We start from the raw sequence: 141,801 nt of genomic DNA on the forward strand, positions 1-141,801 counted from the left end.
TTCTTGGGATGGGAAATGGCTCCATTATTTCTACACCAGTGCAACTGAATGGAAAATCAGGCCCAGCAAATTTAATAACAAAATAAATAGGAAGCATTTCTGTCAGAAATTAGTTTTAACTTGAGCATTTAATAGATATGACAGTACTATCTTCATGAGTACAAACATATACTGTAGCTGATGATAGAGGAGATCCTAGGAAATCAGATAATGTTTTAGAATGTAAGAACTTCAAGAGGCTTTGGGAAATGCCTGCAAGCATCTAGCTACAGCTTTGGCTCTCAGACACTCGGTGCAGATGGAGAAAGAAAAAGAAGCCCAAGGAACGATTGAATGTTGGGGTGTTCCATTGGCACATGCAGCAGGTTGACTGTAGATGAGATACTTAAAAGCATCCAGCCACCACCACCTGCTTGCAGCCCTTTGCCATCAGCAGAGCTTGTACCCACACGATCTTAAAACACATTTGCTCCTTTTTAGCCCTGCTATTTTGTGTGGCATCTCATGAGCTGGATGTTGGAACTGAATGATTGTTAAGGCCCCTTCCATCCTAAGCCGTTCTATGATTCTACAGTTACAGCTGCTGCTACAGAATGAAGACGTATACAGGGAAATCACTCACAAAGCTTATATCTATTGCAACTGCAAGTTCTGGAGTGTTGATTAGTAAAACACATAATGATGAGATAGCCTTAAAGGCAGAAGTGGTAAGCAGTGAGTTGTGCTGTTACCACCTACAGGATTCTCCTGTTGGTGTTACCGTACAACATAAAGAACACTGCAAGTCAAAAGAGGATATTTGTCTTAAAGAAAGAAGTTAAAAGTTGCTGAAGGTGTGACTTCCAGATCTGGGGGTGTTGGTCAGTGCTTGTCTGAACATGAGCAGACACTGTGCCCAGGTGGCCAAGAGGGCCAAGGGCATCCTGTCCTGCATCAGAAATAGTGTAGCCAGCAGGAGCAGGGAGGTGATCATCCCTCTGTACTCAGCTCTGGTGAGGCTGCACCTCAATTATTGTGTTCAGTTTTGGGCCCCTCATTACAGGAAAGACATTGAAGCTCTGGAGCATGTACAGAGAAGGGCAACAAAACTGATGAGGGGTCTGCAGCACAGGTCATATGAGGAGCGGTTGAAGGAGCTGGAATTGTTCAGCCTGGAGAAGAGAAGGCTCAGAGGAGATCTCATTGCACTCTACAGCTTCCTGAAGGGAGGTTGTGATGAGGAGGGGTTTGGCCTCTTCTCCCAGGCAACAAACAGGACCTGAGGAAATGGCCCAAAGTTGTACCAGAGCAGGTTTAGACATAAAGAAAAACTTTCTCTCTCAGAGTGTGGTCAGGCACTGAGATGGTCTGCACAGGGAGGTGGTGGAGCCACCATCCCTGGCAGTGTTCAAGAGGGGTCTGGATGAGGAGCTATGAAATATGGTTTAGCAGCTTATGGCAGCAATGGGAATGGGTGGTTGTTGGACTGGATGATCTTGTAGGTCCTTTCCAACCATGTGATTCTATAATTCTAAATCAGGAGAAAAATGAAATAATGAAAACATTTATGCAACAGAAGATTCGAAATATTTCAGTTTGAAAATACCAAAATGACCACATGGAAATGAAGCACTTGGATGGCTATGCATTGTTTTAAATACTACAAACAAAACACAATCTCAAAACCAATTGCAGTGTCAATTTCCCAATAAATCAATTTTTTCTTAACTGCAGTATTCCCAAAAGCCATGCCAGTTTCAACAAAAGGATATTTTCCAGTGAGAATTTGTTCAAACAGTTTCCTTTCTGCCTGCTTTAGTTGTGCTCACTTGTTGAAGGAAGAGTTGGGAATTTCTAGGGGATAATTGTTTTAAGCACGCAGCCTCACAGCTCGTTATCAGAAGTTCTTCATCTGGAGGAAAACCTCTGCTAGCATGAGGAATTGCTGGGAGCTCTCAGGTTGAAAACTCAAATCCTCTGATTGAATTTCAGCATGCAGCTTTTATTTCTTTCTTTTTTTTTTTCCCTCTGCCTCCTGCACAGGAAGCAGAATTATGTAAAATTATATCATATGATAATTTATTTTTTATGAATTGAGTGAAATTGGAAGCACTGACTGAATGACTAAAGCACAACATTGGAGATCACGCCTTTATTTCATTCCAAAGTAATAAAAGATTGCCACTCCCTGACATGTTTACAGCACCAAATGCAGGAGTCAGCCATGTGTTTCTCTTCCACCTGCAGTGCCATGAACTGTGACACAAGAACTCCATAGGAATGAGTGGAGAATCCCATAGGGATGAGTGGAGTAGCCCCTAGGAACGAACAGAGAACCCAATAGGAATGAATGGAGATTCCCATAGGAATTAACAGAGGACCCCATAGGAATGAGTGGAGGCCCCCATAGGAATTAATGGAGAACCCCATAGGAATGAAGGGGGAGTGCGGCTGCGTGGCTGCAAGTGGATATGAAGAATTCATTGAAGTGCTAGATTAGGGCTTTTAAAATAATTGTGATAAATGATAGCATCTGCATGCAGTAATTTCCCTCAAGATGTGTTAGATTAATTTTATGAAATTAACATCCAGAATAGCAAACATTAGCCATTTGTGTGACCGAGGCTTGGAATCAGCTGGAGTTCTTACAGCTTTTGAGCATTTTGAATGCACAGAATGACACGGTTCTGGGGGGAACAAGTAAGGGAGCCTAGTCCTGAACCAGCATGGCTGTGGGGCAGCAGTTTCTGGACTCCCCCATGGGTCCTCAGGGGCTGCAGAACTCAGGACTTTCTGCTCCCCAGAGCCTGACAAAGGTAAAGAAAATACCTTTTTATGTTTTATTATTATTATTATTTAATGAAGAACGCAATGTGAAAACTTATATTCTCTTTTTTTTTTTTTTTATCCTTTGAAGTGCCTTTGCAGCTGTGTACATCTGCACAGCTAAACCCAGGAGCCCTGGGAAGCAGCTCACCTGCAGTCTGTGCAGGCTGCGTAAGCACTGCCTGGTGCCCTGCACTGAGTTTCTTCACCACCATTCCCTTTAACAACACTTTTACATAGCACCTCCAGAACTAAGTGTCTGAGAGCAACTACAAGCTTGTGCAATGGATTGAATTGTATTTTCTTCTCTCGGAGAGAGATCTGGCCACTGGAATTGACTGCCCAGGGAGGTATGGAGTCCCTATCCCTGCAGGTGCTCCAGAGCTGTGGGGATGTGACCTGTGGGGACATGGTCAGTGGGCACAGTATGGTTGGCTGGGGTTGGGCTTGGGAATCTTGGGGGTTTTCCCCAACCATTATTGAATCTGTGATTCAAGGGCGACTAAATAGGAATTGCTTTGATATCAGTCCCTTATGCAAAAAATAATAATAATAATAAAATCAACAGAGATATACAGGCAACATCAAAATAATTGAAACAGCGTTACAGTTATATAGAGAGGAAAAAGTCACACAGCTTCCAGTACATGGAAACCCCTACTCACCAGTAGATGGATGAAATGGACAGGGGAGCATATAGGACTCCTGTGCAGGTACAAACAGATGGACCCAACACAGGAACTTCTCCCAGTGAGAAATCAGCACAAAGGACGCGAGGTGCACACGCAGCCGTGAGCTCTGCTCAGGAATGGGACCAACCCGAGCTCCAGGTTCAGGACCAGCACTCCTTTTGCACAGTTGCACACCGAATTTTCCATTCCCTGTAGCATTAGCCGGTTCCCTCTGAACGTTTATTGAGCTATTTACAGCGCTGCTCTGGCAGGTACGCAGCACGCAGCGATGGAGTCGCGCACCGACAGCACGGATCCCACAGATGCCACACAAAGCCGAGAACCACGAGGGCGTCACATCTCCCGGCTGTGAGCAGCGTGAGGTGAGTGGTGCTTCCCGTGAGGCACTGAAACCAGAACCCAAAAGGAAATTCGTGTACAAAACTCTCTCCAGGGACAGCTACTCATAGCGTATTAGAAATGACTGTATCCTATACACAGTGCTCATGCCTTTCAGCAAAATATTAGGGAAGAAGGAAAGAAAGCACACCACAGCACATACTGTTAAACAGAAGAAGGGTGGAGGAGCATTCGAGGTGGGCAGGGACAGTGAGAAGTCCCCAAAAAGTGCCACACAAAGCACTGCTGCAGTCAGCCCCAGTTCTGCTGGGAGAAAACATCTGTGCCGATGGAAGTTAAGCTGGTACCAACGTTGAACAGCTCTGCCTCGCCAGGAAAGATCCACTCCTCTGTGTTCAAGCAAGGAATGACAATGAGGACAGGATTTAAGCCTTAGTGGGATTTATGGTAATTAGGAACGGAACCAATTTAACTTCACAAAGAAATAAATTGTGCCTATTAAAACACTTAGCAAGTTTTACTGGGAATGCCGACAGTACCATGTGTATTTGGTGCTGATCGACACCCACCAAGTTAAAATTACTCAAGGCTTCCAAGGAAAGGTATCCAAGTAGTGCAGCAATTCCAAAGAAGGCTTAACATTGATATTTGCAATCAGCATTTCCTTACCAAAATCCAGAGGAAGGAAGAACAGCCAGTGAAAGAAATAAAAGGTGTGTGCACGAGGCTCTGCTTATCACGTTAGCTGCCCTGCTCACCCCTGAGACCAGTGCTAAAGGAAAACCTCCCAGGCACTCAGGAATTCCTGGTGCCAAACAGCCCGCAGCAGTGTGCCGTCCAGGACAGCTCACGGCTCTCACTGCCGTGCTGCTTGAGCTGGGAAGTGGAAACTTCCAAAGCGGGCAGAGTCATTCCCAGCCGAGACATGGCTGCACCACATGCAATGGCACTGAGCTCCTTTGGGCTCATGACAAAGCCATAATTACATTTGTTCCTTTCCCTTGGTGGCCTTACCATGTAAGTATTTGAGAAGATCTACTTTATCATGCAGCTCAGACCTGAAGAGAGATCTGGAAGTCATCTGATCTTCAGTTATTATTGGTCAAAACGATACCCAGAGATGAATTCAGTTTGGTGACAGCTAGCCTAAGGAAATGCATGCTACTACAGGGATGCCCAGACTGAGTTCCAGCCTTGGCTGTGGGTCTGAGCCCCACCAGCGACCAAACCATAAGAGGTTCAAGTCCCACGAGTGGGTTTGAGTCCTGCAAGAGGTCGAGGCTGTCCATCTGTGTTCCACCGAAGTTGCTGGAAACTCCACCGAAATTCCCCACCGAAGTGTGGGAAGAGAAGATCCCGGAGTGCTCTCCCTTGAGGTGTATACTAAAAGGTCGAAAAAAGTATGGGGGTGATCCATTGATGCGAAAGAAATTGATGGAAAATTCTAACCACTGGTGGCTGATGTAACCCCTGAAAACAAAACAAAACAAAACAAAACAAAACAAAAAACAAAAAAACAAACCAAAAAAAAAGGCTGCCAATGGATCTCTTAGTTACAATATAATCTTGCAATTAATGTGGTTTTGTAGAAGGTGATGACAATGGGATGAAGTGCCTCATGCAGAATTGCTCTTCGAAATGTTGCAGAAATTAGAGCTGATTGTGGACTTAACGTCAAAAGGCCACACGATGGCGGTCTTAGACAAGGAAAATCAGAGACCCCAGAGGCGGGGATGTTCGGCAATGGGGCCAGGCAGGATCAAATTGAGGGAGAAAGAGGAAAAGAAATACGGAGAAGTGACGTCAATTCAAGTTTGGGACAGAGGAAACCAAGCGCAGATAGAATAGATTTTGAAATAAACTTGAGCTTGGGGAAAAAGAAAGGCAGCAAGAGGGAGAGAGTGCTAAGATTTAAGTCCCATGGCAGGATGAGCATGGAGGAGGGCTCCACAGGCTTCACAGAAGCCTCTGGGGCAGGCAGTAGGACCAAATGGAGAAAGAAATGACAAAAGTGTCGGTTTTAGTGACAGATTTGCTAGGAAACACTCTGATTTGGATCTGGAAAAGGGAAGGGAAGGGAAGGGAAGGGAAGGGAAGGGAAGGGAAGGGAAGGGAAGGGAAGGGAAGGGAAGGGAAGGGAAGGGAAGGGAAGGGAAGGGAAGGGAAGGGAAGGGAAGGGAAGGGAAGGGAAGGGAAGGGAAGGGAAGGGAAGGGAAGGGAAGGGAAGGGAAGGGAAGGGAAGGGAAGGGAAGGGAAGGGAAGGGAAGGGAAGGGAAGGGAAGGGAAGGGAAGGGAAGGGAAGGGAAGGGAAGGGAAGGGAAGGAAGAAGGGTTGCCTTCCTCTGCTTGCCGTATACAAGGTGTTTTGGGAAGAGCTACAGACTGCCTCACAAGAAATAGCCTCACCATCTCCCAAGGCCAATGCAATTTGGGGACAGAGAATAGAGAGGTTAACAAATCAAACTCCGGAACCCAAATCCCAACAGGAGCTGAGAGCATTTCTCGGGATGACCGGATGGTGTCGCTGGTGGATCGTAGATAAAACACCCTACGAGGAAGTGCTAAGGGCAGGAAATCCCCCAGGAGTACTCTGGAAGGACTGGAGAGCGTGGAGATGCATTTACAAAATTGAAGCAAGCTCTGATGAATGCTCCAGCGCGAGAACTTCCTTTGTTAAGTGCTTCGGTGGGAGTTTCACTTCTCCTTTCAGAATAATATCTCAATAACAGTAGAGGAACTCAGGTCTTCGTTCTGTATTGCTATTTTTCCAACATCCTTCTTCAGCATTTGCAGAGGACTTATTAGCAACTCAGTACATCCCCTGATCAAAAGACTTCCAAAACTGGAATTGATTTTGCTAATCTGCAACTACTTGTGTTGGCCACTCGATCTTTGACTTGGAACACGTCTTGGCTGCTGCAGCATCACCCACATGGGTGCAACTCCCTGGCTGTTGCTTGCTGTTTGTTTGCTGTAGCTGAGCACAGACACACAGTGGAGAAAAAGTTTTATCCATCCTCCAAAAACAAGAGTGAAAGTGCTGAAATACTTTATGTGCCATCAACGCAGGATTTGGTGAGGTTCTGTCCCATTTTTACACAACGTATCTTTATTGCACGTGTATGATTTTCTGCCTCATGCAGCACATCAATCCTATGAACTAGTTTGAATTTTCTTAAATCAAAATACTGACTTGGTTAAATTAAAAGATTTATGAAAGTCATATGTTCCTCTCTCCCCCAGTTTTACAGAAAGAACCATCCTTCTTTAAAGTTAAAACAATAAATATGTAATAAACAATAAATATGTATAAACAATAAATATGTAATAACACGGGGAACAAACTAATTGCCTTCTCCCTCTCCACCTCTCTCTCTGTCTCATCTCCCCTGCCCATCTGGATTTGTCTTGCTCTACTTCCACATTTTTCTCTCTTCAGTGATGTCCCTATCTTGCTAACTTCTCTTTTTCAATCGTGTTTCATACCCTGACAGACAGACCTCTAAGGCCTGAAGCCACCACGTGCCCATGACAGGCACACTCCCCAAACAGAACATTTTCATGCTTCTTCTGATTAAATTTATAATGAAAGAGTATATTTCTAATCCACTATAATCAGACAAGTAAGAGCATTTTTGGAGAAGCTGTGAAAATTCATTGCAGGTCTGTCTGCAATACAATTGCTGACACTTGTATGAGAAAGGCAGACCCAGAGCACACCTTGCATCCAGCATCATTCCAGGGTGTGCACACTTCTGCTCCACTCGCAGCATTCAGCAGCACCAATGCTGCCAACTTCCAACACTGCAAACAAGTCATTTTAAGTGATGAAGTCTTAAAGAGGTATGAGGAAGTAAGCTTCTGGCTAGCACATGCTTCTCTGCATGTTCATTTTAATTCCAGATTTTACTCCAAATCCTTGTCAACTGACTTTTCAGTAGAGAGGTGGGACAAAAAGAGGCAGACAGACCACGCCGATTTATTTTCAGCCTGGTGGGGGGGGGGGGGCTGCTGACGTCCTCAGCTGCAGCTTGTAAGTGATGAAGAATTTATAAGTGATGCTATTACTTTAATATCTTTTTCTGCCCTGAGTGATCCTGTTGTCACACTGAATTTCTGGAGAATTACTGCAGACATTGCCCAGCAGAGCCGATTTCTCTCAGCTTTGCACCTGCAGCTCTGAGAAAGTGAGAAAGCAGCAAACTGCTCTACGTGTGCACAGTCGTGTGTGTCCTACAACACAGGTTACCAAATCAATAATGTGCAAAAATAATTGCTCAGATCTGAACAGTGAAATGCATTAAGTGTGAGCTAAGCAAGACTAATGCTCCCTTAAGGAAGGCACACGAAAATGGCAAATGACAGCTTGCTGTACAGATTGCAGGGAAGAAAGGTGGCAGTCAGAAAATACGGAATTTTGATTTGTGAGAACTCAAGCTCATAGGAAAGGAGGGAGGGAGAGGGGAGGGAGGGAGGGAGAGGGGAGGGAGGGAGGGAGGGAGGGAGGGAGGGAGGGAGGGAGGGAGGGAGGGAAGGAGGGAGGGAGGGAGGGAGGGAGGGAGGGAGGGAGGGAGGGAGGGAGGGAGGGAGGGAAGGAGGGAAGGAGGGAAGGAGGGAAGGAGGGAAGGAGGGAAGGAGGGAAGGAGGGAAGGAGGGAAGGAGGGAAGGAGGGAGGGAAGGAGGGAGGGAAGGAGGGAGGGAAGGAGGGAGGGAAGGAGGGAAGGAAGGTGAGAAAGAGGGGAGGGAGGGAGGGAGGGAGGGAGGGAGGGAGGGAGGGAGGGAGGGAGGGAGGGAGGGAGGGAGGGAGGGAGGGAGGGAGGGAGGGAGGGAGGGAGGGAGGGAGGGAGGGAGGGAGGGAGGGAGGAAGGAATCCACTTTGACAGTCCAAATAAAGGCAGATTTCATAAGAGTCTATTAATGTATTTTCAGAAATGACCTCCCATGAATGGTGTCCAGCACTAGCTCAGGCAATAGGCAATGTCACTACAAAGCCACAAAAGCTGGGCAGGGGCCTTGTTCTTGTCTGAGACTCTTTCATTACTAGATATCCATGTGAGAAGGTCTACTGTAATATTCTGATTGACCACTGAACACAGCGCGTTGCTAATTTCAAAGTTGGCCTCAGCTCCAAGGTAACAGTGATAGGATGAGAGGGGACTGCCTCCCCATGTGCCAGAGGAGGGTCAGGCTGGGTATTAGGAACAATTTCTTCTCCAAAAGAGTGGTCAGGCATGGGATCAGGCTGCCCAGGGAGTGGTGGAGGCCTCTTCCCAGGATACAACTGCTTTTGGAAAAAAGTTGTTCTCCTTTTGTGAATCATCATTAGCTTGCTTGACTCTGAAGATGATTTTATAGGAACAGGGACCTCTATAACATCTAAGTATATATATTTGAAGGATCATGGTCAAGGAAAGGGAATATATAGGAAGCAACTTTTTTAATAGTTGGAATCGGAGATGAATTTTATTCTCTGTAGAGGATGTAGTTACAAACTGAGCCATTGTTATTTTAAGCTCTCAAGCAAAGGTGCTATTCTGTGGTTACATTACAGACTTGTGCCACTGAGTCTTCACATTCACAGTGAACAAAAAAGGGTGAGCTGCAACCGCTGACAGCTGCACCATGAAATTACACAATGCTGGACTGCTAGAGCAAGAAATTAAGGCATTCTTGGGTACAGTTAGCAGAGGCACGAGAAAGAAGAGAAACATAGGCAGAATTCACAGAGCAGTTAGGGAACACCAGTGAAAAATAAATGACAAGATCAGCAATATGGGCTGAACTGAAATGCCAGGCAGTCAGAGATGGAAGTAGAAGTGAAGATACATTCTGATGAAGTCCATGACAAAGCAACCATGATATAGAAGAGACCATCTCTACCCGCTGGTGATGTTTGCTTATTGTCAAAAGCTGTGCACAAAGGACCCTTACAGATAGTCCTCAAGATGTATGCTACCATGCTAGGCAGAGCCAGGATGAGCAAACAGGACTGCCTGTTAAGTTACTCACCTTCAGGTCAATCCACACCAAGCTCTTAGGATATGCAGAAAATCGCTTCTCTGTGTCATGTCCATTAAAATCAGGATGGCACAACTTATTTACGTACCAAACGGGGTTTTGCAAAGGGAAATTTGTTTCACCCTGAAATGCACCTCCATTCTGTAGTGATCAAAGGCATAAAAATGAAATACATTTAGTCTGCAAATTTGAAAGCTACCACCAGCATTTTGAACTGGGCAGCATGAAATTGGAACATAGCTGTAAGAATAAGGGAGAGAAAAGAATTATACGGGATTAAAAATCAGAAACAGAGCAGTAATAGAGGAGAAAATTAGATATATTTGCTGGAACCAATCTAGATCAGGGTCTGCAGGTGGCAGCAGTGTGGAGCTTCTGCTGCATGCTCCTGTTGTGCAGAATGGTCACTGTTTTCTTCAAGTACAGGTGGTATTTGGCTTCACTGTTAATCACTGCAACAGTAATTAATCACTGAAAGGAATCCACTGTGTATTAGTGGGTTTTTTTCCTTTATTTGTTTAATATGTCTAATAATCTTCCTAACAGGGCATCAAATAAACCCAGTTGGGCATACAGATACTCACCACAAACTGATATAGAAACTATTCAGCCCTGCGGATGGAGAAATTGAATTATCAAAGGCATAAGTAAACCTTTGCTTTTGTGTTAACCCAAAATGCTACTGATTTTTAATTCACTCGGTTTCATTTCTGTGACAGGAATTTGATGCAGGTACTATAAGAGAAAGAAGTTAAAAGACAGAACTCTGGAATTCAGCCTTAGATTTTAAATAAGGGGGGGGGGGGGGGGAAGTCTATTTGAATGAGTGTCTTTTAGGCACAGGGAAATACAGTATTGTTGCTACTGAAAAATAAACCAAGCAATCTTTTACATAGCTGTCAGTCTGCAATAACTATCACTTTCATTACAGAACAGCATCCACATGCAGCAAGTTTCATTTCTGCAACAGTTGCTGCTCACCTTACTCTCCCATACTTGTAACAAACAAGCACACCTTCGCCAGCTAAGCCTGCAATGAGAAGAAAAAACCTGATGGCTTGATGATTCATCATTTAAAAACTGCAAGAAAGCAACCATGTTCTCTTTTTAAGTATTTATTTATTTTCCTGCTGATATACATGATCAACAGTAAGATTTGTGTTAACACAAAAAAGAAAAAAGTTAAGACAAAATGTAGATTTCTCATTTCAATAGTGCTGCTGCTGGCAGCCCCACAGCTGGCCATGACACTGAACCTCACCATCTGAAGCACAGTAACAAACATTCAAGGTGAAACTGTGTAAGGGGAGTGACTGGTATACCTTCCAGAGAGGTAAGATTCTTCCTTCCTGGCTGAAAGAAAAGGAGGTTTTACATTACTGCAATACTCTGCTTTGTGAAGGACCTCTTTCATTCTTCTCAGGTTTGGTCACTGTGGAAAGATCCAGCCCCGGGTGGGGGCTGGATTGGGTCGGCACCACTGGGAACCGCGGTGTGCAAAGCGGCAGCCTGGCTGCTGCCCTGTGGGGGCATAAGTGGGGCTGCCAGCAGCAGCTGCTGTTTGAGGAGGAGTTAATCGGAGCCATGCAAACAGGCAGCACAGTGAAGATCTCAAAGATGTACCCAGTGTGTGTTTGAGCAGTTCTTGCTGGCCAGATTTCTGTGCTTTCCAGTTCTGAGTGCTTTCCCCAGGCCACTGGACCACTGCTCGTGGAGCCTGGAGACACCACTCAGCCCCTGCCCGCACCCCACGCCCACAGGTGCCACAGAACATGGACAGCAATAGCACATCCAAGAGCCAGACCTGCCCACAGCAAGAACATCATGGCCAGGCAATACAACTCCAGATGATGTAGAGCCAGGTACCAGACTGTGAGTGCAAGGCTCAGTCTGCCCTGGGGTACATGGCTTCAGGATCAGAGCTGCAGGACAGGAGCAGACCAGCAGAAAGCGGAGCAGAATGCAGCAGAGCAACTTTCAGTGAAGTTACTGAGGTTTCACATTTAGAAATAAGGTCAAATTAAAAAAAAAAGTTTCATTTAAAATTAAAAAAGAGAAGCTGTGCTGTTTTAGGGAGAAACTGTGACAAAAGCAAATATTTACCTTCCTGTGGTCAGCAGCAGTCAAAAATAGAAAGTATTATTGTACAAAGAGCATGTTAAACACTGAAGTGCTTGACTGATGTTACATTTCCCATCATTACTTTAAGAGAGAGCTATTATTTTCCATTTCTTCTCCTTGATCAGATGCTTGATCAGTGGTTTAACCCATCAGGTATCCAGCCAACACACAGCTCACCTCCTCTCCCCCTCTGCTCAATGGTATGGGGAAGAGATTTGGGGAAAAAAAAACAAAGTAGAACTCATGGGTTGAGCTAGAACAATTTACTAAGATAGAGAAAAGGATAGCAGTAATGACCATAAAAATATATGTGAATGTATATAATGAGTGATGCAAAAGCAATTGCTCACCACTCCCCATTCTATGCCCAGCTAGCTCCCAAGCAGCAGAAGAGATGAATTCCCACCCCCTTCAAAACCTCTTCCACACGGTGACATATGATATGGAATATCCCTTTGGCCAGTTTCAGTCAGCTGTCCTTGTTCCCCTCCCAGCAGCTCAGGCCCTTCGCTGAGCATGGCCTTGGCTTAGAAGGCAACTGTAAACACTGGTGTGTTATTAACAGAGTTTTTCTGCTGGAACCAAGGCATAGCATCACACCAAACACCATGAAGAAAACAATTCCATCCCAGCTTAGAAAACAATTCCATCACATCAGATTAGCAAGCACATCTGCATTTCTCCTGCCATGAATTGCATTATCTCTGAATGAAAGTGCATGTAAAAGTTTTGTGCTCTTTTTTTATAATTTTTTTTTTTCTTCCTTAGGAATATTAGCTCCAAGCTGGCTATGTAATAAACTTGAAAAATCTTTATAATGGCATTACATTTCATACTTGTTTTCTCTTGTCAAACAGAAATCTGGATAAGCCCATCCCACTTTTCTTTTCCTTCACAGTACCAAATGCAGTGAATACTTGGAAGAGGCACTAAAACTCCCTGTGCTTTCATCTCTGTGCGTTCCTATGGATCCAGTTTCACCTTCAAAGGACACTTCTTATTTATCCATGCTAATTCCATACTGGGATTGGTTAAGGCTCTGATTACCCTGCATCCCTTCCCTCACCCAGAAAGATGTCCATCTTTTTGCCATCCACACATCAAGACATTTTGCATTTGCCATCATAGAGCTTGCCAGTTTGCCTTGGGTGTGATATGGCCCTTTGAGGCTGTGCTACACAGAGCTAGTTAAGTGTGAAGAATCACAGAAAATCACAGCACAGTTTTGGTTGGAAGAGATCGTTTACTTCCAACCCCCGGCAATAGGCAGGGACACCCACCAACCATGCTGCTCACAGCCCCATCCAGCCTGGCCTCAAGCGCTTCCAGGGAGGGGGCATCCACAACCTCATTGGGCAACCTGATCCAGTGTCTCACCACCATCACAGTAAAGAATTTCCTCCTAATACCTAGGTTGCATCTACCTTCTTTCAGTTTACAGCTATTTCTCCTTCTCCTGTTGCTACTTGCCCTTGTAAAAAGTCTCTCCCCTGCTTTCCTTCATATCCTGGCAGGCCGCTATAACATCCCCACAAGTCTTCTCCTCTCCAGGCTGAATAGCCCCAGCTCTCTCAGCCTGTCCTTGTAGGGGAGGGAGGTGCTTCAGCCCTCTGATCATCTTCATGGCCCTCCTCTGGATCCACTCCAACAGCTCCGTGTCCTTCTGGTCTTGCTGGCTCCAGATCTGGACACAGTACCCCAGGTGGGGTCTCACAAGAGCAGAGGAGAGAGGCAGCATGACCTCCCTTGACATGCTGCTCAGGCTTCTCTGGATGCAACCCAGGATCCAGTTGACATTCTGGGCTTCAAGTGCACACTGCTAGCCTTTGTTATAGTTATGTCAATCCTGCTACTTGAAGCCACCCAGGGGGTTATCCCACTGCTCACCGGACTCAGTGCTGGTTCCAGGGCCCAGAGCCCTGCTGAGGGCTCAGTGCCCATCCCACAACTCAACGTCCAGCCCAGTCCTCAGCACCTAACCCAGGCCTCTCCACCAGGTCCAACAGCACTGCAGTGGGGCTGCGGAACTGCTGCGTGTGACTGCTCCTGCCATGGTCCTGGAGCCACATCGCTCCTGCTGCTGCTGCACGCCTTGGGGTGCCACGATCCCAGCTCTGCACTCCCATGTCACATCACCTGGTCCGTGCGGCAGAGCCGCGCGGAGCAGCAGAGCACGGCACAGGGGGGCGAAGGAGGGCTCCTCTCCCTCTGGAACAATGGCCGTGCGCGCTTATTAGAACCGACGTTGTCACCCGCTGTCTAACTTAGGAACGGCAGTGAGAAAACTCGGGGAGCGGGTCTTTCCAGGACACGCTCCCCCGGCTCCTCTCCCCCCAGAGCCGACCCCGAGGCCGGGCAGGCGGCGTTTGGGCCGTGCCGCCGGGGCTGGGGCTGCGGCCGGCGCGGCACCTCCCCCCGCACGGAACCCGTCCGTCCGGTCTGGCAGCGGAGAGGCAGCGGGCGGAGCGGCGGCCGTCGGGGCGCGAGCGGGATCTGAGCGGGCGGGGGCTCCGGGAGCCGCGCTCAGGTGCTGCGGGCGGGCGGTGCCGAAACTCGGGGCGGGACGGGTTTTGGGGTCTGGGGCCGCGGTGCGGGGCCGTCGTGGCTTTCCCCTTCGGCGTACGCGTCGTTGGCGATTTGCTCGTCGCGCGTTGCGGGTGAGGTGTGCGGGGTCGCGACCGGGCCGGGGGTGGGGACTGCGGAGGTCGGGGGCTGGCTGCCGGGCGAGGAGGGAGGGTGAAGCTCGGGAGCTGCACCGTGAAGTCTGGGAAAGTGGGTGTGTTTTTTTCTTTCCTTCACCGTCTCCTGAGCCCGAAGGTTGTTTGCTGTTCTGTGGTTTAAAAGTATTGCTCGCTTAGGAACGCCGCGTGAGACGATGCGGAGCTGTGCCCCTAAGCTGGAGGTCGACCTAATCGCGGTGCCCATGCTCTGAAGGACCAAGAGAAGGAAAAGTAGGTGCCGCGGGGTCCCGCTGCCTGCACCGCTTCTGTGAGTTGGTTTCTTTCCTCGTGTGTGCTGAGGAAAATAGCCTTTGTGACTAGTTAGTGTTTGTTCAGCCTTTAGAGCAGTTACAGGAGTCCATGTTAAGAAACTGCCATGGTCCAGTAGCAGAAGGTTACTCATGAGGCTCATCAGTCTGTTGGAAGATGGAAAAAGCCTTCTGACAGACACAAATGGACATCTCAGCCCTATTGCCTGCTGCTTTTTTCCATAGCATTCCTCTTCCGAAGGCCCAAGTACAGGGCTGTTAGATGGACTGGCTAGCAGGGCGTCCTGCTGCTGTAAGGTCAGCAGGAACTGAAGCCACAGTGCACAGTGCTCCTGGCAGTAGCTGTGCTACCTTGGCTGAATGCATGGCAGGCAGTGGGTGCTGCAGCTGCAGGGAGCCCTAGGGCTGGGCATGTTGGTGGGACTGCAAACAAACCTCATTCTACGTGATCCTGAACTCTGTAATTGCCTCTAGATAATGTGGGTTTAATTCCCTGCATACAGTGTCCTTATAAGCTTAGATTTGCTCACGGTTTTCTGTTTTGACCAGTTTGGTTCCTTTAAAATTTGTCCTTCTTTTCTGAGACTGATTCAGATATCAAGGGGTGTTTGGCCTGTGTTCTTTTTCCACCAGTCTCTGTACTGATGTTACTGAAGTTCCCATCAGCGCATGGTTGCTTTTGCAAATTTGTGTTTGTCCCTTTGTCAGCCTGCAGGTAATACACAGCAATGCCTGGTGACTTCTTCTCTTCATTCACTGCCTGTGAATATTCCAGTCCCTTGGCCTGCAATTTGTGTTGTTGAGTTCAACAAGCCATTTTCTTGTTTTGCATTGTAGTCCTTTATTTAAATTAGCTGGAATTAATTTTCCATCTTCTTTTGTTGTTGTGGCTTTTATTTTGATGTCACTGGTGATCATACTGGGCTTGAATGTAATACGCTACCCGCATTTAGGTATGGGGAGTGGTTTGATTGATTTTGTTTTCATGATGAGGGGTTTTGACGTTCTTCCTTGTCTGTTCCCTTTACCTGGCCTCTGCTAAATGAGCTGCTTTGTTTAGATGTAATTGAACGCAGGATATTAGCCAGGAGCTTCTGAAACCCAACCCTGGTTCTGTCTGTGACTTACCATGTAGCCTTGGGCAAATCTCTTACCCTCTGTGACCTGTGCATGTTGGGGTAAAGGATGTGGTCCTGCGTTGTCCATTGGGGACTGTTGGTTCAGGAGCTCTCAGTGCCATTTGACAATACTCAGTGTCTGTTTCTGCATCTCTGCTTTATGTCAAGCTCACAGAATTATTCTGTGACATACAGTGATCTGCTTAGTGCTGTGTTGTTGTACTTTTCCTCATATGTTCTTAGATGAATCAGATACATATATATTTTTTAACCTTACCAGCAGCAGAGCTGGTCAGCTTGGGCAAATTTGTGGATGCCTTTGTTTACAGACTGGTGTAGAGTGATGCACAGGAAGGTGTAAAGAAAAAGCATGGAAGGGTGAGCGCTGCAGAGATAGCAGTGGAAATGAAACCAAGGACAGTACCAGGACAGTGTCCTTCTGAAAGCAGGAAGAGGAGGTAGCATGGAGGGCTTGGAGAAATGATCAGAAATGGTGGTTTTTTGTCCAACAGCTCCCTCAGCCCACGTTGCCTGTTGGGTATTGGACAGCTGAGGACAGAGTCCCCATCTTTAGCCCTGACTGTAAAGGTGCAGTAGCTGTGATATGCAACTGTGTGGCAGATCTTTATGGTTTATAATGCCTGCTTGTTTTAATGGGGAGGTGAAACACTTAGGAAAATAACTGTTTATGCTTCTAAACAGTCTTTCAGTACAGTTCATATCTGCACAAAATGAATTATTTCTTCCTTTATTCATCTAAACCACGTAGTTTTATACCATGAACTGTGGGAGGAAGTTCAGCAATCTCTGTAAAAGGCAGGTGGAAACCCCTGCAGAGTACTGTTAAGGCTACAGATTGAACAAAGGTTGCCTCCTTTATTATCGTTTGCAAAGATAACTTGGGTTGACTTGGACTTTAGGAGAAGGAAAGTCTGTATCTGTTAATGAAAAATCTAGTGCAGATAATGGATAAAATTAGTGTTTCTGCAAGTGCCTCATCTTCAACCATCATTGCTTGTCCTCAGACAACCAGGACTGTGGGCTGTGGATCTGTCTGCTATCAGCTTCCAGTTTTCAGTAAGTGGCGAATTCATCTCTTCCTTCTCTAGAGTCCTGTTGGCTCATAATGATTATTTATTTATATTAGAATATTCTTCATGTTCATTTCCACACATTCACGAAGTCCTCAATCCTCTCAGCTGAAGAAGTTTGGTGAAATGTGTTTCTGGAATCACCTGTTTTAATGAGTGGTAGCTCTTTGTGACTGTGACTTTCTGACTCCAGTGACTTTGTCCTGGAGCTAAAATTTCAAGACTGGAAAGAAGGCAGGTGAGGAGAAATTGATTATTCACCAGATTTTAACTGTCTTAAAGTGATGGTCTTCATGTGGTGAATGTCAGTGCTGATGTTACTGCTCACTGTCAGTGTACAGATCATGCAAGGTTCCTCGGTTCATGGTAATGTTTGAGGGAAACGGGAATGATCTGCTATTCAGACTTGGTTCTCAGTATCTTCTGCACAAGTTGTGGCCAGAAACTGCCTGAAATGACATTTTTAGAAATATTTTCTGTGAGATGAGATAGTGTTGTAAATAAAAAAATACGTAATTTATATATAAAAAGCAGTGTGCACATGTTTACATATGTGTGTGTAAAATCTGGGTCTGGGTGAGTAATAGAAGTAGGTGACGTAACCAGGTTGACTTAAATGAGACGTGTTGCTCACAAAACAGGTTTCCCAAGGTTTTCTCCTGTTGCAGTGATCGTCTGAGTCTCTGAAAGGGCTTCCTTAACCTTTTCAGTTCTACTGTACCACGGAGGTGACCTCAGAATTGTCAGGTGTGACGTCTTTTCTGGTTAGCAGGGACTAGTGCTGTGGAGGTATTTTTCCCTTAGCCACATTTAATCACCTGAATTAGCCCTTTTTTGGATGGGAAGTCTGAGTCACCTCCTGTTAAACCTGTGCTGGCACTGCCCAACTCCAGCAGGTTTCAAGGTGGCGACTTTTTTTCTTTTAAGATCACCACGCATAATAAAAACATGAATGGGAGCTCTGGTAGACTAACAAGTCTTTGCTTGTTTCCTGCTCTCTGATGGAGCAGCTTGGAAGTAAGTTCATCTGTTTTCCCATCACAGATATTCAATAGTTTTGTTCCCTGAAACTGCGCTGAGAGCTGGGGTGTGCCTGCTAGGTCAGCTGCTGAAGAACCAATTGCCCATGATGTCTGGGCAGAGTCTGCTTCTCTACTGTGCCAGGCACCAAGTCCCACTATTTATGATAGTCACAGAGAACTCCTAGGCAGACATCAAGGTCATACACCCTATATGATGTGTTCTGAATTGTACGCCTTGTGGGGTTTTTTTTCTTAATGCAACATTTACTTGATTAACCTTGAGGAGTTGAGGCTTCAGGATTCCAAGTGCATATGACAAACTCCAAGTAAACTGAATCCTAGATAACATTTCTAGGTGTAGATTAAGCTTTTAATGAACTCCACTCATCCTGCCCTATCTCATGTGTGTCATAACATACGCAGTTAAGATAAATATTGTTAAGATATAGGAAACCAAAAAGGAGAATGTCTGCTGGGCTTTCTGCTTCCAAACAAGGAAGAAGTGATTGGGGTTCCAAGGGTGGAACAGGCTTGCATGCTGGGAACATTGGATGGTGGAATTCAGAATCATGCCGTGAGGAAGCAAGGCAAGTCATAGAATCATTAAGGTTGGAAAAGACCTCAGAGATCACCAAGTCCAGCAGTCATCCCACCCCCACCATGCCCACTGACTGTGACTCAGTTACTTTGCTGAGCAGTCTGTGCCATTGCCTCACCACTGAAGTCCACAGCCCTGGACTTGAGCAGGGATGTGCTTGGAAGTGTTCCGTGGGGACAATGCTATTTGAGCATTCATGTACAGGTTAGGAAAGGCAAAGCTTGCCTTGAAAACTGCCTCAGATGAAAATTACCTTGCTTCCAGTCATAGGTGAATTAAAATAGTTATGTAAACTATTGAGGTTGCCTTTATCCAAAGTATTTCAAAATGGAGCTCTACCAACATTCCAGTATTCCATGAGGATGTATAAAGAAGTTGTTGCATTTCAGAACAATGACTGATTATTAGTTCTGATGGTACATATCATTCCCTCTATAAGTATCATTTTGGGAATATTCAATTCTTTGACGTAGTCATTCCCTGAAGTAAGTCCAGCTACTCTGTATGGAGTTGATACACAGATAGATGGCTTTGCAGCTGGAGGCCTTGAGCTCATTCAGCTGATGCTTATGAAGAGTGTGGAGTGATGATTATGTCCTTGTCCCATTTGTGCTATTCCTTACTGTTGTTGTTTTTTGTTTGTTTGTTTGTTTGTTTCCTTACAGTGTCATTATGGAGGTTTGGCTAGTTCATAAGATACTTTCTGTGTGCTTGTTCAGAAACTTGTTAACTCTAAAATTTCCTACCTATTTTGAGCAATATGTCATCCGTTTCACCTTTTGGAAGCAAATCTAGTTCTGTTATTTGCCTGTTACCTTGCAGGAGCTCTTCTTACAGGTAGATTAGTTCATCGATATATTTTTAATGAAGAATGATACTTCATTAAAGCATTTGGCTGGAATCCCTGAAGAGGGGATAGAAATGCAATATCCTGCCATTGGAGGTCTTCAGTTCTGACTGCTGCTTTGTGAGAGCTAAATAATGGGCAGGAGCTGCAGGAGGATTACCCAGACCCATGATATCGCTTAGCAGAATCACAGAACCATTAAGGTTGGAAAAGATCTCTAAGATCACTTAATCCAACCCTATCCCACCCTCATCATATCCACCGAACCATGTCCCCAATTGCCATGTCTACATATATATGCTGTGATGGGCCCTTCTTTGCTGTACGTGAACTTATTTTGCCTTAGCTTGAAAGCAGTTCAAAGATTCTGTGTTACTTTTTGTTCCAAGGACCACACACGTAAGTATTTTCAGCTGTTGCCTCCATTCTATTCCACACATGAGGTTTCAGTATTGCAGTGTCCATGACTGCTTGTTTTCAGGTCTTAATGAGGAGCAGCTGAGGGAACTGTGATTGTTCAGTCTAGAGAAGAAAGGTCACAGGGGAGACCTCATTACTCTCTGACACCCTACAAGGAGGTTGTTGTGAGGTGGGCGGTCAGCCCAGGTACTCTCAGTAACAGTGGTAGGATGAGAAATGAAGCCTCACGTGGTTCCACAGCAGGTTCAGGTTAGATATTAGGAAAAAAAATCTTCTCCAATGAGTGGTCAGGCACAGTGGAGTGGCACAGGCTGCCCAGGGAGGTGGTGTAATCATGGTATCTGGAGGCATTCTAGGGCCACAGAGATGTGGCACTTGGGGACACGGTTAGTGAGCGTGGTGGAGATGGGCTGGCAGTTGGACTTGATCACAGAGTTTTTTTCCAACCCTAATGATTCTGTGGTTCTGTGATTCTTGTAGTTGAGTGTATTTCTTATGTATTTCTTATTCTTATTTCTTTTCTCATGTATCTCAAGAAGAAACTTGGGTTGAGCACTGTGTGTTGCTTTAGAAGTCCATGGCACCCTGGTGTCACGGCGGACCTGGCCTGGCCCTGCAGGAGCCCCTTGCTGCTGTGTATCAGCAGAGTTCTGGTGCTGGACCAAATGAAACTGCTCTCCTTATTCAGATGGAACAGTTTTAATTTGCACCAGCTCTCTGCTTTGTGCAGGTGCTGCTTCCTTCTCAGCCTCTGGATTTCTTTTCACACTTTTTTAGCTCTTCATTTAGAGCTAGGCTTTGCAAACTGGGGGAGCTAATGGAAAAGGGGTTAAAAAAAGTTGAAGAAAAAAGAGTAAGAAGAGGAGAAATAAGCCAGAATATGACAGTGAGGTAGTGAAGTGTCTAAATTTGAGCTCAAATCTCCTGCATCTCTCATGAGTTCTGGAACAAACAGAAGTTTCAGGTTGCATGTCCCGTGTATTGGTGACCAGCTGCAGTGTCTCAGCTCATGGCATTGGTGAGCCCAAGTGGATTTTTAAAAAACTGTATTAATTCCTACTGAATTGAACTGTATGTTCTGATCTAATGTCTGTGGGTTTGGTTTTAATTTTAAGCTGGCTTTTCTGAAGCACTCACTTATGTGCTGCTGCTCAGAAGTCTAGCATGCTTTGGGCTGCCAGCCCACAGTCATGTCATTTGAGCAGCATATTAAGTGCTCATTTAATATTTATATATCTCTCATAAGAGATTTTAAGGAAGGGAGGCAGTTTTGCTCTGCAAAAATGGAAACCAATGTGGTTACCAGCAGGGTCTAGTGTCAGCTCCAGAGATTGCTGTTGGCTGGCTTTGCTGACAACAGTGTGGGGATAGGGTGACACAGCCTTGCATGTGCATGGGGAGCAGTCCTCCTGCATGTGATGTGCCCAGGCCTGGGCTGCAGGGACCCAGGTGAAGTTGGCTGGGGCCAGCAGGCTCCCTGGGCTCCAAGGAGGCAGCCCCTTCCTCTCCTTGGAGTTTTCAGTCAGATGTCTTTTCAGAAGTATTAATCTTCCAGACCAATTAACTTAAGCTTCAGTACAACAAATTTGGAAACTGTGTGGCTAGAAATGAGCAGTACGTGTTCATCAGGGCAACCTAAGCTATCATATCAGATCTGTCACTAAAATGCCAGGACACTAAGTGAAGCAATGAATGGGCCAACTGACTGTGTAGACCTCGTAGGAACTGTGCATGTGTTTGTTTGTGGGGAGATGCAGTGTGGAGTTACGCAGGAGAGGTGGTTGCTGGGTTCAGTTTACAGCCAATTAGTTGGACAGTGTCAGCTGCAGAAAGCAGCTGAAGGTGGTCTCAATGACCTAAAAATGTTGAAGGAGGCTAGGGTGAGCTCTTGCAACCCATCTGGTCCAGATGCTGCTGCAGACATGGGTGGTATGGGCACCGAGTGCTGGATGTTCTCAGTCTTGCTCATTTCTGCATTCCATTAAAGATGTCCTACATCATGATTGTAGGGTCTTCCTTGGTCTGCTGTATGTGTGCAATTAGATACAGCACAGGTCTGTGCTCTCAGCTGCTTTAGGGGAACTGTTTTCAAATATGGTTTTTGCTAGCCATTATTGACCAAGTAAACTTATGGAGATGTTGTTTCCAATACCTGCTATGTTAGCTCTGCTTCTAAACCTTTACAAAATGCCTGCAGGGCACTAGCGGCATGAGTTCAGAACGGGACTCAGAGACCACCTTCGATGAGGATTCCCATCCTAATGATGAGGTGGTGCCATACAGCGATGATGACACAGAGGATGAGCTAGACAGCCAGCATCCTCCAATTGAACCAAAGCAAAAGCAAGTCAACAGGGCCACTGAGGACAGCCAAGAGCCACTGAAAAAAGGTACTACTCTGATGGAAACGTGCTTTGGGTAGCTAATGGTCTTGAAGCTGGAGACTAAGTCACATGTGGATACGTTTTCTCTTTGTAATTGATGGGTTAGATAGGATTTGGCTTAGAATCACAGAATGGCTTGGGTTGGAAGGGACCTAAAGAGGTCATCTGGTTTATCCAAACATGTGGAGGAGTGATTGGTGGCAATTCAATCTAATAAATATCTGTGTGAATGTCAACTTAATTCCAGTCTGCAGCTAGAATTCTATGCCGCTGCCTGATGCATAAGAGTAATATCTGCTTGGTAACCTCATGTCAATTAAGGTAGATCCTACAAGTAAATAGTCTGTGGTCCAAGGGCTGCTCGAACGGGTCTTCACTTACTTGCCTTCTCCATCACCTGAAAATTGAAACCAGCGTAACACAGTTACTTCCATTTGGTGGTTGGTTTGCATAGCTTTCTAAACACGTTTAAGGTGGAAATGGAGGTTTCTTAGGAAATGCTTTTGAAACTTCTTCCCTAGGGAGGCTGTGTATCAATTCCAGCTTTAAATGCTTAATTCTGAAGGTAACGAATCTAAAGAAGGTTGCTGGGTGGCTTTGTTAGTGATCCTGTAGGACTGTCATCCAAAACTTTGGAAGGCTGTTGCTGACATCTCTTATTTAGTTTTATTAAACTTACTGCAAACTGTAATACACATTCCTGAGATTTCAAGTAAGCAATGAAAACTTATGGCTGAGCACATCAGATTTTTACTGATGATTGTTAATGAAAACACACCATGTTTACATTAATTCACTTTTTAAAAAATGAGTATATCTTTCCATTTTTAAAAAGATTGAGAAACCTGTTTTGAGTGCACAGTGCTTTGCAGTTGTTAGCAAAAGCAAACTGAAAGGGGAAAGAAGGGAATTTAGTCAAGAATGCTTGACTAAACGTTTCTCTATGCTTTCAGTTTCCTGTAGGACTTCCAAATAGTTATTTGACTTCATCCAACTTCATATTATTTTTAATTCATTTATTTATTGTTAGTAAAGACTGGTAATCTGGAAATATCTTAAACCTTTTATTAGACAGTATAGTATGCAAAGCCAGCTCCAGTTTTGTTTCAATTGGAAGAACCTTAAAAAGATGGCATTTGAAAGAACTTTATGCTGGTAGAATGGTTTCCTCATGTTTGTAACAATCAAATATTGACCCATATTTACCTTTTTTCTTCCAGACTGCAGTTGGCAAGTGAAAGCAAATGATCATCACTTCTACGAACAGCCTCAGTTTAAGAGAAAAGTATTTCTTTGCTTCAAAAAAAGCAAATATGCTGTAAGTTTTCTGTGCCTCAATTACATGGTTATAGGGCTTGTCAGGGTGAATGCTTTCTTGATCTCTTTAAGGTCTTTTTGAACATTGTTGACTGGTGTAAAAGCCACAGTTAATGCTCCGTTAGGATTTCCAGCAAAGGCAGGGTAATGTAATTGATTTGAGTTCGTGAATAGAAAATTTAGGAATCAGGAGACTTTCTTAAGATGAAGTAAAGAATTAAAAGCCAGATATCCTTCAATCCAAACTGTGAATTTTGTCTGCTCAACTGCAGCTGTTGCGAACACCCAGAAAGGTGTCTTCTTCTATCAAAGAAGGCTCTGAGTAAGATTAAGCAATATCCTGATAAAGCTTGACTTTAACAGTCTTAAAAATAGACACTAGTGAATGTCTACTCGTTTATGTTGTTATTGCAAATACACCTAATTAGGATCAAAGAGACTTTTTAACTCAAAGTATTACATGTGTGGTGCTAGTTGTGAGTGATAAAATTGGACTTTGGGATTAACATGTCAGCTGTCTGACATTATTGGTGATGCATTGGTCAGTGTGGTTTCCTTGTGCTTGCTGAGATATCGGCCTTGCAGACTTTGTGTTATTTAATGCATTAGTATTAATGTTTAATAGTTAAACTTCTGCAGCTGGAGCCACTATTAAAATAGTAGTCTTTTATGCCTGAATAGGTAGGGACCACTGAGCAAGTCTCACATAGTCCTTCCTGAAGTCTGATTCCAAGACTTGTGTCTGAATGTATTACCTGACACCAATTGTATCCCTAGTAGTGATACTGTGTATATAGCAAATAATGCTCATAGGCCTTACAGTCAAAATAAAACAGGATGTGCAGAGCGCTGAAGTTTCCCCCCTGGACTATGCTCCATTGGGAGCTACCTGGGGACAGACTATGCCCTTGCTATGCTGTGGCTGTGTGATATTTTGTAGTCTCTGATGATACGAAGCTAGATATGAAGTCTGTGATGTTTTTTTGGCTGTGTTAGAATCAGTGAAATAGATCTTTTTTTTCTTGTTTCATTAAGATGGCAACCCGTGTGAACTGTTGAAGAAAACTACAGTTCTAATAAAGTTTATAGAAAAGATTTCACTAGTAGAATGTTTTACTTAGAAATACGATCTGTACATTTGTAAAGTAAGAAGAATATTATGTTATGAATTACATCTGATTTATTCAACAGGGAAATGCCATTAAGACATACAAGTACAACCCTGTCACTTTTTTACCACTGAATCTGTTTGAACAATTTAAAAGAGCAGCCAACTCCTATTTCCTGGTACTCCTCATTTTGCAGGTAAGGCATAGTTTATAAAGAGATAATATGAATTGTGAAGTTAAGTATGAGATGCTGGTGACACAATTTGTTCTTTTAGGAAATTGTGTGGTAGTCCATGAGGGACCATATCTGAACAGTCAGAGAAACAAAGAATATCTTAACAGAAATCTACATTGGCCTACCCTGGTTTTGTATTAGATTAGCTAGTTGCAGAGTTCATTAATTTTGTGAAGAAAACCTGGGTTTTTTTGTTTACTACTCTGTAAAACATGATGACCTCCATGTTCCATTCATAACCCAGAAGCTCCAAGAGAAAATATAAGCAATTACAATGGTTAAAGAGACGCTAGTGTTGAGGCAGGGCGGCATGGCCAAGCTCTGCTAGCAGAGTTGGGTTTTTTTTCATCTTCACAGCGTGACTTAAAATTCTCCCTGTGGTGTGTTGTTTTCCCTGAAATGTTATAATTGCCCCTCTCCTTGATGTCTCTGAGCTGAGACTGATGATTATCCTGTTCTGAGCTGATTCTGTTTGTTTCTGATAGGCGATTCCCCAGATAAGTACTCTGTCATGGTATACAACGCTGGTGCCCTTACTCTTGGTGCTGGGAATAACTGCAGCCAAAGACCTGGTGGATGACATAGTAAGAAACGTGTTCTGTTGATACTGAAAGCAAAAGAAAACAGTTCTTCCATGCAGTACAGAATACATTATCTCCTCCTGCTTTTCAGGTCCGTCATAGGCTGGACAATGAGGTTAATAACAGAACATGTGAAGTCATCAGGGAAGGAAGGTTTGTAGTTCTCTTAAGTTTGTAACAAAGCAATAGGTATCAGTTACTAAGTTTCATCATATAAATCATACCTGACCCAGAAGGCTCAGCTCTTTGTTCTCTACTGTTCATACCCCTGTGTGAAAACCTAATTGGAAACAGAGGGGAATTGCTGAAAGGAGCAATTTAAGCTGAATTCTGTGGCACTAAATCTGTGCTAAGAACAGCTTTCTTGGAGAGGTGGACTGAAACTCATAGATGAGCGAGCAGGGAAGAAAGGAGATAAGCTTTCTTCAGTGTTTTAGACTCACATCTAAATTACTGTCTCCAAAAGCAAGAGACATCTTAACCGAGATGTAATGTTTTTGTCCTGAGGAAGGTTTAATATTTCATGATTTGTAGAGTGGATACTGTTCTAGATGAAATAGTAATAATCATTAAACTGTCTTGGTACTAGGTTCAAAGACACGAAATGGAAAGATATTAAAGTTGGTGATATTATTCGCCTGAAGAAAAATACTTTCGTTCCTGTAAGTGTTTTTGAAACGTTTGCTCTGTATTTCTACAGAATTCTGTGCAAATCTTGACTTGGAGTCATTTACTGCTTATTTCTTTCTTTTACTAGGCTGATATTCTGTTGCTATCCAGCTCAGAACCAAACAGTCTCTGCTACGTAGAGACAGCTGAACTGGATGGGTAAGGATCTACATAAGGATTTTTTAGGTTTATTTTTGCTTACTAGTAAAAGAGCAGTAAGTGTATATTTCAGAAATACAGTAATTAAATTAACACAATTATTTTTGACGTAAGGTTGCAATTAACTGCTTTGTCTTAGTCTTCGTGGGTTGTGTTGCTTATGAGTGTTTCACCTGCATGGAAGTGCAAAGCTTTGCTCATTCCTTCGAAGTGTGAGGCTGATGTCTATTGTGTACTGATTCCTTTAATTTGATTTTGTTCGAATATTTTTTGTCTGTATCAAAGTTCTTAATACAATGAGGTTTCTATCCCTCCTTTCCAGTGAGACAAACTTAAAATTTAAAATGGCACTTGAGGTAACAGACAAGTGTCTTCATGAGGAGAAGGCGATGGCAGACTTCAATGGTTTGTACTGTTATATTTTTATCATTACAGCTATTTAAATATTCAAATGGTTTACAGTCCAAGTAAATACACAGGGGTGTGGACTGAAGCATTAATACTGGTGCTTGTGGTGCTGGAGTTAGCACTAGCACGTTGCATGAGGAAGCTGTGGAGTTGGGCAAAATGGAGTCTATCAGAAGATAAGATCTTGGGCTTGAATGAGCTATAACACATTGACCTTTACTAGCATTTGCATGTGTTTTTCTGTGGAAAAAAGTATTTGCTATTGGAGTTGTATCTGGAGAGTAGTTTCTATTCATGTACTTATGCCTTGGTAAGTCTATTTACTTACGTTTTGATGATGGTGAAGTACAACGTGAACCAAAATTCTCGGGTGAGCTCAGTGTGGGAGTGGAAAAATCAAATTGACCAATCATAGGCAGTGGGAGCAGGGCAAGTTCAAAGAGTCAAAGTAAAATGTCATTGTTTGTAGCCAAAATGTTTACAGATATCTGAATGAGTAGCTGTCAACTTCATGAGACTTGTCTTACCCTGTGGGATCGCTGCTGGGAAGTCTACAGTGGCAAAAGGAGCTGAACACTGTGTTCATCCTAGAATTCAAGATCCAGAGAGAGCTTCACTCTTGCAGTCAGGCCCTTGTTAAAATTTTATAAATATTAAAAGAAAAAGTGGACAGGAAGTTTTTGGCAGTAAATGCTGTTATTTATTAAGCACATTCTCAAAATTTAGGTCTGATTGAATGTGAAGAACCTAATAACCGACTGGATAAGTTCACAGGAACATTATTCTGGAGAAACAGGAGCTATGCATTAGATGCTGATAAGATCTTGTTACGTGGATGTAAAATTAGGAATACAGATTTCTGCCACGGAGTTGTCATATTTGCAGGTATGTGCAAAATTAATATGTGTAACATTTACTCACCAGAACTGTGCTCCCAGGAGGAAAATTGTGCCCTTCTTATAAACTTTTGACTATTGACAGCTTTGTAAATTGTATTTGCCATGTTAAATCTTTCCTTTTTTTTCTTTTTGTTCAGGTCCTGATACAAAAATAATGAGAAATAGTGGAAAGACGAAATTTAAAAGGACAAAAATTGACTCCCTTATGAATTACATGGTTTATACTGTAAGCCTTTTCCTTCAAAATTCATAATTTTGAGTTCATTTTTAAGTAAAAAGAGTGAATGCAAATTTAGGAAGCCTTTTTTTTTTCTCCTTCTGAAATAAGAAATAAGTCTACTTTGTTTTGAGTCAGGATGAAATCTGAAAATGTGTCTCGCTGTTGTTGGAATCTGTAGCCCTAAAATGGAGGTGGAAGGCAGCCTGCACAATGCAGAAGTGTACTTCAAAACCAGTGTTGGCAGGTGCTTCTTTCTGCACTGAACTGCTGGGTAGAACTATGAGGACACAGATCCTGTTCCCAAGGTCTTCTCACCACCCATGCTTCTTCTTGTTGGAGCCTGTATGAGGAATGCCTCTGTCCCCCAGCCCATGCTTTAACCAGCAAAATGATTTCCTGAGATGTGGGAAAGAGGTAAAGGGAGTTGGGCAGCTGACACACAGAGGCACTTAGCTCAGTACCCACACAGCCTTGCTTGGTGCTTGTTTGTGTGACTGCTTAAGTAAATGTGAAAAAATGAAAAATGTGCTTGGTGAATAGACAGAGATTAGTACCCAGATTACCTGACGAGTCTATTTTGTGGGAAAGGTTTGCTCGCTTTCTTTTTATTTATTGTACATATAACATTCTGGTTTGAACATGGAGATTTGGGAATTCAGTCTAGCAAATATTGAGGTGTCAATTGCCTCCCTGTATACACTGCAGATTTTTGTTGTCCTCATCCTGCTTTCGGCTGGCCTTGCCATTGGGCACACGTACTGGGAGCAGCAGATTGGCAACTCATCTTGGTACCTCTATGACGCACAGGACTACAGTCCTCCATACCGTGGCTTCCTTAACTTCTGGGGCTACATCATTGTTCTGAACACTATGGTTCCCATTTCTCTCTATGTGAGGTAGGTCAACACCTTTCAGTGGTTGGACTGTTGATAGGATCCAGTTACGAAACTTCAGAATTACATTAGGAAGAAATTCTTTACTCAGGGGATGGTGAGACACTGGTGCAGGTTGCTCAGAGAAGTTGTGGATGTCCTTCCCCTGGAGGAATTCAAAGCTGGGTTGGATGGGGCCCTGGGCAGCCTGATCTAGTGGGTGGCAACCAGCCTATATTGGGAGGGCTGAAACTAGATGATATTCTATAATTGCATGAACTAGCAGCAAACAGCTGATTTTCCATGGTGGTAGCAAATGTAGCTTCACATTGGATGGGAATGCACACTGATTTTCTGTCTTACTGAAGAGACAATAAATATGCCACGTCTATAATCTAAGAATGGGAGGCAAAGGGACAAGGGACTCTTCTCAGCAATTTGTGGCAATAGGACAAGGGGAAATGGCCACAAACTGAAGCATAGGAAGTTCTGCACAAATGTGCGTGGGAACTTCTTCACAGTGCAGTGATGGAGCACTGGAGCTGCACAGGGAGGTGGTGGAGTCTCCTTCTCTAGAGATGTTCAAGACCCACCTGGACGCCTACCTGTGCAACCTGGGCTGGGCTTCCTACCTCCTCCAAATGATACTTAAAATGCTGTTCTCATGTGGGATTTCTGTTTACTGTAGGAGCAGCAGCATTGATATTTTTTGGCCGTAGAGGTTTCTTCCTTGGTCACTGCACTGCTGTTCAAGTTGAGCTATGTAGTCTGAGGTTGATGTGAGTGACCTGTCCAGGTGTAACAGCATTCTGTAATATGCTGGTAAAATGTGATTGTTTTGGCTTCAGCTGTGTTATATGGGCAGTCTTGAGTCCCTGAAAGCACAGTCAGAGACCCTGAAAATGTAATTATTTTGAATATGAATTGCAGCTGGCAGTAAGAATTTTTTATTCATTTCATTTAGTGTCGAAGTGATTCGTTTGGGCCAAAGTTATTTTATAAACTGGGACCTGCAGATGTATTACGCTGAGAAGGACACGGCTGCGAAGGCCAGAACCACCACTCTGAATGAGCAGCTGGGGCAGATCCATTACATCTTCTCTGACAAGACGGGAACTCTCACACAGAACATCATGACATTTAAAAAATGCTGCATAAATGGCCAAAGATACGGTAAGTCTGTGCCGTGACATTGCAAGCCCCACAGGGAAAATCACATTCTGATCACCTTAGCAAGTGCTAAAATGTTGCAGAAAAAAGGCAGGGTTTGCTGCTGGCACTAACACTGGTGTCTGTGCCCAGCTGCTGTCCTCTGTGCACCTGATGTGCGACAGGGGCTCTCTGACAGCCTGCACATTGCAGCTGGCAGCCTCAGGTTGGTCTTCCACTGCAAGTCTGTGGAAATGAGTAGTGACTTGAATGCTGGTTTGAAATGAGGTGCATGGAAGTCTTTTAGTTTCAAATGAACTTTCACAATAAAGCCCTGGGTTTGAGTAAAGCTCCAGTAAGATTTAATTGTAGTTTTCCCCTAGTTTACCTCCTTTTAAGGAAAAAAACAATGGAGTTCAGTGGAAACTTCCCAGTAGAAAACTCAGAAATTAGTAATTTACAGATTCCTTTGGTAGAAATGCTCTGGCACAGAATAATCCAAAGAACAATTAAGAAAGTATGGTAAGAGCAGTAGCTTTTCATTTCAATGTTAGTTCCATCTATTTACGAACTTGTCTGGATTTAAGTATTTGGAATACACAGTGGTGTTCTCCATAACGAAACCTCTCTTTGTCAGTGAAAAGAACAGAAATCAGTGTGCTAATCTGACTTCTGAAGAAAAAAGAAGAATTTCTGACAGTGAAAGCTCTGTTAAAACAACGTGGATGTTTTATGACATTTCCAGCAGGTGCCCTTTTCCTTACTTTTGTTTTGACATCACTAGCGTAGGCAGGTACACCCAACACAATAAAAGGTACTGCTGATATGAATAAATTTGACACTTCTTAATGAAATCTGAGGTACTCTAGTATGGTAGCTGTAGATACCCCACACTGCTGACTTTGTGAATGAGTTGTAACAATCTTTGTTTTCCTGTCCTGTCCTTGCATTACAGGAGACTGCCGGGATGGAGCAGGACACCTCCTGAGCCACCCAGAGGTAGGTTGGTGTGAGCCAGCATCACAGTCTCTGCAGTCTGGGAACACTGCCATACTAAGGTATGAGAGGCAAGTAGGCACAAAAGGTTGCACATGGGATAACTCTAATTCTTCTGTTTTCTAAGCAGAAAGTGGATTTCAGCTGGAACATATATGCAGATGGAAAGTTCTTGTTCTATGATCACTATCTCATAGAGCAAATAAAGTCCAAAACGGATCCAGAAATCCAAGAGTTCTTTCTTCTGCTCGCTATTTGTCACACGGTCATGGTAGATGTTTCTGATGGTGAGTATTTTTTTTCTCTTGTGCTCTTGGAAATAGTAATAGTTAAGTTCAGTTGCACAAGAGTGCAATCCAAAAGTAATGTGGATCACATAAATGAGGAGAAATAGACTGTTCTTTTAAATTAAACAGAAGAAAGACCCAGTTCTTCTTCAACAATTCACTGTACTGAATTTCTCTGTCTCTCTGCGGAAAGCTGTCCTTAATGAAGGTTACAGTTTTGGCAGATGTGCACCTTAAATAACAGCAGATTGAGAAAGGTAGTGGAACAGTTTATAAAAGCACTTTGTGGTTCCTGCGAACGATCCTGTTTCTGCTCAAATGCATCTTTAAATCTCAAAAGCATAAGCTTTAAATAAAACAAAGATGACGCTAGCGTAGTCTCTGGTTTCCCTTACACATGTGAAAGTGCAAATGTGTTTGGAAACTTGTTTTCAGTGTGGAAAGCCAAGTGTTTTCCACATGAAGTTTTCATTCACTTACTCCTTGAAATAAATATACAATCCTGTAGGTGTATCCAAATCGTGTATGTTTGTTCTAACAATGTCAGCAGCAAATAACAAAAAATGAATAACAGAAAGAGTGACAGAAACTAGATTTGAAAGTGAATGAAAGTGTGATGAAGACTTTATACATGTGGAACATAAGGTTTAACATTCATGCTTAGTGTAAGAGGAGAGTAATATCAGTTTACTCCAATCTTAGAGAGATATGTTTGAAACTGAGTTTCCTGTATGTTCTTGCTCTTCCTTCTGATCTTTTGAGGGTAGTTTCCACTGTATTGTGATGGTACCTGTGACCAAGGACTTATGCTGCGCTTTGGTTTTTGGCACTTCTGTGAAAGTGCTTAAATGACAGTGCTTGAGAAATTAAGGTATTTAAGTTATATTTGTTTTGAGATGGACAACTTAGTTTTTGCTTTCCTACATGAGAGGAGGGGGATCAGTGACTCAGCCTGTTTGGAAAGTACCCATAATAAAAAGGGATTGTCCCAGCCCTCCTTCTCTGGTGACACTCCTGTCAGGAGCTGCAGCAGTATGTCAGATGCCACTTCAGAAAGAGAAAGAACACAGCATTGAATGTCCAGCTCTCAATTACGTCGAAGAACAGGCATGAAGTTTTCAGTTGTGTGATCCAAGTGCCCCTGTAATGCTCATGTGTGCCTTGGCTTTCTTTCCTTCTCATTTGTCAATGATGCAGGTCAGATCAATTACCAGGCAGCCTCCCCAGACGAAGGGGCCTTGGTTACAGCGGCCAGAAACTTTGGCTATGTTTTTCTTTCACGAACACAAAATACCATCACAATAAGTGAAATGGGAACTGTAAGAACTTATGATGTCCTTGCAATCTTGGATTTCAACAGTGATAGAAAACGAATGTCTGTCATTGGTAAGTTGACTACAGCCAACCTCTAATTTGCAATCTCTTCTAGGAAAAGTCACTTGTGTTTCCTAGGTGAAATGGCTCTGTGACATAAAGTTTTATGATAGATTTTAATCCACATAGACCTCAATAGTAAAATAAAGGCATTGTAATTAGGTGCAAATGTGTCTGCTCAACAGTCACAGTGCTCAGACGTGGCCTACATTGAAGATGATCATATGTTCCTTTAGTAGAAGCTTGAATGTGACAAAGATAATTCATTCCCTTTTTACCCAGAACTAAATTGTTTGTATGTGCTTTGTGGGAATGAGGTATGCAGGCTGAGGTACAAATAGCTCTTTATTTTTTATTCTAATTACCTTTAAAAATAGTCAGTCTTGAATCATTTGCAGACTTGTTGGTTTTGATGCTGTTGTTATGATGTATCGTATCTCTGGTGTATGTCTCTGCTCTTTGTGCAAGTGAGATATTAATATTGTATGAAACATTATCAGAAACATTTAAAGGGGGGAATATCTAGATATGGATGATGGAGCACTGGCACAGGCTGCCCACAGAGTGAGCAGGTGTAGTCTCCTTCTCTGGAGACATCCAAGACCCACCTGAACACTTGCCTGTGCCACCTGAGCTGGGAGCTGCTCTGGCAGGGGATTGGACTCAATGATCTCAGGAGGTCCCTTCCAGCCACTACAGTTCTGTGGTTCTGTGGTATCCTGTCCTGTCATGAAAAAGCAATGCACTTGTCAACCTAGATGCCTAGCTGAGCAATATGAGGGGTGATGTCCTACAGAGAAACATGATTGTGTAGTTTGAGTACTTAGCAGTGTATTGAGGAATCTAATCTGAAATATTCCTTTATTTAAATGTCCTCCGATGTTTCGTCCCAACACTCCTGTTTTAAACAACAGTAAGAGAATCCAACGGAAATATCAGGCTGTACTGTAAAGGAGCTGATACAGTAATTTATGAACGACTGGACCCAAGGAATTTAAAGAGAGAAGCAACAGAAGAAGCACTAGATGTATGTTTGCATTTTATATGCTATTTTTACCATTTCATATTAAAACTATTTTGATTATAGTCTAATTTAGTTGATGTCTTTTTGCTGAGCTGTTAAAACAAATGCAGACATGTAATTGGCTCTATACCTAATCTCAAACCTGAGAAATAATCAGATCCAAATTAGGTTATTTGCGTATTAAAAAAATATATAATTTCATGAGAAGTGAACTTAAATTTTGTATATTACTTTATATCTCTGTTATTAATGACTATCCCATACCACTAAGCTCTGTCCTGTTTATCACCTTCTCATTCTGCCTTTCAATTCAGGCTTCCTTTCAGTTATAATTTAATTTTTTGCATTTATCAGATGCTCAAGATGAATTGCGCAGACTTTGTGTTGTCAGATTTCCATAATGTTTATGATTGTAACTTTACAGTTCCTTTTTCAAACAAAGGTGTTGTTTGTTTATTTGTTAATACGTTTTTTCATTATTTTTCAGGTTTTTGCAAATGAAACTCTAAGAACGCTCTGTCTCTGCTATAGAGATATTAGTCATGATGAATTTGAAGCATGGAATAAGAAGTTCATGCAGGCCAGTGTTGCTACAAGTAATCGTGATGAAGCTCTGGACAAAGTATATGAAGAAATAGAAAAAGACTTGATTGTAAGTCAGACATTACATTTTCAATGTATTTTTATTCCTATATAGGAAGAAACAGATCTCTTAGAAAATAATCTATCCTTGTTTATAGGAACTTTTGATTTTGATTTTTCCAGTATTTTATAGGCCTCAGGACCAATACAAATTCTAGGGAAAGCTTAAAACTCTGAGGGGAAATGTATTTTTGTCAGCTACTTTTCTTCACTTTCCCCCACCTCAGTCATCCACTTCTCCAGTTTCTAACAATTTATCTTCTTATATTTTAGTATGTATATCTCAGTGTGATGACATTTACGTGTAAGGATTTGTCTTTACTTAATTCTTACCTTGAGCTTCACCTTGGCTTGAGGACACAGACAAAGACATTTCATTCTTTACTGTAAATGAATCTATTTTCTACAGATGATTATCCTACTGAATGCCCATGTTTCAAATATCTTCTAGCTTCTTGGTGCAACAGCTATTGAAGACAAACTACAGGATGGAGTTCCAGAAACAATTTCAAAACTTTCAAAAGCAGATATTAAAATCTGGGTGCTTACTGGAGACAAAAAGGGTGAGATTATTTACAGCCAAAAATTATTTACAGACAGCAAAAATAGGATAACAGTGAGAAACAGAGACAAGTGCAGTCTTTAATAAAGCACATTTTTCTAGAAGAGCATTATGGAAATTCATCGAAAGTAAAACTGCAGAAGTTCATGCCAGCTCTTCCTAGTTCAGATTTAATGGATGGGCTTCTGTGTAACTTCTATTCCTCCAACAGATTAAGCAGCTTTGATGACTGATTTTGTGGCTGTCTTCTGTAGAGAAATACCCAGTGACTGTTCTTCCCAATGCAAAGCAAATAAAGGACAATTTGCTTTTAGCAAAAACATATTCATTGCCACTATGTCTGTGTGACTTTGAGGATTGAACATTTGCCTGCCAAACTTGTCTTTTTAAAATGAATATGTACTTTTCAAAGAAATTGTACATCCTGCTGACCACGATTAATTTACTTTTCTTTTGGTAGTTAACAGTCTGCAGTCAAGGGATGTATTTCGTTAAGTGAGTTCAAAAAATGGCATTAAGTTTGCAAGTAAGAATGGTTGTACTACAGCCTGGATGGTGATGCAGTCAAACCAGTATGACTTGTGATGCTGGCAACAGCCTTTTTTTTCATAGAATCTGGACAAAGGATTAGTGTGGCATTAGCAGTGGCAAATGCCACTAGCAAGATAGTGTGGCATTCTTGCAGTGGCAAAGTCTTGTGCTGGCTTTGGTGTGTACTGGTTCTCTGACATGAAGACAGCATGTCCACCAACAAGTTGAATAAGTCTTTATAGAGCTTTCTTCCTTCTAGATGGCTGGTAGACTCTTCAGGTTACTGTACTCAAAACATCATGTAACAATGCATTCTACTGTAGTAGTGTATGATTTGTAGTAAACATCACATAGGAAATATAAAGTTGTTGGCTTTAAACCCCTTATCCACTCTGTCTTCATTGCTACACAGCTCTTGTTCTATAGAAAATAATTAACAAGCATTCCCCTGCTTCTCCATACCAGTATATATTTTCCGGCTGCGTGGTAGCATAAGGAACACTTCATGCTGAAACACAGTTTCAAAAATTAGTTCTGGCTTTCCCCCAGCAGTAACTCAAGAATTAACTTTAAGTAGATGCTTTGCTCTCTTATGTATTCATGTATTTATTTTTATTGTAGAAACTGCTGAAAATATTGGATTTTCTTGTGAACTCTTAACAGATGAAACAACGATCTGCTATGGAGAAGATATCAGGCAAGTGAAAAACACAAAGAATTTCTTGTGTAGGAGTTAAAAATGTTCAGTTATAATTATCTCAGCAGTAACATTGGTTTGTCCCATAGTGATCATTCAGTGACTGAACATTTGCTGAGTGTTTATGTGTACCCTGTTTCTTGGTTGTTTTTTTTTTTTAATGGAATTTTAATTTTACAAGCCAACGTGTTCATTGTGTGTAAAGATAGTGGCTTGCAGGAGGTTTTGAGTTCTAGGTCAACTACTGTTGACATTAAGCTTATAGTAAAATTCAGTTCTGCATCCTTTGTAATGCAGTTTATTAAAAACCTGTGACCTCTACTGGGAAAATATTGATACTGAGGGAGATAGACAAGGGAGATGAGGCTGGCTCATCTTTGACAATTTTGGATCGTTTAGGAGAGAGCGTAATGCTGACTCAGTTTTAGGAGTGTCAAGCAAAGAGAGAAGTTCTTGCAGTGCAGATTTTCAGTCTGGGACTGATTACAGAATCACTGAAGCCTAGAATCACTTATATTGGAAAAAGTTACCAAGTCCATCCATGAGCCCAATGCTGCTAAGTTCACCAAGAAATAATTACCCTAAATGCTTTGTCTGCAAACTTGCTCTTAGTTCTACATTTATTCTTGATTCTTTTTCTCTAATAGTATCCATTTCTTTTCCCAGTGCTCTTCTTCAGACTAGGTTGGAAAACCAGAGGAATAGAGCTGGATCAAGTACACATTCATCTCTAAGAATGAATGAGCCCTTCTTTCAGGGTAGTAGAAATCGTGCTTTAATAATCACTGGCTCCTGGTTGGTATGTATAAGATGGATCTCCTTTGTATTTGAGACATAGGGGGTGGTACCATGCTCCCCCAATCCTTGGGGATTATTCCTTTGTCTCCTTTGCTAAACTAATTAATGGAAATTCTTTGGCCCTCATGCCACCAGTTGATAATTTCCATTGGCTATGTATGTTTTTTAATTTTAAAGGTTGAAAATAGTACTCAGTGAAGTAAGGATTGCCTTGGGGTTTTCAAATCACCCTAGTAGCTGCCATCGAATGAAACTAAGCTTCTACAAAAGCACAGTATGACTATTAGAGTGTTTGTTCTTCGTGGGGATCCCAGTCTAATGGAAGAAAATGAGAAAGGGAAAGAGATCACTGCCAGCTGTAGAGGATGCTGCACAGAAACTGTGCTTGAAGTGAAATATGGGAGTGAAAGCATAGAAACAAAAGACAAGTTTTCTGATCAGTCCTGCAATAGAGTGCTCTTACATGAACTTAGAAAGCAGAGAAGAGCTTTTAGCAGAGTTGACTAGCAGTAATTCAGTGACTATTACCCATCCTGCCAGCAGGCTGCTTTTACAGACACCTGCCGAGAAGAAAGTCCAACAGAGAGATAAGGATCATCTGCTGCACTTCAGCATTCCAGCCCTGAGCCTATATTCATTGTAAAGAAATGTACATGTGTGTATAAGATACTGGAAGCAGGCTGGGGATCTCTTAACATTCTTCTAGCAGAAGCATCAGTTAAACTGAAGGTCTGCTAACCATTATTCCAGCTATACTACTCCTTGGGTATTCAGAGGACACTTCTACCTTCATTGAGCAGGCGAACATCAGAAGAAATATCACTTTGTAGATGTGCTGTGACACTAAATACAAGCATTTTAGTTTGTTCATCCAACCAGTATATTCTTTCCATTATCTCCATGACTGTCTGTTCGCTTCTCTGCACAAACATTTAATGAGTATTTTATTAAAATGCTGTAAGTAGGACATAGTGGAGTTAAATGTGTTGTGCATATAGGCAGGCCTTGGAGTGCTGTTTTAAATGGTGTAGAAGGGAACATATTATTTTTGTTAAACAGAATGAAATCCTGCTAGAGAAGAAAAAGAAGAAGAAGAAGAAACTTAAACTGAAATTCCCCAGAACAGCAGAAGAAAAACAAAAGCAAATTGAGAAGAAAAGAAGGGCTGAAGCTTACAAAGAGCAGCAGCAGAAGAATTTTGTCGATTTGGCATGTGAATGCAAGGCTGTGATCTGCTGTCGAGTGACTCCAAAGCAAAAAGCTATGGTGGTTGAGCTTGTGAAGAAATACAAGAAAGCTATAACTCTGGCTATTGGGGATGGTGCCAATGATGTGAACATGATTAAAAGTAAGGCAGCTGTAAGACTTCTCTTGGTGGGGAATACTTCTTATGAGAGTTCTTTTGCAATCTCTTTGCTATTTCTGTTTGTTCAGAAGACTTTGCCATGAGTTTCATTACCCACGTTTACATTCTTGGGTCCTTGTTAGCTGCTATGACTGCTTTCCCTTTTGGAGAAGACCCTTTGTGAAATGTTTAGTGCTTTTTGGTGATACAGTTTAGCTTTTTATGTAGACAGTCTCTGAGAAGGAACTTGATCTACATCTGTTATGGTGTGAAGGATTGCAGAAGTGTAATATTACGAAGACAAAAGGAGAGCTTAGATGCACCTTGCTCTGTGGCAGTAGCCTCCTGTATTGCAACTGGCACTCTCTGAAAAACTTCCTGAGGAATTCCATTGAAAAACAAATGTCTGGGATATGGTTTACGTTAGGAAGTCTGTAACTGCCTGGCCAGTTGGTTCAGAGGTTTATTTGCTCTGTCTCATCAGTTATTTATCACCTCAGTCAAATTTCCCAGTATCCGTTTTGACAGAACAAACGTGGAGAGAGGATCCAAATAACAGTGAAGATGTGAGCAATAAATAACTGGTCAAGGAAGAGCACATGCACTGTTGCACTAATCTTTAATGAAGCTTTTGTGCTTTATACAGAAATAAAATGAGGTGGGAGAATGTGAAGCAGAGAATCAGAACTGGTTAAAGATTTGCCTGTGGTCCTGCTGTTCTTCTCCCTTTGTTTATCAGTGTATGATGTATTTGTTTCACTAATTTAGCTGCCCACATTGGAGTTGGAATCAGTGGCCAAGAGGGGATGCAAGCTGTCATGTCCAGCGACTACTCTTTTGGGCAATTCCGCTACCTCCAGAGGCTCCTGCTGGTCCATGGGCGATGGTCTTATATTAGGATGTGCAAGTTTCTAAGATATTTTTTCTACAAAAACTTTGCTTTCACACTAGTCCACATCTGGTATTCATTCTTTAATGGCTTTTCTGCCCAGGTAAGAAGGCATGCTTATGTCCAGTATTAACAAGCAGGTCTTCCTTTTGGTTGTGCAGAGTAGCAAAAGTTTAGCCAAGGAAGTGATGGGAACCCAAAATTAGCATCAGTGATTAGTAACAATAATTACTAAGCGATGAGCTAAGCATTCGGTTATGATTTCAGAACATTTATAGTCAATATCATGATTGTAGAGGGAAGAAAAAAAAGAAACGATTTTTAAATATTATTTTGGGGAACCTCTCTTAACCGTTCTGCTTAAAATATTCCTAGGTGAAAGGAGGCAGTGCATTAATATATCAGTAAGAAACGGAAACCATTTTTTTTCATCTTGATCTGCTGGTTAGAGTGGCTTGAGATGTACTCATTGTAAATGGTAAATGTAGTGCTTGAAATTCAAATGCTATTGAAAGGCTGTACTCATATGTGTGCCAGAAAGCCTGTAAGAGATGAGATGGGCTTAAGCAAGATGGTAGAGATATGATATAATGGTATAATGGGGCAGATTAACTTTCTGAGGTATTAGAAAGAAAGTCATAGAAAAGATTAAATAATAATAGATAATAATCAGGGTTTTTTTTTTATTTAAATTCCTCCTCCTTTTCAGACAGCATATGAAGACTGGTTCATCACACTGTACAATGTGCTGTATTCGAGTCTCCCGGTTCTGTTAGTTGGCTTGTTTGACCAGGTATTTCCCACGTTGTTAATAACAGATGAATGCAGAGGCATTCCACATCAGGTTTTAAGTTGCTTTGGTTTATGCAGAAGGAATTTTTTTTTCAACATGTATTCCTTTATAGCATGTGAGGGAGCAGAAGATGGTAAGCAGAGAGCTACTGAAATAGCTGAAGTCAATCAGTTAAGAGCTTGTCAGTGCTAATTCTGTTTGTTAAAATTATGTTCTACGACTTCATGTACATAACACAGCAAGAACCTTTGTTTATGGAAAAGATACGCCTTGTGTTGCCTTTTTTAATTCAGTAGAGCAAATGCTCTTGGCCTTCTTCACTTTTTTTTTTGTTTTTTTTTTTTATACAAGGGTTATATGCTGACCAAACAAATCAGCATTTCTGTTTACATTTACTACAAAAGCTAAGAAATAAATGCAGTACCAAATTAACCTCTCATTTAAGAATATGTTAGAGACTAGACATTAGGATTGTGCTTATTCACAGTGTAGGGGAAATAATCAACAGTTTGTAGCTGAAAAGCCCTATGCAAATGTAGATGTTCTTGTCATTGAAAATAACGGGCTAAAAACTGAGAAGCATAGCATCACAGAATCATTTGAGGTTGGAAAAGATCATTAAGATCATCAAGCCCTGATAACGGGGTATGTGATAGCTTTGCAAAATATGTCCTCTAGTCTTGGTTCTTCATAGTTGCCTGCATCACTCTGTGGAAAGTTTGGCTGCCTACACTAATGTTTGAAAATGAAACAAAATCTGCCATTTGGGGTGTGGGGGCATAATAACATTGAATTTCTTACTCTCCAAAGTTCACACTTAGAACAAGACATTGCTGCAACTTTTTTGTTTGCTTTTTTTTCCTTTATTAAGGATGTGAGCGACAAATTGAGTCTTCGGTTCCCAAGACTGTATGTTCTGGGACAGAAAGACTTACTTTTTAACTACAAGAAATTCTTTAGAAGTTTGCTTCATGGAGCTGTAACTTCATTGATCATCTTCTTCATACCATACGGAGCTTACCTTCAAACTATGGGGCAAGATGGAGAAGCACCTTCAGATTATCAATCATTTGCTGTCACAGCAGCAACTTCTCTTGTGTTTGTTGTCAACCTTCAGGCAAGTAAGCTTGGCTTTCTGGCCTCTCTTGCTCGGGAAACACATTCTGGTCATGTTTCTAACTATGTCTACTAAAACATAACAGTTTGCAACAGTTTTCATTTGCTTGCCTTTTTGCTTCTCTGTTGACACTCTTGTCTCTCAAGCTGAAGGGCAACTGGATGAGAGAAAACTTGACCAAAACATTGTTTGTCCTCTGTCATCACTTTCTGAATTAACAAACTCATTTGGAGTTTTTATTTACTTTCAGATTGGTTTGGATACATCTTACTGGACTTTCGTTAACGCTTTCTCAGTATTTGGGAGTATTGCAATTTACTTTGGTATCACATTTGATTTCCACAGTGCTGGAATCCACATTCTCTTTCCTTCTGCTTTTCACTTTACTGGTGAGTGTTTCATGTCTTGTTCTTTGTTTGGAAATTTTCTTATTGTTAGGAAAACTGAGGTTTGTAATTTTACAAGTGACAAATCTTTCATATCTTGCCTCAGATGTAAATATCCTTAAAAGTGATAACAGACTTTCTCAATTTTATGTTCTCCTGCTAAGCTGAATCCAACTGAAAAAAATAGTTGTCTCTAACATAATATTTTCTTTGACCTTTAGTAATGTTTTAGTCTTCTGTAAATACCTCCTACCCGGATATTTTGTGCATTTCAGAAATGTTAGTTTGACAAAAGTTCTGAGAGGTTGAGTATTTGTTTTGGCATTTGTTCTAAAATACCACTTGCTTTCCAGATCACATCTATAGCAGTGATACCAGGAAAACTTATTGCTTTGTAACCTTTAAAGGACAAACCCCTTGTCCCTCAGCCAGGCATTTGTCTTGCAGCATTCCATATCTATTAGAATAGAGTTTTGACATGGGTATAGGTAAGTTATAATAAAGTGTTACATTAACTTACTTTGTATTCTTTTACTTCTTTATTTAAGAGCCTCTGAATAAAAGCTGAACATTGTGTTACACAGCTGAGCGAGTTGCCAGCTCCTTGGGAAAGCAGCTGTGGCATTCGTTATCTTATTTGTGTTGTGTAGCTACTTTCCATGATCATGTCATATGCTGAATTCTGCTCTTTTTATTTCTAGGAACTGCTCCAAATGCTCTGAGACAGCTGTACCTCTGGCTGACCATGGCTTTAACAATTGCTGTTTGCTTACTCCCTGTGGTGGCACACCGTTTCTTATCCATGACAATTTGTCCTTCAGAAAGTGATCAAGTGAGTAAAGTCTTATCTTTGGCACATATTTACTTACAGGCATCAGCACTGCTGCTAATATTAGAGACAAGCCAGGAGAACTGCAGCAACCTGGAAGGCAGGTGGTGGCTGGGCTTTCCAGGGGCTGGATCGGGCCTGACTCCTACTGCATGGCAAATGCCACATTAGTTTGACATGTTAGTTAGTTTGACACGTTAGTTTGACAAACCTCCCAGGGACTACCTCATGTGCCTTTCTGTAATGCAGATTTACGTGCAGCAGCTCAGCCTACAGACCAGTGAAACTTATCAGTGGGCTAATTTATCCTTTGGCTTCTTGTTGTAACACTGTTGAAACGTGTTTTGAAGCTGCTGATGGCACAGCTTCTCTTGTTACCAGGACTGTTTTGGAGTGTCATGGTATAGCAGCCAATTTTTATTTGCTTTTATTCTGGCTTGAGCTGGCAAATTGCATGTGGGTTTGCAAATAGCTAAGGCTGAGATAACTGTTTAAGTGTTAGTGTGAGAACACAGGAATAGCTTTCAATCAATGCAGACACTGCAAAGATAAACGAACATAATGAAGTGCAAAATGATGCAGTAAGTAGTTTGGAAACTTTCATATGTTTCTGCATATATTCTTGTTTCTAACAGAATCAAATTTAAGAAACCCTTTCTGCTAAGCAGTTGGTGTTAAAGTATCAGGTTATTTCCCCCTTAGACAACTCAAAACAAATCCTTTCCCTTACGACCCGTGAACTGATTTCTCTTTGCATTCATGAAGATCCAGAAGAACCGTAAGAAATACCTGGCAGAAGAGGAGCAGTGGCAGCGGAGGCAGAGTGCTTTCCGTCGTGGGGTGTCCGCTCGGCGCTCTGCCTATGCCTTCTCCCACCAGAGGGGCTATGCCGACCTCATCGCTTCGGGACGCAGCATCCGGAAGAAGCGAGCTCCACTCGATGCGGTGCTGGGCAGCAGGACAGAAGTCAGAGGAGCTGGTGAAACAAGCTGACTCGCTGCTATTCTGGGATAGTTTTCTCATCCCAATGATTACACACACACACACACACACACAATATTAAACTCAGGATTATTTTTCCAAACCAAATGGCATAAGGATATATGATTTTTGTGCTTTATCAAGGAACTTCTTCATTTTGGACTACAGGAAGTATAGAAAAGCCAAAAATTTCCTACAGGGCTCTTAATCCTTTTGCAGCTGACTTCTGTGTAGTGTGAAACCGAAGGACGGGTGTGCTGCAGTATGAAAATGGTAACGCAGCGACACCTGGCATTGAAAACCTTTTTTTAAAGGTTTAAATATTACATTGTTTTAAAATTGCAACTACATTTCATATGGACTCTGAAAACAAATGGCTGAGCAACAGTGACTGCGTGTGCACCATTTTGTTACATTTTATGGGGATAAGGACACAGGGGATGATCGCTCCTGGGAGGGCTGAGGATGCTCTCACCTGAGCTGGTGCACGTCTGGGGGCAAACCTGCAGTCATGTCAGACGGAGATTACAGAATGGTCATTTCTGAGCTGTTTCTGGTGGTTAAAAGCACTCCCGCTTCTTTCAACAGTGAAAATCGTGGTTATTGCCCAATGGAATGTACATTTCAAATAAACGCAGTGAAGTTGTCATCTTCTCCACGAGGCGTACGAGTAGTAGCGGGCGTCAGAGGAGGAGGAGGGTGGGGGTCTCTGCAATCCCCGCAGCGCATGCGCGCAGCCCCGGGCGCGCTCCGGCTCGCTGGGGGCGGGGAGGCGCTGACGCGAGCGGCGGCGCTTTGGCGCAGAGCGACGGAAGCGCGGTGCGGCCACTTCCGGTCGGCGGCCATGGCGGGGGAGGTGATCGGCAGGACGGCGGCGTTCACGCTGGGTGAGGCGGACGGGAGCGGCGGGCGGGCGCGCGCAAGACAGAAGGTGGCGGTGGTCGCTGGAGCCGGGGGCCCACCCGACGGATTGGGATGCGGGGGCCCATCCAGGCCGGCCCCGAGCACTCGCGGCGATGGGGCAGCGCGGCGCCTCCGGGCGCGGCCTGACTCTGCCGTCTGTGTTTCTGAGGAATTCGGCTCTCGAAAGGGGAAATTGTCACAGGTGCACTGGGGTTTGGCAGTTCGTGAGGGAGAAAGAATGGAGAGTATGCGTGGGGATGATTACATGCGTTCACCTATCTCTGTGTATATGCACGCTTAGGTCCATCTACAGCTGTATATATAAACATAGGGAGGGCTTCGGTGTGCACTGATCCCTGAAAACTGAAGCCAGACCATGGAACTTCGGAGAAAAAGGTTCACACTGCAGCAGCTGGCACGCAGGCAGAGCAGGGCCGTGCCTGGAGGGCTCTGGGCTGCGCAGGTCTCGTCCTCTGCTGGCAGAGGGAGGGAGATTTTTCCATATCTCTGGCTGGTCATGCACTTGTTAGCTGTGCATGAGCTAATGCTTCCATGAGCTGTCAGCTTTCTCAGCTTGCTCCTGCCTGCCTAGAAGTTAGGCATGAGGAAGGCAGTTCTCTTGGTCCTGGTGTGCATCCCTGGGTGTATCCAGTTTTCTCTTGTGCTTTACCATTACTGATTTTTTTTTTTCTTTCTGATATTTATGATGTGTTACAGAGCAGTTGTATGTTTCTGAACGAGAGGGCAATGATTCCACCGGTGATGGAACGCAGAAGAAACCATTCAAAACTGTTCTAAAGGTAAGTGCAGCAGAGGTGCTTTTTATTCTGAGCTGCGTGAGCTGTGTTGGTTCAGGGCCTTGTCATATTTCTGAGTATGAATGTTGCTTTTGCAGCTCTGACCAAAGGGGCCAGAGGTGGGTTGTCTGCTCAGTCTCTCTAAACTAATTACTTTTGTTCATTTGCAGCGCCACTGAATTTTTTTTTATTCCTCACATTTTAGGCTTTGATGACAGCAGGAAAGGAACCATTTCCTACTATTTATGTGGATTCACAAAAGGAAAATGAGGTGCTGTAACATTAGAGTTTCCTAATATAAATTATTAGAGTTTCCTAATATAAATTATTTTAAAGCTTCTTTGTATGAAGGACCACAAATGCAATCTTCTCTTTTTCACTCTCTCCTTGGATTTAGAGATGGGCCATTATTTCAAAGTCACAGATGAAAAATGTCAAAAAACTGTGGCACAGGGAACAAATGAAGAATGAGGCTAAGGAGAAGAAAGAGGTAGGTTGTCAGCGGTGCCAAGTTGAAGGAAGCATGCTGCCTTTCCTTCATAAAAACACCAAATTTCATTAGTGTTCTCCCCATCCCATAAACATTTAGTTCTTCACTTTTATCATTGCTATACATGTTGTTTACAGCTTGTTCATATTTACACTGGGGCAAGGAAATGGCTTAAACCGAGTGAGCTTTGAGCTGTCATCTCTATTGTTTTTAGGCTGTCTGGGAAAAGTGAGAAATGCTGCTGTGCAGTGTTTTTCATTCAGGCTTTGAATTAGGGGCAGGTCTATGCACCAGCATTTTATGATACCAGTAGATTACAGTCCCCACTTACAAAGCCTGGTCACAATTACTTAATATTTTCTTTTTCATCTCAACTAGGCCGAAGATCTCTTGAGAAGGGAGAAGAACCTGGAGGAAGCTAAGAAAGTTATTATTAAGAATGATCCTAGTCTTCCAGAGCCAAAATGCGTGAGTAAGAATTGGGGTGCTTGGTATGTGGCCCTGTTATAGCATGTCTGCACAAAGGTTGGTTCTCTGCTCTGTAGTTTTGACATCTGCTGAAGGCTACTGTCAGGTTCTTATCCCTTAATTTTAGTTCTATTTTTCTGGTTAGAGATGTATTCTAGTATATGGAATTGGATCTTTTCCAAGCACCTGATGAGTATCTGAACCTTTTTGATTCATGCATCAGGCTTTTTTTGTGTGTCAGTATCTGCTGGCAGAGAGCATATTTCTGTTTGGATTAGTTTTCCATTGTCTGGTTATTGAGGTGGAGAGTGATGAGGACATAATTTAGGTATGAAAAACAGTTCCTGTTTGTCTGTTTGCAGAGTCTGGGGATTTGGTGCCTCAGCTACATGTCTGGGTGTACCTCTGCCCAGGTCTAGGTGTGATGCCCTCTGCTTCTTTACTAACTGATCTCAACTATTGAATGTTATCAGAAATTAATACAGAGAGATAGACTTGCACTTCAGAGTGCAGGAGAAGGTGTTTGGGGCACCCTAAGTTCTCTGCTGATTTAGTGCATCTGCAATGGCGATTACTGTTTTGGAGAAAGGAAATGTAGACACATCTACTTGAAGTAATTATGTAGAAAACACCATCTAAATGGTGAGTTATATTCCTCTATTTGATTGCTTTTATTCTCTTCCTTACAGGTAAAGATTGGTGCTTTGGAGGCTTACAGGGGCCAGAGAGTAAAGATTTTCGGCTGGATTCACAGATTACGTAGGCAAGGTAAGCCACAATCTCTTAGAAGTTGCTGAACCTTTGCAGAGAGGTAGAACAAATTCAGCAGCCATCAGTACTCTCACTAAATGAAGCAGTGCTTGCTCTTAAGCTTTTAGACCATCACTTAGATGAACTCGTTGGTGTATCACACCAATCAGTCCAACATTGACAAATTCTGTGTATTATATGAGGATGTAGACATTTCTTAGTCAAAATGTCTTTAAGTGATGGAGCTGATACCAATTATAGATGGTATTTTTTCACATTATCACTTGACTAAACAGATACAGATCTGAATATCTCAAGCATTTTCTAGAAAGTCAATCTTTTGGCTGCTGTGGAGAAGTGGATGATCACTTCAGGTATAACTTGGACCTTTGTGTTCAAGTATTACAGTTAAACTGACATGTAGTTCTCTCTGGACCATAACGTTATGGCAGAGGAGCACAATCCCAGCTGTGCTGAGCTTGAAGCAAGTGTTTCTTTTGATATTTGTATAACTGAGCTAATACTTCAGTGTTTTCTTGGAACATATTTGTGGTTTTTCTTTAATAGAAAAATGTAATACTGGTCCTTCTGTAATAATATGCACATCAGTGGGTAATGTTTTTTGCACATGGATCTTTTCAAATGGATCAGTGAATGCATCTGAGTCTCTCTGATTTTTTTTCTCTCTCTTTAACCAGGAAAAAATTTGATGTTCATTGTTCTGAGAGATGGCACAGGTTTTCTTCAGTGTGTCCTTTCAGATGCACTGGTAAGTTACAGTGTTTGGATTCTGTTACGTTACTAAGTAAATGAAGTGTTAGTACCTCATATGTCTTTTATGAAAACTATAGGAAGTTCCCTTAAACCTATTGAATAAGTTGTGTTGTTGTTAAATTTTATCTCCTGGACAAGAGGGTTTTTCTGGTCAACATGAGAGTTAGCTGTCTTGTCTGTGACTTCAGTAGATCTTATGGGAAAACTGAAAATTAGGAATTACTTTAACTGTATCTCTGTCGTTTTTTGTTTTCTCTGTAGTGTCAGTGTTACAATGGGCTCCTTCTCTCAACAGAGAGCAGTGTTGCAGTATATGGTATGCTGAACCTTGTTCCTGAAGGCAAGCAGGTATGGGAACTGGGTGGGGCTCTGTTCTGGTTCTCCTCTTTAACATTTCTCATTTTCCTGATTTGAGGAAAAGCAAAGGTGTAAACATCAGATGGTTTCAGGGAGAGTTTGGTTTAGAAGAGAACAAAAAGAACTTGCCAACGTGACTGCTGTGTTTGTCTATCAGAAGTTAGCACAATCTCCTTTCCTTCATGGCTTTTGCAATTGTGGTGTCTAAAATTAAATGTGAGCAAATGGGGATCAAATACATTTTTGAAACAGTTTTCATGCATTTGGTAATTTCAAGTTACTTGTTTTTATGTTACTGCTTGTGCTGTTATATACACTGGAAACATTTTGGTTTTGGGTCTCGTCACAACAGTGTAGGTTAAAACCCATTATGTTTTAGTGCAGGGACACACCACATTTATAAAAATCCGTTGATCTTGAAAACACTTGGACTGGAAAAAGATGCCATTTTGTCAGACAGAGGCCTGCAGTGACCTACACGAGGGAGCTGCTGAGGTCAGCACTGAGCCCTGGCCCTGGGATCTGCTTGCTGGATAACAGCAAACCACATCAGGGAAAGTGGCCAGCATGAAAACTGCTCTTTTCATGTTGTGATGAAGTGCTGACTTGTGAAAGCTACCTGGTCCATCTTGGAGATCTGATGTGAAGTTGGCCTGCCAAGCATCTTGTCCAAGTGTGTTTGTGAACATCTCCAAAGAAAGAGATTGCATAGTCAGCAAAGTCCATTCTCCAAGATTTCATGACCCTTCATTACAGGCAGTTGAAATCTCCTTTCCTGCAATATGTGACATTTGCCACATTTTCCTTGATAACAACTCATTAAATAGTTGAAGGTAGTAAGTTTTCCTTTGTTTAGCTTTCTGTTCTTGCAGGTGAATAAATCTATCTATCTGTGATGCATCTCATCTAGAAGCTCCCACTTATTTATCAGTAGTACTCAATTTCATTCACATCAAGTCTGAGAGACTTGTGGTGGGTTGCAAATGGCTCTTCCATGGGTGTTATGACCAGATTTCTAAACAGTCGCTTTTATGCCACTATGCTTAGAAGGATTTTAGCATCTTTTGTTTAAACTGGATTGATATCGCTGCCGCAGTGTCACAAGCAAAAGTACACTTCGGAATGTTTTCTTTCTCTTTCACATTGACAGGCTCCAGGAGGCCATGAGCTGAACTGTGACTACTGGGAGCTTATTGGTTTGGCCCCAGCAGGAGGAGCTGACAATCTCCTCAATGAGGATTCGGAGGTTGATGTGCAACTTAACAACAGGCATATGATGATTCGAGGAGAGAATATGTCCAAGATCTTCAAGGTGCGCTCCATGGTGGTACAGGCCTTCAGGGATCATTTCTTTGCCAATGGATATTATGAAGTAAGTATATTTACCCTTCTTGGCAAGTGACTACTTTAAGCTCCTTACTTTAAGGCAGTCTTTTTCTGGAAGACCTTTACAGACTTCCCAATTGATCTGAAATGGGCAAAAAAAAGGTTGCTTCTTAGGGAGCCATGATGCAATTGCTTTCATAGACATAGATCCCAAAGGTGTATGGTCACTTGCGAGGTGTATAAATGTTACAGCGTGATTCACAAACAGCCTGAGTGTCTCTTTCTGGGGTGCTGAAGGATATCAGAATGAAGTGCTTGTATGCATGCATACCAGACTTTTGTAGATGGTATTCTGGAAGGATGTGCCTTACATCACTGCTCTAATGCATTGTCATCCCCTTAGTTCTTGGTCTTTTACAGGTCACACCACCAACATTAGTCCAGACACAAGTGGAAGGAGGTTCGACCCTATTCAAGCTGGATTATTTTGGTGAAGAGGCGTACTTAACACAGTCATCTCAGCTCTACCTGGAGACCTGCATTCCAGCACTAGGAGATGTTTTCTGTATTGCTCAGTCATACAGAGCTGAGCAGTCCAGGACACGCAGACACTTGGCAGAGTATGGAGAGAAGTGTACTTCTTTGTTGTTTACATAAGTGAATTTCTAAATTGGGGGAGTAGCAGTTGGCTGGATGACAGAATGTACAGTGAGGAGACAGCACAATGCAAATATGGAACAGCTGACCAAAAATGTATTTGAAACAATGGTAACTGGTAACAATGAGTGTCCAGCTGGTCACTGATATTCAGTGATTGAGGATTTGGTCAAAGCAGAGCTGATGCATGTGTAGGAAACTTTGCCTTCTTAGAATGCACAATTCATACTGGGTCTTTTTTTCTTTGGTGTCCTTCACAGAGAAGTGGAAGAGACCAAAAAAAGGGGATTTAAGTGGTTTTTGTGTATTTTCTTATGATATTTTTTTCGAAACTAACATTTGTTGCTTGTGTGTGGTTATGTAACATAATGACCTGATGTTTCAGATACACTCATATCGAAGCTGAATGCCCTTTTATAAGTTTTGAAGACTTGCTGAACCGTTTGGAGAACTTAGTTTGTGATGTAGTTGACAGAGTCTTGGCATCACCTGCATCAGGCTTACTGCTTGACCTCAACCCGGTATGTGAGCAGCAGTATGGGAGCCATGAGTACGCATGATTCGGTCTTTACCTTTCTTGGTCACCATTTTCACCTAGGAAAGACAGGGCATGGCAGTGGGCTCTGCTTACGTAAGAGGAATTTCCAAGGACATGAAAGAGTAAAAATGCTGCAGGGCTGTAGTGACTCTTCCAGGAGAGCTGAGGGAAAGAACTTACATGGTTGATACAGTTCAGGAACCAGCAGTGTGCTGGCATTTACTATAACACATACAGAACCAGTGGAACCAAAAAGAGCTCATAATAATGATCATTTGGTACTTTCAGATCATGCACAAGCGAGCAATGAAACTTTTATTCTAGAAGATGAAGCTGTGTGAAGCTATCTTCATTTATTAAAGGCCCTTTGTCTCCTGCTGCCTTTGCAAGGAGTGTTGGTAGTCTCTTAAAGCCATCTTATCTCTTGTCACCAGCTTTCCTCTCCGAGCACATATACTCTCATCCCTGACATTTTGACCTGTTTTCTTGATAAACACTGGAAGGTTCCATTTTAAATTTGATAGCAGGTGGACAGGAGGTATGAAGAATAACCCATCCTATGATCTTCTCACAAGGGCAGAATCTGTAGCAGATCGATGCAGAGGGAAGCAAAAGTGCTTTTTTATGGCCCTGATTTTGGAAGCCCTGCAAACTGCACTGTTTTCAACACCCAGTGTGTGTGATGAATTCACACAGAGAGAAAGCAGCTTTGAAAATGCTTCCTGCCCTCCCTCTTATGCTGACTTTCAGCATCTGCTCTGTGAATAGCACTGGACTTAGAAGATGCTTTTGTTTGGTTCTTGCCTTTCAGTACTAATGAACTTTTAAGTAATAATTCTTTTTATGCATGACGTAGAGTATTGTGTATGCTCTGGCTGGGGAAGTGGACTTGCTGATCAACTGGAAAAATAAATGAATGCTTTTCTTCTAAACGCTGGGACCTCTGCTCTTGTTTACAGAACTTCAGGCCCCCAAAACGTCCTTTCCGACGAATGAACTATGCTGAAGCAATTGAGTGGCTAAAGGAGCATGACGTGAAGAAGGACGATGGCACTTACTATGAATTTGGGGAAGTAAGTCTTCCGAGGCTCTTGAGAAATCAAAAACAGAATCCCTCAGCCATGTGCTAAGGGTGTATGAATCCTTTAGAGAACAATGTTTGGACCATGATGCCACTGGGTTTATTGTGTGAATCTGCTGTGTTTTGTTTGGAATGACAAAGAGTGAATTCTCATACTGTTAATAATGAACTTTGCTGTGAACCACCAAGAGGCCTGAATTTTGTCTGGACTGTGCTGGGACATGTAATTTTGTTGCACTGCAGTTGCGCTGGGGAAATGTCAGTTTGGAGGGGGAGTTAGGGATCTGTGTAATGCGTTTGGACCCTAGAGTCAAAACATGGTTTTCTTACCAGAGCCTGTGGATGTGGTGCTCTGCACAGCACTGGGTGGCCCTGCTGGGGCAGGTGGGGTACTCCAGCCAGGCTGAGGTCCTTTTTCTTAAGGTCCATGGGATGTAGGGAGGAAAGAAATTAAACTGCTCATCGTTTGTTAGTTGTGCCCAGTTTTTGTGTGGAATATTGGGTAGACTTGGGTTTTTTTTTTAACAGATTTATGGATTTTTTTTGAGACCTGTGTATTCTGTAGATATATAAATACAGTTCCTTGAGGTTTTTCTAAGATGATTGTTTTAAAAATGTACGAACATCAGGATGAATGCTTGAATATGTGTGGTCTTAAAGTGTCTTTTTCTGCTTCCTCCCTGTTACGTTGTGGGTCTTGAGGTTTTGTAGTGTTTATGGTTTTAAATATTAATAGAGCCTTCTTTAACCTTAGGACATTCCTGAAGCTCCTGAGAGGTTCATGACAGACACCATCAATGAGCCGATCTTGTTGTGCCGGTTTCCTGCAGAGATCAAGTCTTTCTATATGCAGCGCTGTCACGATGATTCCCGGCTCACGGAATCTGTAAGTTCATGTTTTACACAGTGCTACAACCTTCCAAATAGAGTGAGGACATCTGAGTGAGTACGGTAGGAAAACTTTGGTGAATTCATACCAGAATTTGTTCTGAGCATCTGCTGGCATGACTTTGCTCATGCTATAGAAATGAATAACTGAAGTGCTTAAAAAAAATGTTGGGAGATCACAGTGAACTTAGTTTTCATTGCCCTCTGGTTGGTGACTCCTTAGAGGTTGTATTATCTGAAAGCTAGCTGCCTGGGAGCTAGGAGGAGTGGATATTAGGAGAGCTACTGCTTTTGTGGTTTTGTGTCACCAAAAGTTAAGGATTAAGTCAGATAACGTAGCAAGTTGATTCCTGCCATCTGTGAATTGAGTCTGAAGGAATTGCCTTTCTTTCTTCTGTTACGGAGACTTAAAATGGCATACTGAAATGTGTTGTCTTTGAAGCTTGGGTGGTCTTTCCTGCATGTCCTGAAGACAGCCCAGTTGTAACAGTATATGGTGTCGTGTTGTATGTTGTAGGTTGATGTGCTGATGCCTAATGTTGGCGAAATTGTTGGAGGCTCTATGCGTATCTGGGACAGCGAGGAGCTACTGGAGGGCTATAAGAGAGAAGGCATTGATCCCACGCCATATTACTGGTACACTGATCAGGTATGTAAAACAGGTTCAAAGTGTTGCTTGTCATTTTCTTAAACTGCTTGTAAGATGATATGATCTAAACTGGAAAGATTCTTTGTGGCCAAAAGCAGGCAGTCACTTAACCAATGGCAAAGTGTAATGGATAATAATTTGCATTCTGTTAAAATTGCTTTTGTTTGCTGAAGTGGATGCTGCTCATGCCAGATTTGCCTTCACTGAACTGTTCCTTGCAGGTACATTGCTTATATTGTCTTCCATACTGTGCTACCTTTCTGAAACCCTTGTATTTATATGACGGCACACTGATCTTTGCAGGATCGAATAGCTGTAGTCTGTGTAAAGAGAACAGAAACGGACGGGTTTGGAAAAATGTCATTAAGACCTTTAACTTCCATTTTCCTCTTATAGTCCTTACACTGCACCAGGAAGTTAAGGAACTGAACACAGATATCTTGCCTGGGAAGAGCATCATCTGTATTCCTCCTCATTCATGCGGAAGGTGGTGCTGGAAGGGTTTTTTTCCCTTGGTGGTATCACTGCAATTATGGCACAAATAACAAGCAAATGTTTAATCTCTGTGATTTTAATTTGACAGAGAAAATATGGTACGTGCCCTCATGGTGGATATGGTTTGGGATTGGAACGGTTCCTGACCTGGATTCTGGATAGGCACCACATCCGAGATGTCTGTCTCTATCCTCGTTTTGTCCAGCGCTGCAAACCATAGCCATCCTGGTGATAAACTCCTGAGAAGTCGAGGAACTGATGCTTGGGAAAGAATGATATGCTCTACTTAGCCTGTCTGAGGACAAGACTTTTGGCAACCTGTTCTTCATTCATTCACTAAATTGGCATGTGAAAATTAAAATTAAAAAGTTCTTTTTTTTTTTTAAAAGGAAAATGCTACCAATTAACTGGAAGGAGCCCTAGGAAAAAAATATGCCAGGTGCATTTGTGCTTTCAGGTCAGCATAAAAACAAATCCTTATAAGCTGGTGTTTAAAAAAAACAAGATACACTTCTGCTTTTAATTTCTGTGATATATTTAAAAAAAATACGTAGAGCATCTGATTTTTTTTTAGACTTCTCGGTTGTGCTTTCTTATTGGAGAAATGGGGATTTCAAGCTTTTCAGACTCCTAAGTCCTGACCTCTGAGAACGATTTGAAGAAACATCCTCTAAATAGCTCAGTGAAGTGTACTTGTTTTCTTATCTCTTACTGCTTTCAATGGAAATTCTTCTTTGAGATTGTTCAGTTGCAGGGTATGCGGTATTGGGCACTAAATTCCACTGCAAGAGGCTTCTGTTTTTCCCAAATTATTTATTGGTTAGAAATGATAAGACTCGCTGTGAGGTGTGCTTTCTGACCTTTCCTGATTCCTGTGGGTGGAGTGGGACCACACACACCAAGCATGGGCTGAATTACAGGAGGAGAGGACATGTTGGAGAACTGTCCGTGGACACTGGAATATTTGCAGTGCCTTTGAAATTAAGGTTATTTCATCCATTTCAAACAGGTTATTCAAACAAGAAGCTGGTAACTTTGAAATGTAATTAGACTTCAGTGTTGTGTGCTGACTGAGTTAATGTCCTCTCCTGATGAACTGTAATTCAAGCACTGCTTTCCCACTTGATGCTGAGGGATGTTTCCATGGTAGAACAGTTCTGTGTTTCCTTGCTAGCTAATTTTACTCTTGTGCTACTGCATCTTAGCAGATTCTAGCTGAAACCAGGCTATCAAAATAGAATTAATTAAATATTTAATGTGTTGAGTCATCTGTATGCTTTTTAGCCGTAAATAATGTGAGTCCTTCTACTAGAGAGAAAAACCAGTAGGTGCATCATGGGCCAGCTACACCAAGACTTTATCTGGATTTGCCATTCATGTTGAGCTACGCGATACCCATATTTTTGTAATAAAAGGCTTTTTTCTTCATCTTGCATGTTATTATATAATCTGGTTTAAATCAGCAACCAATAAATAATGGCAGCACAAGTTGGTGTGTGGGACAGCTGTTCTTGATCTGTAGTGTCTGCTTATTTCCATTTGTTTGGCCTTTACAGTTCACTGTTTGTTGTCTGAACTTAAAAGGATTGTAGGGTGGGAAATGAATAATACGGAACGGTAGTGTCAGTCAAGATCCAAACACCTGCAGTGCTAAGGGGGGAAGAGAGAGGTTGGGAGAGGATAGCACTAGAGAAACACTTGTTGGCATATTGCCATCCTCGCAGCCTGGAAGGGATGAGCTGCTGCGTCAAGGTTAAAAGCACCACATCAGGGAGGAAGGCTGGAGGACTCACAGGGAGCTCGTGGAAGCGGCAGATCAGATAAGGAGCTTAAAAGGGAGATGTGATGAAAAGCCAACGAGTAAACTGTAACGGAGAGTGCTGCGCGGTTCTGTAATCTGCCCGTGGTGCAGAGGCGTGGCTAGGCAGGCATGGAGGGAGCACAAAAGCCCCGTTCAGGGTCCTGCAGGAGGGTGAGGCAGTAGTTCTGTCCGCCCCTAGCGCCCAGCCCACGGGGACACGGGTTGTGTCAACGCGGCAGTGACGAAGCGCTGCTTCAGAACAAACCTGTCCTCTGTTAAACAGTGCTGGCGCAGTTCGTGACTCATCACCCAGGTGTCACTCAGCTCTTGGCTCTTAAAGGAAAAAAAAAGGCTGAGAAATGGTAAACACCGCTTGGTTTTATTTCTGTCCCTTCAGCTGTGCTTGTGCAGTGCCTCTTTTTTACCATGTTCTTACAGAATCTGTCGTGCTCATTACTTTCTCTGGTGATCTAGAACTGATGATGACTGTGGGTGGTCCTAGCAGCTCGCCAGAAAGGCAGCACTCAGGCTATCCCACAGAAAAACATCTCTTTTTTCAACTCCTACATGGGGCTAATTTTATCACATTTGTGCTTCCTTAGGCTTTTTTGTTGTTATTTAGGCTCACTTTGGTAACACAAGCACTCAAGTTCTTTGTACTCATGGGTAACACCGGTTAGGTGCGGGGGAAAGCAAACCAGCAGCTGCCAGGGAAGAGCAGCCCCCACTGCTGCAAAGTCCCACGGTGGAAGTTCACCTCTCTTGCAGCACATTGCCCATTACTGAGAGTGCTTCAGGAATGCAGCACGGCTTAATGTTATACGATCAGAACGAGTAAACAATGCAATCAACGTTATTTCATCCTCACTTCCATTTTCCCCCAGAAGTACTCCTGCACAGGTCGATCATTGGGGTGGGGGGACGCAGCCCCGGCTCCAGCTGCAGTTCGCCGTCGCGTTCCTTTGTTTGGACCGCATCTCACCAAAGCCGCCACCGAGCTGCGAGGCGGATAGAAGACCCTGAATAGCGGCAGGGCCTGGGCTGCACGGCCTGCAGCTCCGCGAGGCCCGGCTCTGCGCGAAGGCGTTTGCTCCGGGGGAATCCCGATCCGTTACGGCGACGGAGAACGCCCTCTTTTCGCGGGCGCCAGTTCCAACGAGCGCATTCGGCGCGTGGCACAGAGCATCCCCTCGGGTCCCGGGGCGGCTCCTAGTGGGGGGGGGACGGACGGCCCCCGCTGCGGCGGGCGTGCGCCGTGCCCGCGGGTGGGCGGGCGGGTTTGGGCGGAGCGGGCGGCAGCGGCCGGCGGGGCCGTCCGAGGGAATGCACGCGGTCGCCAACATGGCTGCTGCCGGCCGGGCGGTGCGACCCCGTGAGTGCGCCGGGGCGGCGCGGGCGGTCCGGGGCGGCGGAGCGGGCCGAGGCGGAGCGGAGCGGGGCGGTGGGATCCCGAGTGCGAAGCCGGGAGGCGGCGGAGCGGGGCGGGGTGGGGCGGGCGGCCGCGGCGCGTTACACAACGGAGGAGCCTTTGCGTAACGGCGTCTGCCGCGTCCCCGGGCCGCCGCGCTCCGTGCCCCGCGCCGGGCGCAAATCCGCGTGGGAACTGAGGTCTCGCAGCCGGCGCTGAGCGGCGCGGGCGCTGCGTCCCGTGAATGGGGCTTTGTGCTTTGTCATCTCTGGAAGGAACTTGAGTCGGGTTGTTTATTTTTTCTTTCTTTCTTTCTTTTCTTTTTTCTTTTTTTTTTTTTTTTCAAACGGACCGCGTGGGGTTGGCCTTTGTTTTTGAGATGACGAATTGTTATGGTCGGGCAGTTCAGGCAGCCGCTCCGCGCTGCGCCTCTGTGCGCCCGTCCGGCGCCGCCGCGCAGCGCTGACAGCGCCGCGCCCACGTCCACGCGCGGAGCCGGGCACGGGCCCCCGCGCTGCGTCCCGGGCGTTTCCGCCGTCCGTGCTGTCAGCGGCTGGGGACGTCACTGGGAGCGGGCAATTCGCATCAGCGAGGCTCTTAAAAAAGTGTCCTGCGTGGACCACGAACTCCTGCGGATGACAAAAAGCGCTTAGAAAACCGCGCTGTAGCGGCACGTGGGGAGCGGTCCGCGCTGTGACCCGGGCCGTGCAGGGCTGCGCGTTTGGCTCCCGGGTGCTGCACTGTGCTGCAGGACACCCCACGCCGTGCTGGGTGCTTACGACTTCTCCCATCCCACTCCTGACCGAGCTCCACCGTGCGGGCTGAGCTCAGCCATGCGCCGTTGTCTCTCTGCAGTGGTGGCTGGTGGCCGGCAGCTGAGGGTCCCGCTGCGCTGGAGGGGGCAGGTGGCCGCGGCAGCACCCAGCACCAAACCCCAGGCTGAGCTGGAAACGCGGTGAGTCTGAGTTGGGGCACGGGTGGGCTCAGTCACGACCCTGTGCCGTCTGTGGGGTGAACGGCCCAGCCTGCATGGTACAGCTGGTTGTGTTGCCAGAAGAATGGCCTTCGGTCTGGCTCATGTCTCTGCTGTTGAGTGCCCTGAGCCTGCCGAGCAGAGATCAGCGTGTTAGTACTCTGCAGAGCAGAATGAGGCGCAGGCCTACAGTAAGGCCTGAGGCAGTGCAGGAGGCACAAAGCAAACAGGAGGGTAGTGCTGGTTTGGTTTCTGGTTCCTGCCTCCAGATCAGCCCTCCTGGAGGAGGACAGTGGAAGCCAGAGTCCCAGCCCATTGTGCTCACCTGTCTTGCCACATTTGCAGTGCCTGGGCTGCAGAGGCCTAAGGCTTAGGGAACTGTAAAACTGTGTTTAGGAACCCCCATGGAAATGGGACTGTCAGCCACGTATTGACTCTCATGTATGAGCTCATGTCATGCAACCAGGCTTTGCTTCCCTCACCACTTAGAAGGCAAGGTTGCATGTGCAACTGGCTCTTACCTTTGCAGCCTGGTCTAGGGAGCTGCTTTGGCAGGGGGGTTGGACTAGATGATCTCTAGAGGTCCCCTCCAACCCCTACAGTTCAGTGATTCTGTGTATCCCCCCCCAGGAAGGAAGACAGAGCTGTGTTGGCATGTGTCCTTTGTTCTGCAGGTGTTGTGTGTTTCAGTCAGCATCGTGGCTGGCATTCAGCTGAGATGACCCCTGGGCACTGCTTTGTCTCTTCCCTTACCATAGCACCTGATAGAATTCTCTACATACATTTCCAGTTAATCTCTGTGTTGCAAAGTGATGGTTTGTTTTCTGGCTAATCACATTTGTTTCATAAGTGTGAGCTTTAAATAGGATGCTGCAAAGAGGAAGTGCTGACAGACAGGCTAATTGTTTTGAAGTTAAAGGGAAAAAAAAGGCTGTACATCGCTGGGATTTGAAATATCTCTTTCTTCCATAGGAAACCTAAAACAGGAATCTTGATGTTAAACATGGGAGGTCCAGAAAGGCTGGATGATGTACATGACTTCTTACTGCGCCTCTTCCTGGACCGGGACCTCATGTCGCTTCCAGCACAAAAGTGAGAAATGCTGTGAACTTCTGTGTTACACTTACTGCTCAGTGTTTGACATTAAACTTTAGTTTCATTTGTATTTGCCTTTCTTAGGGCTGCTCAATCTTTGAACCTTTTGGTGCAAGAAACACTGTTGTAGTTCTCTGGAAAAAAAAAAAGAAGTGTGCCAAGGTCAATCTCTTTTGGCTGCAGATTGTGGTTTGGAAGGGTGATGGAATAGAACATTAAACGTGCAGTCTTGGTTTGTCTGTAAGCTGGGGACGTGGCCCACTGTAGCAGACATAGTTGGGGAAGGGGCCAGGGGTGACTGGGTTGTGACATTAACACGGATACCTTTTGAATGCTTCAGTAAATTGGCACCGTTCATTGCTAAACGCCGCACACCACGAATTCAGGAGCAGTACAGCAGGATTGGAGGTGGGTCACCCATCAAGAAGTGGACAGCAGTGCAGGGAGAAGGCATGGTGAAACTGCTGGACAGCATGTCTCCTCAGACCGGTACTTCTTCACTCTTTTCTGCTTTCTTTGGCATGATGTGTTCAATAGTACAAGTTTATGGAGCAACTTCTTCTCAGCTTTGATTGTGTGTGTAAAGTGTTCTCAGTTGTGCTACAAAATCACAGAGCAGACATTCTCATTGTCAGTATACACAAAAACATGGGGTCCACAGACATGCAGGTTTAATTTTGTGCTGTAGTCACTTCTGGGACTGCTGGTGGGTGGCTTTGGTTTCAGGGAGCAGTTTGCTGTCAGCGTGTGTTCATCACACTGCAATGCAGTGTAGCACTGTGAGCCTACAGTCAGACATGCAGCCACCTTCTCCAGCTGGATCCAGTGCATCCTGTGGATCAGCTGCCACCTCTCTGCCTGAAATAATGAGTTTCAAAGCTTCCCTGGTTATAGGTACCCTCAGATACTTCTAAAACATTTCATCTTGCTAACTTCAGCCAATAGGGTTCAACTTCTGGCCTCTTCTCCTTCCTTCTCTTAATGAGAGAGAGAAGGGTGTATAGAAAGTGGTTCAATGCATGTCAAGGTCGTCAGAGAGAGGAGCTCACCCTCCAAAGCCCCCTTGTTTCACTCCTTCCACTGTGGGAACAAACTTGGCTGACTGTCATAGACTTAGCACATAGCTTTCAGGTGACTAAAACCAGGTGACAGGAGTCTCGGCTGGTACTCACACAAGTGCAGTGTGCCGTACCTTGTCCTGCAGGCTCTACGTGAGTTTGAAGAAGTCTGCCTTGGAGGGAAGTGATGGAGCATTAGATGACAGGAGAGTGTATTTCATGTGAATAAATAAAGGGACAAGAGATGGAGTGATATTCTCACTCATAAAGAAGGTGGAGGTTTGTGGTCACTGGCAGAAGCAGTATAATCTCATGCAACTGTAGCTATAATTAATTTTCTTACTCTTTATGAAGACCTGCAGTGTGAATGATGGTCATTGGGACTGCACACGTCTGCACCCACAGAGTAAAACTGTGTCTGTGCTAGCTGTTGATGTGCCAGCCTGAGCTGAAGGGACAGGTAGGTTCATGGGGCTGGGTCTGTTGTCCAAAGCAGTTCTGCAAAGGTATGGCTCTGTCTTGTGTTCCTCTGAAACATTTCTCTGAAGTTATGGGTTGTTCCAGAGCTCTTGAAACTTACCTGAATCTGTAACTGCTAATAATGGCAGTTAGGCCTCATTTCAGGAGGAAGAAAAGATAAGGTTTTGTGGCTGAGCTCTGCAGGGCTTGGCAGAGGGATAGTGGAGAGCCGCACCCAAGGAACAGGAGATAAGGCCTAATGGCTTGGTGTGGGTAGAAGCAGATAGTCACCAGCAATTCTGGCTGCCCCCCATCAGATCAGGCTCCCAGGGCCCCTCCAGCCTGGCCTTGGGCACCTCTAGGGTTGGGGCACACAGACCTCTGAGTGATTGTGTTCAGTTTTCCCCTAGAACTCCCAACCGAATTGACGCAGAAGTCACTTCTAACTTGTCTGTAGTGGAATTGTGCAAGTTTAGTTAAACTTCAGCATCTGTGTAGAGGGAGGGGGCACAGTGGCTGTACTCTTATATTGTATCTGAACTCTCATGGAACAGACAGACAGTGAACCATCGCTGCTTTGACAAGCCGGAGGGGCAGGGCTGTGATAGTTGGGCTGCCTGAAATAAGCTGTCCGGGCATCATCTCTGTTCATGAAGGCCTTTGCAACATGCTTTTTGTTGAAGCAGCAAGCAGGCTTTGAGAGCAGAAGGAATTAATGAGGTCACTAAGCTACCCACTGTGCTCTTCACCAGTGTGTCAATTGCAGATAATAATTCTCATCCTGTCACTCCAGTAGGAGCACTGAACATTTGTATTGGAAAAACTGCTGGAATATGAGGAGCCAAAGAAGAGAGCTCTCTATTCTCTTCAGCTCAGCAGCTGTACACCATTGCTGCTGCAGGCTGCCTTCTGCCTGCAGTTTCCAGAATGTTTGAAAGTGTGATGCTGGTGTGTCAGGGAGTCACCCTCTGTGTTTGGCAATGCACATTCATAGATTCTCAGCTGTTTAGTGGAGCCTGCTTCTTCAAATTTGGGTAGGAAAGTGCTAGGACTCTGGGCTTGGTTTGTTTGTTCATTTTAATTGTTGTCTGGAGGGTGAAAAGTATACCAAATACTCTTGAAAGGCCAGGACCAGAATCCCTTCATTCAGTCAGCATGCAGCACATCACTGATGTCTTCATTTGCATGGTGTTTGGTCTGTTTTTCCCTTCAGATGCTATTCTCTCACTTAATTCCAACTGTACTGCAAGTACAGACAAAGTGTGAAGCCAGGAGTGCCCCCTCCTTTGTGATGGAAGGCAGCTGCATCCAAGCAGCTACAGCCCTGAAGGATCAGGTTTGCAGCAGGTTCTGGAGATAAAGCTTATAAAGTTTATCTGCTGTTCTCAGTGTACCACTCCCACTTACTTTTGTTTGGTGATGGTTTTTGCAGAGTCATGCCTGATTCTTTGCAGCCTTTACCTTTGAGAATTCATTTAAGGACTTTGGTTTTTGCCCAGTGGTAGCTGCAGTTTTAAATACTGAGCATTCCAGCCATCCCGTTGAGCACTTTGGGTAACCTGGCTGTGATACCAGCGCTGTGCTGCTTCAGAACAGCTTGAACCAGGTGTGTATCCACGCTGAGCTACGCATGTTAGTGCTATGTCAGAGCACTACTCACTGCCCTGAGCCCTGTTAATGAGTAACTTGCAGCTTGTGACTGTGAGATGTGAAGCTCATGGCAAAGAAGTACACTGCATGCTGCTGTTGCTTTGATCTGGCCTTCTGGTGGGGCTGGAGCCTGCAGTAATTTGTATGTTTGCAGCTGGTAAAGAGCTCAAGCTAGACAGGATCAGTAAAGTTTCCTCCTATACACATAAATCAGTCTGCCTGATGCACTGACTCATGGGATACGTTTGACACATTACGCTTTGGCAATGGGACTAAGATCAAGTAATAAATAAACAGCCTCACCAATGTCATCTGGGAACAATATAATTTTAAAACGGAGCTTTATTGTTACAGGCAGCAGTCTGAAAATAAACAAGAATTCTTCTGCTCTGAATGAACAGGGCTGGGTAGGTTCAGTGGTTTGTAGGAATAAATCACACAAATACGATGACAGAAAAATCCATTTCTGTTTGTCTCTTGCTAGTATCAGATAGGCTAATGTCTTGTGATGGTAATTAGTCTTCAAGAAGATGCTTTTTGCCTTTCTCACTGTTTTCAGTTATAACTGTTCTTGATATTTCTTACAAGATGTATTTTAGCTGAGATTCCCTTGTCAGCAGGATGAAAGCTCCCAAGATGAGGGGACTGTGATGTTCCTTAGGTTGGCAGCTCTTCACTGAAGAAGATGTCATATAATCTTGATTTTAACAACAAATGAAACATGTGTACAAGTGTGAAACCCTGCCCTTTGCTGCCTGTGATCCAGGACAGAACACAGTAGCTTGCGAGCACAGCAGCAAGTTCCTATGTTGGTTGTCATTTTTCCCAGCATCTCCTTTCCCAGGTTGAAACTCCTAGTATCTTTGCTGTAGTTAATCAGAGTTTTGATTTTGCTACCATTTAAGTATGCTCAAAGTCACCCCCAGGTGACCTGAATGCGGCTCAGGACTTGCTGCTTCTCCCAGCCAGGAGCCGTCTTGCCTCCTGCAAAGAGCTGGGGCTGGCTAAACCTGCTTTCTGAATTCTGCCTAAACCTCCAGAGTACAGAACAAGCACAGGACGTCTGCTTCCTTCAGAGACCTGTTACAGGTTTTTTCAGAGGTAGTGACCTGGAAACTATGAAAAAGAGACTTTGAGTTTGTTCTGGAAGCCTCTGTCCTTCACTTAAAACAAAACAAAAGGAAAACACAAAAACACAAAGTTGACACCCTACAGATTGGAGTTGTAAAATGGAAAAACCTGAGATGTCCTTGGGGAGAACAAGATTATCTCTAAAATGAAGTGTTAGAAGGCACGAATACCTGTGTGAAGAAGAGACTAACTAGAAATGGAGGAATCTCTGTTCCTCCTGAGCACCCTGACCTCAGACCTCCCTGGGACTGGGGCTGGCAGGCAGAGGGCTTACCAATGTGGCAGCTGGTGCAGTTACATCAGATAGCAGTTCCATGTCATCTTGGTTTTAATTTTACTTTTTGATAGGGTTAACTAGGTGCAATGAAAGAGTTCTGTGTCATTTTTTTCCATCTACGTCGGTCTGCCGGGTTCTGTACGTTGTACTTGTAAGTTAGCACTATTTACTGGGAGTTACTGGCAGATGCTTTTTCTGCAGTTTCTCTTCCTGTTTTGGCTGGCAGCACCCCACAAGTACTACATTGGCTTCCGGTATGTGCACCCGTTGACAGAGGAAGCGATTGAGGAGATGGAAGATGACGGCATCGAGAGAGCCATCGCCTTCACACAGTATCCACAGTACAGCTGCTCCACCACAGGTGAGAGCTCGTGGGAGACCTTCTCCATAGACTTTGAGGTCTTCTGTGTTTAGTGTCACTCTGAGATTCATGTAGAAACTTCTTAGCTCAGGGTGGCTTTATGTTCATCATAGGATTAGCAAGTCAGTCTTGGCCTCTATACTGCATAATCTTTGAGGTGATCATCCCCCTTTGAAGCTCTCAGCTCTGATTTAGAGTTGTGTTTAAAATACGTACTGTGTGCTAAAATATTAAAGTACTTTCCTACAAGACTGTTATCATATGACTTTTTGCGGATTCTGTGGACAAACTTCTGTTTGTAATTCTCTGTATTTCAGGAAGCAGCTTAAATGCTATTTATCGCTACTACAATAAAAAGGGGAAGAAGCCAAAGATGAAGTGGAGTATCATTGACCGATGGCCCACACACCCCCTGCTGATCCAGGTACAGATCTGTGCAAAGCTGGATGGATGTTTCATGCTAGGTGTTTTGGCATGATAACTCGTGAAAGCGACCATCTTGTCCTAAGGTATTAGTGTTATCACAGCAGAGTTGGCAGGAAGGGACCTCTAGAAGCCATCAGCCTGAATTCCTGCTTAGCCTGTAGCTAACTTAGACACAGATCTGTCTGTTTGTCAGATGCTCCTAGGAACTGGGACATTTTTAAAGCAACCTGGTGTGTGGAAGCTGCTGTCTCATTTATGAGCATGTGTTACCTTTCAGAAGTTCCTGATCCACGTCTTTGCTTTCTTTTCTTGACCAGTGCTTCGCTGATCACATACAGAAGGAACTGGACCTGTTTCCACCTGACAAGAGGAAAGACGTTGTCATCCTTTTCTCGGCCCACTCGCTCCCCATGTCTGTGAGTTACATCAGGCTGGTCTGTGTCTGTTAGGCCAGAATCTTAGAACCATAGGATCTGTAAGGTCGGAAGAGAGCTCTAAGATCATCAAGTCAAACTGCCATCCCATCCCCAGCATGCCCACTGCCCATGTCCCCAAATACCACATTCACATGTTTCTTGCTGTCTGAGTTGAGTTGGAGGGTGTGCAGCTGGCATGAGGGCAGTGAAGGCACCCTTGCAGAAGTGCCAGGTCCTTCCTTTGTCAGGGCAGGAGGAGGTTGTGGGGACACTGGTAGCCAAGCCTTGGTGTCCCTGGTTGCATCCTTACCACCATCCCACTCACTCAGTAAGGACAGGGTTGACACAAACACATTCCTTGTGAGAAAAAGCTCTGTTGTTGATGTGTTGAAGGTGGTGAACCGTGGTGATCCTTATCCACAAGAAGTGGGAGCTACTGTCCAGAGAGTCATGGAGAAGTTGAACCACTCCAACCCCTACCGGCTCGTCTGGCAGTCCAAGGTGGGTGCTGGGGGACAGCAGTGCTGCCCCCAAGTGGTGAGGCGTGCACCACACCACTTCCAGCTGGTATTTCTGCTAAAGCTGAGTCCCAGCCTTCCTCTCCAAGTCAGTTTTTTCCAAATACTCTTGATCTATAGTTTCTTGCCTCTTAGGTACACTGCATAAGTAGAAGTAGATTTTTGATATGTCCCATGGTCACATAGCATGCAGCTTGGCATTTTTCTTTCTCTGCTGAAAGGAAAAATTGAGCATTCATTGGATTTATTTATTTATTTTTATTAATTGTTACTTCTAGATGACCTTGGAGCACTTTTTCAGAAACAGTCCCTGTGAAATAAACATTCTTAACAATGATAGCATGTAGTCCAAGCAGACTTAATTATTCTTGATGAAGACTTCTTGCATTATTTCATACTTACTACTGCAGATCAGAAGGAACTGAACTTTTACTACATGTAGTCATGTAGTGCAAGTAATCTTATGTCTTAAGGGCATTGCATTCTCATGCCAGTGTTGTTTTGTTCTTTAAGCTGCATCTTAGAGTACATCAGCACCAAATACCAGTGTTAATGAGGATTTGCTGCATCCTGAATGTTCATGTCTTCCAAAGCCAGGGAAACGTGTGCAGTACAGATCTCTTTTAAGACCAACCCACGCTCTCTTGGGTTGTTTTTTTTTTTGGGGGGGGGGTTAAATGGAAGGGCAAAGGGACAGTATGTCTTCCTAAAAACCTAACAGATAAAATGAGGGAGTCAGAAGCAGAGAAATAGCAACTGACTCCTTATTAGAATATCTGAGTTGTCCTGCTGAAGAAGAACACGGGTACATTTTCTAAGTATGATTTTATTGAAATTTTTTCCTCTTATTCTTAACAGGTTGGACCAATGCCTTGGCTTGGTCCACAAACCGATGAGACAATTAAAGGACTGTGCCAAAGAGGAAAGAAGAACATGTTGTTGGTCCCCATAGCATTTACAAGTGACCACATTGAAACTCTTTATGAACTGGATATTGAGTATGCCCAAGTTTTAGCAAATGAGGTAAATAGCTGACAGTTATTTTAACTGTTTGGATAATGGTAATCCCAAATTGCTTTACCTCTTTCAAAATTTTGCTTTTTAGTTGCTCTTTACAATACAATTTGTGGGGTTTAAATAAATTGAAGATAAATATGAACTCAAAGGAGTTCTTAGCAGCACAGAACAGATGAGAATTTGTCTTTCTAGGTTTAACTCTAAACTTGATAAAAAAGAATCCACAGATTTTTGACAAGTGAAATTTTTACATATGACTTACTTCTACTATATGCAAAAAAGTGATATTTCATTTCATCGTTTTGGGGCAGCTTCTGAATAAAGAAGAAAGGAAGATTTTGGAGGCTGACATAGTGAAGGATCTAGCAGGCTTAACTTTTCTCCTTGTTTTTGGTTCAGTGTGGTGTTGAAAACATCAGAAGAGCGGAGTCACTTAATGGAAACCCACTGTTCTCCAAGGTATCTTCTTTGATGCAGTAGTTACTCAAGTGTGCAGTTTTGTGTTTCCCTACTACACTACGGATGTCTTCTTGTAGATTTAAAATATTTTGTGTTTAAGCACAAAAAATGGAAATCCCTGAACTTAATCTGTGTATTTTGTTTGCCACACACATTTAGAAAAAAAAAAAAACTCTAAGTTTTGCTTTGACAAAGATGAACAGTTTTGTGTCTGTTAGAAGTTGTCTTTTAGTGGAATGTTCATTGTGGGATACTATGTCAGCACAGTTTTAAAACAGGAATTTCTCCTGAAACAGTGGGGAAGGTTCTTAAAGGCTGACAGATGTGTACTTAGGCAGGCTCACCAGTCTGCGTGACACGTGTTGAAGCGTTTCCTGATTTTATGCAGGGAGGTTTGCTCACCGCTGTGTTTTAATTAACTCTCTTTCAGGCTCTGGCAGACTTGGTCTGCTCACACATTCAGTCCAATGAAATCTGCTCCAAGCAGCTAACGCTCTGCTGCCCGCTCTGCGTGAATCCTGTCTGCAGGGAGACCAAGGCCTTCTTCACCAACCAGCAGCTGTGATGGGCAGGCTCTCTTGTGCAGGAAGTGTACTGGTGAAGCAATGCTTGGCCAAGCTCTCTCGTGCCACTTCCTTAGACTGGTAGTCCCAGCAGTAGTTACCTCATAGAGCAGTGAGGAGGATTTGATTTCTTTTTATTCTTTTTCTTACTTTTCCTTTGTTTGAGAATTGTTTGTAGCAAGTAGGTTTATCCTGTGAGATTTGGAAAGGTCTCATCTCATCTGATTCTGATTGGACTTAGCATCAGTATGCACTGAAAAACTTAAAAAAAACAAACAAACAAAAAAAAACCAACAGGGCTTTTATACAGATTGGCTTCTATTTCCTATGCAGGGATTTATTTGTATGCAATTTTGTTATGAGTGCATTAATTTCAGTTTTCCAGATCAAGCATACAATCTATTTGTTTGTTTATACTTAAGGTATAGCATAACTAGCATAGCCACCAGTTGTTTCTTCCGACTTCAGGTGGTTTTGAAGATCAAGTGACCTCTAACGCTTTTTAAATAACATGTCTATTTTTCAGAACATAAAGCTAAGATTTTGTTTTGTTTTCTCCTGCTAGAAACTTCCTGTGAAAGCTTAGCTGGGATAGTAGAACTCACAAGATTGGTTTACATTTTCTAGAAAAGAAAACCACTTATCACCTGCAGGAAAACCCCTGCATTTGCAAAGCATATGGATTAAGAATTAATTCTGGTTGCTGATGCTGCAGAATGTGCACAGCGTGTGTTTCAAATCCAGCTGAAACATCTTGGTTCATCTTCTAAGCAAAATGGCTTTTTTATCATTATTAAAAAGGGCTTTCTCTGGTTGAGTAAGTGTAGGAAGTTTGGCTTGTCCTCCAGCAGGTTTATAGATCTGATCTGCGCTTTCTGCTTTGTCACAGCCCTGTGGTTTTTGTGGGATGCTATGGAGTTAACATAGGTACAATTGATCTAGTTTAATTGATGACGCTGTTTAAAAGTGAGGAGATAAATCAGGAGTCATTTACATTGCAGATGTCCAAGCACACAGTGAGAGGAGAGCAGGCTACCCCTCACGCTGACAACTGTGTTCTTAGCATACCTCTGTCAGAAGATAAATAGTGTAATATTGTCTATTCCATTTCTAGTACCAATGATGAGCCTGCAGCTGCACTTGTAGCCCACCTGTACCTGTGGTTTATTGAGCAGGTGTCTGGGTGCACCAGGGCTGCTGCAACTACTCATAAGCAGTGGCAGTTCTCTGGAGTGAGAAGACTTTTAGGGCTTAATCAGCACTGATGTGCTTGTCCTATTGCAATACAGGGTGTTCTGTAAAGTGATGATAGCTCATCATAGTGAGGTTTGGGTAGCAGATGGCTTGCTGCTCGGACAGTAATTTTTGCATGTATAACCGAGGCAGGAGCAGTTTGAATCCCTGATCTTTCAAGAATGGGATTGTTTAAAGTAACTAATAGGCCTCTGTTGGTATAACAGGGACTTATTTTGTTCTGTTTTGTGCTAGAAGAATAAACAAGGGGATATTAACAAATGGCTGCTGTGTTGGCCAGCCGGCAGCCTGGGCATTGCCTTGGAGCAACACAAATCTTGCCCCATGAGCACCCACGGCCCCGTATACCTCAAGAGTTGATTAAAACCCTCCACTGCCAGCCTGCCAGAGCCTCCAGTGTTGCTACTGTAGCACAGAAATCTTCCTCTGCCTGCAGTATGTGTGCTGCCTCTTGGGGCAGGAGAAGCAGGGACAGGCCTGTGGGTGTTGAGGTAGCAGCACGCACTCTGCCCAGGGCTGTGGCTTCCAGAACCTTGCTGTGCTTTCAGTGCTCTCTGACTAGCAGAAGTGTGTTGTTTTCAAGCAATGGGAGAATCATTAGGGCAGGTTTTTTTGCTTTCAGTGGACATGAGTAGAGAGTAGGCTTTTGAGCGTTGTATAGGTCCAGTGGCATGACAGCTGGGTGCTGTCAGCCAAAGCTGTCACTCCAGGAGCCCTGGTTGCCTTCATGTTTTTCAGCCCTTGCTGAGTCTGTCCTGTTGGCACAGAGTGCATCCAAACACCTGTGATGCTGCAGGGAGGTTGGCTCCCTCCTGCCTTCTGCTTAGCCCCTGGGCTCTGCTCACTGTCCCAGCAGGAAGAGGAGTAGGAAGCTGGTTCCTGCCCACATGCAGTCAGCACAGTCACTGCATGCTGTTAGGCTGAGACTTCCATGGAAAGGCTTTGAATTGATGCCAAGAGAGTGATGATGTCAGCAGCGAGTGTGGGCAGTGAACTCTTACCTTATGTCTCTGGGAGGAAGAACTTCTCTCGATCCCCACTTCTCTGTGTGATGCTTTTATGAGTGGGTGGCAGAGGGCTTTGTCAAACCCTTCTGCTCATTCTCCTTTCATACCATCTAATGGTTATGGCCACCACCACATGAAAGCGTCAGAAGCTGGGAACTGAAGGTTAAATTTACGTGATCATTGCAGTGCAATAAATATAGATTGGCTTTTTATTTCCATACTGGAGAGAGTACTGAAAATACTAGCTGGCACTAATTATGGGGCATTACATAAAAGGTATTTAAAATGCACTTTTTAGTGAGCTAACCACAAGCGAGATAATTACTAAGCGTCTTTAGACATTGTTGCTATCAGACCATAATGCAGGAATCACTTAATTTTCTAGCTTTTAGCAGGTGGATCACGTCACATACAGCCAGTGGGTTATTTCATTTTCCTGAATAGTTCTTTGTGATATCACCCTGTCCTGTTATTTAGCGCATGTTATTTCATCTTAGAGCAGCACCAAGAGCCTGTCAAAAAGCTTTCCGAGCAAGCTCTACTCTTTATTTTTAAGAGGAATCAGTTTCTTCCCCTTACATTTAGAAATAAATCTGAAAAATGAAACCTGAGAGACTGACAGCAGTGGGAATTTAGCTGCCATCGAGATCTGCTTATCCTGGGCTTTGTCTGGGGGCATTTCCCACTCTATTTTTCAGCAGTGGAATGCATTTGACCTTTTTTTGGATGCTTCCAAGCTGGCTGTCCACATCTGAGCCGCTGCCCTAGGTCCTGTTTGTGGTCAGGGGATGTGTTTTGGGGCATTTTCCCCTCCATTCGTGTGCCTTCCTGCCATCCGCACTGCGCGGTGCTTCATAGCTGCTGCATTTGGGAGGCTGCACTCTGAGCCCTGCTGCTGTGTTTTCCCTTCTGACAGATTTCCAGCATTTGGTGCTATTAACTCAGGACCTGGTCTTGTCAGATCCTGAGCACTTTGCTGTGATTGAATTGATCCAAGCGCGTGGAATTGTCAGCACTGGGGAGACCACCATCCTCTGGCAGTAATCTAGCTTGACTTTTCATTATCAATTATACTCCTCGTGCAGAACTTTTTGTGCAAGTGTTTGTCATTTCCATTTGCCTTGGCAGTGCACAGCAGGGGCAGGAATGTTGGTGATGTTTTTCTCCTTTGGAGTTCTATGAAATCTGGCTTCATTTTAGTAAACAGGACAGCTTCCAGGAGCAATGCTGCAATACTGAACAGAGTGGGGATAATTTTGGTGAGCCGGGGTCAGAGGGGTTTTCTTTGGAATATTTGGAAGCTCATCTTGTGTTCCTCTTCTGTCACACCAAGATGGAAATCAGCATGAAGTGTAAGGTGCAAAGGAGAGAGTTGTTTCTTTGATTGCTTTGTGCCAGATGGGCACAGATACTTGCGTTTAGTCTACCATGTTTATTTCAGATTGAACGAGGACTTCCATGTATTGTTACCGTTTGTATAACCTTGCTGTGTGTCATGTACCGTAACAATGGAATTTCAATTAAAGATTTTTGGAGGAAATGGCTGAGCTGTGTGTCTCAATGAGAGCCCTTTTGGTGCCTTTTTGGAAGATGGCGTGTGAAGCTTCACATTGGTTCTGAATCCCACCTGCAATAGTTAATGTATTTAGTTACCTATTAACGGTCTCTAGGCGTCTCATGTTAAAAATTAAGTGCTTGATTTATTATTTTTTAGAATAGTGATCCGAGTGTTGTTGTATGCTTAAGCAGATCCATTAGTGAGCTCTTATTACTGGATTTGATGGGTGGGAGGGAGAGCAAGGGGAGGGAGGTGCTGAAGAGTGGTTGGGGCAATCAGGTGCCATTGGTTTTGGCTGGGGTAAGACTTTCATTCCAAGTCCATATGCCTACTTGGGTAATTATGTCTGCATATTTTCCAGGAGAGGACAGCTTTTTAAATTAAACTGCAGCACTCTGCTTCCAAGCTAGCAAGAAACCAAATCTACTAAGTTTGACTTTGGGGTTACTGTTGACTTCATCGTGATCAGTGTAGCAGACCAGGAGCCTGGGTGGAGAATGGAGTCCTGGAATTATTTCCTGGGCACCTGATCCCAAAGCTGCCTGAAGAGAGATAACAGCTTTCTAGGCAGTGCGGTGCCATTAGTCTTAGAATCATTTGAGTTAGAGGGAACCTTTAAAGATCATCTGGTCCCCTCCAGTGAACAGGGACATCTACAGCACAATCACATTGATCAGAAGCTTCAAGTTGAAGAAGCACCCAACAGAACCACAGCCCGGATCTAGGCATTGCCTGAGCACAGAGCCTGGATCTGCTGAGCAGAAAGCTGCAGCAGCACTGAGGGGAGTGAATTTCTTCTTGAATTCTGCACTGAGCAGACAGCACGTCATGACTTCCAGGTTTGGACCCAGCTTGGTTCATACTGGCTTCTGTGAGTGAGGTGCTGGAGGATGTGAGGAGTACTTTAATAACAGTTGGTGCCTTATAGCTTTAAAAATCATTTGGGAATTTGTGACCTGGTCTGAGATCAAATGGGGATATGTACAGGGGTCATGGTGTTCTTTTTCTTTTACATGCTTTACTGTCCAGCAACACAGCAGGCATGGCATTTGTTGCTGATTTGGATGACTCTTGTATTTGTACCATGAATCAGCACAGTGTTGGACAGGACTGTTGGATCCCACTTATACAGTCATTATCTTCCTCACCCCACATCTAGAGCTCAGGACTCAGAACCTTGTCAGCTCTGACCCTGTCACACTTCTCCAACACTTCACAGCTGTCCTCCTGCTATGCCATCAGGTAAGTCATCTACAAAACTTAAAAGCTTTCAAGATGTCAAGGCTATTAAGACAAAAATAGTCTGATCTGTGTGCTATACATTCTGCTATTGTATTGTATGCACACTATGTGATCACATGCATATAGTCAGTTAAGTTTTGTATACTTAATGTGTGCAGAAGAGGTACTCGTATTTAGTATACTTTATGAGTGTACAAATGATCTCATGATCTTTGATCATCTTTATGATCTTTGCCCATGGCAAACCCCCCCTGGCTGAGGAAATGTCAGTTTCTCTGGCACAGACTTGTGAAAATGTGTGTAACGCTCAAACAAAGCTGGAAGAGCATTCCAAACCCATTGTTTTCTTGTAAATTCTCATATGAGCAGTTCACACCACAGCCCTGTCGCTTTTAAGGATGATCCATGACGTGTGAACATTGCCCACAACTGAGGCCTAATGGCATTTCTCAAGCAAGCACATTGCATTTCCGAGGCAGTCCTAAACGAGCACTCAGTGCAATGCTCCTGGGTACCCGGCGCAGCACTCCCACAGCACTTTTATGGCTGAACTATCAGACCGTTATGGTCTCCGATTGTCTTTTACTGCCTTTCATTTCTTCTGCTGTCAGACGTGAGGAAAGCAACGTGTAATCTGATCCAAAATGCTCTTGTTTGTTTTAATCTTCTGGTTTAATATATTATGGCTTCCTGCCATTATGCTGTTTTCAGATGAGCCCTTGAGTCACTCACTGAGGTTTTATCCGTGTGTGGCATCATCCCAGCAGGTTCCTCCTGCAGCACAGCCCTCGCTTCCCTCTCGGTGTGCACCAACCTTCTTGAGCTGCCCATGTTGCCCCCGGGTTGCCTGCTGTAGCCATTGTCAAGTGCTCAGAAAAGGCCTTCACAGGGCCATGGTACCACAGTGACATAGGAACAACCTGCTGCAGGCTGCCTTAGTTTCACTGCAGTCACTATTTTTTTTGCTGTCTGTGTTGTTGCTCCCACCCAGTCCCTCCACGGCCCTAGGCATGAGCATGATGTCACTGTCACAGAGAGCATCTTTTGAGCCTGTTAGCCACAGAGTATCAGGACAAAGGGAAATAAGTTTAAGCTAAAAGAGGTGAGATCTAGGTCAGGAAATTCTTGATCCAGGGGGCAATGAGGCGCTGCTGCTCAGAGCTATGGCTGCTGCATTCCTGGAGGTGCCTGAGGCCATGGATGGGCCCTGGGCAGCCTGAGCTGGTGGGGCAGACAGCCTGCAGCAGGAGTGGGGCTGGGGGGTTCTGAAGTTCCTCCCAACCCAACCATTCCACAGTTCTGTGTTCTTTAAGAACCATTCCAAGCCAACCTGGTTCTGTCACTCTATATGTTTCTTTGATCTCAAAGGACCCTTCCAACACAACCTGAGCCATTCCTTGGTTCTGTTGCTTTATGATCTCTATTTATTGTCAACTTTGTGTAAGAGGGACTGAAATGCCTTCTGAGAAAGTGCATGTTTATCTTGGCAGAGAGGACAGCAGAACTGTGGTACACCACAGGTGAATTAATGCAGTTATTTGACATTAATTTTGAACTGTGCGGCACTGACTTTTAATGATGGTGATGCAAATAGAATGAATCCAATGTCAGCGTTGTGTTTAGGGTAGACACCAGAGTGGAAAATCATGATGCTGTGCTGACTGCGCAGCAAATAGGCATCTTCTTCACATCCAGCTGGATTGCCAAAGGGGCTGGGAATTAGCAGGGGTTTTAAAGTGCCCAGAACCAAAGGCAGCAAACCACTGCCTGGAGATGGACTTCAGGCAGCAAGCAGCTGGCACCAAACTCTGGTGGCCACCCTTTGCAAGGTCTTGAATGAAACTGAATTTGATTAAAGGCAGATCCCTGCTCACAGCTGCAGTCTACATAATTACGGGAGGTTAAGTCTTACTAGGTAAGTCTTACTGTTTTTCTTACAGAAGACCTTAACTACTCACATGCCAGCTCCAGATCCCTGTCCTGCAAAGACCCAAATGCTGTGGGCAGTGTGGGTACACCATGCCACACATGATGACCAGGAGGAGTACAGGTGAATGCACTGGGGGATCTTTGTGGAGTGAGGCCTGGGAGTGAAGGTTTCCTGGTGATCCACTGGGAAATCACCGCCAAGATCACTAAATCCCTTTTCTCCATACCTTGTTTTTTCTCTTACTCTATTACAGATCACATCTGGCATTAGCAATGCAAGCTGTGTTCCCAGCTGGATGCGCCAGCTTTTTCCCATGCTCCTTTAGCTTGTCCTTGCCTTCCCCTTGGCTTCAGCACAGGGTGATCAGGATGAATTCAGGCCAGAGGCCCTGCATGCTCTGACCCATACCCACAGGAGGGCCCCCATTGCTCACTATGAGAGTGCCTAGAAGAAACAGGGACAGCTCAGGGCACAAGAAAGCACAAGGGTTGTTTTCCTCTTTTATTGAACTTTGGCAAATAATATGGGTGCGTGGGTTTTACATCAATAGCTATAAATAAAAATTTTAAAACAATGTAGTACTTGTCATTAGGATAAAGGACATCTATTGGCACAAATCATTCAGTAAAAACCCTTTAATGATAAAATAACATTCACTCTTTAGCTACTTTATTTGTCTGAAAAACTCAGCTTACACTCAGTTCAACATATCACCTTCCACAAAGTTAAAAAAGGACATAAAATGGCATAATAAAATATACCTTGAATTTCATAATACAAGTACCTTGGAAAATTTTGGTAAGCTGGACTGCATACTGCTGAGCACAGCAGCGCCCACTGCCAATGTCTCACACAGCCCTCGTCCCTCTGGACTGAACAATGCACAAGAACTAACGTGGAGCAGTGCAAGTACAGTGCCGCGTGCGAGTTGCTGGGGTCTGGTAGCCTGGGGTGGCTTTACTCAAACAAATACTGATTCCACTTATTGCAGAAGAACGTATAAAGCTTTTTGGAAGATTAAACACTATTACAATCATTAACTGCCTTACAACAACAACAACAACAAAAAGACACCTGTTTAAAATTACTGAACTCATTACTGTCTTTGGCAGATAAATAAGAAAAAAAAACAACAACAACGAAAAAAATGGACAATATTACAAAGCTTTCCTTATCGCAATCTACTTTATAAGGCCAAATAAAAATATGTTCCTTTGCACTAATGAAAGCACATCTCTAATATACCCTTAATGACAGACGATATAAACACCCTACAGACGTTAACTCCAGATGTCTCAGTAGAAGACTGCGACTTTTGTACTTCCTATTCCTTAACTTGCACTCTTCTGTGCAAAATAAAGTGTACTCAGTAGTTGGTTTGGCTTTATGCTGAGCACCATTGGTGAGTTAGGGTCATGTGAAAGTCTGGACCCAGATGTGACGGACAGTAAATCTGTAGAAGTGGGAGCTCTCAAGAGCAATGCTCACCAATGGGAGGAAGGGTGGCTTGAGTGGGGCACAGAGCACTGTGACCAATGCTGGCCAAGAGGGGTGGCAGAGGGGACCCAATGGGAGCAGCAGTGCCCATGGGAAGCCCACACTCAGCCTTGGCTTGGCCATAAAGCCAAAGGAACTGCTTTTTTTTTTTTTTTTTCCAGAGAAGATACACAGCTGGCTCCACTGTCAGTGCAATGTGATTTCTAATGACTGACTTATAAATTGGCTGGACAAAACTGCCAGATGGTCACATTCTCCTCAAATAACAATTGAATTTATTGGGAGTTCAATTTGAGTTGGTTACGTTCCAAACACAAGTAGCTCGGATCTAAACATCAGTATTTATCAGTACTTCATTGTACGAGGCAAACTGTGCACGTTTTCGCAGTTTAAATGTATACACGACTGCTCCACGACTGCTAACAGATAACAGGCTCCCATGCATAAATAAATACCATTAAACCAAAAGATCTATTCTCAAATTTAAGAAAAGAAGTTGCCATTAAGAACCACAATGCATCACACTGCTAAGAAGTTTTTGTCTCATGCATAAAAATGATAGCACTGATTGGCAGCTAATTATAAAACTACACGGTAACACAGAACAATTTGCTGTTCAGACCAAGTAGCACAAATGTAGAAAATAATCTTTTTTTTCTTTTTTTTTCTTTTTTTTCAACAGAGCAAATTAACACAGATTGTTTCTTCAGCAAAATATGAAACTGTAAACTTTGGGCTCATTCTGCAACTTTTCCTCAATCCATAATTAACAAAACAAAACAAAAAAATCCAATGGGAAGAAAGACTGACATACATTTTTAAGCGCACCTTTTTGTCTATTACAAAAGCACAACCTAAAATGTATAAAGCTTTTTTTTTTGTTTGTTTTTGTTTGTTGTTTTTTTTTTAGATCACAGTTACTAAAAAGAAACAGTGAATAATTTATTACATACGCTATAATAACATTACTCTAAACAACTATTATCTATGAGGTATATCTGAGAAAATTCGGTAAGGGATTGCACGGTCTGCGTTGCCAACATGCCCAGGTTTATATTAAAGCTTTGGAACCATGAAGAAATAGAAAGGAGGAGAGCAGAAGCAAAGGGAAAGGAGAAAGAGAAGGTGAGGGGGATGGGGAAAAAAAGGGAGAGGAGAAGGGGAGGGGAGGGGAGGGGAGCGGAGGGGAGGGGAGGGGAGGGGAGGGGAGGGGAGGGGAGGGGAGGGGAGGGGAGGGGAGGGAAGGGGAGGGGAGGGGAAGGGGAGAGGTAGGGGGGAGAGGGAGGTTGAGGAGGGGAGGGGAGGGAGGGGGAGAGGGGAGAGGGAGGTTGAGGAGGAGAGGGGAGGGAGAGGGAGAAGGGGAGGGGGGAGAAGCGGGGAGGAGAGGGAGAGGGGAGGGGAGTGGGAGGGGGAGTAAAAGAGCCTTTGGTATTATTACAAGTTGTTCTTTGCAGAGTTGCATTGCAAAGCACCACAGTACAATAAGCCCACCAGGTACGATATGGCGGCCCAGTTGAAGCTGAGGTATTCACAGGAAGAATAAAAAAAAAAAAGCACAGAGAGGTCTAAACTGGCAAAATCGTTGCTTTGGTTCAAGCAAGGCACTCGTCCCATGGTAATGTTACACTTTCCAAGTAAAGCATGTGTCTGGTTAGAAACACAATTACTGTTAAGAGGAACCTGCCAACTCTGAGCATCTTCTATGTCCATCCGATCCCCAACCCTTCTGGACAGGGTACGGCAAGAGGGCACGGCGTGGAGGGTCACCTCACACAGGACCGGTGGCTCCTCTGCACCGGGAAGGCATCCTGAGAACTGTTATAGCTTTCTACTGAAGGAATACACAGAGATATAAAAAGCACACTTGACAAGTCCCTCTATTTTCCAATAGATTTGACGGTGAAATACAAAATAAAAGGCAACATTTAATGAAAGTGGAGCTTGTGTTGAGCCATTGGCACATTGTCGCTGTGGATCCACAGTGGGAGGCCAAATCCCCTGTGGCCTAGTGTGGCCTAGCGTGGCCTTCTGTAGCCCACTGTGACCTAGTGTGGCATGCACATGGCTCAGGGCAGGGCCCAGCCTGAGAGCTGGGCAAGGGGTTACTCTCCCCATCCCATCTGCCAGCCCATGCAGCCATTCCTCTGTCTCTTAGTGGAGTGTGGGATCTGCCAGCAGCAGGAAGTGGTGGTGGCTGCATGAAGGTACACGTGATGGATGAGGTGGGCCTGGGCCCCAAGAGTGCTGCATGCAATCCTATGAATGGGAATACAGGGAACAAAAAGGAATTTATTCCCTAGGCAGCCAAGTTTAAGTAATCACCTTAGGGATGGGATATGAAAAGAGCTTCATGAGCTTTGTTTCATGGCTAACTTAATTACTTCATTTTCATACATGTAAACAACAACAAAGATATATCAGGAGTGAGCAGCCGCTGCCTGCAAGGCTCCCAAAAGCCCAGGGCCCCTCCTGGAGTGGAACCAGAGCAGTCTATACCCAGCAGGCATCATTCCCCAGCGGCCAGGCAGGGTGACATAGGGTGACATGGGATGACATGGGATGACATGGGTGACACGGGGCACTGTGAGGTTACATGGAGACATATCTTCTTGATAGCTTCTTGAAAGGTGAAGAAATCAATTAATCCTCTTAAAACTGGAAAAACACAGAGAGCCAACTGCATTTATATGTTAGTTTCTTTGAAGCATCAGTACAGAACCATGCTGCATTATGTAAAAAGCAATTGTTAAAGCATGGGAAAAACTTGTTCCAAGTTGAGTGTAGGACATGTGCTACGCTTACTAGGAGAGCAGACACAAGGCATAATGTTGGGTGATACTGCATCTCCTTAGACAATCTGATCCAGGAGAAGACTTCAGCAAATATTTAATCTTACTGACTTGAAAAGAATTTAAGCATTTGTTTACAAGCTTGATTAGCTCAGTCAGTTCTCAAGAGGGAGTATGGACATATAAGAACTGTGTCTAGAAAATAGGGCTCCTGAGGTTCACCCTCCATCTCTCTGATGGATCCCAATATTGTTGACATGGGTTGACACACGGTGACATGTGGTGACACAAGGCGATATGGGGTGAGATGGGGTGACACAAGGTGACATGGGGCTCTGCTTCACCACAGCTGCATGAGCCTTTTCCCTCATCATGGCCCTTGCCTGCTGCTGGCACCTACAGAATGTCAAAGAGTGGACAAGATCTTCTCTGTGCCTAGGTCTTTGTTTGAGCACAAGTCTTGATGCTTATTTTCTCTGTCTGGAACTCAGTAGAGGAATCCCACCCCTTTATCCACACAGCAGCCTGCAGCCTTGCACCAAGGGTTGGGCTGAAAATGCTGCCCAGATCCACCCTGGCTCAACACAAGTGCTCCGGCCACTGGGCACTGGTGGGGTGCAGGGGGTGATGTTCTTGGACTTTTTTTGGCTGTCAGAAGGGCACAAGGAAAACAAAGAAAATGCTGTCTTCAGAATTAGCAGCTTCCACCAGAAGTATTTCTTTGGGGTATCTGAGTTACAGCTGTACAACACTGTAAGTAGGAGAGAAAAGTTACAACTATAAAAGAGCACAAGCAAAATGCAGACCGCACAGAGAAAGAAATCTTTGGTATCTTTGGTATCATCAACACGATTAAAATTACAAATGGAAAAAGTCAGTGAGGTAGCCTCTTTGGTTCTCACTAGAAATAGAAAGGTTTTTCTTTTTTTCTTTTTTTCTTTTTTTTTTTCTTTTTTCTCTTTTTTACACACACAGAAGTTCATTCTTGGAAGCAGCTAGGTTAAGGGTTTCTCTCTTTTTGCTTGGCATGGATTATTTTTCCCCCAGCTTAAGTTTTAAGAAGCCACAAAGTTCAGGCAAAGTATCTCAGTGTCTCTTTTTTCCTGTTGTTTCTGAATGCACAGTTTTAGGTTGAATATTCATTGCTTGTCCTCAAAATTTGCTCTATTTTCGGACAGGAAATTATCTGTAGTGCTTTAAAAGTAATTACAAATAAAAAAAACAAAAACTATACAAGGGCATCCTGGGATGATGATGAATAAGTTAAATAAATAAATTATACTATGAAGGCTTTGTGTGCCATAATAAAGGTACTTCACACTTTCTGATCAGACGAGATTAACTTAAATAATTTAAATTTTGATATTTAACGATTAAAATCAATTAAAAGAAGAAGCTAAAATTAGACTCATGTTTTATGTAACTCATAATTTTCCTCCTGCCTGTAACAGAACTTGGTTGCTTTAGGAATCTAAAATAACTTATAAGTGTATCTACTAATGTAGACTGGCATCTCCGATGCACTACAACAGTAAAATGGATAAAAAAAGGAAAATTAACCCAAATTCACACATGGATGAATTAAATAGTTACAAACAACTAACATCTGACCCTGTTCCTGTTCTCAGGAATAACTCCTATTGAACTTTAAAGATGAAATGAAAATTAGGTGGGATTTGGACTGAACAGACACTTCAGGACCTACTCTAAGCGTAAATTAAATAAATTACATTATTCATAGATAATATATTAGGTTAAAGCCTGTAACTGTCAGGAAAAAAAAATAAAACTGTTTTAAGCTCTCAATTAAAAAAAAAAAAAAAAGAGAAAAAAAATAAAAATCCCCCTCAATAAATATGAAGGAGGCCAAGTATAAACTTTCCCCATGTCTTAAAAATCCATAGGTATCATGACAAGCAAGAAAAACATTGCGGTTTTTTTTTTCAAAGCTAGCACACTCTTTCCAATACCATGTCAGTACCACATCTTGTGTTGGAAGAGGCGGTCCCCATTCCCTCTTGCAGGATTGAGAGTAGTTTGCTGGTTGAGTCCTTCGCAGGTCTTTGGATTTAGCTTTAGTTAAGAGAGATCCAGAATAAAGCTATTCAACCGAAGTAATCAAGCACATTCTTTGTTCCTTCACAGGTGATTTAACGATATCCAAGGTTTCTTGAAAGTTGAATTCATCTTGGATGTGCCCATGATAGTAACTCCAAGCACAAGGCAAGGAAGATGCTGGGATACTGTCCGTACTTAATAGTCTCTCATATTAGAATAAGTAAAAGGAACAAGTTACATTACACAGCTATACAGATTCATAAATACACGGTATATAAACATAACGTACCTATTTGAGGTTTTTTAGTATGAACAGAATATAGTATATATTACAGTATATATATCAGTGTATACATATATATAGTAAATATATACTCTATATTTTGTTCATGTGTGTACATAGAAATATATCTACCCACAGCATATGCTATCGATACTCCTCTTCTGAGTCAGCTGCTACATAGAAACCTGCAGTAGTTGAGAGTGAAATGGAAGACGTAACATAGGGCCACGAAAGAAGCAGGGATAAAAAATGCAGCAGTATTTTCCTATGAAAATGAATTTTGACAAGTATGAGGGAAATGTGGACGTTGTTATACTTGCAACCACCAGTACAGAGAAGGCTCACATGTTCCACTAACCAGATACTGTTGAATGGACAATGATGTCATCATCAGTGGCACACCATCAACATAACCATGCTGTTTCTAGGATCAACATTTGAAAGATCAGGGTGAGAATTTGAGCCACAAAATTGCTTAACAAGGACTTCTGCAATTTGGAGAAAATTAATTATTTAATTGAAAATAAGTTCTTTTGTAAATGCTAGTTGATACGCACTTACTTCATCAAAGCTGCTGGATGAGCTCTGAGCAGATATAAAAAGGATTTTGTTCATAAATGCCATGAAGTATGCTCCTCTTTGCCTCTGAGGTGTGTGGAATGCAGTAGGCAAAGCTGTCAGTCTCTGTGTGCCCCTCACTGGAGGTGACAAAGTGTTCTTTTGTCTGCAGCAGGGACACCAACTGCTATACATGCTCCCCGCTGGCTGGAAACATGCTTTTCTGCCTTGTGATTGCAGTGAGGTAAGGAAAGGTAGGAAATGGCGTTCTGTGTTTCTACCAATGGTGTGTTCATTCTTTGTGTAGTTACAAAGGCACCATGCAATGGTATGAGAAAAGTAACCCAAAAAACAGCATTGCATAACACTGCAATGAAATGCAGTAGAACACTTTTGGAATGCGAAAAATCTCCCTTGAGGTCAGTGCCTCAGTCAGAATGTGCACGCAGAGGTTGGTATATGTGGAGCCCCTAGGATGTGAGCAAAGGTGAACACAGAATACTACCACAGCACCTCAGCTCCCAGTGGCATCAGTACGCAGCCCACAGACCTGAGCTGTTTGTTTCAGCTCTACACCATGGCTGATTAGGATTAGGAGTCTCCTTGGATCGGTTTGGAACCACGTTCGATCAGCCTGGGAAATCCACCTTTGAGAAAGTTTTAATTTCCAGAGCTGGGACAATGTTGTCAGATTGGTTGCTGTGGGGATCCTGAATCTAATTTCCAGAAAACTCTCCTGTCCTGGGCAGATAAGACTTCTTAATTTTTAATTATCATCTTTTAAAATGTAAAATGTGGAAAACTACTGCCATAGTTTTGCTAAGAAGTTAAAAATAATCTTTCATTTAAACGTTGGGAAGGAGCAGAATGGTACATGAGGCATTGCCCTGCTCCCAAATTGGGATCTACAGAGATCTGCATGTCATGATTTGGATCACTGTGACTTTGACCAAGGAACATGTCCAAACAAATCACCGAATTGCCATGTGAATTGCTGAAACCTCAGTTACAGATCAGATGAGATTCTGATCGTAATGAGTCAGGCTGTAACGGTGCTCAGTACTTAAAAAAGTAAATAATTTGGTACATACATTGCAAGTTTTATCCCTGGGTGTGAGAAAGGGGCCATAGGCTGTTCAACTGGTTTCACATACAGAAACTCTAAACATACAAGAGACCTGACAGAATAAGCAATATCCAACCGAAACGTCATCAGTACGTCCCAGTTTAGTATCCCAACATCTTACGCCTGGAGTCTGTGCAACTCCCGGAGAGATTCCACGTGGGGTAGACACAGGAAAAACATAAATAAACTCACCCATTTTGTTGCTCAAAGAAACAGAATTGATTACCTTTCCACAGATCAATGGTGCTGTACACATCTTAGTCGTGCAAGAAGAGATAATGAACTGAAATAACAGTTGTGAGAATCCTCATCTTTGGTATTGTAGCTGTTGAGGTTTTGGTTGCCCTGTTCCTTATTCTTTTGAAAAAAACTGCATAGGCACAAATTAAAGACAATCTTCAACTTTAAGATGACTGAGTTGTCAAATGAAGCAGCAATCATACCGGCTTTACTTTGTTTTTGTTCTTGTCAACCCTTTCTTTGAAATCTGCTTCCTAAAATGTCCCACATGTCTGTCAAAACACAGTGTGTCACTTGTTTGCTTCCTGACGTGCTTCCTTGGTTGTCGGTTTTTTTAATTTTTTTAATTTTTTTTCCTTTTATTCATTAAATGGAACAGTTTGTTGCAGAAGAAGTAGGTGCAGAAAACATTTCTTTGGTTTCGATTAAGTAGTACATAAAAAAGTCTCAAGTGTCTCTAACGAAGCATTACAGCGTTTGGCTTGCTTTCACAGGGGCCATTCACTGGTAAGGACGCACACGGAGTGGCCGCGCCGCTCGGGACTTTGCGCACGTGTTTTGGTCAGCGTTCGCTTTCTGGTGCAGCAAATGACCATGAGAGATTTACAAACTGTTTGGTGTTTGTGAGGCTTTCTGATCTCAAAAACAACGACCGCACTAACGATGGCGAAAAGAAAAAGGTGAGTTACAAATATCTTTGGCTTGCAGTAATCCTGTCTCTTTGGTGTGATGCGTTTTCATCGGCTTTGATGAACTGGTGGACAAGAAATAACTTAAAGTGTGATGGATTTCAATGGCATTTTTAAGTTGCATGTGGCACATCTAAAATGGTGAATGACATTTGAAGGGCTTGTTGGTTTGTTGGTTTGTTTTTTGGTTTTTTTTCCTGCTTGAAAGTACAATAAAATTCCCATAAGGATTTTGAAAAAAAAAAAAAGAACAAAAAAGTGCTAACTATGCTTCAATAATGACGAGAGTACAGAGGAGAAAATAGATTCCTGGTAACTTAAAAGGACTTCTTAATGACCTAAAAAAAACCCTAGATCTTGCAAAATTTTGTGTTTGCATGTACGGTAGCAGTTAAATTGACCTCCTGAGCGTGCATCTGCATCATGTACAAACACAGAATTTGTGACAAACTGCAAACTGTGCTTGAGACTTGTGTAGTCGTGTACTTTTTCACTATCAACTTTGTAAATTAGAATGCATACCAAAATAACAGCCGTAGTGAGTCCAGAATCGTACCTATTTCTATAGCTATTGTCTTTGTGCTTGACACTTTGAGCTCAAGTGAACTGATTTTTTTCTGATCCAAGATCAAGCTATACTCACTGATTAAACAAAATAAACTTAAAAATAAAATAATAAAAAAAACATAGATTTGATCTTTTGTTCCCCTAGAACACTCAACAAAACCATGCCTGAGATTCGAAAACAGGTTCTCGGCCTCCTTGGCGTCTCGGTGTCAGCCTTGTGCTCCGTTCCGGCGCGGAACTCGCCTCACCAACGGCTCTTCCTTCAGACCTGCTTCACCTGTCCTGAGCATAGTGTTACAGAGAAAGAGGTTATTTCTTCACTTGCACCTTCTCAACTGACTTAAAGCTGTACAGTGTCCTCTCCTTGAAGCCAGGCCAGGACGATCCAGGAGGATTGTGCTTTCAAGTCACCAGTGAAGGGCCCCACCGCGTCCGCGCCGCTTGGCGGCTCAAGCGGTCACGCTTTGGTACAGGTGCTGGGGGCCGAGGAGGAGCCCCCAGTGCTCAGGTCATCCTGCCACTTCTCCAGGCTGCGTCGCCGGGCATTCATGAAGAAGTTGCTGACGGTGGTGAGCTCCAGGCCCAGCTGCTGGGAGATGGTGATCTGCATTTCTTTGGACGGGCGCTTGTTCTCCTTGAAGATGGCAAAAAGTGTTCGGCGCTGGAGGTCAGTGAAAACCAGGCGGGATTTCTTCTGGGAGTTGTTCCTTTCTTTGTTCGGTTCCTGCTCTTTACGTTTGCATGCTTGGGGAAGGAGGGGGTGAGAGAGAGAGAGAAAGAGCAGGTCAGCATGCATGTGCCAGAGCAGCCCTGACCAACACCGAGGGAGCCGGGCACATCCCGCCGCCCTGCCACACTGCACAAAGGAAAGGATCAGCTCTGCTGTATTCCCACATGCCACAGCATGTAACAGCTCCCAGCTGCTATTCCTTTTGGAACCTGCACAGCCACCATTCCACAATGCATACCACCAGGGTAATTGCTACGACACTCCCACGCACAGAGAGAGTACAACTGGAAGCTGATGTCAGTACGTTCAGAATGAACATTTTGTCCACACTCTGGGACTGTCAGTGCTTTCTTGGCTTTGTCATTTCAATGCCTGCTTACAAAAAATGACCGCAGGCACAATGCTGAAGGTAGAACCTCAGGTCTGTGCAGAAGCAGGAGCCGCCCCACTCCTGGGGGGCCGTGCTCTCCTGGGTAACACACACTGTCACAGTGGGACCGCAAGCAGCACAACCACACACCTTATTGCATTGCTGCCGAACAGTGGAACCTTAAACAGCAATTATTTCATTTTTCACAAAGCTTGGAAGCATTGCTAAAACCAGAACTACATACCTGACTGCATACAGACACACCTCACCAGTAACTCCTCGTTCTGTTTCCCCACCTCCCTAAGGCTTTAGCCCCAGCCCTGGCCACATCCCTGGGCTCTGTTCCCTGTCTCTCTGTCTAAAGTCTGTTTCTGTTGATCCCCAGCTGTGCCCATGCTGGGGTGCTCATTCCCAGGTGCCTGTCTTGGGATGCCAATCCCTGGACAAAGGCTGCAGCCAGCCAGGAGCACCCGCACCATCACCCGTCCGACAGACAGGCACTCGCTGTGCCAAGTGATGCTAATGGGTCTCAGAAAAATCGGTATTAATAGCTGATCCGTATTTATTAGCACAGGGAGAACATCAAGTGCTGAAACCAATACCACTGCCACGGCACATCCAGATTTAAAAATAGACTGATAAGGCTGTCTACGTAAAGCAGCAAGATAAAAAAAAATCCATATGTTGACATGATTAGGTAATGTGCTGGGACACAATGAGGAGAGTGAATTGGGAAGTGGACAGACTTTTAAGCAGCCATATTAAATAAATTTGCAGCTCCGACTTGTGAAATGAGAAGAGTAATGTTCAGACTCCAGAAATGTCTGTAATTAACCTGAGCTCAGGACTGCACCTATTGCCACACACCTGGGCATGGCTTTGCAGTGAGCCTGGCCATGGCTGGACATGTACAGGCTATGCTGACTGCAGAATAACAAACCATTAAGGTAGGAAAAGACCTCTAGGATCATCAAGTCCAATCACCAACCCATCCTCACCATGCCTTTGTACTTCTTCTGCCCCTTTACTCCTCTGTATCCCTAAGCTCCTAAATAACACAGATAATGTTTTACTGAGCTGAAAAAGCAGCCTGCAGCTGGGACGGCTGCATGACTCCATGCTCGTTTCACCAAGCCTTTGTCTGGAGCCCTGTGTACAGGGAGGTGCTGAGTGCCCACTCCTGTGCTTCAGACCCTAATCGGTTCCGGGACACAAGGAGGATCCCAGTGTTTCCTAACATCACTAATTTATGTCCAGAGATACTCTGCATATTACAGTTATTGGTATCTCATAATAAATAATGCAGAGGGATATGCTTTTCAATGCATTCCGTAAATACTTTCCTTGAACTGTTAAATTTGCTCTTGAAAAGGAACCATAAAGGCAAATGTTTTTCCTCGAGGTGCATTTATCAGAAGAGAAAAAACTGAGTGAGCACTCTAATAAAATAAAGTTATTAGCCATGAAACCTGCCTGCAGAAAGAGAAACATTTTAATCATGGAAGGAAGGGAAGCAGCCATCTTGGTTCTAAGAGCAATTTGACTTATTAACTATAGTTATTACTGAATATATTCCATGGAAGAATATAGATAATTAACAGTAATTGAAAGCTGTAGCTGTGAAAAAAGGAGATTCTGTGCACATGAGGCTGTCAATGCTTTATATAGAAACAATATGGGAAGAGCTCTGAAACACACTCATTACCACCTTACTTAATTTTTACTTAGGGAAAAGTCTCCTGATTCCAAAGGCATTAAGAGACGCAGTGACACAAGATCCCACAGATGCACTGGACCACACAGAGTGACACTCCATCCTCCCTCAAGGAGGTACTGTCCTGCAGGCAAACTAAGGGAGTGTTAAAAAAATGTTCCAGAACAGTGAGGTGAGCACACTCACATAGTGGGGCACTGCTCAGAAACCCAAAAGCCGAGCACCCAAAGCAGTGTGCTGGGTGGGCAGCCAGGGGAGGCACCAGGACATAACTGGAATGTGCCTGGGATCCCCACAGGTCTCAGTGCTAAATAAGATTCCCTGAGGACAAACATTTAGATGTTCAACTTTAAATACACAGGATATCTCATTGGCATTTGATCAGTGTGTTTGCAAGCCTGAGATTAAGCATGTGCCAGAATATTTTGCTAGATCCCAGAGATAAGGAGAGTGGAGCAGTCAGCTGCAGCTCTTTGTTAGCAGCCACAGCAGCAATGCCACCCATTTCCATCCTTCTACATGAGCATTCTGCATTTGTGAGATGTGCTCTGTTTGCCACCCAGAGAGAAAACTTCCCCCACTGCAGCCCTTCATGTCCAGGATCAGAGCTGATGGAACGGCTCCCAGCCTGCTGGAGTGCTCTGTTTCTCTGCTGAGATGCCCAATCCCTCTCCTGAATTCTGAGCTGAACATTATATGCTACATATCTTGTATTTAAGCATCTTTATTTATCTTTTCTTTATGGTAGGTGGGTCTTGGGATTTATTTTGGAGCTGCATTCTGCACTTGATGCGTAACACAAGATGAACATTCTGCTTATTAGCCAGAGAAGCAACAAGCTTGCTACAACAGCTGGTACTCCTTCTACAATAATACCCCAGGACCTGAGCTCACAGGCAGAAACATTTGTGATGATGATGAACCAACAGCAAGAACTTTTATATCCCGTTTGGAATTCTTTACTGCATGATTTTTCACAATAACCCCTTGGCTTTCAGAGGTCATTTGCACAGTAGAAGAGCAGAACAGTACTGTGAGGCTCACACATCAAAAACCCACAGGCACAGCTCATGTTCTCATAGCTGCTCTGTGGCTGCACATAGCAGGATTATTCACAGAAATATCACTGCTGGTTACTCCTACATCTCCATTGGCCAGAAATTGGGACATAACTTATCACTCAGGCAAAAATAAATAATAAATCCACTACCACAACCAATCATGCTTGATTGAGGGAACTGCAAAACTACACTTTTTCAGCAGTAGTCTCCTTCCAGTTTTGCTACACCCCAATAGTGATGCCTGACCACAGCTGTGCCTGGGAGCCCCAAGCCCACAGCTGCAGTGCTGAGCACAGCAAAGCCCAAAGCCATCACCAGAAGGCACTGACGGTCCCTTACATCAGTGGTCTCATGTATGGGGGCTACAGACCCACGCAAGCAGCTAAATGCCAACTGATGCATGGCACAAGCAACCCTGTCTGCTTGAAAACACCTACAGGCAAGCAGGGATTTTTCACTTTGATTTCTGTCTGAGTGTTGTGCTTCTTAGGAGCCCCGCAGCTTCTCGATTAAGCTCAATTCTTTTCTGAGTATTGTTACTCTGATTCTACTGATAGTTCCGCTGCAACAATATTCCTATGTTCTGCAACAATAACTCTTTATTTTCCATTTTCATCCTCAGAAGAGAGGAACCCGGCCAGCCTGTGCATTACGAATAGCAATAAATCCTGGCAAATACTTGGAAGCACTGCAGTTGAGAAGCATTTTCTTTAAAACTTCACTTTATAAAGGCTGAAGTATTGTGAAATTTAACTCTAGTCATTAAAAATGAATATATAGCAACTGCTAGCAAATGGCAGCAGCTTCTCCAGTGCCATTACCACTGCTGAGTAAAGCTGCCAGAAAAGTGAGATTTATGTGTGCATCCCCTCCACCCGAGAGCTGCAGCTGTGGGCGGTCAGCAAGGGGCCAGTTCCTCCTGGGGCTTCAAACCTGCGGCACTGTGTTCTAGAGGACACTGGAAGCAGGGGAGGGAACTGCCTGGGGACTTGGTGTCCCACAGAATGTACAGTGCAAGTCCTACTTCTGCCCCAGACAAAACCCCCAAAAAAACCTGGTCATGTCCTCAGGGATCTCTGGTTTTAGAATCATTAGAACCATTAAGGTTGGAAAAGACCTCCAAAATCCCCAAGCCCAAACCCACTCCGTTCCACCATTGCTCACTGACCATGTCCCCAAGTGCCACATCCCCACAGTTAAGGAACACCTCCAGGGATGGTGACTCCACCACCTCCCTGTGCAGCCTGTGCTCTTGGGAGAAGAAATTGTTGTTAACATCCAACCTGACCCTCTCCTGGCACAACTTAAGGCAATTACCTCTCATCTTGTAAACCAACCAGGCAAAGAGGTTTGAACCAAAGATGCTGGAGGACAATGCAGACATCTGAAAAATTTTCAAAGCTGTATTTTATGGTCTATAATCTTTGAAAAGAGAGTCCCTTTGTTTTTAACACCTCTATATCTCTTTCTCTGAAGTTTCTGAAGGTAACTCACGCCCTTAGGTACACCCCATCTTTATGATGTTTTTTACGTCATTATAATGGCAATGGTGACCCGGGAGCTGCGAAGCCAATAAGGAAATGTTAAGGAGAATCAAAGCAGAGAGCAGTATTCTCTGATTCCACAGTAAGTCATTTCTCTCTATTGCCTGCAAAGACAAGCCATGGATATTGATCTCCCATATGCTTTTTCAGATGGGTGTAGCACCAAGTCAACCAAACCAAGTTATTGATATGGTGGAACTAAAAAATGTTTCTCAATTTGATTTCAGAGAGAATTCAATGTGAAGGAAATTTAATTATGCTAGTTAAGCTGAACACAATGAAATGACCATCAAAACGTTTTCCAAAGGTTTAAAATGTTTTCTCTCAATATGATTCACTTAAAGCAACCTCTTCTATATCTGTGCTTCTACAAAGTCTTAAAAACTAGGCCTCAAAAATCAATTTGATTACCTCTCTGAATTAAGTATGCACAAATGAAAGCAATTGAGATCAATACAAATTAGGTTAAGTACTCCACTGTGTACAAAATCATTATGTAACAAGAAACAATTTGAATGAAGATGCAAATAATCACATTGTGAGGGTGTGCAGCCAGCGCTCCTTTATCTGCTCCTTCCCATCTGCCACATACAGCGCTAAACCTGCCTGATTCCTTTCATCTCTGTGAGCAGCCTCTGAAGGCACTGATCGGCAGGAATAGGCAACGCACATAGACAAGCTGCACAAAGCGTTAATCCTGTTCTTCCAGAGGAGAGCAGCCGCTTCCTGCTCACCAAACAGCTTCCTGAAAGGGCAAGGTGCTCACCTGGCACAGACACAGGGGCTCCTGCAACGCCCTGAGAGCAGCTCCACAGCCATTTATTTCCTGCTGGGACTGTTTTTCTGGTTCTCACCCTAATCCTTCTCCCTGAGCTCTGCCACAGGATGAACATCTTTCTACATCTAAGACTTGCATCCTTCAGCTATTTGGGAAGAAAAGACAAATGGATTTGGAGACTTTGTTCTTTTATATTCCTTTCTGGCATGTAGCAGGTCTCAAGCTATTTGTGTCAGACCTCCTGTAAATCTGCTGGATAGCTGGAATAGGGCCGTAAATCCCATGGGGCAGGGACTGTTTCCTCTGTGCAACACTGCAACACCAGCCTCAGAGTGGGATCTCTGACAAGGGCCTCTAAGTACTATTGTAATATACTTCCATCATTAATACAGAATAATAAATAATAGATGGGATAGACCAATTTATTGCACTCTGGGGCAAGAAGGAGTGGAGCTCAGCGAGCAAGCAGCACACTTTAAATGCACCATGTGTCAGCAGGTGGCTGTGAGATGCAGCCAAGCAGCCTCGGGCTGCCTGTCTGGGGCAGAGGGAGTCCAAGCACAAAGCTTATACAGTCATGGATTTCCATAGGCTGCTTTGGAGTCGACCCAACCTCTGGTGGGCTGCTGCTTCAGAGCTGACTGTGAGCCCTCCTCATGCAAGGAATTTACAAGCTCCCATGGCTCTTGAGACACAGACCCAGCTCATGTTGGGGCTTCATGTCAGCACTGGAGCCTTTGGGATCTTCTCTGATCCCATGGGCTCTTGCTTTCCCGGCAGGGGCACAAGTGTTCTGCTAAATTCCGAGATATCCAGCCCTGTGTCCTATGGGGTACCCATCACACAAAACCCACCCCCTGGTGTGGTCCATTGGCTCTGACAGAGCAAGGGCTTGAATCACAGAATCATAGAACCACAGAACCATAGAATCACAGAATCATTAAGGTTGGAAAAGACCTGTAATACAAGTCCAATCCCAGCCCATCCCCACCATGCCCACTGACCGTGCCCTCAAGTGCCACATCTCCACAGTTCTTGAACACCTCCAGGAATGGTGACAGTGCCACCTCCCTGGGCAGCCTTTTCCAGTGCATCTCTGCTCTTTTGGAGAATATATATTCAACCTGCACCTGCCTTGGTGCATCTTAAGGTCACCACCTCTCATCCAATCACTGTTACGAAATAGAGCTGTGGCCTCACAGGGCCAAGTGAAGAAGAACAACCCCAAAAGCAGTCCCATCCTTTCCTCATAGAATCGTGGAATGGTTTGGGTTGGAAGGGACCTTTAAGATCATGTAGTTCCAACCCCCTGCTATAGACAGGGACACACTCCCACCAGACCATGCTGCTCACAGCCCCCTCCAGCCTGCCCTTGAGTGCTTCCAGGGAGGGAACCTCTCTGGGCAACGCGCTCCAGTGTCTTACTACCCTCACAGTAAAGAATGTCTTCCTAATATCTAGGTTACATCTACCCCCTTCGAGTTTATAGCCATTTCCCCTCATCTAGTTGCTACATGCCCTTGTAAAATATCCCTCCCCACTTCTCTGTAGGTCCCCTTCACCATGCCTTTTCCACCTCACCAACACTTGAAGCACTGCTGCACTGCATCCACCCACACTGGTTCACAGCACCAAATGTGGAGCAGGATACTTGCAGCAAGGAATAAAAATAAAATACCAAATAATATGTTCTTCCTTTGTCTGGCGTGCTTTGTCAAGAACTTCACAGTTAATAGCAAAGCAATCTGCAGAGCATTTGACATGGATATACATACATGGGGAAACTGAGGCACGGAGTGAGGAGCAGACCTTTGTGATAACATAATTGCCTAAATCTGGCATCTACATTGCCTAAAAACCTGCTCTGCTGTTGCCAAAGTCCAGAGGTATCTTCAGATGGCAATTGTTTTAATAGGAGACCCCTCTTTTGTGCACCTATGTAGTCACTGGAGCTCTCACCATGGGGTGGGCAGTGTTAACATGGAAGAGGTTGGGAGAAATGGAACAGGACTGGAAGTCCGCTGGTGGGAGGGTCTGGAGTGGTTGCTCCCCGCTGCTGCTCAGGCTCTGCAGGAGGCTCCTGTTGATCCCAGCACTGCTCAGGTGCTGCAGCAGCAAGGTGCACTCAGCTTGTCAATCTCCTCCAGCACTGCTTCCTCTTGTTTCAAAGATGCTCTCCTTTCTTTCCCATTTTTCTGTAGCAAGGACTAGTATACATTGTTCTTAGCTAGAGCACAGTACTGGAACCAGGGCTTGCCTGGTGCAGCAGCATCCATGTGTGAGATCCCATCACAGCCCTCAGGTACCTTTTCAAGTGTGAAAGAGAAGTGCTCAGGTACCTTGTGCAGGAACACCAGGAATTAGCAGTGCAGGGAAGTGAGTGGGTCTGAAATCTTAGAGGGGGTTGAACTATCTCATCTCCATTCTTTCCTTCTTATTACTTCAGATGTCTCCCACTCAGGTATGTGGCATGATGCACACCTACTGGTTAAGATCCATGGGTCTACTGAAAGGGAATGCATGGAGCTGACCTGTTCCTCTGTGATTCCAAACCAGATTGTTGGCAGAAATTCTGTCTCATAACAGAAACCAGGTAGTAATTTGTTACCTGTAATGGTTGTGCAATCATGAAGAACTCAAAAGGAAAAGAACAAAACTCCATAGACTTTTCCAGGAAAGCAAGATCTGAATTGCCCTTCTGGCTCTCTGAGTTTTTCTTGCATTCCAGAGAATAACTGCTTTATACAAAATGCAGGAGCAGGCCTTGGAGGCACAAGGTTTGTCTGCACAACGCCTGGTTCCCAGAGGGCCACTAACCCACAGCTCCCCTGGAGCTGTGTGCTCTGGACAGGTATCAAAGAGCCATGAGGCCATGCCTGGCATGGGAGACACAGCACACAGCAGGTCTGGGCATGGTGGGTGGAAAATCTGGCACTAAAGTGCCAGGAGTAATGGGAAGCTCTGGGAGCTTACACCAAACCCACAGGGCTGCACGGTGCCAGTGTCACATGTGGCGTCAGGGACAGAAGAAGCAAGCTGTCCATGGGGTGACAACACCATAGGGAGGGCAGCAGGACTGTCACTGGGTACAGGAGCAAGTGGGCACCAAAGAAACAGTGGTGAGATGCATGGAGAGGAGGGGAATCGCTCCCAGGGAGCTTCCTCATGCTCCGCCTTTCCCTCTTTGGATGTGTGCTGCTTGCCAAAGCTTAATGCCTCGGCACAGACCCGTGTTTCTAAATGGCCATTACTACAAGATGAGATCTGCTGGAAAATCACCACTACTCATAAATATGTTCCCTGCTTACTTAGAGATATTTTGGTCCCAGAGACAATTTGCGTTTTGGGAAACTGCCAGCCTCTCTTGCTTATCTAATAATTCCTCTGTGAAGCATTTAGCAGTGGTTTGATCCCCTCTTCCTCACAATGGAGCAGTTTGAGTTTATAGATCAGCAAATCCAAACAACCTCAAAACACTCCAACTTCTTTTTGATTGAGTTTCTAACATCAGTGAGTTGTCCTGTTGATCTTCTCACCAAACCCATTTGAGAACAGTCTGTTCTGTATAATTTTGCGTACAAAAATTCCTCTATAAATCAGAAAGCATTTCATGCAAAAGTCTGCAAGACTGATAGGACTGGATACAAAATCTTTTACCTTGAAAAAAAAAAAAAAAGATGTATTATTGGTCCCACTGGACATTCTGTTTTCTCCGCATATTCACCTCCAAAGTGTGATGGGGTTTTTTGTAGAGAAGACAGGAGCTATGATAGCAGTCTTAAGTACAAACAGATTGCTATCAAAAGAAAGGAAGTAATTTTTTTTTCTCTGTCTAGTGGGGATAAGATGATAAGTAAAGGATTTAAAAGACAAAAAGGGAGATTAAGGCTAGTCATTAAGGATTTTTGTACCTGCAAGCTCTGGGAGAGACTGCCTAGGTAGCCAGAAAATTCCCATCATTGATGAACCTTGAGGAATGGGGCAGACTGGTGGCATCACAAGACCTTTTCAGCCCTTCTTTCCCTGTCAGATTAACGCTCCACACCCCTGCAGAGCTCAGCTTCCAATCCAAAGGTTGCTTTGAAAAGGATGAGAAAGCCCCTTGCAATGGCTGGATGGCAGGAACATTCCATGCAGTAAAACAAAAGTGAAAGGTTTGAGTCAAAATGCCCCTATAAAGAACAAGGGAAGAACGAGAAGAAGACACTGGGAAATAATCCTTTGGGCAAAAACATTCTCTCCTCCTTTACAGTTCCCTGTCACAAATAAATTCTTTTATTTTTAAAATGCAGAGAAATGTTTGAGGTCTTTTTTTGTTCTGTTTTGTTTTGTTTCATTTTGTTTTCCAGGCCAAATGGAGATAAACATGGAGTGTTAGGGGGAAAAAAGTCACACTGAAAATAAAATAAATTAATAAAATAAAATAAAATAAAATAAAATAAAATAAAATAAAATAAAATAAAATAAAATAAAATAAAATAAAATAAAATAAAATAAAATAAAATAAAATAAAATAAAATAAAATAATAAAATAAAATAAAATGGAAATAGTGAAGAACAGAGATTAGAAGATGTCAGAGGGAGTAATGTATCTTACAGATAAATTGTTTCTTACGAAAGAAAGTAGAGCGAAAAGAGATAGAAACGTATTAAATGATGAAAGTGGTCAGATTATTCTTCATCAGCTGACCAAGAGGCTGATGAAAACCTGCTGCTAAACAAGAAAAGCATTCAAATGTCTGCAGAGCCCTTTATATATCTGTACACTTTGCTCAGCGCTAAGAAATAGCAGAATTGATACACATCTACAGACTACAAAATAATCTCAGAATCCAGACGAAGGAAATTCAGGTGGAAAACGGAGGGTAGACGGGGCAGCCGCACTCCGCCTGCAGACAGAGCTCAGCACCACGGACAGCGCCGGCGAAACCCGAGCTCGGCGTCCCTGCTGCCGCCGTCCGTGGTGCTGACGGACGCGAGGACACAGAAGGGGTCAAGGAAACACGCACGGGGACACTCGGGGGGTGGCAGGAGCACGCCGCACTGGGTGGACCCGCGTGGGCTACCGGAACCTCCTAGCCGCCGTACAACCAGGGGAACGTGATCTCGGCAAGGTCAGCCGATGAATCAGCTATGGTGTATCCGTACAAAACTGTGCAATCATCGATGAGGTGATTCAGCAAACTGATGTAAACAAGTGGAGGAAGCACTCTGCTGATCGGGCCGGCACCACGATGAGCGCAGTTCAGTGAGAACTGGCCAAGAGGGGCTCCTTACCCAGCATTCAGAGCCTGCACGAGCATGGTAACGTGCAGAAGGGTATGGCACGAGAGTTATTTTAATCGCATTCTTCCTATGTTTACCTACCACAGATTTGGTGATAATACGCCACAGTTGAGCACTTTGCAGGCAACGCAAGCATGAGGACATGGCTCCGTGTCCAATTAACCTGAACCACAGTTGAACTCTGCCCTTCGACCCCCCCGTGCTGATAAATGCATTGACTCACCTGGTGATCATTGATATTTTTCACCCTGGCAGAAACGCCGAGACAGCCCTACCCAGGCCAGAGCAAACAAAGATTTCATGGGGACGTTTCCGCGTGGGCGGGCAGTTTGAAGGGAAGGCTGGAGACCATGGGGGCCTCCGTGGGGCCACAGGCACACTGTGGGGCTGTGGGGCAGTGGGACACATCGTTGCTGTACCCTCTTCTCCGCAGGCTCCCCAGCTTCGGTTCTCACTCAGATCATGGATGGAAGCTGCCAGCTACCTTGGCGGCAGCCATGGAACCAACCATATAGCAGGCAGGAGGGTGAACCTATAGAGCAGGGCTTTCATGACATGGCTGCTGCGGAGAGGGAGATCAGATCAGTGGGACTGATATGAAAGGTTTTGTTGGCCCTGGCTCTTCTCTTCCACTGGCAGCATGGGAAGCAGCCGCCCTGGGCCAGGAGTGTGTTTGGGATGCGGCCGGGTGTGAAGCCACAGCCACAGCAGAGGGGTTTGCCCGAACCCGTGGTGCTCTCCGTGTTACACCTCCCGGGGCTCAGCAAAGGCACACGGTGCTTTCTGGGCTACAGAGCAGGCTCTCGGTGTCAGTACCCCCCATCACCAGGACAGCCCAGCTTCACTCTGCCTCGGTCACGGCCGCTGCTGACTGCTCTCTCCAGGCTTTGGAGCCATTTAAAAAATAATTACAGACCTGGTTGACCTCTTTCAGCACAGAACATTTGGGTTTGTTTTGAGAAAAACTTAAGGGAAGAGCATGGAGCAGGCAGGTTGCCGACCCAACCTTCCCTCCTGCTCGCAGAGGTTTCAGAAAGCAAGGGAAGGGGAAGGAAACACCAAGGTAATGAAGCTGCATATTCACACGTGGTAATAAAAAAAATCGATTTCCCAAAGGGGGCCGGTAATTTGCAAAGGACTTTTCCCATCCTCCTCCCTCTCCTACCAGTGGCCGCAACAGCTCCCGCTGCCCGGGCAGCCGCTGCTCCCACTGACTGCCTACTCCTTGGCCGCACGAAGCATGAGCCGGGAGCGACTCGGTGTTAAAACGAGCTAGGAGAAGAGGAAGCAGCTTTTCTCAGCGCCCAGAGTTTCAAAGCGAACCAGAGCAACCAGAAACACAGCCCGACGGTGCCGGAGTGCTGGCGGTGGTAGCGGAACCAGAATGCAAACTACGCGCACGGCCTGATCTGGGTGACACAGCCCGAAGCAAAAACGGGTTCAGGGGTATTTTTCTGTCCTTCCTAACCCAGGCAGGCTCAGAACCCGAACCCTGGCCCCAAGGAGCGCAGAGGCGGCAGTGCGGGGGAGCCTCGTAGCCCGACAGGAGCCCGGCAGTACCTGCCGGCTCCCGCCGCTCCCCGCGCACAACGGGCTCCTGATGCCGGGCCCGGGGCAGCCCCAGGACTGCGGGACAGAGGTAGCCGGGGTCGGGGGTAAGCGGGGTGCTGGGAAGGCAAAGCTGCAGCAATGTTCTTGGAAGCGAGCCGGCTCAGGTTCCAGATCAATGAACGCTGGGTCCACGCGTTTATGTTCCCGCTGCCAACGTAAACGCTCTTTTAATCTTCTAAACATCATCTGCATCGATTTCTCTCCACGGTACGCGCTTGTTTGGGAAGGCGACGCGGCCGCGTGCACCGGGCCCCGCGCCAAAGGGTCCAGCCTGCGCTGCGACGGGGGCCGGCCGAGGCCTCGCGGTGCGGGCTCGGGGAGTTTCGGAGCCTCGCGTTGCATACCGCCGCCTCTCATAAACTGGCGAGGATTCGTCGCCCCTCACGGGGACCGATCGAAATAAAAGAGCTCCGCAACCTCCCCGCAGCTGCCCCGGCCCCGCAGAACAATGGAGCGCTGCGGCGCGGGCAGCCCGCGCCAGGGGGCGCCCCGGCCGCGGGACAATGCGGGGCGAGCGCGGAACAATGCGGAGGCTCCGCGCCCGGCTGCGGGACAAGGCGGGGACGGCAGACCCCGAAGCCGCCGGCCGGTCTCCCAGCAGAGGAGCACGGCCTGAACCGGGGTTGGGAGGTGGGGGTGGGAGGGTGGCATCGGGAACGCCCGCCGGGGGAGGGAGGGAAGAGGGAGCGGGGCTGCATCCCGTACCCGCCGGGGAAGCGCCCCGAGCCAGGGCAGCGCCGCGGGGACCGGTGAGCGGAGCCTACCTGCGAGCCTTAAGGCTGACATCCTCTGGAACTCGGGCTCCTGCAGCCACTTCCACATCCTCCGGAAGGTCTCCCTGCCGGATTTCAGTTTACTCCAAGGCTTAGGGTTCCGTAGCAAGTCCGAGAGGGTGCCCTGAGAGCGGCACAGCACCCGCTGGGCGAAGATAGCCTGGGGGATGCTGTAGCGCTTCAGCTCCGCCGTGATCCTCTGGGCGACCTCCTTCGTGTTGATCTCCTCCAGCTGCTGCGCGGGGGCGGCGGCGGGCGGGCGGTCGCGGGCGGTGGGCAGCGCGTGGGGCGGCGGGGCAGGGGGGTGCTGCCCGTTGAGGTGCGGCAGCGGGGCCGGGGCCGCCGGCAGCCCCCGCGGCAAGTGCGGCACGGCCTCGAAGCCGGCCCCCAGCATCTTGTCGTGGCCCGGGGGCGGGGGCGGCCCGTAGCCGTGCAGGCCCTGCTGAGCGCCGTGCAGGGGGGCCAGCCCCGCGCCCAGCGGTGACAGGCTCTGCCCCACGGCCGGCACCTCCTTGTACGGCCCGTAGAGGTTGTTGACGGCGGGCAGCCCGCGCTCGTCTCGCATCAGCGCGAAGCCGCCGCCGACGTTGCCCGCCAGGCGCTGGTGGTGGTGGTGGTGGTGGTGATGGTGGTGCGGATGGGGGTGCGGGTGGTGGAACTTGTCGGACACGGCGGAGATGGGCGGCAGCGGCTGCAGCGGCGTCAGCGTGGTGTATGTGCCGCTCATGCCCATGCCGGGCGGAGAGGGCTCGCAGGGCACGCTCATAGCGTGGTGCAGCGGCACCGACAGCTCGGGCCGGAACTCGGCGCCGTCCAGCAGCGGGGCCATGCCGGGCACCATGGCCGCTCGCCCTCCCCCGCCGCCGCCGCCGCCGCCGCCGCTGCCTCCGCCGCCGCCGCCTCCGGGCAGCTCCTGGGGCGGCGGCACCCGCAGCGCTCCGCCGCCTCGGCCGCCGTGGTGCGGGCCGGGGCTGCCCAGCAGCTCGGGCTCATGCAGGCTGCCCAGCGGCTCCAGCGCCAGCTCGGGGTTCATGGCGCAGGCAGCGGGCTCGGCGGCGAGGCATCGGTAGGCGCCGCGGCCGCTCCTCATTCGGGCCGCTGCTCATCCGGGCGGCGAGCCGCCTCCGCCGGCCCCGCGCTGCGAGCCGCGGCCGCCGGGCCCCGGGCAGCGGCCGCTCAGCCGGGCCCCCGCCGGCCCCGCGCCATGTCCACGCCGCGCCGCCGCCGCCGCTGTCTGCGGCCGACGGGAGCTGTCCAGAGCGCGCGGCCGCTCGGCGTGGCCGCGCCCGCTGGGCGGAGCGGGCGCGACTGACGGGTGGCTAAACCAATAGGAGGCGGGAAAGCGGGGAGGGCGGGCGCGAGCGGCCAATGGCGAAGTGGGAGGCGGGGACTCGGCGCGTCCCTTAAAGGTGCCGCCGAGCCTTTGTAGCGGCGCAGCGTTCCGCCGCCGGACCCCGCCTTCGCCGCCGGTGCTCCTCCGGGCATTGGGGGTCCGCGCTCCGCCGCACGAGCAGCGCTGGAGCTCCGGTCCCCTCGGCCGCTGCTCGGACGGCCCCGGGGCCGGCAGCCCGGTTTGAGCCCTCTCAGACGTGCTGCTTGCCCGCGAGACGGCTCGGCGGTCGCCGAGGCGAAGCCCTTTGCCCGGGCTCTCAGTCTGCGTCGTACGGTGTAGAGAGGCACGGCCAGGCGGTACCGCAATGAGTTCTGCCCTCGCCTGAACCGGCTGGCGCTTCTCTGCGCGTCGATCCGCCTGCGAGCCCCGTGCTCGCCCAGCAGCACACCCGCGGGTTCCGCACGGCCCCAAGCTGCCCCAGCCCCAACACCAGCCCTCGTCCCTCCTGGCTTTGCAGGACTGCGGAGTGGTCACGAGCACAGCCGTGGCCCCGGCACACAGCACAGTGCAGTGGGAAATGTGGGGACGAGGAGGAGTTCCATGCCCTCCCCGCTGCTGTCCCGGCCACCACTGACCCCCAAATACAGTTATCCCCGAGCCCACCACGCATTCCTGTACCCCCAGGACAGCCCTGCTGAGGCAGGAAGGGAGCAGCGGGATCCAGACAGGTGGGCAGCAGGTGTCAGGAGCTCAATGGCATCAGGAGCTCCAGGGACGAGAGCCCCTGGCATGGGCTGGCTGCGAGGACCACCTGCTGCAGCCAGGCCCCGGGACATCTGCACACACACATATTGGGCTGTGCTAGGTCTCACTGCCCTGGTCTGAGGTGTGCCAGGCTGAGCTTTGCTGTTCCATGCCATGCTGAGCTGTGCCATGCTGTGCCAGGCCGTGCAGCTGCTCCCAGCGCTGCAGTCCCCTCCGCTGCCCCTGCCCCCCTTACTCCGCTTTAATCAGTAACGTGGGAGATGGCAGCACTGAGAGCCGCGTCCTTGCGGTTTATGTCAGCCTTATCTAGGGCTCTGATAACTGTCGCTGCTCTTGTGAAGGTCGCAGCCTCGCTTCTTCTGTCGGGCACAGTGAGAAGGTTTCGTCTCTTTGTAGGATTTGGAGAGAGATGAGGACTGGGTGCTGGGGAGAGCAGCTCTGATGGGGCGGAGGAGGGGAGGGGGCCGGGCATCCAGCTGCCTTGGGGCATGCAGATACACTGCGTGAAATGAAGAAACACAGAACTGCAGAAAAACAGAAGTGCAGCAGGGGAATAAAATGGCTGAGTCCAGTCTAAAAGTGACTGCTTTGTGCTCTTCTGATGTAAGGCACTGCTTGTTCCAGACCTCTCCCCGGAGCTCCCAGAGTCTCTTTACAAGCTGGCTGCAAGTCATAGTGCCCAGATTTCCGACAGATTTCCTCTATGGATGCCAACGGCCACTGATCTGTCTTCTCCCACGTGTCTCTGGAGCTCACAGTGCTTTCAGAGCTGCTTTTCAGCACTGAGTTGATAACATCAAGCTCCCACCACAGCAGCCACCCCTGCTGCTGTTGGCCTGTTGTAGAAAATGAAAAAGGAAGAAGAGAAAGAAAGCCCTGGCATGAAGTGCCTTTGTTTGGGGCAAGTTATGCGTGAAATCTTTTTGTACTTTCAGGGAAAGATGAAAGTTACGGTTGATTTTGGGAAGAGAGCAAGGGCAGCCCCCAGAGGCGGAGTTGCTGTGGTGAACGAGCAGAGCGGGAGAGTGGGGGGCAATGGAGTGGGAGCCAGCACCACGGATGTGCTGATATCCTCCTTTCCTTTCCCTTTTTCCCTTTCCCTTTTTCCCTTTCCCTTTCCCTTTTTCCCTTTCCCTTTTTCCCTTTTTCCCTTTTTCCCTTTCCCTTTCCCTTTCCCTTTCCCTTTCCCTTTCCCTTTCCCTTTCCCTTTCCCTTCCCCTTTCCCTTTCCCTTTTCCCTTTCCCTTCCCCTTTCCCTTTCCCTTTTCCCTTTCCCTTTTCCCTTTCCCTTTTCCTTTCCCTTTTCCCTTTCCCTTTTCCTTTCCCTTTCCCTTTTCCCTTTCCCTTTCCCTTTCCCTTTCCCTTTCCCTTTCCCTTTCCCTTTCCCTTTCCCTTTCCCTTTCCCTTTCCCTTTCCCTTTCCCTTTCCCTTTCCCTTTCCCTTTCCCTTTCCCTTTCCATTTCCCTTTCCCTTTCCCTTTCCCTTTCCCTTTCCCTTTCCCTTTCCCTTCCCCTTTCCCTTTTCCCTTTCCCTTCCCCTTTCCCTTTCCCTTTTCCCTTTCCCTTTTCCTTTCCCTTTCCCTTTTCCCTTTCCCTTTCCCTTTCCCTTTCCCTTTCCCTTTCCCTTTCCCTTTCCCTTTCCCTTTCCCTTTCCCTTTCCCTTTCCTTTCCCTTTCCCTTTCCCTTTTCCTTTCCCTTTCCCTTTCCCTTTCCCTTTCCCTTTTCCAGAGGAGCTGAGGCTGAAAGCATGCACTCCAGCCCCTAACCAGGCTGTTTGTCACCAGCTCAGTAAGAAAGCATTCTCTAGTGCTCAGGTGGAGTTTGGTATGTTTCTGTCAGTGCTTAACTGTCTCTTCCCCCGCTGGTGGACATAGCAAAGTGGGGAGGGATGCGCAGAACACGTTCTGCATTCTCAGTTGTGCTGTATGTGTATGTATGTATAAATGTAGGCACAGATACAGTGAGAAGAGTGATCAACACAAGAAATAAAAGCAAGTGTGGTGCCACCATTTTAGCTTCCTAGGTTTACAAAAATCTACTATGCTTCCTAACTTACATGAAATACAGGTTTTTTCTTGTACAAAAGATGAATGCCACTATTTTACCTGGGTGTGTATTGATCCTCTTTACTTTCAGAAAAGCCATTTGGTCTCTCAGAAGCCAGAAGTATGGATTTGGGCACACTCAGCCTTTAGTGGGATCTGTGTACATGGGCAGAGACATGTAACAACAGTTGGAATCCTGAGGCTGGGGAGGCTGCATAGTGCTGTGTTACAGTTACAGGTGAGTTTCTGTCACCAGATCCTGGGGGCTGCCCCTGCCAGCAGGCTGAGCATAAGGCCCTTGCATCTTTAAAATGGGAAAAACAGAACCAAACTTGCTGGTTCAGCATCCTGAGCTGACCTGGTCACCTGCTTGGTGTGAGAACTGGTTGTTGTTGCTCTAGTTATTACTTGCTGGTGCATTTGGACTGGCTTTAGCATACTTTGCTTAAAGTGCTGCAAGTTTTTTCCTCATAACATTAAGAAAAGGCCATCCAGACCGCACTGCTCTGTGTACCAGGCAGGTCCAGGATGTCCCCACCTGAGCATGAGATGTGGCACAGTGGTGGGCTCACCTGTACAGGAGTGAGAACAGTCTGGGGATGGCACCAAGAATTGTCACCTGCTTTTAAGCAAATATTGCAAGTGTTTTCTTATGCTGTTTTGAAATTGCACTCACAAGCCCTTTCCCGCTCCACAGAGGGCAGGGGGATGGCTCCAGCCCCAGTGATGCCAGCAGCTGCCCAGCCGGTGATGAAGCACTGTTGGATGCTGCTCCATCCAGGGAGGAGCAGGGGGGACAAAACACAGGAGCTTGTCTTGCTGCATGTACTGCGTTGGCACTGAGTTTTGTTTGTAAGAAGCAGAACTGACCTTCCTTTTGATTTTTCTCCTCCCAGACATGGTTTTAGCAATCTAGCGGTAAAAAGCAAGCCTGACAATACAGGACTGGTTTTTCCTGGAGTTTTTCAGGGGGGTGTCTGAGAGGATAAAACTGGTCTGAGGAAGCTGAATCCCATGCAAAAAGACAGACAAGAAAATGGTTCAGGACTGTGCCAGTAGGTGTGCCTCATCGCCAAGGTTCATTGGCCCCAGGAAGCCTTCCTTGGACCAAGGGATATGGAGTGAGGGTTTTCTCTTCTCTCATCACTGCACCAGGAATTGAGTTATGGAGAAGGAACTCCCACAAGTGGGCCACCTTCATGAGGGGTCCCCTAACACACATCTGGAAAAATGCAAGAAGCCATGGGCTAAAGAGGCAGGCTGGGGGCAGAGCTGGGGGTGTTTGGATTCCTGCTCTACAGGGGTTGGAGATTGGGCACAGGGTGGGGTGGCAGAGCTGGCCGTGGTGCAGTTGATGGCACACTTGGCTGCCAGGGCAGTGGTTAAAGATTAAAGCTAGCTCCAAACGGCAATATTTATCTTGGGAGGGGGGGGCACCCCACACTGTTTGGTTTGTGGGAAGTGTTGGGAAACAGTGACGCCGGTGCTGCAAGAGCAGGCAGGGCTGACTGTGTGGGGTCAGCGAGGGTTGGAGCCCCACAGCGAGGTGGAGATGCTGCAGGGAAAAACCCAGCAGAGGGCTCCAGGCACAGCCGCTGCCAGCAATGCACGGGCACCAACCTTCTCCACGAGCACTTCAGGAACAATTGTGTCAGCGACAGGGAATGTGTCAGCAGCATGGAAAGGAGATGATTTTCTGGTTAAATCATACTGAGCATTATATCCTGCAATATTTTTCAAAGATTGGTAACAAACTCCTAGCCCTGATCTGGAAACATTCACACCGATCTCCCAGGAAATGAGCCCTCCAAGACTACTGCACGCACGAGAAAATACCTGACTGAGGCACTGAATTGTATTTATGCTCTTTAGCTCATGAAAAACTCTCAGGAATTATTTTTGCATCAGAACAAATGAAGAAAAAGCTGCCCCATGCAAAGAGGACCTGGGATGGACAACGCCTGTTAAGCTCAGTGTGGGTCATGGCATCTGCAGTGATAAAAACAGTGGATGCAATGGTTTGCATACGTGGCAGGAGTCATGAGAAACAGTGTTTGAAACCAGGCTGAACAAAGCAACATAAAATGTATTGTGGAACCGACTCTGAGTTAACTGTGAGGGAGATAGGTGCATGGCAGCTGATTTCTAGTCTTTGTAGATACACTTCTATGGCAAATTGCTGGGAACTGGCTTGGAATATTTAGGTATACAGACAAGCAACTTAATTGTCACTTTATACATAAGATTTGAGTTTGATAAGCCAAAAAATAGCCCCTAGCGAGTATTGCCAGATAATAAATACCAACAACTAAGCTTGGTTTGGTAACTGTTTGGGTTCTGGTAGTGGTTGGACGGGGAAGAATCCTGAACAGGAGGTGGTGGGGCCGCTTCCAGCCAGGGTTGTGTGGTGCTGAGCATTGAAAAGCCTACAGCAGACCTCTGTGGAGCCAATGTGGGACACGCACAGGGCTGAGGCAAGCAGTGTGTCCTCTCTTGGCCTGCAAACTGACCACCATGCAGAAATAGAGTAGAAATGATCGATTGGTTCTGACACAGCAAAATGGCAGCTCTAAGGGCTCCCATGGAATCATGGAACCACAGGGGTTGGAAGCGACCTCTGGAGATATGACAGTTCAGCAGCCCCTTCGAGCAGGTTCTCCGCAGCAGTTTTCACAAGAAGGCATCCAGAAAGGTTTGAATATCTCCAGAGAGGGAGACTGTGCTCCCTGCCAGGGTGCTGCAGGTAACAGGAGGGGCTGTGAGATGTGACTGGGTGTGTATCACTAATAAACAACTGCCCCAAACCATGCTCTATGCTGATTTATATTCTATGGCTCCCAACATTTTACAGCTGTGCAGAATGTGATCTGTCAGATCAAGCTTGTTGCAGGGTATAACAAAATACAGGGAGCAGCAAACAAGACCTTTGGCAACTCTTCTGAAGGAGTTTTTTTGTGAAACCTTTGTTTAATTGTAGAATCATTAGGGCTGGAGAAGACCTCCAAGGTCGTCAAGCACAGCCTCAGAGCACCCCCACCATGCCCACTGACCATGTCCCCAAGTGCCACATCCCCACTGTTCTGGAACACTCCAAGGGACGGGGACTCCACTACCTCCCTGGGCAGCCTGTGTCAATGATGGACTAGATCCACAGGATGACGCAATGGGTATCCCAGAACGAGGGACTCATCTCAAATAGAAAAGATCTTGGATCTGTGGCTGAGACAGCAAACAAGTTCCAGTCACTGAGCATCGTGTGTCAGGGGCTGGAGATGATCCCAAGCTCAACCAGAGGCTCCCACCCCTGGGGCTGCCCACAGCCTGAGCCAGTGCGCACAGAGCACCAGGGCCACGTCCTGCTAGCGCGGAGTGTTCATGGCACGCCGCCATGCAGTTTGTCTGAGCGTGTTTGCAGCTCCAGTGTGCTCTGTGCAATATGGAACGCTTCTTGATTAAAATGACAATCTGCTGCTCTGTAGAGTGTGCCTACAGCATGGAAAAACCTTCCAGTTCAGGCCATTAATTACTATTGACAGCAGGCGGTTAAGAAAATGAGAAAGGAAGAAGTGGACACAGCTGAGTTTTACAGACTTTCGATGCACAATAAAATATTTTATTTAAAAACAATGCATTCAATATTGTGTTTTGGCACATGAGTCAATGTTGCAGGCACATTCACACCAAACAATAACACTGCTGAAAGATTCAAAATGAATCATCGCGTTTTTCTCCACATGGTCACGACGCGGACGCGGCACTCCGATACAACAAGAACCAGGCTCCTTGCTCACAAATGTAACGACATATTTACATGCACCACGCACTGTGCAGGCCACATCCACTCCTCTGGGACAAAGCGGGCCCCATCGTGGTTGCCCTGAGGCCAACAGAGACTCGAGGGGAGCAGGGCCAAGCAGTGGTTCTGCTCGCTACACATTTCACAGTGTGCGCAGCCTTGCATGCCGTTCACCTGAGACACTGCTCTGGCCCTTTTTTCAACACCGGCCGTTCAAAAACAAATACTGCTTTCAGTATGGCCATAAAATAACAAACCATTTAGTACAGTTATGTCATTTTTTTATGTATATTTATCTTTTCATTGAAAACAACTCCATCAGGCATTGAACTGTATAGCAATTAGAATAAAGACACATTCATTTACAGAAAACCTGCTTTCTAAATGGTTTGTTTTTGCAACCTTCATTCACAGTTAGTTATATTTCACAAATACTTGCTTTTTGGTATACTCCACGATTCAAAACGAAAGCCAAAATGTCTGTGTTTTTCTTAGTGTATCCTACTACCATTCACTGAAAAGATGCAAGCAACTAAAATACCAAACAAGGATGTAAAGAGAAGGAAAGGCAGCGCACCTATCCCCATTATATGTACACTTCCTCCTTCCATTTTCTGCTCTACAGCCCCATGCCAGCACCACCAGCAGCGCATCCCCATGTCCCCACGGTGCCATCACCCCGTGGCTGCTACTGGGAGCCCTTTCCCTGGAGCTACTCCTGACTGTGTAAACTGAAAGGTTCTGTACTTGCAAGTATTGATCACGCTGCATTACGTGTGCTTTCATTTAGCTATATTTGTTTGTCTAGACATTCAGCAATAACTGTGAGTATTTTCCCTGAACCATCAGGAATTCATTTAGATAGACAGCGACGGGAAGGTTTTGGACCAAGCAAAAGGGAAGGAAGAGTCTAGCCAACATGTTAGCAAATGCAGAGAGGATTTACTGTCCTAAACACAAGGGCTCTGGCTGACAGCTCCTGCAGCAGGGAGCCAGGCATGCTGGGCAGGAGCACGTTGTCTTTTTTAATAAAAACACTATTTCCTACCTTGAAAAGACACTGATTCAAGGAGTATGTTTCTCTTTCCTTTTCTTGTCTGCACCTTTGGGTTGTCACCTCTCTGAGATGCAACCTGAGCCCCCCACCTCCTCCTGGATGCAGGTGCCAGCACCTCACCTCCAGCAGCACAACCTGGATGGATCCTAGAGGCTCAGGGATGCCAGGCAAAGCACTGAGACCCCAACCCAGGGGTCTGCACAGAACCCAATCTGCAAGCAGGGCTCAGGAAGAAAGCCCAGCCAGCACAACTGCCCTTCCCTGTCAGACTCTGAAGAAAAGCAGAATTCAAAGAGATCTAAGAAAGCAGGCAGAAACAAAGGATGCACATTTTAAAGACTGTTTTCCACATTGCAACAGCTCCAACAAAAAATATTGATACTAAGAAGCAATTTACTTTGGGCTGTATTGTGCCATTGATTTTGGGGCAGAACTCCCCATTAAAATCAATGATTCTGAAATGTTCAATGTGGTTCTGAAAAATCAATGGGGAGTTTTGCTTAAAAATCAATGATATAATATGGCCCTTTGTCAATAATATTTCTGTGTACCCATTTCCAAATATTTGCAGCCGTTTCCACGCTTCCTTCTCCACACCCTGTGCTTCTATGCAGCTCAGTGGCTATGGACATGTCTTGGGACTGGCACTGACCCCTCCGCCTCAGGAGAAGAGCCCCAGAAATACCTCAGGATCCTCTGCCTTTGGCCTTACACCACAACTGGAAGCAATCTACAGGGGTGCCCAATTTGCCCAACTAAAGGAGGTGAAGCAAAGCCCACACTTCTAAGAGCTTCCCCTTGTGGTGTTCTTACCAATGTAGGTGCACTAGGTGGTGAGGCCATGCATGCTGGAGTCCATGCAACTTCATTGATCTCAACAGAGAATCACAGAATCATAGAGGTTGGAAGGAGATTATAGAATCACAGAATCATAGAACAGTTTGGGTTGGAAGGGACCTTTAAGATCATGTAGTTCCAACCCCACTGCTATAGACAGAGACACCTCACACCAGACCATGCTGCTCACGGCTCCATCCAGCCTGGCCTTGAGTGCTTTCAGGGAGGAGGCATCCACAACCTCTCTGGGCAACCTGCTTCAGTTTCTCACCACCCTCACAGTAAAGAATGTTTTCCTAATATCTAGGGCTACCTCTTCCCTCTTCTAGTTTATGCCATTTCCCCCTGTCCATTTGCTATATGCCCTTGTAAAAAGTCCATCCCCAGCTTTCCTGTAGGCCTATCAATCTTGTTCTACTCCCTGGAAGCAATGGCTGGGGACAGCATCAATGTGAGAACACTGACCCATGAGTGGACAGCCTTTCTAGCATTAATGAGATTAGGGAAGATGCTTATATTTAAAAAAAAAAAGGAAAAATTGAAGGACAATCTTGGGGCAGTTTTTGGTTTCACCATGTAATTTTTACTGACTGTCTTCCAACACAGGTGCTCTAGAGCAGTCATTTTGAATGGACAGAAGATAAGTGCTTTCAAGTCAGACAGACAGATGGACACCCTTACGTCTAAGTTAAAGTTGTTGTGCAGTGTAAACAGCCAAGCACCACTGAGAGCCAGAAAACTGTACAGAGTGCATCAACATCCACATTCAAGCAAATATAATGAAGATTGTTCATATTTCCTTAATTTGCTAATAGAAATAATCACTCCCTACACAAAATTGATAGCTTGTCTTTTAATTAAAACACCTGCCATCAAGCAGGGGCCCTGCACTGTATCCCAGACCACGGACCCTCTGTCCCCAGGGTTCCCATCTGCACACTGCCACAAACTGCAAAGCAATCTGGGGCTTAGCCAAGCATGCATCTACAGTACAGCTCAACAGCAAATTGCACTGGAAATGATTAATCACTGTACATCATTAACAACTGCCGCAGAGCACTCCCTTCCCCGTGCAGTTTCTGCTCTTGGGTGTGTTCTGCCACCCAGGGAACGGTGTCTGGCAGGGATGGGTGCTTCCTGCCCCTGCTCCTCTGCTGCTATAACAAGGATAATGAACAGTAATATTAGTAATAAACCACACGGCACCACACGGCACAGCACTAGCGTTGCTACACAGCGATGTCTCCATAAGGACGTTTGCTACAAGTCATGCTCTGCTGTGCGAGCAGTGATAAGCGCAGGCAGTGGGGCAAGCCAGTGATGCCCGAGGTCTCATGTGGGATTGTGCCCTGGGAAGGGAACTTTGCAGCCATCAGCATCCTGCACAGCTTGCCTGAAGGCGTGGGCGCCAGGCTGGCGGTGCTGGAGAGCATCCGAGCCTCTTCGCAGCTCCAAATGCCCGTTGCCAAAGTAAAAGCCAGAAAATAAATAAAACAAGGAAGTAAAGGGCATTTTCAAAATGGCTTTAAAAATCTCGTATTTACAGGCAGTGCAGAGGGGTGAAGTTTCCCTCCCTGCTGGAATACGCCCAATTTGGTCGCCTGCCAGGTGCAGTCGCTTTTCTCCCAAAGCGTGGGCGCTGTGCACTAAAATGTGCACTGTTAAGGTATGATTCTGAATTGCCTTTTGCATCTTCTTTCCATGTACAGTCACTTCTCAGCGTCATACAGAATAATATAAAAAATATTAAAATACTTAGACGCATACTTGTTTTAATAAGAAAAGCAGATGCTTTATGGACTCCATTATCCTGAGACATCATGGCCAAGATTTTGGACAAGAAACCCTAAGATTTGTCCTGTTTTTGCAATCAGCCTGACCTTCAAAAGTACCTAGGAAGTTCCACCTCCCCAAGCATCTGTTCTTGACCTGAACATGAGACTTTCAACTCAGTTGTCTGACCATGGACTTAGCGATGAGAATGGGACCTCTGGGAATCACATCTCCTGCTCTCCACATCCCCACTCTGCTCGCTTCCCTCTCAAGGCCTTTTCTCAGAAACTGGGCTGCCCCAACCTCGTTCCATCTCCCCCTCGGGCTGATGGGGGGGAACATATTCCTGTACAGTTAACAGGGCTGGGAATTCCTCACCCCTCCACGGTATACAGTGCTGGCACGCACAGAGGGATGGGGAAGCCAGCTACAAGCTGTATTTTGACCTTCTCCATGTTGTTATTAAAAAAAATGTAAAATTCAGTTAATACGAAAATATGCAAGCAGTGGAAATGGAGTTCCACACTGAGAATCTTGTAAGTGACAGTGAGCTGTGGCTCGGGGTGGCTTTTTCAATTGGCCATGGCAAGTCTATGTATGCTGAGCTACTCACAGCAACATGTACAAGAGAAGCAATGCCTTATAAAACTGGAGTTTCTAACTCTAATTCCAAAGGAACAATCAAAATAAGATGTTAAGAGGCATGGAGTGAAATGCTGAAATACAAAGAGATTTTAAAACATTTCATAGTATATATATATATATATATATATGTATATAAAAGCAAAATATTTCAACTTTGCAGTGTTGCTGCATGAATAACATCCCCAGAATTTGGTAAGTGCTTCTGCATTGCTAAGTATGCTGAAGCCCTTTGATGAATGGTGACAAGGGTGATTGAAAAGCATCTGCACATTATGGAAAATATTTTAGGGTGGATTTGTTTTTTTGTTTTCATTTTTTTCTTTTTTTTTCTTTTTTTTTTTTTTCTAGAATTGTATCTGAAGAACATTTAACTCAGATTTGGGCACTTTTTAGACAATCATTTGGCACTTCAAGATTTAGATTCTTAGGCACAATGCGACAAGGTCAGTTTGGCCAGTCCTTCACCGTGCATCCTGTAGAGCAGCTGGAACTCTGCAGGCAGCTGGTGGGACTCTTGCCATTTGGTGGTGAACTTGGTTCCTTTCTTGTCATAGTAGTGGTATGGGAGGTCTTCCCTTGTGTTGGGATCAAACCCGAAAGGCCAGAATCCATACAGGTGAATCTCTTCACATATGGCAGAAGCAAGAGTATACATGAGAATACCTGTGCTCAGCCGCTTTGGCGACAAGTGTTTGTTTCTCCAGTACCTGTGAAAACAAACAAACAAACAAAAAAAACCCATAAAGGCACATTGGTATAGGATACAAGTAACATCATGAGGCTGTTGTAAGAAAAAATGCAATTACTGTATGGAAACCACCAAAAATGTTACAGCATGGAGACCATCAAAGTTCACAGCTGATGACTGGAGTAAGGGAAGGATTATTTTTTAGGTCTGTCTGTAGATAAATGCATCAACATTCTCTTTCAAGGTCTCCTTCTTCATGGGCTTTTGTTTTCTCACCTGGAAAAACAATGACTTATCCAGAAAAGCAAATCCCCCAACTCCTAGTGACATATGTATTTGCTAAGGAGGTGGTAACACTATGTGTGCATGAACTGCAATAGATACGCCTAGATCACTCTGCAGATGTCTGCTGGCACCCTATTTGCTAGCTGAGAGCAACTTCTTCTGTAAGTGGTTCTTTTCTTATGCAGAATCTCACTCAACTCCTCCACACTCCTTCTGCCTCTGTGGAAGCCACTGTGGGAACAGTTGAACAGTCCCATGATGGCACAGACCCTGGAGTGCTTACTGAAGCAATGGCAGAGCTGCCTGTGCTCTGAAAGCAAACAGCGTCAGGTCTCGACTGGTCAGGCAGTACCTTTCAGTTAAGGCTTGTCGATGAAAATAAAAACAATTACATTCACACAGGGAGAAATATGTCTTTTGACAAGTTAAATGTGAGAGAAGAATACACACCTGTTAACATGCTGCATTATATTTCCTGGCCAAGCCAACTGGACCTTTAGTTGGCCACGATGCTCAACAAAGAAGTCAACCAGTGTTCTTGTGACTGTTGCTGATGTGTGGAAGAAGAAAGCAGGGATCCAAAGAATCGCCCCATCAAGCTTTTTCAAGCTCAAAAAGAAGTTGTTGCGATCCTGAATGGTCAAAAGATTGTTGTAATACTTTTCCAGGATGCTGGGGTTGAAGGTTGTGAGATTGGTTTTCCTTCCAACATCTTTTTGGAATGCCTCAGTTGGAGCAAAATTGCAGCGAAAAACAAAATCAGACTTATCTATTTCTTGCCCACATTGACTCCCAGTCAGGATTCCACTGTTTCCAACCACGGCACAAACATTGTAATGTTTATTCAAGATCGGTGACACATCTGGCAGCAGTGACCTGAAGTTATTGCTTATAGAAAAAACATATTTATGGCTGGAATAATCATAATGCATCAGCTGTCCAACCCGAACACTATTCTTGGTCAAAGAAAAATTTTTTATGACATCGACATGCTGAAGGATTTCTTGTCTAAAATAAAATAGAAAAGAAAATGAAAAAAAAAGAAAGGAAGCATTAAGTTTAATTTCCCATCTCTCTGTGTTAAACTAGTTTCCAGATAGACTTATTTTTTTTCTTTCTAAAATGTTATATAGCGTTTTACTGAGCAGTGCAGTGCAATAGCTCTAAAATCAACATAAATAGATAGCAATAGGGGAGCTCTCAGTACTGGACTGTGGATCTATGGCAGTGATGGACGTTATGTTTGCCATGAGATACCTGAAGCAAAACCAAGCAGTCCAGAATATCCCTTTGAATTAACAGTAATGCAGTTGATTTTTTAAATGCAAATACACTGTGTGTGCTCACTGGGAAGCTCTGAGTCACAAAACAAGTGACGGTCACTTAATGTCTCATTAGAGCAAACATGCCGACATTTTTGCAAGGGGCATTAGGAATACTTACAAAAACAAGCAGAACCAACCTTGCTCAGGAATTTCCCCAGCAGAGCATAAAATTAGAAAACCAATACCACTTTATTTGCTCATGTTTATGGAAAACAACCTTTCTTCCAGCTTACATTCTCCAATGTCTAAGCATTAATGGAGTCCCATTGGGTCCCCTAATTATGGGTTATGGATGACAGACAAATGCAGCAACAGATCCAGAGGCATTAGCTCATACCAACAGCGGGGTGACACTGAGTTATTTATTAAGGATGAGGAGGTAGTGCCAGGAATGAGGCCATACTGATGGGTGGCCACTGTTGCACCAGCCAGGGAGATCCCAAGCTGGAGCAGCTGCTGATGGGCTCCTCAAATGGGACATACAAGCAGAGTCACAATGCACCCTCTAAAATGCCAAGCATTCATCAAGACAAAATCAGAGTTCAAGATGGTTGTAGTCATCTTAAATGGTTAAAGGATTTCTGTTTCTTTTACAGCTTTACTGTTGTATATAAACATACTGCAGTAAAGCCCTTAAATAAAAGACTGGGCAGACATCACCAAGTTCACATCACAGTGAAGAAAATAAAAATCCATCTTGTTCCACATTAAGCTTTGAGGAAGCTTAAGGAACCAAGAAAGTCTTTGCATTGCCACAGTGCAATGTGGCCATTAACTTGTGAACAGAAAGCAGAAGTCAATATGCAGTGAAGGCATTTCGGGGGGTCCGGGCTTGGTGGCCCATTAAATTGCCCTCTGCCCACCCCACAGCCAGAATGGAGCTGGAAGCCACAATGTACTTGGTCACAACTGCTGGGCATGTTTTGCTCTCCATAAGCATAGCACTTCATGGGTGCTACAGTCTGATTCGTTTTGAGTTTTAAGCAACCAGCTATTTATCTTGAAGAAATGACAATTTCTCTTGCACTTCGAGAAACTGGGTCACGTTCCGTTTGGTAAAAGGATGCGTGTTGCAGCTTGGTGTCCTGCTCTGATTTAATCAATTCTTCCAAGATAGCTATAACCATCTTGGGAAATGCTCTGATTCAGTCTTTGTCTCTCACTGTTGGCAAATTACTCAGAATCCAGAGTACTTATCAGGCCCTGATTGTATTTTCTCAAATATTCCGGGGGATACTTGGACAACTCTAGGGAAGGTGAGAGGGGGACAAGTGGCACGAGCTGCACGCTCACCTCTGCTGCGCAAACGCTGTCCGGTTGAACACCCACTTGGAGGGCTTCTCCTGCAGCTCTTGGCCCAGCGAATTTGTAATGGGGACGAACGAGGGGTCCAGGAACTTCAGCGCGAATTGGGACCTAAAGGTGTGCGCACAGACCCACATGGACACATGGACAAAAGCGGACGCGCACGGGCCGCGCGCCGTCACCTGCTGAGCCCGACCGCCGTCAGCACCACGGACAGCGCCGGCGGAGCCGCGCCGCTCCCGCGGGCCGGGCTGCATCGAACCGTGCTGGGCTGAGCCGAGCCGGGCCGGGCTGCATCGAACCGTGCTGGGCTGAGCCGAGCCGGGCCGGGCTGCATCGAACCGTGCCGGGCTGAGCCGAGCCAGGCCGGGCTGCACCGAGCCGTGCCGGGCTATACCAAGCCGTGCCGTGCCCACTTTACAGCAGCCCCGAGGCACATAGGTTCCCACGCCCGGCCCGCCCGCGGTCCCGGGGCCGCCCGCTTCCCGCAGGCCCAGGGCTGGGGGCAGCGCCGTGCGGGATGAGCCTCCGCCGGGGCCGCGGGGCCTCGCCAGGGCCCTTCCCACCGAGCGCTCCCGGTGCAGGGAGGGGGTGGGGGGCTGCCCCCTGTCCCCACGCCGTGCCGGCCATCCGGAGCCGCGCTCTCACCTGAATCCCGCGTGGAACATGTACATGCGGGGCCCCCCCGGGCCGGCGGCGCGGGGCGCGCCGAAGATGTTGTCCTTCTTGAGCGAGACGTAGCTGATAAGGGAGAGGATGAGCAGCGCGATGCTGAGCATCACCAGCCCCAGCACGCTGGCCACCCGCACCATCTTGCAGCTCCTCATGCCGGGAGGCGGCCCCGCGGCTGAGCGTATGCGGCGGGGCTGCCGCGGGGCTGCATGCGGAGGCGGCGGGCGCAGAGGCGGCGGGGACGGGGACGGGGCCGGCACCGCCGGCAGCCGGCAAGAAAATGGAGGGAGCGGGCGGCGGCGCGCTGAAATGGCAGCCGGCGGCCGCCCCCCCCACCCCCCCTCTCGTCCCGGCCCCGGCGGCCCCGGCAGCGCCGGCGAGCCCCCCCTCGGCAGGCACGGCGCACGCCCGGCAGCCCCAGGGACGTCCCCCGCTGCGCCCTCCCCGGTCCCGGCTTCCTTTCCGACAACCTCAGGTTGCACCCCCAAGATGGTCCTGGGGTGCCTGGCAGGGTCCCTAGTCAGTCGCAGGATGCCCGCAGTGATCCACTGCACGAGGGTGCACACGAAGCTCAGCACCCCGTTTATCTCTGGGTCGAGCTGCGGACCTCATTGGGGTTCCCACTCCTTGCTATCGGCAATGAGTGATGGGCAGTGGGCAATGGGCAGTGGTACACGGGGACTCTGTGATGTCCCCAGCCCCATGGTGTCCCCAAGCGCTGCCACAGACATTTTTTCTGTGTGGCAGCCTGCTTTTGGTGATGCCAAACCCACTCGGAGACCCCGTGTTGTGTAAAAACGTGGTGCTTAGGCCTCGATGCTACCCAAAGAGCCCTATCTGCAATTAAACTGCCTCATAAATGTCACAGCGACTTTCATGTGAACTCCAGGAGAGTCTGAGTTCCGTAATCTGAGCACTGTCTCTTACGGACACAGCTTCTGCATGATGTGGTACTTTCAGTGTTTCTTCAAACTACATTTTTTTTTTTTCCTTATAAAGTGCACCACCATAGACAGCTCTGCCTCTGAGCCCCGAGTTCATAGAAGTGCCTTATAAATAATAAATGCTGTCTTTGTAGCACCATCCTTGCTCTGGGCTATATCCTACAAGTTCTCCATGCATGAAGCTCCCTTTGAAGAGAAGGAACGCTAGGAGCTTGCAGGGTCGGGTATAATGTCGCAGCATGGCTCTTCATCTTTCAGTGGGAATTTGGCCTGAGTATGGCCCGCAGGTCTGTATCCCATTCCTATGGAATACCTGCAGCTTTGGTGGAGAGAGAAAAGGATGAAAATGCAGGAAATAATGCTGCTTTGATATAGGAGATGATAGGTTTGTTACATGTCTCTTCACATGGCTTCCAGTCAACTTTTCTTCTGTTGTCCCTACTGGGCATGGTGCCCCCAGCCTCAGACTGCCCAGGTACTGTCACCCACGACTTTTAATTTCTGGATATTTGGAAATCCACTCTGTAGCACCCAAGATTAAGGCTGATGTGGTTTTTGGGCATGCACCCCTAGAAACCAGGTTGCACAGACCTCATATCGTGCACCTTTCCAGGCTCCAGGCTGAAGAAAGAGGGCCACCATGGGCTGCAGAAACACACAGCTATCTCCATGAGGGCAGGTGGGTGAGAGCAAGCATAGCATCTGTGGAGCTCAGAGGCTTCTTATCACAAGCCAGGAAGCAGCAGGAGAAAGTGACTCATGGTCCATTGTGCTGCATGGCCTGGTGTGATGCTGCAGAGTGATGCAGTGCCATTGGTGGGACTTCAGCCTTTGCACTGACTTTGCACCTTGATCCTACCCAGAATCTCTGGGCAGGAGCTGAGAGATGCATTGACAAAAATAAATAAATAAATAAATATTAAAATCCATTTTAAAAATGCTTCATTTTAACCCCATTTCTCTGGTCCCAGCCCTGGTCCCAGGCACGGTGCATGCGAACAAGTTGCAGTAGAAACAAAGGCAGTTTTTACTTCAGATTCTTCAGAGATAGCAATATGTCAGGAGCCCCTAGAGAGGCTGAAAGTAAATGAATCAGTGCTAGAAAGTGAAGGATATCATCCGCACTGAATGGTGAAGAGGAGTCCTGAACAGTATCTTCATTGATTTTCCTGTAATTGACACAGAATCCCGGCTTGCCTGAGGGCTGCAGCACAAGGAGCAGGGAGGCCCAGGTACAAGGAGCTGCCTTCCCCAAGCAGCCAGAATTTCTCCTCAATTAGGTGGCTGTTTTTTGTAAGAACCTTTGAAAGAGGCAGTGGGCTGGCAAGCTGGTATTTCCATTATTCACAGGGTGTTTTGCAAGCTGCCTTGAGGAAAAGGGGCAGAGGAGGACTCACCTCACACCTGCGCATCGCCACCACTCCGTGCCAGACTCATGGTGATGGGGGCTGCACCGGGTCGTTGGCTGCTGATGAATACCTGTTCTTAAGTGGGAAGCACAACAGTGGCACACAGTAGGAAATGTGTAGGAATTACTGTTTTGATTAGATTTGAAGCTCTCTGAGGGGGAATATGCCTTCCTCATAAAACCTCTTCTGTTTGTGGCTTCCCTGGTTCGAGCAGTGGGACAGACAGCTTCCAGGTGGTTGGGCAGTCAGACACCCCTGGGCAGAGACACACCCCTGGACAGACAGACATCTTTAAATAAGCAGGCACCCCTGGACACACATCTCTGAACAGACAGACACTTCCAGACATGCAGACACCCCTGGACATCCTTAGATAGGCAGACATCTTTGGACAGACAGGTGCCCATGTACATGCCAACACACCTAGACAGACACACACTCTTGGATTGTCAGACATCCTTAATCAGATTGACAGACATCTTTAGATAGACATCTTTGTACAGGCTGACACCCTTGGACATTCTGACACCCGTGGACAGACCAACCCAGCACACTGGGAAGTTGCATTTTTGCTGGGGAAAAAGACATGTTCCAGCTGCCCATCAGTGATGTGCAACAAACACAGAGCCAGACTACAGTCAAGATATGCTGAGGTTTGAACACATGCAGGTTGATCGTGACAAATATGACAGTGGGTCCTCCTTATACTTAGTCTACTGTTTAGTGTTAAATTTATATCTTCTGCTCTATCCACAGTGTCAAAAGGTGCTTTGGCTAGCACCTGCCTTCATGGTGGCCACAACTGACTGTGGAAAAGGACACTCTCTTTCTGCAAAGTGTGGGGTGAAACATGCTCTTTTCTTTCTTTTTTTTTTTTTTTTCTCAGTGTTCAGATACAGGAAAATGATGTACTTAATGCTGTGAAAGGCACAGTGACATCTCAATTGCAGCAATGTGCAGGGAAGGATCTCTTCCTTACAGTGCTTGGTGATAACATGTTCATCTGCCTCTGTCAGCTCAGCTGTTTGTGCTCCCCTCCCAGCCTACAGCTGGTCATAAAGGAGCTTCACTTTCTGTAAAAACCGTGAGGCTCCCTAGGAAATTCCCAGGAACCTTTTGCCTCACCTGGTTTTCTTCTCATCATGCTGGGTTACAGTCTCTGTGGACCACAGCTCAGAAAGAAGAACCTGATTTTACAATCTACTCTGCAAAAAGGCACCAGTGATAGGAGGAGAGGTGATGGCCGCATGTTGTGCCAGGGGAGGGTCAGGTTGGGTACTAGGAACAATTTCCTCTCAGAAAAAGCAGTCAGGCACTGGAACTGGCTGTCATGGAGGTGGTGGGGTCACTGCTCCTGGAGGTGTTCAAGAAACACAGATATGTGGCACTCAGGGACATGGGGACGCTCCATGTGCTGTGACCTGGTGCAGGAGTGCAGAGCTGCAGGGCATGCCCTGACAGCTCCAGGTGGAACATTCCTCCAGAGCCATTTCCAATAATGAAACAAACAAAATTGCTGCAGCAAAACAGCATCAATACTTGCCTGGTTGCCAGCAAGGAAACAACATCCAGTAGAGGCACACTACAGGAACTTCCCTAATGCTAGGAAAGATGTAGAAGAGAAGAAATTTGAAATAGGGACAAGAATTCAAGCAACCTAGGAATGAATAAGTAGGAATGCAGATACACTGCATAAAAGAAATGAGGGCACTGATCTGCACTTGGGTCCGACAGAGGAAGTACTCAGCAGGTCAAGTGCATGCTTAGGAATGGGTCCCATTTTTTGGCTCATTCACACAGATGAGACATGCTCCTTTTAACTGTACAGGAAAGTTGTGCTTTGAAGATTTGCACTTGGTGAAAGGAACCTTTCCAGAGCTGGCTCTTCTCCTTGCCTGCTCTGCCTGTGCCTGCAGTCTGCAAGCAGTGAGGGTATCCTGGTCTGACTGACTGCACCCCAGATAATTTTAAAATCTCTTTAAAAACAAGTGCTGGTAGCCTGCTGGTGTGTGAAGCTCTATGAATTTATTATCAGAACCATCTCATTCCTTCCCCACGCTCAGCTTTCACTGCTGGATTGCAGCATCTCTGCTCATTCTGAAAAAAAAACATTCCCTAGGGAAGGAGGGAAAGGCAGAGCCACCTGCGACTGTAATCACGGCACTGCATCAGTAAATGGGCCCCTCCTGGAGGCCCTCAGCCCTGTGCAGCAGCCGACAAAGGCAAATCCAGCTGCAAACATGGCTGTGAAGTAGGTGGCACCAGAGGTCAGCATGTGGGGGCTGAGGGATGTGGATACCCCAGCAAGTGGGTGGCATGCAGGAGAGAATGGCAGAGACACCTGGTGGTGGGGATCTGACAGGCTTTGCCATCTGGGCTTGAAGTGGACATGGAGATCACGGAACATGGCAGGAAGGAGGACCTGAAGAGGAAGGGCTGTGTAATGGCCATAAAAAATACTGAGACACTGTTGTGGAGAAGGCAAGAGCGGGCATGGGCACCATGGGGTCTGAAGGTGGTCAGATGGGCCTGGATGGACCTGTGTGGATTTGGCTGGTCCCAGATTGGATACAGATTGTAAACAGATTGACAGTACAAGAGGTAATGGCTTCAAGTTGTGCCATGGAAAGTTCAAGTTGAATGTTAGGAACCATTTCTGCTTGGAAAGAGTGAACAGACACTGACACAAGCTGCCCCAGGAGGTAGTGGATTCCCCTGGGGTGTTCAAGAACTGTGGAGATGTGTCACTTGGGGACATGGTCAGTACGTATGGTTGGGGTGGGCTGGGGTTGGACTTGGGGATCTTAGAGATCTTCTCCAGCATTAACGACTCTGTGGTTTTATGTAGGAACATCAGTGGGGGGGTGGGTTGGGGCGAGACTCAAAGATCTTGGAGGTCTTTTCCAACTCTAATGATTTTGTTATTCTATGAGCCACGTTGGAGGCAGGTTGAACCCAGCTGTGCCAGGCTGCATCCAGCTGGACTCAGTTTGGAGCAAGCAGGGAGCCAGCCTGGAGACAGCTTGCATCGAGGCCGGACCCAGCTGCACCTGGCTGCACCAGGCTGTCTCAGCAGCAGAGCCTCTCCAGTTTCCCTGAGTCATTCTCTTGAATAAAAGCCCCAAATTTTCTGCTGATACAGTGCCTCAGGTATCTAAATGCTTTATTGAACGTCTGCCCAAGTGTGTGTAAGTGCTTTCAGGTTAGGCAGCTGCTGAACTTGGTTTCCTGGGACAATTATTTTGAACATAAGTACCAAAAGCCTGCTTGAGTCCTTTTTAAGTGCTTGAGTTGTTTTGTTTTAAAAAGCTGGTGCTGTATCCTTATACCTGTGGTCAGAGCAGTCCCAGATCCGTATCTATTTTAATTACATTTGCAGAAACACTTGCTGGACTCCCTGCACGCAGTGTTAGCTTCCCATGCATGGAGCTGGCCCAGGACACAGCCCCTATCTCCCCAAGGATGAACAACTCTACTGGGGAAAATATTAATGAAAGGGCTAAAGCTGGGAAGAGTAGAGGAGTGATTAGTGGTGTGCATGCAGCTGAGCTTCCTGCAGATTACTTGTATTTAGTCCTAATCCCCTGCTTTGAAAAAAAAAATCCCAAATCTCTTCATTTTTTTAACGGAGTGATTATCACAGACTCCAGAATGATTGTGTAAAAATTAACCCCGAGGGATGATGTCGGGTTTGGAGCTGTCCTGTGGCACTGGTGAACAAACCTGTTCCCTTGGGCTTGCAGCCCAGGCACAGCACCGGTCCAAGAGGGTGCTGCCGATGGCTGAGATGGATCCCAGAGGGGCTGTGAATTTTGCACGATACAGGGATGCCTCTGCTCTGACAGCAGCCTCCAGGACATGCAGCCAGGGGAAAGACAGTTTGGGGTCAGCCCCTCTACACCCAGCTGCAGGGCTTCTTATGGGGCAGCAGGACCAGGGGGAGCGTAATGTCACGTGGTCACCTTTCTCTTCCCATTTACACCTGTGTGGCTCCACTGATTTCATTATGATTCACCAGGCAGAGACGAGAGCGGAACTTGGCCCCTTAATTAAGACAGAATGATGGGAAACGATTAACCCTGCACAAAAACATGGTGCTGCAAAGGAGCAGCAGCAGCACACTGTTCAGGGATCAGAGACTCTGCAGTGCTGATGCACCGAGGGACAACCAGCGGGGGGACGGATGTGCTGCCTCCCCCTGCCAATTTCATTAATTAAAGTTCTAATTGTGCTAAGAGAGCTCTGACCTCCTAGGAGGACCCTTGCCCTTCTTTGAGAAGAAAATTGGATTATTCCTACCACTGCTGATTGTTGGTGCCTTCTTCATTGCTAAAATATTCTCTATCCTTCCCAACCAAATGACTTTAAAAGGCCAAATGTGGAACTTTCTACCATGATAATAAATACACCTATTTATACAGGCACAGGGAATAGTCATTCAATAGGCAATTTCTGGAAAGAGCTACACATGAACACAACAGAGGTTCTGCTCATCCCTGATGATATTTTAAAGATTGTAAACTAGATTTGAAGGTTCCTTTGACATCTTCTTTTTAGCACAAAAATATTGTGGGAACTGGGATTGTTTAGTCTGGAGAAGAGGAAACTGAGGGGAGACCTCATTTTTCCTTACAACTCCTGAAAGTCAGGAGCGAGGTGGGGGTTGCCCTCTATTCCCAGGTAACAGCAATGGCATGAGAGGTCATAGCATCACATTGCCCCAGGGGATGTTCAAGGTGCATATTAGGATCAATTTCTTCTCCAAAGAAGGCACAGGCTGCCCAGGGAGTGGGAGAGTCCGTGTCCCTGGGGGTGTCCAAGAACCCCGGAAATGTGGCACTTGGGGACATGGTCAGTGGGCATGGTGGGGTGGGTTGGGTTCAAGCTTCAAAAAATCCTGGAGGGCTTTTCCAACCTGAATGAATTCTGTGATTCTGTGGTTCCACGATTCTATGATTGTAAGCTGTAGAAGCAAAGCATGCCACTGCTGCTTGCCACGGCCTGGGATCTAACACACCACAGTGGAACTTGTTTATCCCATTGTCTCCAATATGTTACACTCAAAGGCAGCTCTGTAATTGTTGTGGGAGGGAAAGATCCTGGTGAAAAAAAATCAATTAACACTCATTTCCTGTATCACTGTCACTAACAGCAGAACTGCTAAGAGCCATCCCCTCATTTATTTGCTGGTGGGTAGAAGTTATGCACTGAAGAGGGGAAGCAGAGGCTGCAGAGCAGAGCTGTGGTGCTGGCTGGACCTGTGCCCTGAGCTGCAGGGATGCAGGTAATGCCCCAGGCTTAGGGATGCAGATCGTCCCACAGTCCATGTCAGGCTGTGTGCAGACTGTGTCCCATTGCAGGGTGACTCTTGGCAGCACTGCAGATCCAGGTGTTTGGCAATGTGCAGTCATGTTAAAAAGAAGCTAGGAGTCATTGGTGATAACGTGAAATAACAAGATTGCGAAACTGCTTCTGAGAAAACAATTTATCTTGGAGCTTATCCTGTGCCAAGCCCTCCTGCTGGTGGCTGTCTGCAGCCTCGGGTGCCCATTGACCATGACTAGGGCAGAAAACCCCCAGGCACAGACAGCAGCAGCACTGCCATGGGGCCATGAGCAGCTCAGGACTGTCCCACACTTTCCTGTTGGAGTCTATCTAAAGCTGCCAAACTTCAACAGATTGAAGTCTGTGCAATTAAAGCATTACCTATTATCATCCACAGCTTTTAACAAGTGTTTGGCAGTCTTTTTACAGCACAAGGAAGTGCAAAGGTGGAAGAAAGTAGATGCTTCAGGGTTTAGTGACACTGAGTCACTGCCCTCCTCATGGGCAGGGGAACTTTGAATCCACACAGCTCCATAGGCAGCCCTCAACCTCCAGAACAGGGTCTCCAGGCAGATGCCCCATGCCCATCACGTGGTCTCGCTTTCTTAAATACTAAATCAAGGGATTATTCCATAAATGACTGTAATTTTATTTTCTTGTTCTGGCTAATGAGCTATTTGTGTAATGAATCATAAATTACTTAGAGCAAAATCTTTCTTTTACTTAGAATGGGTAAAAAATATGTGGCTGTGGCCCCAGCCCATGCCTCCAGTGGTGGATTGCTCCAGCTGAACCCTCTGATATGCACAGCCCTAATTTTGCAGATGAACAGCTTCTATTTCATTAAATGAGCTCTGCACAGAATGTTTGTCTTAGTTATATCCAGAAAATTAATTCATAGAACTTAATCTGTTTAGCATCTGATTAATGGGATTTTTAATCACCCATAATAATGATAATAAAAGGCTTAAAGCAATAACAGAGGAAAAGGTGTGTATTTGTCTTGGCTGTTGTCATTGTCCTGACTGTCGTCAGTGCCATGCTGTAACTCAGGGTATTTGGCATTGTTTCGTTCAGATCTATTGATCAGGAGAAGAAACAGTCCTCGTTTGAATCTGATTCATTTAACAATTTTTGTAGTGTTACTTCTTATCAGGAGGGGCTGCTGGGAAGCAGGCAGTGCAGCACCTCGAGCTGAGGTACATCTGTACACTGCTCCTGTGACACAAACTCCATTAAGCCCGTGTCTCTGATAATTAAATGCCTGCTGCATGACACCTAAAATCATATTTGTTGTCAGATATGGCACAGGGCACCGTAGTGATGCATCGCAGGATAAATCCAGTGCAAGAGCAACCGCACTGTGGTGAAGGTGTTTACCTCCAGAATGTGACTGTGGTGGATATCTGACTTTTATTTTGTTAACTAGATAAAAAATGTCTATTATGCAAAACATCAAAGCCATCAGTGCTTGCATTGTTAAGGATACAGTTTTTCGGGGCTGTGCAAATCAGCACCGTGTGCTGCACGGGCTGGGCCGGAGTGCTGCCCCATGTGCCTGCACATGTGCCCAACGTGTCCCCCACGGAGCTGCCGTGCTCCCATGGCTGTGTGCGGGGCTCTGAGCACACAGCATCCCCAGCCTCACTCCGGCCTGAAATGGGAATCGATGCGGTACTCTTTTTGGGGTGAGGGGAAATTGCAGACCGAAGATGTCTTGAAGAATGAGATGGATGTCAGTAACCGAAGCTCATCCTCCGCAGGGGGAGAAAAATGCAGCAAAAAGGATCGTGGCAACAATCTGTCCTCGGTTGGTACTTGGTATGGAGATTGCAGGGTGGGAGCTCTGCACATGGACATGGCTCTGTGGTGTACACAATTTGTGGCAGCAATTAGACAAAGTGGTGAGAAAAATTAAAACTGGTGTGCACAGAGCCATCATGGGCAGTGGGACATCCAGTACCCAGTGCCTGGTGCCAGTGCCCCACACCTCGTGCATGGTGTGCCACACGCACTGTGCCATGTGTCATGTGTCTGTGCCGTGCATCACGGGACCCCCCCACAGGGTCTTTACCCATTCCCAGCACAGCAGCTTTCAGGCTGATTGCCTTTCCTCCTGGTATCTCTTTGTAAATGAGGCTGTTCACAAATGACAGATAGAGCTGCTCATCATGAGCATCCATCCTCAACGAGGCAGTGCCACAAACCATGCAGCTGCTTTGCTTCCTGCCAGCCCCAGGTTCAACTCTGGGTGTGACAAGAGTGGTTTAGGGACAGTTCTCCCTCAGATGACCGAATCTCCACAGCTGGCATCTCCTTGGCTGTGAGGACATCGAGCTGCAGGGGCTGTGGGGTCACTGTGGGGGTGTTGGAGCTCTATCTGTGTTGTGTAGCTGTGAGTCCATGCGTGTCCCACAGATCAGCCCCATGCTGCCCACCCCATATTGGTGGGTACTGGTGTAAGGATGCTGAGCCAAGTAGCTGAGAGCAGTGGGCATCCTCCAGCAAAAGCCAATCATTTCAGAAACAATTGGTGTTTTGGAAGAACTGTGGGTCGCAGCCTCTCCAAGGGCGTGCTCGCGTTGCCGCCAAGCCAGAGCACGGCCGCTGTTCATTACCCTGCTCCCAGATGAACAGTAAGTCTCTGGAACAGTACTTACAGCCTGTAATAATATTACTGCTCGGCCTGCTACATGGTCCCTCCGTCATTTTTTCAATTAAAAAAGGACCGATGCTCTATTAACCTTTTGGCTGCTACTCCATTCTTCATACAGCCGCTGGACTGAGATTGCAAGCCATGTATTAAAAAAGGCATATATTACTGTAAACCGTCTCCAAGTTTTCTGTCACTGGAAAGATGAAGTATCATTTTTTCCATTGAAAAATATGAGACAGTTTATCAAAAGGCTGACCTCTGAACCAGCGGCGAATCCCTTTGTTACCTCGAAGCACACAGCAACGTTCACAACACACTGCTGCCACTCTGCCCCAGTGCCAGCCCCACCGGGCCGTGACGCTCTTCCCCTTGATTTGTTGCATTTCTCTCTTCTCGAGTCTCTGGCTGCTGGCTGTAAGTACAGAGAGCTGCCAGACAGCCACTCGTATTTAACAGCCCCAAACACAGCGCTCGTGGATATATCATCATCCCCTTAGATTTGTGCAGTGCACTTGCTGTGTCCCACAGAGCCTGGCTGGTGTCCTGCTGGGACAGTATTGTCCCATAGAGTCTCACTGGTGTCCTGTGGGGACAGCACTGTCCCATAGCATCTATTGGTGTCCTGCTGGGACAGTGCTGTCCCATAGAGCCTGGTTCACCGCACAGAGATCACTGCCTGCTGCCTTGCTTAGCGATTTATAAACATTTTATACACTTACCATGAGGTTGTGCTCAGCTGTTTTATACTTCCCACAGCACCTGAGGTAAAGTACACAAATTAACTGTAAAATTTTAGAGCCTTCTTCCTCTATTGACACAGGGAATGTAAATCGGTGTGGACCCCTGATTTGTGCCCTCTCTTTCTGCTGATGCCATGATCCCTGGGTTTTCATGCTGTGTTTTATCTCCTGCTCTTCTTGTTGCTGTAAATTTGTGCTGGTCTCCTCCATGCCAACCTGCAGTGGGAGGCAATAAACTTGTTTTAAACAGCTGCACTTGACCCTGTGATGTTTTCTCCTGTAACAATACATGCTTTATTTTCGAGTGCCCGTGCATGCCACTAGCCCCACCAGGACCTCAGGGGCTGTCAAGCTGGCCATGCACAGGTCAGCGCATCACCTTCCTTCTTTCCAGTCACAACCAGGGTCTTCGTTCACCGCAGTGGCCAACGTGGCCCTGTGTGAAAGCTAAGAAGGTCCCAGCAATCAGTGTGCAGCAAACTACAGTGTTTTGAACTGTGGAGCCAGAGCAGCGTCCAGGCTGTGCCCTGCTGGCTTCCAGCACATCCACAGCACAGGCACAAAGCAAGAGAAGCACAGGGTGGGGCTCAGCACAAACCCACCAACATCCATCAGCCGGCTCTTCTGGCAACTGCAGCAAACTGGATCAGCTGCAATTGACCCAGGGAGCTCACTGGACGCGTTCAGAGAATATTGTAGGGGATAAACTGTAATATATTGCAGCTCTGCTCTCCAAACTCAGCCAGGCGGTGATCTGTCAGGAGGAGCACAGGGATGGACACAGCCACAGCACAGCTCGGTGTGGGGCAGGAGGAGGCTGCTGTGCAGCAGTGGGTCACGCTGAGGGACTGTTTGGCTCTGCCATAAACCCAGCTGAAAAGTAACACGCTTGGTGATGCTGGGCTCTCTCTTACCAGAGCCTTCTCTATAGTATGTGTGCATGGAAGAGGCCTGGGCACACTGGTTCGATTTTCAGGATCCACAAATAATGGTGCACAATACATTGTTTGCTAAAAATTACCCAAAGCTCAGCTCTTCTGAGATCATTCTGCTGCACAGAAAAGAGGCCCTGTTGCAATCAATAGGTTCGCCATGGTCTCTGACTGTCCACTGGCTATTATTTTACCGGGTTTATTTTGCTTGCGGTCCCAGCTGCATCAATATAAACATTCAAACAGTTCCTGGGTTTAATCGTTGTAGCAGTGATCAGTATGTTCATGCTTTCTTTTTTTATTGTTATTTTTTTCCAGAGGTAGCACTGGTCTTCAGTCTAGGGAGGAGGAGAGGGGGTGAAATGTCTGTTCCAATGCTTTGCCCTAGTTCATGCCCATTCCTTGGCTGCTGACGGCTCCTGCACACCACACTGCAGCCCTGCCATGGAGAAAACACAAATTATGGAATAACATGCATGCAGTGTAGCTTTGGACCTAGGCAGCACCTACACGTGTGCATCTTGATAACGTATGAAATGACTCAGAGAAAATGAGAGTCAAAGCAGTCAGTCTTATACCCCATAAATTGGGAGATAAGTCAATATGAATATTGCTATTGAACTTTCATCCTGCGGTGCCATGTCGAAGTCCGTGGATTGTTCATTAGGATAAGCCCTTGAATTTCACTCATGATCCCCTGGTGCTGGGTCTGCCTGGGAGTTCTGCTCCAGAGGGCAGCCAGTCCTGCGGGGCACAGCAGAGCCACCACTGCAGAACACATCCCCATGGCTGTGGCTTGGGGCCCTCGTGCTTCATGCAGCTGGTCACACTCCACTCTCCTGTCAGGGTACAGACATCACCTTATTCCATTGGTTTTCCTGCAGAAGTTCTCATGTTCTGCAATCAGGACCTCTCTTACTCTCTCTTGACAAGCTCCACACATCAGGCTCTTTTAGTCTGGTTCTGCGCAGTGTATTTTTGGCTTGAAAGTAATTTTTATGACTATTTTTTGTTCCCTCCCCAATTTCTCAGCATCCTTTTGAGCTGTAAGTACCACAACAGCCTGTAGCATTGCAATATCTGTCTACAAGTGCCACACACTGAGCTAGGAGCAGCTCACCTCCTTCTCACTCACAGCTTTCACATTTAGACAGGACTTCCATTAGCCCATTTTCCCACAGCATCATTTTGGGTATCATGTTCCATTATGTATTGGAGAATAAACACCTGAGAGCTGAGTAGCCCCTCGTCAGCACCCTCCTGCTCGCATCATGGCACCCAGCAGGCTGGAAGCAGCCCCAGGGCCCAGCCCCACTACAAGCCCTGCCAGATTCTAACTCATCCTCAAGGTGATCCCATCCCAGCAGCTGTGTGCTGAGTTTTAGCAGATGCCATTCTCCTTTCCTGCTTGCCCTGATGCCACCCTGCACTAATGTTTCAGCCAACGTCATGTGGGCTGAGCACGATGTTTTGTGACAGGCCTGAGCCCCGAGTGCCTGACCAGTGTGCCCAAAGGAAACTGTATATGCTTTTTCTCGAGGTGCTGCCACCAGTGTCCTCAGCAAAAATAAAATAAGAAATAAAATAAAATAAAATAAAATAAAATAAAATAAAATAATAAAATAAAATTTTAAAAAAATCTGTTAATATCTGGGATTGTCCCAACCCAAGCATAGCACCTTGCACCTGGGCTTGTTGAATCTTTTTTGGTTCATATGGGCCCACTTCTCCAGCCTGTCCAGGTCCCTCCAGATGCCATCTCCTCCTTCTGTTGTGTCACTTCCACCCCACAGCTTGGTGTCATCAACAAGTCACACCCGGTCCCACTGTGTGTTTCGCTGATAAAGATGTTGAAGAGCACTGATCCCAAGAAGGACCCCTAGTGGACACCACTCATGACCGTCTCCACCTGTGCACAGTGACAATGACAACAGACCATCTGGCTACGACCTTTCAACCAATTCCCTTCTCACTGAATATTCCACTCCTTGAATCCATATTTATCCAACTTAGGGACGAGGATGTGGTGTAGGACCATGTCCCATGTAGGTTGCAGATGGCATCAGTTGTCCTTCTTTTGTCCGCCTATACTGTTACTCCATTATGGAGGGCCACCAGATGGGTCATGCAAGATCTGCCCTTGGTGAAAGGTTAGGTGCTTGTGAGCATGTACGTTGGGAGAACTGAAAGGCTCCATTAGCAGCCCCTGCCTGTCCCACTGCATCTCCCAAGCTGAATCCTTTTCTAGTGCCATCTTTTGAACTCCCATTGCCCGCCCTGCAACCATCCCATTTCCCCATCAGTGGAACCTATCACATTAGCCATAAACCTCCCTGAGCACTCAGCAGCTCCTGTAATGGGGTAGAGCCCAACTTTTGCAGCCCAGCCCTGCACCTTTGGTACAATAGCCACAAGGATAGGGATGATGACAGGGATGAGCTGGGGTCCAGAGCCCTTCATCCTCCTCACTCCTGCTGCCTGCACTTGCCTTGTGGTGCTCCTCCTGTGCCTTTGCCCTGAGATTTATTATTCTACAGTGATTGTGTTGAATTGCATTTGAAATCAATTAGCACAGGTACTCAAAGATGAATGTTCGTGCTTGGAAAAAAGGTGATGAAAACATACCATTTAAATAGAAATCAATTTCCCTTTCATGTATTTCTTCCTAGCTGCTGCCCCGAAATTAATAGTTTTTAGATATTTGTGCAGAAGAAGTGCCTGCTCTCATAAAGCACTTCCCTCGCCTCCTCCTGCCCACTCACACTCCCTGGGAGCATCGCACCGCAGTGGCACTGCACAGCTGAGAGTGTTTTGTTTGAGCAAGCACAGCAGCTGGATCGGGGCAGGTGGGATTGCCTCCTCCCTCATCGTATTTCAGTGACATCATTAGCCAGTTCTCCACGGGAAACTGCATAATTTGAGCAATAATAAACACAGGCACCGTACTGAAAGCCACAGGCAAAGCTCGCTGTTACCTGGTGGGCTCCCTCCTTATCAGACACCCCATAGGCCAATTATGCCAGGACCTGAAGGGATGGTGAGGAATTGGGACTCCATTTTATTATTATGTTGTGTCCCTGGGACACCAGGTGCCACCTGCAGTTCAGCAGGGAGACAGAACAGGGACACTCAGTAAATGCAGATCCTCCTGCTCTCGTGGCCAGGTACACACCTCCTCCACCTTTGCATCACTCCATGTCTTCCTGCATCTAACTTGCAGTCCTGCAGGACTCTCCCCTGAATCAACATTTACCAAAGTGCATCTGCTTTGTATGTGGACAAGACAGGGATAGGACAAGGGGGAGTGGCTTCAAACTAAAAGAAGGGAGACTGAGGGCAGATGGGAGGGAGAAAAATCTTGACCAGGGTGGTGAGGCTCTGGCGCTGATGACTGGAGCTGTGAGTGACCCATCCCTGGTGGTGTCTGAGGACATGGATGGGCACGGGGCAGCCTTAGCTGGGGGGTGGGCAGGCAGCCCATGGCAGGGGTGGGGATGTTGTGAGGTCCCTCAGTACTCAGCCTTTCTATGGTTCTATGATTTTTAAGGACCACTCCAGCCTAAGACATCCTATGGTTCTTTGATCTTTATCAACCATTCCAATCCAAGACATGAAAAGGAGGGAAAGACTCCATGCTAAAGAATGGTGTCAGTAGAACTGTGACAGGTTCCCATGGACCTGCTGGACGTGTCTGCTGGTGGGGCTGTGGTGATGAGCCCAGGGCCATGCCCAGCCCTGCCAATGGGTGTCTACCAGTGTCTATCCCATCTCCAGGGTGAGCATTCCTCTGGCCACTGCTCCAGCAACTTTTTAATGCTGTAATCATTTCATTTATTATCTTCTGTAGTTGCGGAAATCTAATCCTCTAATTCAAGCAAGCATCTGTCCTCTTCACTTACTATAGAGACATCAAATTATTGTTTGTCCCCTCTGTGGCTGCCCGATCCCTTCGATCTGGTTCTCTATCAGTATTATTATTAATCTCCACCCATCATTTTTCCCTGCCATCTCTTTGACAGCAGGTGCCCTGCGCTCAGACTGGGGCAGGGCTCCTGGCAAAGCCATGGGGTGCCGGAGCTGGAGGGCTGTGCTCTGACCACGGTCCCAGTGGCAGCCTGCTCCATCCTTTGGCTATTGCTGCACTTTCTCTAGGAGAAAATAGGTCTGCAGTTCAGGCCCCTTGTTGCACAGACCTGGAATAAAAATTGTTCACGGTTCTCTCTTTGTCTCTTGTCTTCAGGTATTGATCAGCTTCTCCATTTTCCCCTTTCTCTGCTTTCCTCCTGCCGCGGTGTGGTTTTGGCTCACACTCCCCACCAGCAGTCCCTCCAGAAGCTGTTCCCGAGATATGGATGTTTGCAAAAAGTATGGATTTTTACAGGGACATCCGCAGGAACCAGTAATCACTGCTGGTTTGGGGAGGATGGCAAAACTTGAGTTATTAAAGCTTTCTATAACACAGTCCCTTGTTGAAAGAAATCACCTGGGTGATGTTTGTTTATAGGAGTTTTCCTCATAACATCGGCTGCAAGCACATAACCAGGGCAAGAGCAGTTTGTTATGTATGAGGCATTAATAACTCTTCCAGGTGCCATGTGTTTCTCCTGGCAAGCACTCTCAGATAGCAGTACACAGCAGCCAGTGCCCAGTCCACTCCATCTTGTGCGCTGCCTGTGCCCGATGCATTTGTTTTCCTGTGATTCTAATCTACTTTCTGGTTTCTTAATTTTTTCTTCTCTCCTCTGCGTTATTCGTTACCATCTCCAGCCTAGCACGGACTGGTGAACTCAGAAATCAATTCAGCACTGGAGTTTCAGTCTCAGAAGAGCTGTATGGGAAAGGCCTGCTACCTTCCTGGGATGGCCTCTGACAGAGCATAAATCACAGCAGATTTTTTGCCAACATACCATATTTCAAACTCATAATCAGTCTGCTATCACCCTCAGGTTTCCTTCAGCACCGTGCTATCTCCCTCCAGCTGCACGTGATTTATTATGTTGGGGTACTGACACCAATTGTACATCTCTAATCCTCTCTTGTATAATTTCTCTCTGCTGCATTTCCTTAATTACCCTCTTTCTGACCTTCCTTCTCCTTTTCTGCTCCTCCTCAGGGCTTGCTCTCAGGCTCGCTTGCCCTTCTTTGGCTCCTTTGCTCTATTTACAGTGCTGACGCAGTTTGCTTGCCCCAAACAGCGCCCGCCACTATTTCTGTGGGCTGAAGCCATGCTGGGTGCCAGAGACCCAGCTCATGGCCAGGACCCTGTGACCAGCAGGAGCCCCAGTGCTGCCCATGGCACTGGAGCTGCTGCCAAAGACACACAGTGAAGGAGGTGGAGAACTGCTCATTCGGGGCGTTTAGAGGCTGCAGCATCCCTTCCCTGTGTGCAAATGACTTCCTGACCCCCACGTGGGATTTGTCATCTTTGATGTCAATTACTCCCAGCAATAAAAGTGATGGAGACATCCCATTTCTTCAGCTTGCAGATGTGCCTGGGCTCTGTGGTCCTGGGATGCAGCTTGTGGTGCACGTTAACGGGTTCTGCTGGTGACAACAGGGGAGCATCACCATGGCCCTGAAAAGCATCCTGTTGTCATGGAGATGTGCATCCCTGCATCCCGGGGAGGGGAATGGGGGTTGTTCAGGAAAGAGCAGGCATTCGGTGAAACAGCAAGCCTTTCTTTTTTTTCTTTTTTTGATAAAAGCTTTCCACTGAGTATCAAGCAGCATGCTGTACTTCAGTGCCTCGTGCCTGCACTCTCCTGCCCAGCTGGTCCGAGAGATGCCCATGCAGATGCCACCCGTGAGGCCATGGGTGGCTTTGAGCTGAGCAGTGCCGGGCACGGAGCCAGCACCATCCCTTTCATCCCAGTTCTTCTGACTGGGAAAGCTCCAGAGAAATGTTTGGTTATCTGGAAAATATGACATTTCTGAGGAGAATTACAAGAACAATTGTAATTCTACAATTACTAATTGCAGAACATTGCAGACCTTTGCCAAGGAAGCTGAATGTCAAGCAGGGTTGAACATGCTTGGAAAAATCCTCACTTGAACACAAGCATGCCTGAAAGCATGAGGACTTCCTGTTGGGATACTGCTTCAGCCCGGCTCTGCTGCACGAAGGTTTGGAGGAGCAAATCCTGCCTGCAAGAGGATCACAAAGCGGTCAGCACGACCTCAGAGCTGTGCTGGGAGGAGGAGGATGTGAGAGGGGGAACGTCACAACAGTTAACTTTAAGGAAGTGCTGGAACATCTTCTTCATAATTAATAAATGAAAAATGTTACTGCAGCTAATCAATACAGTTGTTAGAGGGAATTGATCAGATGGGGAATTCTTTTTGTGGGTACAATTTTTCACCTATTCAGAACAAAAGACTCCCTGGGGGGCTATCAGACAGATCGACGCTTAGGAGCCTGACCCCAAGCGCTCAGCTCTCCCTGCCTGGGGCTGAGCTGCCCCGGGGCAGCCCCTTCCCTCTCCATAAATCTTTGGGAACAGCAGCGGGCACATCCTGTGCTGTCACCCGGCCAGGCCACGTGGCATGTCCCCAGGAGCAGGGCACTGGGATCGACTCCTGAGGCTGGGTCTGCTCTTCCCTACCCAGACAGCCACGATGAGAAACAAGCCCTGATTTGAAGAGCTCGTAAAGTGATAATGGGCATCAAAATGTACCAGGGACTGACCATTCTCATTCTACCTTTTTTCCTGGTAGACATAACACAAAGAGCTATGGAGGCATCATCTAAGGACTGATGGAGGAAAAACTTAAGGAGAAATGGCAACATAATTCAAGGACTTATGAGGACATAATTTAAAGAACTATGGAGACAAAATATAAATACATGTTTAAGATATATATATATATATATATATATATATATATGTATGTATTTACATCCTTTGATTGGTTTTCCTCTTGGAAGAGCTTCGAACAAAGTTCAAAGCCCATTTCAGGGCCAGTACATTCCAGATGCCCCAGCCAGCCCAGGCCTCTCCATCCTGCCTGATAGACCCTGTTGGTCACATGCCTTTAACTTTCCATGGAGAAAGAGAAGAGGGACAGGGAACGCAGCAGTGTGCCAGTCAGTGCAGGGCCCGCATGGGGTCAGCACTGTGAGCATCCCTAGGGTGGCCACATGCAGGTGATCCCCAGCCTGTGGAGATCAATGAACAATTAATTACTGTCATCAAGCAGTACTCTACACAGGGAAGACAGTGCACTTATATTTATCAATTCCTAATTAGTAGCTCTTGCCTCTCTGACAGTTGTCTGTCAGCCAGGAGGAGAGCCACACACGTGGCTTGCGAGGAGTCTGCTTCTCAGCAGCAATTAAAGGCAGATGAACTTGTTTGGGAAAGGCTGAAAGCCTAGATCATCGCTGTGACTTAGAGGGGAAATCCTGGCAGCTAAGACTGGGATCTCCCAAGGAGCATTCAGATGTTGCAGACACCAGCATCCCTCCTGGGCTCAGCTCTCAGCAAGGTTTGTCAGTGGTGTTTCACCATCTGCTGAGTGTGCTCCTATGGATGAATGTTTTCTGTAGGGTGCTGCAACCTCATAGACAACTTTTCTCCCTTTTGCACCATTGTGAAAAAGTGAGTGTTTAACCAATTCTTTCTGCTATCTGAAAATTAATGTCTTGAGCAAACTCATCTTAAGGAAACAGCATGTTAAGTTTCACTTCGCTAAATGCTCTAAGTCAGGTTGGTTTCTAATGGTGATTTGGCTGCAGGTGGTTGACCCACGCCCACAGTGAGCACCGATGCATGCAGTGCCACGGCTGCTGGATCACACAGCAAGTTGCCACTGAGTTTTGCTTGATCAAGCAAAACTCCCATAAATCAGTCATGGCCTGGCTAATAAATAAATCTTTGATCAATTACTGCCTGCAGAATGTATGGACAAGGGTCAGTTTCTCTGGTTTACTACTGACTTGTACAATCAGCAATGAATGCCATGAGGGACATTGGTGATCCAAAGGCAATACATTATTTAAAATGTCAGCAGTCATAACAATTTTTAGGAGACCAGCCCATTAGCTCAGCTTTCCCATTGGCTGCTCTTCCTCCATAGCAGGAGTTATTATTTCACACCTGACGTCCCCTTGCTTGTTTTCCTCTGTTTGTGCCTCCAGTACTCATGCAAAGGGCCCAGCTTCAACGTGAGAAGGGAAATGCTGTGTTCATAGGGTGCCCCATCCTCAGTGCTGTGAGGTGTGGGATGCTCTGTGCACTGCTGGTATCTCACCTTCAGCAGCACAGCCCCAGAGCGTGCATTTTCATTCTGGCTGAGGGTACAGTGTCAGCTGATGACCTTTGTCACACCCCAGCGCTTTCTGGGATGTAAATTAGGGGCTTTTTTTCTCCCCATCTGGACAGATAAGATGGACTCTTACTTGTACATCTCGGAAGCAGATATTTATTGTAAGCCCACCGCTATTTGCAGCAGGTGGATGGAGATAATACCGTCATTATGTGCTCAGAAAATGCTTTGTAAAATTTGGTAAAGTATGCGACAGACTCCAAAGCAGATAACATCTGCCTTAAAGGACTGTACGGCTGTAAACAGGGTTTAGAAAAATAGCACCCACTGCTTCTCCACAGGAGTATTGATTTTTAGTGTTGGAAAGGGTCAAATTCAAATTGCTGGCACAAAGCACGGCCACAGCTCTGGTAACAAAGAGCAGAGCTGCACACCAAGAGCAGCAGCACTAGGGTAGCAGCATTCCCACGGGAGCAGCCAGCTGCACTGCTGGGACAAAGCACCCACACCAGACCCCTGCCCATTGTAGATCCACTCCAGGAGATGGAGTGGGTGCATCCCAGCAGCAGGGACGTCCACAGGGTTCACTGCATTGCACCTCACTGGTGAAGGTGACATTTTGATGCCTGACCCTGAGGAGTAGAGACTTTTCCTTTTCTTACACACCAAGGAGAGCAGAGAGGTGGCTGCTCTGGAGCTGGTGAAGCAGGAAAGCAGAGCAGCATGGTGTTTCTTGGTGCTGCAGGAAGGAGTTGGTCTGCACAGGGTAGGCAGTGCATCCCAAGGGCTGAGAGCAGTTTGAGCTACCCTGTGCCAACGTATGTTACCATATGTCATGCCATGGTGGACCGTGCCATCATATACAACTCAGACTGGATATTAGGAACAATTTATTCTTGAAAAGAGCAGTGATGCAGTGGCACAGGCTGCTCAGGGAGTGAAGGAATCCCCATCCCTGGAGGGGTTCAAGAACTGTGGGGATGTGGCACCTGGGGATGTGGTCAGTGGGAATGGTGGGGTGAGTGGAGTTGGACTTGGGGATCTTGGAGGTCTTCTCCAGCCTTTATGATGCTAAGGTTCTGTGATTCTGTGATGCAGGATGGCAGGAAGGCACTCGGGTGCCTTCCAACAGAGCGTTGATGGGTGCCCATCTGTGCAGTGCCCTGTTTGTTCAGCATGCCAATCAACTTTTAGCACATGAGTAATTACTCAAAGCCGACATGTTTCTAAAGCAAAGCACTTGGGAAGATGCCGGTGCCCTGAAATCCCACACGCTGCCGCAGCTGCGCAGGGCGGTTTGAAGCCCTTTAAAAATCACTCTCTTGCCTCATTATTATGCAGAGCAATTTTTCATTCAGGAATCTACAGCAGCATTTTAATGTGAGAAGCTCCCTACTCTGTTTCTCTTCCCCTGAAGAAAAATAGCTTAATTTCTGCAGTTTGATAGATTTTCCTGATCCTTCAAACAGTAGAAAAAGACTCTTGAAAATCGGTCGTTGGACTATCCACAGGCATTTTATAATGGCAGTAAATAGGTCTATACTGAATAGCTCTCCAGGCATCAACTTGAATGGTGTCCTTGACACTGTTATTATTATCCTCAGTTAAAAAAAAAAAAGACAGAAAAAGAAAGAAAAGGAAAAAAGGAAAGGAAAAAGGAAAGGAAAGGAAAAAGGAAAGGAAAAAGGAAAGAGGAAAGGAAAAAGAGAGAAGAAAAAGAAAGTCTGTGGGCCTCCACACACTCTGCAGTTTGCATGTGCTGAGTTGGGAGAAGGCTGCCAATTCCCCTCACCACGTATGTAAGCCACAGAGATCAGCAAACACTGCTGCTTTTCACCCACAGTTCACAGGGCTCCATGCACCCACAGTTCACAGGGCTCCATGCAGAAAAGAAATCAATTCATACAAGCAATTTTGCATAATCTGAAGGTATGGAGAAGGGAAGTTTGGGGTTGTTTATTTCTTGTCACTTGCCCTGTTGACCATTTGCTGTTTTTTGCTGAACTCCATGCTCAGAAGCCACTGGAGGATGTCTTTATGAGTTCCTTATGCCATTGTGTCACACTGCTTTTTGCCAGGAGACAGCTGCAGAGCATTCCTCCTGAACTGTGTATAAGAACTGTTGAATCACAGCCTGAACTACTAACTGATCACCCGAGGTGAACACTGAGTCAGCAGCAGGAGCACAGGTGAAGGCTATTTACCTGTGTGATCAGAAGGGGTGGAGTCTGGCTCCACCTCTCCCAGACCCCATTTAAAGGCTGACCACAACTAAGGAAGGATCTCTGCTCCTTTGGAGTTTCCTACCATGAACCTAGGATTCAGGTGAGCATTTTTCTTCATTTTGGTTGTCTTTTTCCATCCTGATAATCTTTCTAACAATACCATCTGTAAAATATCTCAGTTACAATACTGTCCAATATTGTTCACTCTGTTAACCGTACAGAGTGGTTGTTCTTAACGGCCTTTACAACGCTGCAGCACGTTTCCGCATTCATAGGTTGTACAACATTTGTGCTCATCTGTACCACCTCCAGACTTTTCCTTAACATCATCCTTTTGACCTTAGACCTCATGGGATTAAGCCTCATGTCAAGAGAGCCACGGTGGGAAAGCTGGAGGTTAATCAAGGAGAGCTGTTTTCTCAGAATAAATAAGGTGCTTTCATTTCTTGAAAGCCACTCTGATTTTTCCAGCCCACTCATAAGGCAAAAATAGTGTGCCCTAAAAATGTCACCATGCTTTCACAGATTTATCTCTGTCAAGACTCAGCACAGCACCAGCTGCCTCCTGGTGCAGTCTGCAGTATGGGTGCCGTGCTGTGCTCTGCAGGGCATCGCTGTCTCTGGGGGAGAGCAGACTAGGGGGGAAATACAGGCTGCGGTGGGACTGTGGGTATTGGCATTGTTTGGTGCATTATTTAGAGTATAGTTAATGCTAAAACTTGAGGACATAGCAGCACCCAGTGATATTTACATATTTATCACTCATTAAATGTTGTTCTTGCCACCAGAGTCAGAACCACTGTCAGAGTTGCTATCACTAGCCTCCAGTGCCACCACTGCCATCAGCACTGGTGTCCCCACCATCCCACTGCCACTTGACTGGTGTGGCCTGGTGACATCCTGATGTCCCTGTACATGTTCACTGGAAGCTGAGAACTTTAGGGTTGCTGTGTGACACTGTGCCTGTTGAGGGTCCTTTTGATTCCCTTCTCAGGAAGGGCTGTAAGGACAGGCTGGGGACACCCCATGGTTTCACAAAGCACTAGAATGAGCACTAGTTTAACAGAGCTCAGAATAAAACTCCTGCCCTCAGGACTTCTTGTTCTCTCTCTGCAGGGACCTAAGGTTGAGGACGTCATGAATTTATCTCCAGAACTCAGGAACCACCATGGCTGCCCAGCAAATGGTCCCAGCAGCAATGCAGGACTGACTGCGTGCTCCCAGGGCCCCCTTCCTGCTCTGTTTTGCTCCACCCAGGAGTTACAAATTACATGTATTCTCTGGGGAACCATGATCAGGGAAAGTCTCTTGTTTAACCCTCTGTACTCACTTTCCCCTCTCTGACCATGTGCTCACAGGGCTGAGCACCACCCCTTCTGGGGATGCTGCCTTTGCAACCTAAAGTCTGCTACAGAGTTTGTGTCCTTATATTTTTCCATGCAAACCACTTAGAAACAAAACAAGATAGCAAACACAAATCAATTCAATTGTCCTGGAATATGACAGGTTGACTTGTGACCTGTCTCATCTGGTACATGACAATGTTGTTTGCATCCTATTAAAGCGGATGACTTGTGCACTATTTATACACAGCAGAGGTTCCTTCTGATGACAGTTTTTGAATCATAGCTCTTTCTTCATTGTACAATTCACCACCAAACCCCTCCACCAATTGACATTGTAACATGAGTGTCACTACACAAAGCAGTTTATCCTTCAGCACCAACAATGCCCCAGTAATTTTCCCATACCCTTTTGCATCCCTCGCTTGCTTGGCTGCTGCACGAGCAGTGTTTCACAGCCATGGACAATCCGTTGCTCTCCCGCCAGCAGCAGCCTGTCTCTAGTGGACTCCTCTGAAGATCATGGGAGTTCTGCAGAAGATGTCGCCTTTAATCCATCACCTTGACCATGGCTCCCTGATTTTTGGCTTGCCTTGGTCACACTGAGGCAAGAGGAGTTGTCTTGGGGCAGCATATAAAATACATAATACAGTTAATCTATGTATGCTATAAATCTTTTATATATATATATATATATATATATATATATATATATAAACATAAAAAAGAGGGCAACAGAGTCATAAAATCAGTGGGAGATTCAGGTTGGATATCAGGAATGGGATCTTCTCCAGAGGGTGACCCAGCACAGAGTGGGCTGCCTATGGAAACAGCCGTGGCACTGAGCTGCCAGAGTTCAAGAACAACACCTGGACGATGCTCTGAGACACGTGGTCTGATTTTTGGGTGGTCCTGTGTGGAGCCAGGAGGTGGATCTGTGATCCTTATGGGCCCCTTCCAACTTGGGTTGTTCTGTTTTCACAACATTTGGAACTAATTTTGTGAAACTGAAGCATCGTTCTGTTTTGATGGAACTCATGGCAATCCTTAATGAGTTCTCAGGGTGCTCACCAGAGATTTTTCATCCAGTTTTACTCCTCCCATGCTTCATCCTTGAAAACAATTGCTCACAAATGTACACTCTGCCAAAAAGAGCTGACGTGAAAAAGGCATCACTGTGAAGGGTGGGATATTTCTCTCTGGTAAGAGAGGACTTATAGAAGTCTGGTAAAGAGACGATCAAATTTTCAAGTTGAATATCTGACTGCAACTCCATACATGCCATTCAGAAACTCACAGGTAGACTATTTGTGTCAATTGAAAATGGAGTCACAAATATACCAAAAAAATTTAAGACAGTTCCAGGAATCTTGAAGCTTATTCTCAAATTCCTTTGTCAGAACGTAAAGCAAGGTTGTTTTTTTGTTTGTTTGTTTGTATCTGTTTGTTGTGTTTACCCAAGGTATCAAAATGCATAAAATTATTTGCCATAACTTGAGCTTGCCATAATTTAAGTTTCATTTTTCCTCCAAGTGACAATACCTATCTGCTGCTGTAGTCCAGGCTAATGGTGGCATAACTGCTCTAACATCATTTTTGCTCGTGCAAGGTGCTCACTAAACTTTGCAAAGTGCTCCTCTGCATTGTTTCTCGTGCTATGCTCTCTTTAACCATCTCTGTTCTCATGGTGGGTGCAAATCTTCATGCTGCTCTTCCCAACTCTGATCTGCTGCCCTCTGATGCACCATCAGCTGAAGGACTACCGCTCCTCCCAGGTACACAGAGCAACTGGTACAAATGTAACTCAGTACTGTGGCTGTTCCACCACCACCACCAGCAGGTTTTCCATGGGTTTGTTCCGAAGTGAGGAGCAGCGGTGGTAGCGGTGCCCTGGGTCAGGACAGGACAGCCTGGTCCTCATCACAGCTGCTCCTCACACCCTGCTGGTCACCTCAGTCCTCCTTTGTACTTCAGTACTTCATATTGGATAAGGGATGAGGTTCTGCACAGAGCACAGAGAGCATTTGGACACTGTTTTCAGCCACAGGGTTTGGGTTTGGCTGGTGGTCCATGGGGACAAAGGTTGGACTCGGCACTGTTGTGCTCTTCTCCCTCTCCGACACCTCCCTGTTGCATCCATCTCCCTGCAGTTTTGCTAATTACAGCCAACACCATGCCAGCTTGGCACTGCCACCACCCTTCCCGTAAGTGGCAGTGGCTAATCATTCCCTGCTTCGTTATGGAGTGAGACTCTCCCTCCCTATGGGCCCCGTGCATGGTTTACTGGAAGTTTTTTCTCCCATGGCCCAGACCCTGTGCATCAATGCATAACTGGTGCCAGGCTTCGTGGCGCTGGGGCTGAATGTGTGTGCCATGGGTCAGGGCGAGCGGTGTGAGCTCTGCTGCACCACTTTCTCTCCCATTTGCCATGGTTTAACATTCTTTCACTTCCAGTGCAAGGTGTGACTTCCAACGTGACTTCTGCGTTAGAGATGCCCAGCCCTCCTGCTGCACTGTGGCTGCAAGTTTTCGGGTGGCAGCAGGAGCCCACAAAGGACAGAATAGCAGAGGGAGTGCTGAGGGATGTTGCTGGTGGCTATGCCAGACCTCACATGGGTAGGGAATCCCACAGACTTCGCATCACTGATGCTGCTGGGGACTGACAGTTCCCTTCTTACCCCGTACTGGGTGGACGTAGGGCTGCTGTATGCCAGCAGTGGGGCTGGGGGCTGCTCCTTGGGGGATCCCCAGTGCCCCCGACACAGGGCTAGGCACAGTGCTGGGGAAGGAGGGGATGCAGGAACTGAGGGCCCTGTCCACCCCAGGCTGTGCCTTGATCACCTCTGCTGTCACCTTGGGAGATGGCTCCACCTCAGTCATATGGACAGCATTTAGTGGTGGGAGTTTAAACCATCCAGGATTTAGATTAACTCAGAAAGAAGGGAGGTGAACTGAGAGCACTGAATTGGGATGTTCAACAGTAAATTACAGCCCTTGATCTGCAAACTGCCTGATTCAATGCCAGTTAGATGAGAGAACCCCTGCTTGGACATTCTCATGGAGGGACCCGGGGTCCAGTGGGTCTAGCAGAATGCGAACATGGATTTCTAACCAGGTTAACCACCAGTTGTGCTCTTTTTCTTCTTCTTCTTCTTTTTTTTTTTTTTTTTTGTTTCTTTTCCCCTTTTCTACAAATTTGAGCCCATTATTCACGCAGCTGGGAACTGACTTTTCAGCTGTGTAAGTCCCTTGCCTTGCTGGGAAACCTAATATCCAAAAATAAAAATCTATATTTAATACCCAAAGCGCATCCAGCAGTTACATAATTCACATCTCTTAGCTAAGCACGGTAATGAGCGCTCTGCATTTTTAAACCATCAGTTAATTGTCCGCCTCCTCCCTGGCAGCACAGATGAGACAGAAAAGGCACAAAATGAATCCCACAAAACCACATCTGACAGGTTTAAAAATCTATTTTCCTACAAGGAAATATGGGAAGGATGGGTGATTAATGAGAGACCACGGAGGAAAGGTTTTATCCAGCAGATTAATTCCAACATGTGTTTAAAGCCGTGGCAGCGCAGCACCGGCGGGATGCGGGGTTTGGTTACCTGGAAAATCCTGTGAGCTTAGTGAGCAGAATGTGAACTTGGCCAGAGTTAGGGTTTTATAGATA

The 141,801-nt window shown here is 45.8% G+C and overlaps 5 protein-coding genes across 7 annotated transcripts; 3 read left to right on the forward strand and 2 right to left on the reverse strand.

Moving 5' to 3' along the window:
* Positions 1–14,778: 14,778 nt before the first annotated feature.
* On the forward strand, positions 14,779–43,381 carry ATP8B1 (ATPase phospholipid transporting 8B1). The gene is made up of 28 exons (XM_065747069.1): positions 14,779–14,962; positions 22,257–22,449; positions 23,664–23,761; positions 24,952–25,065; positions 25,590–25,688; positions 25,777–25,838; positions 26,275–26,347; positions 26,443–26,513; positions 26,836–26,918; positions 27,648–27,806; positions 27,958–28,046; positions 28,746–28,936; positions 29,877–30,085; positions 31,017–31,060; positions 31,188–31,344; positions 32,542–32,730; positions 33,633–33,745; positions 34,230–34,394; positions 34,836–34,947; positions 36,099–36,174; positions 36,841–36,973; positions 38,032–38,320; positions 39,086–39,309; positions 39,916–39,999; positions 40,871–41,110; positions 41,361–41,505; positions 42,204–42,334; positions 43,097–43,381. The coding sequence occupies exons 2-28, from the start codon at positions 22,269–22,271 to the stop codon at positions 43,322–43,324; spliced, it is 3,759 nt and encodes a 1,252-aa protein (XP_065603141.1). The 5' UTR covers positions 14,779–14,962; positions 22,257–22,268; the 3' UTR covers positions 43,325–43,381.
* A 761-nt stretch (positions 43,382–44,142) lies between these two features.
* Positions 44,143–54,991, forward strand: NARS1 (asparaginyl-tRNA synthetase 1). The gene is made up of 15 exons (XM_065747108.1): positions 44,143–44,199; positions 44,933–45,015; positions 45,218–45,283; positions 45,410–45,502; positions 45,881–45,970; positions 46,660–46,738; positions 47,419–47,489; positions 47,756–47,842; positions 49,002–49,223; positions 49,598–49,797; positions 50,220–50,355; positions 51,332–51,445; positions 52,208–52,339; positions 52,859–52,990; positions 53,574–54,991. The coding sequence occupies exons 1-15, from the start codon at positions 44,157–44,159 to the stop codon at positions 53,703–53,705; spliced, it is 1,680 nt and encodes a 559-aa protein (XP_065603180.1). The 5' UTR covers positions 44,143–44,156; the 3' UTR covers positions 53,706–54,991.
* A 1,592-nt stretch (positions 54,992–56,583) lies between these two features.
* Positions 56,584–76,439, forward strand: FECH (ferrochelatase). Of its 3 annotated transcripts, none has more exons than XM_065747112.1 (14): positions 56,584–56,658; positions 57,550–57,649; positions 58,640–58,759; positions 59,103–59,251; positions 63,564–63,698; positions 64,016–64,122; positions 64,442–64,540; positions 64,934–65,041; positions 65,917–66,081; positions 66,475–66,534; positions 66,965–67,209; positions 71,946–72,158; positions 74,099–74,208; positions 76,268–76,439. In XM_065747112.1, exons 1-11 carry the CDS (start codon positions 56,610–56,612, stop codon positions 67,097–67,099), a joined length of 1,227 nt encoding a protein of 408 aa, XP_065603184.1. In that variant the 5' UTR covers positions 56,584–56,609; the 3' UTR covers positions 67,100–67,209; positions 71,946–72,158; positions 74,099–74,208; positions 76,268–76,439. The 3 variants fall into 3 exon arrangements, with proteins under 3 accessions (XP_065603184.1, XP_065603183.1, XP_065603185.1); XM_065747111.1 differs by lacking the exon at positions 76,268–76,439 and adding an exon at positions 74,342–74,662; XM_065747113.1 differs by lacking the exons at positions 74,099–74,208; positions 76,268–76,439 and adding an exon at positions 74,342–74,662.
* Positions 76,440–82,373: 5,934 nt separating this feature from the next.
* Positions 82,374–98,852, reverse strand: ONECUT2 (one cut homeobox 2). The gene is made up of 2 exons (XM_065747110.1): positions 97,754–98,852; positions 82,374–84,639 (listed from the first exon to the last, which is right to left on the reverse strand). The coding sequence occupies exons 1-2, from the start codon at positions 98,850–98,852 to the stop codon at positions 84,353–84,355; spliced, it is 1,386 nt and encodes a 461-aa protein (XP_065603182.1). The 3' UTR covers positions 82,374–84,352.
* A 10,214-nt stretch (positions 98,853–109,066) lies between these two features.
* Positions 109,067–114,441, reverse strand: ST8SIA3 (ST8 alpha-N-acetyl-neuraminide alpha-2,8-sialyltransferase 3). Its single transcript, XM_065747070.1, has 4 exons — positions 114,263–114,441; positions 113,603–113,725; positions 111,435–111,992; positions 109,067–110,718 (listed from the first exon to the last, which is right to left on the reverse strand). Exons 1-4 carry the CDS (start codon positions 114,439–114,441, stop codon positions 110,436–110,438), a joined length of 1,143 nt encoding a protein of 380 aa, XP_065603142.1. The 3' UTR covers positions 109,067–110,435.
* Between the last annotated feature and the right edge of the window lie 27,360 nt (positions 114,442–141,801).

The sequence above is a fragment of the Cyrtonyx montezumae genome, unplaced genomic scaffold (genome assembly GCF_038088225.1).
Source record: "Cyrtonyx montezumae isolate F1298 unplaced genomic scaffold, pur_monq_1.0 scaffold_41, whole genome shotgun sequence".
Taxonomy (NCBI): Eukaryota; Metazoa; Chordata; class Aves; order Galliformes; family Odontophoridae; genus Cyrtonyx; species Cyrtonyx montezumae.

Coding starts and splice junctions, on each gene's coding strand:
- ATP8B1 (XM_065747069.1), top strand. CDS start 22,269: ATGAGTTCAGAACGGGACTCAGAGACCACCTTCGATGAGGATTCCCAT. Junction 33,746..34,229: donor CAACAGAAGAAGCACTAGAT/GTATGTTTGCAT, acceptor ATTATTTTTCAG/GTTTTTGCAAATGAAACTCT. Junction 36,175..36,840: donor TGCTATGGAGAAGATATCAG/GCAAGTGAAAAA, acceptor TTCTTTTCCCAG/TGCTCTTCTTCAGACTAGGT.
- FECH (XM_065747112.1), top strand. CDS start 56,610: ATGCACGCGGTCGCCAACATGGCTGCTGCCGGCCGGGCGGTGCGACCC. Junction 63,699..64,015: donor GTACAGCTGCTCCACCACAG/GTGAGAGCTCGT, acceptor TCTGTATTTCAG/GAAGCAGCTTAAATGCTATT. Junction 64,541..64,933: donor CCCACTCGCTCCCCATGTCT/GTGAGTTACATC, acceptor GATGTGTTGAAG/GTGGTGAACCGTGGTGATCC.
- NARS1 (XM_065747108.1), top strand. CDS start 44,157: ATGGCGGGGGAGGTGATCGGCAGGACGGCGGCGTTCACGCTGG. Junction 46,739..47,418: donor TCACAGATTACGTAGGCAAG/GTAAGCCACAAT, acceptor CTCTTTAACCAG/GAAAAAATTTGATGTTCATT. Junction 50,356..51,331: donor TACTGCTTGACCTCAACCCG/GTATGTGAGCAG, acceptor TCTTGTTTACAG/AACTTCAGGCCCCCAAAACG.
- ONECUT2 (XM_065747110.1), bottom strand. CDS start 98,852: ATGAGGAGCGGCCGCGGCGCCTACCGATGCCTCGCCGCCGAGCCCGCT. Junction 84,640..97,753: donor GTCAGCCTTAAGGCTCGCAG/GTAGGCTCCGCT, acceptor TCCTTCCCCAAG/CATGCAAACGTAAAGAGCAG.
- ST8SIA3 (XM_065747070.1), bottom strand. CDS start 114,441: ATGAGGAGCTGCAAGATGGTGCGGGTGGCCAGCGTGCTGGGGCTGGTG. Junction 111,993..113,602: donor ACAGCGTTTGCGCAGCAGAG/GTGAGCGTGCAG, acceptor ATTTTATTTTAG/ACAAGAAATCCTTCAGCATG. Junction 110,719..111,434: donor ATAATGCAGCATGTTAACAG/GTGTGTATTCTT, acceptor TTGTTTTCACAG/GTACTGGAGAAACAAACACT.